The sequence below is a fragment of the Monocercomonoides exilis genome (assembly GCF_001643675.1).
Source record: "Monocercomonoides exilis strain PA203 chromosome Unknown scaffold53-602328, whole genome shotgun sequence".
Lineage (NCBI taxonomy): Eukaryota > Preaxostyla > Oxymonadida > Polymastigidae > Monocercomonoides > Monocercomonoides exilis.
Window position 1 is genome coordinate 60590 of NW_027150598.1, and position 138899 is coordinate 199488.

General features: G+C 38.2%; 35 protein-coding genes across 35 annotated transcripts in view; 19 read left to right on the forward strand and 16 right to left on the reverse strand.

Annotated features, from left to right (window-relative positions):
• Positions 1–1706: 1706 nt before the first annotated feature.
• MONOS_5874 (uncharacterized protein) lies at positions 1707–2162 on the forward strand (the record flags this gene model as incomplete). The annotated part of the gene is made up of 1 exon (XM_067876059.1): positions 1707–2162. One exon carries the CDS (start codon positions 1707–1709, stop codon positions 2160–2162), a length of 456 nt encoding a protein of 151 aa, XP_067720441.1.
• A 700-nt stretch (positions 2163–2862) lies between these two features.
• On the reverse strand, positions 2863–3132 carry MONOS_5873 (uncharacterized protein; the record flags this gene model as incomplete). Its single annotated transcript, XM_067876058.1, has 1 exon — positions 2863–3132. The coding sequence occupies one exon, from the start codon at positions 3130–3132 to the stop codon at positions 2863–2865; it is 270 nt and encodes an 89-aa protein (XP_067720442.1).
• A 3923-nt stretch (positions 3133–7055) lies between these two features.
• MONOS_5872 (uncharacterized protein) lies at positions 7056–11058 on the forward strand (the record flags this gene model as incomplete). The annotated part of the gene is made up of 7 exons (XM_067876057.1): positions 7056–7221; positions 7323–7553; positions 7653–7788; positions 7867–8496; positions 9060–9956; positions 10067–10212; positions 10535–11058. The coding sequence occupies 7 exons, from the start codon at positions 7056–7058 to the stop codon at positions 11056–11058; spliced, it is 2730 nt and encodes a 909-aa protein (XP_067720443.1).
• A 6463-nt stretch (positions 11059–17521) lies between these two features.
• Positions 17522–18178, forward strand: MONOS_5871 (uncharacterized protein; the record flags this gene model as incomplete). The annotated part of the gene is made up of 1 exon (XM_067876056.1): positions 17522–18178. The coding sequence occupies one exon, from the start codon at positions 17522–17524 to the stop codon at positions 18176–18178; it is 657 nt and encodes a 218-aa protein (XP_067720444.1).
• A 200-nt stretch (positions 18179–18378) lies between these two features.
• On the forward strand, positions 18379–18957 carry MONOS_5870 (uncharacterized protein; the record flags this gene model as incomplete). Its single annotated transcript, XM_067876055.1, has 1 exon — positions 18379–18957. One exon carries the CDS (start codon positions 18379–18381, stop codon positions 18955–18957), a length of 579 nt encoding a protein of 192 aa, XP_067720445.1.
• Positions 18958–19370: 413 nt separating this feature from the next.
• Positions 19371–19909, forward strand: MONOS_5869 (uncharacterized protein; the record flags this gene model as incomplete). Its single annotated transcript, XM_067876053.1, has 2 exons — positions 19371–19375; positions 19519–19909. The coding sequence occupies 2 exons, from the start codon at positions 19371–19373 to the stop codon at positions 19907–19909; spliced, it is 396 nt and encodes a 131-aa protein (XP_067720446.1).
• Positions 19910–22961: 3052 nt separating this feature from the next.
• MONOS_5868 (uncharacterized protein) lies at positions 22962–23408 on the forward strand (the record flags this gene model as incomplete). Its single annotated transcript, XM_067876052.1, has 1 exon — positions 22962–23408. One exon carries the CDS (start codon positions 22962–22964, stop codon positions 23406–23408), a length of 447 nt encoding a protein of 148 aa, XP_067720447.1.
• A 159-nt stretch (positions 23409–23567) lies between these two features.
• Positions 23568–26420, forward strand: MONOS_5867 (uncharacterized protein; the record flags this gene model as incomplete). Its single annotated transcript, XM_067876051.1, has 3 exons — positions 23568–23665; positions 23858–25190; positions 25260–26420. 3 exons carry the CDS (start codon positions 23568–23570, stop codon positions 26418–26420), a joined length of 2592 nt encoding a protein of 863 aa, XP_067720448.1.
• A 5245-nt stretch (positions 26421–31665) lies between these two features.
• Positions 31666–32379, forward strand: MONOS_5866 (uncharacterized protein; the record flags this gene model as incomplete). The annotated part of the gene is made up of 3 exons (XM_067876050.1): positions 31666–31955; positions 32037–32139; positions 32227–32379. 3 exons carry the CDS (start codon positions 31666–31668, stop codon positions 32377–32379), a joined length of 546 nt encoding a protein of 181 aa, XP_067720449.1.
• Positions 32380–33028: 649 nt separating this feature from the next.
• MONOS_18203 (uncharacterized protein) lies at positions 33029–33405 on the reverse strand (the record flags this gene model as incomplete). The annotated part of the gene is made up of 2 exons (XM_067871200.1): positions 33029–33183; positions 33273–33405. 2 exons carry the CDS (start codon positions 33403–33405, stop codon positions 33029–33031), a joined length of 288 nt encoding a protein of 95 aa, XP_067720450.1.
• An 821-nt stretch (positions 33406–34226) lies between these two features.
• Positions 34227–36354, forward strand: MONOS_5865 (uncharacterized protein; the record flags this gene model as incomplete). The annotated part of the gene is made up of 4 exons (XM_067876049.1): positions 34227–34459; positions 34524–34649; positions 35347–35465; positions 35687–36354. The coding sequence occupies 4 exons, from the start codon at positions 34227–34229 to the stop codon at positions 36352–36354; spliced, it is 1146 nt and encodes a 381-aa protein (XP_067720451.1).
• A 2092-nt stretch (positions 36355–38446) lies between these two features.
• MONOS_5864 (uncharacterized protein) lies at positions 38447–38929 on the forward strand (the record flags this gene model as incomplete). Its single annotated transcript, XM_067876048.1, has 1 exon — positions 38447–38929. The coding sequence occupies one exon, from the start codon at positions 38447–38449 to the stop codon at positions 38927–38929; it is 483 nt and encodes a 160-aa protein (XP_067720452.1).
• Positions 38930–46647: 7718 nt separating this feature from the next.
• MONOS_5863 (uncharacterized protein) lies at positions 46648–50336 on the reverse strand (the record flags this gene model as incomplete). The annotated part of the gene is made up of 2 exons (XM_067876047.1): positions 46648–48136; positions 48379–50336. 2 exons carry the CDS (start codon positions 50334–50336, stop codon positions 46648–46650), a joined length of 3447 nt encoding a protein of 1148 aa, XP_067720453.1.
• A 55-nt stretch (positions 50337–50391) lies between these two features.
• Positions 50392–51624, reverse strand: MONOS_5862 (uncharacterized protein; the record flags this gene model as incomplete). Its single annotated transcript, XM_067876046.1, has 1 exon — positions 50392–51624. One exon carries the CDS (start codon positions 51622–51624, stop codon positions 50392–50394), a length of 1233 nt encoding a protein of 410 aa, XP_067720454.1.
• Positions 51625–53581: 1957 nt separating this feature from the next.
• On the forward strand, positions 53582–54301 carry MONOS_5861 (uncharacterized protein; the record flags this gene model as incomplete). Its single annotated transcript, XM_067876045.1, has 1 exon — positions 53582–54301. One exon carries the CDS (start codon positions 53582–53584, stop codon positions 54299–54301), a length of 720 nt encoding a protein of 239 aa, XP_067720455.1.
• A 289-nt stretch (positions 54302–54590) lies between these two features.
• MONOS_5860 (uncharacterized protein) lies at positions 54591–55490 on the forward strand (the record flags this gene model as incomplete). Its single annotated transcript, XM_067876044.1, has 1 exon — positions 54591–55490. The coding sequence occupies one exon, from the start codon at positions 54591–54593 to the stop codon at positions 55488–55490; it is 900 nt and encodes a 299-aa protein (XP_067720456.1).
• Positions 55491–59428: 3938 nt separating this feature from the next.
• Positions 59429–60656, reverse strand: MONOS_5859 (uncharacterized protein; the record flags this gene model as incomplete). The annotated part of the gene is made up of 3 exons (XM_067876042.1): positions 59429–59869; positions 60202–60328; positions 60604–60656. The coding sequence occupies 3 exons, from the start codon at positions 60654–60656 to the stop codon at positions 59429–59431; spliced, it is 621 nt and encodes a 206-aa protein (XP_067720457.1).
• Positions 60657–60687: 31 nt separating this feature from the next.
• On the reverse strand, positions 60688–61165 carry MONOS_5858 (uncharacterized protein; the record flags this gene model as incomplete). Its single annotated transcript, XM_067876041.1, has 3 exons — positions 60688–60714; positions 60776–60857; positions 61014–61165. 3 exons carry the CDS (start codon positions 61163–61165, stop codon positions 60688–60690), a joined length of 261 nt encoding a protein of 86 aa, XP_067720458.1.
• Positions 61166–62305: 1140 nt separating this feature from the next.
• MONOS_5857 (uncharacterized protein) lies at positions 62306–62821 on the reverse strand (the record flags this gene model as incomplete). Its single annotated transcript, XM_067876040.1, has 1 exon — positions 62306–62821. One exon carries the CDS (start codon positions 62819–62821, stop codon positions 62306–62308), a length of 516 nt encoding a protein of 171 aa, XP_067720459.1.
• Positions 62822–63865: 1044 nt separating this feature from the next.
• MONOS_5856 (uncharacterized protein) lies at positions 63866–64321 on the reverse strand (the record flags this gene model as incomplete). The annotated part of the gene is made up of 1 exon (XM_067876039.1): positions 63866–64321. One exon carries the CDS (start codon positions 64319–64321, stop codon positions 63866–63868), a length of 456 nt encoding a protein of 151 aa, XP_067720460.1.
• A 57-nt stretch (positions 64322–64378) lies between these two features.
• Positions 64379–65011, reverse strand: MONOS_5855 (uncharacterized protein; the record flags this gene model as incomplete). The annotated part of the gene is made up of 1 exon (XM_067876038.1): positions 64379–65011. The coding sequence occupies one exon, from the start codon at positions 65009–65011 to the stop codon at positions 64379–64381; it is 633 nt and encodes a 210-aa protein (XP_067720461.1).
• Positions 65012–65064: 53 nt separating this feature from the next.
• On the reverse strand, positions 65065–65478 carry MONOS_5854 (uncharacterized protein; the record flags this gene model as incomplete). The annotated part of the gene is made up of 1 exon (XM_067876037.1): positions 65065–65478. The coding sequence occupies one exon, from the start codon at positions 65476–65478 to the stop codon at positions 65065–65067; it is 414 nt and encodes a 137-aa protein (XP_067720462.1).
• Positions 65479–66715: 1237 nt separating this feature from the next.
• Positions 66716–66931, reverse strand: MONOS_5853 (uncharacterized protein; the record flags this gene model as incomplete). Its single annotated transcript, XM_067876036.1, has 1 exon — positions 66716–66931. The coding sequence occupies one exon, from the start codon at positions 66929–66931 to the stop codon at positions 66716–66718; it is 216 nt and encodes a 71-aa protein (XP_067720463.1).
• A 2483-nt stretch (positions 66932–69414) lies between these two features.
• On the reverse strand, positions 69415–71151 carry MONOS_5852 (uncharacterized protein; the record flags this gene model as incomplete). The annotated part of the gene is made up of 2 exons (XM_067876035.1): positions 69415–71001; positions 71131–71151. The coding sequence occupies 2 exons, from the start codon at positions 71149–71151 to the stop codon at positions 70042–70044; spliced, it is 981 nt and encodes a 326-aa protein (XP_067720464.1). The 3' UTR covers positions 69415–70041.
• Positions 71152–71206: 55 nt separating this feature from the next.
• Positions 71207–72031, forward strand: MONOS_5851 (uncharacterized protein; the record flags this gene model as incomplete). Its single annotated transcript, XM_067876034.1, has 2 exons — positions 71207–71234; positions 71301–72031. 2 exons carry the CDS (start codon positions 71207–71209, stop codon positions 71858–71860), a joined length of 588 nt encoding a protein of 195 aa, XP_067720465.1. The 3' UTR covers positions 71861–72031.
• Positions 72032–76457: 4426 nt separating this feature from the next.
• Positions 76458–78255, reverse strand: MONOS_5850 (uncharacterized protein). Its single transcript, XM_067876033.1, has 4 exons — positions 78139–78255; positions 77962–78055; positions 77368–77870; positions 76458–77315 (listed from the first exon to the last, which is right to left on the reverse strand). Exons 2-4 carry the CDS (start codon positions 78029–78031, stop codon positions 76560–76562), a joined length of 1329 nt encoding a protein of 442 aa, XP_067720466.1. The 5' UTR covers positions 78032–78055; positions 78139–78255; the 3' UTR covers positions 76458–76559.
• Positions 78256–84469: 6214 nt separating this feature from the next.
• Positions 84470–96535, forward strand: MONOS_5849 (putative Brefeldin A-inhibited guanine nucleotide-exchange protein 1). The gene is made up of 5 exons (XM_067876032.1): positions 84470–84602; positions 84661–84691; positions 84760–84844; positions 84897–85040; positions 85097–96535. Exons 1-5 carry the CDS (start codon positions 84503–84505, stop codon positions 95984–95986), a joined length of 11250 nt encoding a protein of 3749 aa, XP_067720467.1. The 5' UTR covers positions 84470–84502; the 3' UTR covers positions 95987–96535.
• On the reverse strand, positions 96327–105249 carry MONOS_18204 (uncharacterized protein; the record flags this gene model as incomplete). Its single annotated transcript, XM_067871201.1, has 3 exons — positions 96327–100581; positions 100893–103195; positions 103341–105249. 3 exons carry the CDS (start codon positions 105247–105249, stop codon positions 96802–96804), a joined length of 7992 nt encoding a protein of 2663 aa, XP_067720468.1. The 3' UTR covers positions 96327–96801.
• Positions 105250–106880: 1631 nt separating this feature from the next.
• Positions 106881–107842, forward strand: MONOS_15912 (uncharacterized protein; the record flags this gene model as incomplete). The annotated part of the gene is made up of 3 exons (XM_067868816.1): positions 106881–106887; positions 106959–107176; positions 107243–107842. The coding sequence occupies 3 exons, from the start codon at positions 106881–106883 to the stop codon at positions 107840–107842; spliced, it is 825 nt and encodes a 274-aa protein (XP_067720469.1).
• Positions 107843–108257: 415 nt separating this feature from the next.
• Positions 108258–109295, forward strand: MONOS_15913 (uncharacterized protein; the record flags this gene model as incomplete). Its single annotated transcript, XM_067868817.1, has 1 exon — positions 108258–109295. One exon carries the CDS (start codon positions 108258–108260, stop codon positions 109293–109295), a length of 1038 nt encoding a protein of 345 aa, XP_067720470.1.
• Positions 109296–113490: 4195 nt separating this feature from the next.
• Positions 113491–121534, forward strand: MONOS_16052 (uncharacterized protein; the record flags this gene model as incomplete). The annotated part of the gene is made up of 2 exons (XM_067868961.1): positions 113491–116755; positions 116826–121534. The coding sequence occupies 2 exons, from the start codon at positions 113491–113493 to the stop codon at positions 121532–121534; spliced, it is 7974 nt and encodes a 2657-aa protein (XP_067720471.1).
• Positions 121535–121568: 34 nt separating this feature from the next.
• On the forward strand, positions 121569–122375 carry MONOS_18205 (uncharacterized protein; the record flags this gene model as incomplete). The annotated part of the gene is made up of 1 exon (XM_067871202.1): positions 121569–122375. One exon carries the CDS (start codon positions 121569–121571, stop codon positions 122373–122375), a length of 807 nt encoding a protein of 268 aa, XP_067720472.1.
• A 446-nt stretch (positions 122376–122821) lies between these two features.
• Positions 122822–126037, reverse strand: MONOS_16425 (putative transmembrane amino acid transporter family protein). The gene is made up of 9 exons (XM_067869330.1): positions 125805–126037; positions 125597–125703; positions 125290–125519; positions 125147–125221; positions 124891–124999; positions 124585–124755; positions 124160–124368; positions 123767–123854; positions 122822–123522 (listed from the first exon to the last, which is right to left on the reverse strand). Exons 1-9 carry the CDS (start codon positions 125998–126000, stop codon positions 123391–123393), a joined length of 1317 nt encoding a protein of 438 aa, XP_067720473.1. The 5' UTR covers positions 126001–126037; the 3' UTR covers positions 122822–123390.
• A 92-nt stretch (positions 126038–126129) lies between these two features.
• On the forward strand, positions 126130–127434 carry MONOS_16424 (putative 4'-phosphopantetheinyl transferase superfamily protein; the record flags this gene model as incomplete). The annotated part of the gene is made up of 1 exon (XM_067869329.1): positions 126130–127434. One exon carries the CDS (start codon positions 126130–126132, stop codon positions 127177–127179), a length of 1050 nt encoding a protein of 349 aa, XP_067720474.1. The 3' UTR covers positions 127180–127434.
• A 5815-nt stretch (positions 127435–133249) lies between these two features.
• MONOS_6578 (uncharacterized protein) overlaps positions 133250–138899 on the reverse strand; it is a gene marked incomplete at its 3' end in the record, with an annotated part of 10151 nt that continues 4501 nt past the window's right edge. The window contains exon 4 of the mRNA XM_067876819.1: positions 133250–138899. This exon is cut by the window's right edge and continues 2577 nt beyond it. Coding sequence (XP_067720475.1) covers positions 133250–138899 — 5650 coding nt within the window.

The window sequence follows — 138899 nt, forward strand, 5'->3', positions numbered from 1 at the left end:
ACGTTAAAGTGGGAAGGGGGAGTCACACTTTTTCGCTGAAATGGCAAAAACTTTTGAAGAAATTTCTGCCAGAGAAGTCAGAAAAACCATCATGGATATCGAAACAAATATATGGCCACAGGTCATATCCCTGAAGGATCTGTAAAGCGAGTTTTCACTTTAATTTTTCCCCCATTTCATATGTTTGTTTTTGTTTCAAACGAAAAATTCGCTTTCTTATTACAATGATTTTTTTTGTTACTAAAACAAAGTTGGAAAAACACTTGTGTTTCTTATTTCTTCATTTGTTCGTTCATTATATTTTTGACATTTCTTTTTACAAAACAAATACAAATTAAAACAGAATATCTTTTTGTTTATTATTACAAAAAAAGAAAATCACATTATCCAATAGTTTTTCAAATTCTATTGAATGAGATGATCATTGAAATGAATATAATAGCTTTATGAAAAACAACTACAAACAATTCATCAACAACTTTTTTTTCAAACATGCTTGATTGATGAGAAATATGTCATTGCATCGAAAATCAAAAAAATTATGTGACAAAATTTAAAAACAAACATGAACTTTTCAGCTTGTGAAGCAAAACATACACACTTTGTCAAATTCTGTCACTTGTTTGTTTTAAAAAGAGATATTCACAAATAAACACTTTTCCATTGAATAAATTACTATTTGCTAAACAATTCCGTATTAAAATGAAAACAAATAAAAAAACAATGTTTAAATTACAAAAATAACACACCCTTGTGCTATTTTTGCTTCAGAGTTCATTTATTCATTGAAAATTCACGAATAAATTAAAATAAAAAGTTTCCACAAGCGATGTGGGGAATATCATTTTTTTTTAATATTGAGGGATGATCTACATTTTTTTTTGGACAGATCAACATTTTTTTTGGACAGACTGTATCATAAAAAATTCCGACGTTTGATCATAAAAAATTTTCATTAAGGGTGAGGTTGATAAGATTAATTTTATTTAAAATTGCATGAAAATATAGATCAATATATTATAATTATTAATTATTTGTTGATTTTAATTTGTTTCCAATTGTTTTTATTTCAAATATCGAGAAATAAAAATAATTTCTAAAAAAATATCGAAAATTCGATAAACACAACAAAACAAAAGTTCACTGGTTTATAAAACATAAAAACAATAATCACAATACGTAATCAATCAATGTCAAAAGCAAAAAACTGTTAAATAATGTTATTGCAAAGAAATTTTTAAATATATTTTGAAGATCTAAAAACATTTATTGTAAAGCGAATAATTTTCATTAACACATATAGAGAAATATGATGGAAACACATAACATTTGTCGAATAATCTATTGTTCATTGTTAATAATTGTTTTTAAATTAATACTTCTTGAAATTAGTTATATGAATTAATTAATCAAAGCAATAGAAAAAAATTTCAGAGAAAGAATAAAAAAAGAAGAAATTCATTGAATTTTTTTTTACTAAAAAAGCCCACAACTATTATGACCTCATCTTTTTCATCCTCTGTCCTTTTTTTTGGCATTTCCACAGTTGCTTGGCGAACATTCCATTCAACTATTTTTCTGAATATACTTCTTTGCTCTCTTTCTTCCTCTTCACAAATCACTTTGAAAGTTGGACAGATATATCACTAAGTTTGCTTGAATTCTTCAACAGTCTTTATTGGTTCAGTGTCAACCTTGATTTGAGGATGCAAAGGGTGACTTTAGAAAGTGGAGAGGATTGTTTTCGGGCTGATAACAATCAGCTCTTGGAGGCTGGTGCCATGAGAGTTCGAAACACTGTGCAAAGTGGAGAGCACAGTGTTTTCACAGATCAAGTGCACTGGGAGCAGCAGTATGGTGGAGTACAGCGGGTGTGTGATTGGGGGTGGGGAGAAGGGGAGCGAAGGCTGGGAATGTGTAATATTCGAAGCGAAGCCAGAGGAGGCTGCGATGCGAGGCACAGGCCCATGGCTTGCATTACGGGGTGTTCTTGGGGGAGGCTAATGTTGCTGGGCGGTTTGCCCTCTAGCACTCAGTGGATTCGAGCTGCTCCATCCCGCTTGCCGTGTATTTCTGGACCAACATCACCGCCTACGTGTTTGAAAACGGAGACACATGCTTCAACTTCACCGTATGTGGGTTCTCCTCTGCTCCTTGCCTGACCATTCCTCACGCCCTTTCCCTCAGACTCCCTCCGCTTCCTCTTCCCTCCTCCACCATCTCCATTTCCTCCGACTCCTCCCTGCCCTCATCTCCCCATCTCCATTCTCAACCTCCACTTTGCCTCCCTTCCTTCACCCACTCCATCGCCTCCCACTCTTCCCACACTGACCCCGACCAGGTTGTCGACCTCGTGCCCTTCATAACATCCTACTGCGCCTACTAAATGTTCGTCGACCCAGACACCGGCTTTTCTTCCCTCCAGGTCAGCTACCTGCTTTACCCCTGCGCTTCCATCTCCACAACTGTGTTACGCATCTACCGCTCAATAGAAAACTCCCTCTGGATCTGCCCACTCTTCCCTCTTCTCCCTCCTCGACGGATAACAAGCTGTGTCCTCCTTCCTCTTTTCCGTGACTGACCAGCACGTCCGTCTCAACTCCACCCATCTTTGTTCTATCCGAGAAACCCTTCGCTTCTCCAACATATCTGTCCATTCCCTCCCCCATCACCTGCCCAACTCATCATGTTCTCGCCACTTCCTACCTCTTCCTCTCCCACGCCAACCTCTCCTCCCTCAGTGCTGCCTCGCCTGTGCTCCTATTCGACGATGACATCAGCAACTTCGTTGAACATCTCATCACCACGGATCTCGCCTTTGGAGGTTTCAAAGTTGTTATTCTCATCTTACTGTGAAATCAGTCAATAAGTTCCTTCAGCTTGATGCGTTCCATCTTCACTGCCATCTCGCTCAACAAGCTCTGTTGGAGTGTGCATGCCGACAGCTTCCAACTCACCGTAAATATCCTTTCCATTTGTATATTTTCCCTCACCGCCAGCTGCAACCTCGTCTGCTCCAACTCCAGTGCACTCAATATCCCCTCGTTCAAATGAGAAGGCGGAGTCATCCTTCCAGGCACCTCTTAGTAACTCCTCAACTGTTGATTCACTCGGTGCTGCATTGAGAATCATCTCTCTTCTCTGCCTTTCGTATTGACGCTTTCAGACTTTCGTGTTAAGGAAGAAACAGATGAAATGACACTCCTTGAAATCTGTCATTCTTTACTCTGAGAGAAAGAGAGATAAGAAGTGGATATGGGAGAATTGAAGAAGGGGAAGAAGGAGAAGGAGACGATGAAGATGAATCGAGTTGTGAAGATAAAATGAGAGGATGGGGAAGAGAAAGTTGAAAAAGGGAATACGAAGAAGAGGAAGAGGAAGGATAAGAAGAAGAAGCAGTAGCATATGAGACAGAACAAATAAAATCCGAAGGCTTAACAAAACTTCAGCTTCACTTCTATTAGCAGAAGAAATTAAAGAAGAAGCCGAAGCAGAAGAAGAATTATCATTTTAGCTTGTTTGTTGTTCTTGAAAATTTTCTTTGTATTTCTAAAAAATTCATCAAACAGCATGATTTTCTGCAAAGAAGTGGAAGAAGAAGAAAAATAAGCTCTCAAATTAATGATCGAAATACGCCTTCGCATTTTCGCTTCGCTTTTGCTCCGAATGTTTTTGTTCTTTTGGAGCATAATTTTCTTCTTGTTCTTCTTGTTCTTCTTCTTTCGTTGTTCTTTAAAAGAAGATAAGTTTTCAGAATTGTCATTTTCTCCTTTTTCTGCATCTGAAAATGTGCTTTTATTGTGAAACACATCTCCAAAGCTTCCAAATTGAACAGCCTGCCTGTCAAAATACAGATCATCTCGAATTTGAAAAACCTTCATCCACCAAACAACAAGAAAGCGATTCAACATTCTGCTTGATCCACACTTTCCTCTGCTTCGCACAACCTTTGAAAAATGAATCACTTCTTTCAATCTTCTTCTTCTTCAGATATGAAACAAACACCTCTTTCTTCTTCTCAGCCTGTTCAATTGTCTTCTTCTGCTCGTCTTTGAGCTTTGATCGCTTTTTCTTTGAGTTTTCTTTCTCCTCCTCCAGAAGCTCTTCTTTTTCATTCTCTGCGTCTTCCATTTCCTTCTTCTCCATCTTCTGCTGCATCGCTTTCTCCAACTCAACTCGTTCGATGCGGCTTGGAATAGCCGACAATTTTGGCTCAGGAAAGTACAATGACGAAGAAGAAACGGTATGCAATATTTGATTGGTGAAAGTTGGGGTATTGGTGGAAGAAGGAGATATAGATAACTATGAAAAAGAAGGTGAAAGTTATAGCGTTGAAGGAGGTTAAGCATTATCAAAATGATTGAAATCAGATGGAATATATTAGGAGAGAAAGGAAGGTTATGATGATGATAAGATTGAAGAAGAAGAAAAGTTTGTTGATGTCGTTTGCTGAGGAATTGACTGAAGAGTCTGATTTGGTCCATTTAACGTTGTGTTAATAGCATTTTGCTGGTAAAAAGGCAAGCTTATAATTCTTTCTGCTTCTCTTTCTCTTTCTTCTCTCAGCTTCCTTTCTTTTATTCGCCTTCATCTTTCTTCTATTTCCTTTTTTGCCCACATCAAATTCTCCATTCACCACGTCCTGCATTTTTCTTCCTCCTTAAACCACTTGTCATCTCAAAGCGCAATGTGACATATAGATATTGGAATCAGTGTTCTTTCTGGTGTCAGCAACGAATATAGCGAAAGAAAATCTGTGTTCTTCTTCACATCTTTCCTCCTCTTCATCCCTTCCAATGAAGCATGAATGCTGCTTCGTGGAGCCTTCGAATGGATATTATTCCTTTGTGGAGAAATCAATGAAGAAACATGAGAGATAGACAAAGCAGAGGATGATGATTGAGAAACAGATGGGGTCAAAGCTTTGTTAGCAGATGTATTCTTTGACATAAAGAAATCATCATCTTCTTCTTGAAGCAGAACCATGTTAACTTTGCTGCATTTCTTCCTTCAAGCTGCTTTTTTTTTGCCTTTTCCTTTGGATTACTGAAAAATGTTTTGACGCTCTGTGAATATGAAGAAAATGATAATGATATCACTGAATAAATGTCACGAGCATGCCTGCCTTTCAACGAAGCTGATTTCGACACTTCAGACTCACTTCCGTTCAAAACACTCTGCTCGCTTTTCCTTCTCTCTTCTTCCTCTTTGTCATCGACAATAAATTGCCCCTTTCCTCTTATGTTTTTCCTCATTGCATTCTCCCCTGCTGCTTCTGCTTCCTGCTTTTTAACAATTGAACATTAAAACTCTTTCTCTGAAACGACTTTTCCAGACAATTGTTATTCTTCAAAGTATTGAACTCTAAATGATGTTCGGCTTCCAACAAATGACTCCAAATGGATCATTCTATCAACTTTTCTATTTGAAGTTCCATATTTCTCTGTCTATAAATATTTCTCATGTTCAATTCTTTTCAATCTTTCTATTCCTCCTTCATTTCCTTATGAGCTTAATAATGTGCCTCCCTCCCCTTTTCCAGCTTCTTTTCCACATTCACCCTAATCTTCCCTCCCCTCTTCCTTTTCCTGCTCTGCGCTGCTTCAATCGATTTCAGCTTCATCTTCCTTTGTTTCTCAGAAGAAAGCTGGTTGATTTTTGTCTTCCGATTGAACAGAACTTTCTTCGCCCCCTGTTTTCAATACTTTTTCATTCTTTGCCACAACGTCACCCAACAAAATTCCATGTTCTTCTTCAAGAATTGTTTAAGCTTTCTCCCATAGTCTTTAAACTTGTGCTCTTTGTATTGAAACTTCAGCTTTTTTTTCATTCTTTATTTATTCTCACCTATGAATATTTTTTTCTTCTCTTCTGCCTTTCTTCACTCCACCCTTCTCCTTTGTTCTCTTGCGCTTTCTGCAGTCGATTCTAATAAAACTTTCTTCACAACTCCTCTCTCCTCTTCCGGTCAAAAATCATCTTGCTCATCTTCGTTTCGCTCCATTTCGCATCCATCTCCACCAACTTTCAGTTCAGCTTTATCCTTATCTCCCTCCACTTTCTCCACTCCCTGCTCATCTTCATCTTTCTTGCTCTGTCAGAAGAACTTTTCCAAGATTTAATGTAATTCTTTTCTTAACTTTTCAATCTTTCACACAATGCTTTTGTTCTGCCACATTTCACATTCCTGATACACTTCCTAATGAAGTGAAATATTGATAATTTGATAATAATTTCATATCACACATAAACAGCAATGCAATAATTGATTTTTGAGTATTTTGTGAATTATTAATAAAAACAAACTTTGTCAAAAATGAACAACAATTATCAAACACACATTGAATAGTCTTTCTGTTTGTTTCAACAAAAATTGTCTATGTTCCAAACAAAATAATCAGTTTCTTAACAAATAGGTCAAGATTCTTATATTAATGAAAAATAACAACGATTTGTTCCAAACCTTTTATGCAGCTTTGTCGTTATATGTCAAACGTTCTCACATATTAAATATATAGAATAACTGTAGAATAATGAGAAAAATCTTCGAAGACAGTGCATGGGAAACAATTCATTTCACACAACACTTCATCCCAAATAAAAAATATGTTAAAAAACAAATTATTACCAACTTTTTCCACTAACAGATTTTCAAAAAAAAGCATCAGACATGTTTATTATCGTTATTTATTCACACTGAGCTAAACAGATCATGGTATTCTTAATGGCGCCATTAATAATAATTTGTATTTTTTTATGATCAAAAATTTCAAAAATTTTTAAAAATTTTTTATTTTTGTTTCATTTAATTTGTGAATATTATTGTTTTATTAATGCAAACATGTCATCAGAAATTGATTTCGAATTTTTTATTGTCAAATTTGTTGTCAAATACAAATACATAATCTTTATTTATTTTTTGCTCAAAAAATCTTTTTTTGTTAATATTTATCAAAATTTTTTTATTGAAAATTCAGTAATAATAATAAAAGTTGAGTTGTCATTTTAATTAATTATTGATATTAATTCCATAATAAATTGTAATAATCACAAAAATGTCATTTTCTAAACAAGAGTCAACTCTAAATTCACGATGCAACGTTCTGTGGAAAGAAATTCAACGCATCGGTGGAGATGACGTTGATTCATTGCTCGTCTATCTGTTTTGCAATTACAGAAAATCATCTTCAGTAATTAATGATTTACTGAAATCCTTGAATGGTTTCGACTTCAAAATTTATTTATTGTGAATAACTTATATTTATCTATTATTATGTTACTTTATTAATAATTCTAATTTTTTTGTTATTATGAAAACTTAGAATATTACGAAATACTTCTGAAAGATCTCTCAGTTGTGTACAAGCACGCACAATTGCACACGCAAACGATGATACTTCAAGCACTGATGCGCAACGCATCATTATCTGAGCTTCTGTACTATGGATTTGATATCACAGAAGGAAAGTATAATTATGCGAAACAAACTCTTACAAAAAACCAAGGATTTTTAATACCAGCACAATTGCCTCACCCGCCATCGTGCAAAAGTGGTTTGTATTTCATTATATTTAAATTTCAATTTTTCTTTTTTTTTTTTTTTTTTTTTTTTTTTTTTTTTTTTTTTTTTTTTTTTTTTTTTTACTTTTAAGGTCTTAATGAACAAGATTGGGAAAAGGGCAACAATTGGATGTTGGTCCATTCCACAGAAGCATCAACATCATCACAATCAGCCAAGAAAAAACCAAAAAGGGTTCCTGATTACGCGCAGTTCATAGAGGAATCTGCGTGGGATGATATCATAATTACAGAAAAAAATAATCCAAACTAAAAACAATCTTTGTCATCGAAAAAAACAAATCAAAGAAGCGACGATGCCAATGTCATTCCATCTGTGACACCTTCTTCTTTAAATAAGACTCCTTCTCAAACAGTAAATAATCCAATTATCTCTCCACTTCGTGCTGAAAGAAAGACAACAAGAATTAAACAAAAAAATTCATTTCATCATCGTCATTCTTCTCCATCACCGATTCCAATTCATAAACTTTTCAAAGCAAAAACTTCATCATCATCATCATCCTCATCCTCATCCTCCTCCTCATCATCACCATCATCAACACCATCATCACCATCATCATCACCATCATCATCACCATCATCATCACCATCATCATCACCATCATCATCACCATCATCATCACCATCATCATCACCATCATCATCATTTTCATCCTCATCCTCCTTATCATCATTATTATCATCGTCATCTTCATCCTTTTCTTCTTCTTTCTCATCTTCCTCATCTTCATTCCTTTCATCATCCTCAAAAACTTCTCAGACTTCAGCTTCATCCTCAATCAGAAAGAAAAAGAAAAAAACAATGAATACTTCTCAAGTTGACAAAGAAACTTTATCTTTTTGCAATGAAAATATGTGGGTTAGTGGTCAACTTATGGAACATGTAACTTCACCCACTCTTATTCTTCCTCATGCGTTCCAAAATCTTTTCTCATCTTTCACAAAAAAGAACAACACCTCAACACAACTGCATAATTCACAAATAATTTCAAGTGATAATTCAACAAAGATTGATTCTTTATTTCTTCTTCATCCCAGTCAACAATTAATGTTTTAAAGACCACACCTAATACTCTATCAAAAACAGCAAAAGGGTTGGCAAATCTTGGAAACACATGTTATCTTGCCTCTCTTCTTCAGTGTTTTTCTTCAATCACTTCACAAAAACCATCAATCATTTTTAAACAACAATCAAAAAAGACATTATCATTTCAAATAATGAGTATTTGCAATCAAATCCTCAAAGATGGAAAAAAAGTTCATTCATGGATCCCATCGTTTGTGAGCAAATGGGAAAATTTTTGCAGATACGGAAGCAAGCAGCAGCAGAATGTGTCAGAAGCATTCGATAATCTTCACAGACTTTTTGAAAAAGATGGATTGATAAAAAAAGATTGCTTTTGTCCTGTTTTGGTTTCTCATTTCAAATGTTAAAAATGTAAAAAACTCACATCACATATTGACAACATCAACAATAGCATAATCATCAATTCATCATCTGCTCACAATGGTTTATCTTCACTGTTTTCAACTGAAATACTAGACAGAAAAAATTGTGTATATTGTGAAGAGTGCAAAGAAAAATGCTGCACTGCTCGGTGGGAGGAAATGATTTCATTTCCAGAGGTACTAGCCCTCTCCCATGAATGTACTGATTCTGCTAGTTCTCCTCCTTCTCGAACACTTCTTATTGAGACTGATATGTCGAACAAACGTTCATTTTGCAAAGGATTTGCAAATGAAAAAGATTCAACAATTCACAAACACAATAAAGAAACAGTGATTTATCATTTAGTTGGTCAAGTTCTTCACAAACAGTTTGATAACAATAATGGTCATTACATTGCTGTTGTGGAAAGAAAGAAAGGAATCAGAAAGTTGTGGATCACTTGTAACGATGATGATATTGATGCATTTGATAGTGACAATTGGGCTAAGTCCTGGAAAGATCTTCACACCCAGGTGTACACTCCTTCACTATCATTCTACATAAAAGAAAACTCACTATCAACACATCCAACTATTCAAATTGGTGGTTCATCTATTTCTTCCTCCTTTTCTCAATCTCCAAATATCATCAACACAAACACAGACACAACTCCATCATCATCGTTTATCACACCACCACATCAAACTTCTTTAATTCCACAACTTTCTTCATCAATCACAACTGACTATGGATTGGATGCACTGAAAGAAAAAAGAAAGAAAACGGGAATCTTTTCTCCCAATGAAAAGAGATTAATCTTCAAGCCCAAGACTAAATTATGGAAAGAGTTTTCCGAAGAAACAAATATCAAAGTTTCTCTTTCACACTTCTACAAACTCACCACCAACTTCTCCAAAGCGAAAAGACGTACAGATCTTTGTGGAATGTGTGAGAAGTTGGACTATTTGGAGAATAAACTCAAATCTTCACAAAACAAAAATGGACTGTCTGAAGCAGAGTTTCATACACTAAAATTACTTCGTCAACATCGACTAGTTGCAGAAATGCAACGAAAACATTATCAATCGACTGTCGACAATCTGAAAGAGGGAGAGGCAGTCTTCGTCTTCGACTTCAAAAAGAAATGGAAACTCCCCATCAGAAAGAACCAACTTCAACAAGAATTCTTCAATTATCAACAGGTTTCTCATTTCACTGTCATCTCTCTTCAAAAAATTAATAATCAACAAATAAAACGAACATTCAACTTCTTCTCCGACTGCCTCTCAAATGATCACAGATTTGTTATTGAGTGTCTGGAATCTGTGATCAAAAGACACTTCTTCTCAGACACTCACACTTTTAAGTTCTTCTGCGATTCAGGTCCACACAACCGAAATCGCTTCCTTCTTCACTTCATCCTCTCAAAACAATCCAAGCTTCTCAAAAAGAGAAATTTACAACTCAATTTCTTCGCTGAGCATCATGGAAAAAATATCTGTGATAGTGAATTTGGTGCGTCAGTGAATGCAATCGACAACAATCTTTCGACTGAACACATCACCACACTTCATGACTTAATCAACTTCTTCGACAACAATATGAATGTTTCAACATCTGCTTCTTCGACATCACAACATAACATTTTTGAACCATCCTCAACCAATTCTTCTCCATCGTCATCATCTATCAAGGAATGTGTGCATGAGAGGTGCTTTGAAGAGTATGTACCATCTCAGCAAATTTCATGGCCATCTCTGTCAGTCCCTCACATGAAGGACTACTTATTCTTTGAGCGTAAGGGCTCATTTGTCTGTGCTTCAGCTGTTGGATATCTTCCTCAACGCTCTCTGGTTGCCCTCGAATCTTCAACTATGAAAGAAAAAGTTCAACGTTCAAGAAAGTCATTTCACTCTGATATCACATCATCTAACTCTTCTCTTCTTTCTCATTCTTCTCAAGATCTTCTTTCAAGGAGATTTGAGCTTCTTCTTTACTCTTCATCTTTTAATAAATCTCAAAATTGTATTAATGGTGTCCCTTTTTAAGAAACAAGTTGTTGTGTATGCTTAGCTGGCACTCTATCGGAAGGGTGCTGGACATGACTGTTCGTATTAGATATTGCAGCCTCCGGGCTGCTTTATCCGGACCTGGACACGACGAACAGCCTCCCAGGTGCACAATAGTTAGAATCCGATTGTTTTCTTGTGCTTTTTGTCCCGATAATGTCCCTATTATCAAATTAGTTATTGTCCCCATTATTATTGTATTTATCGAGATTCATTAATAGAGAGAGTTGTGAGGGAATTCATTGATCTTTGAGTGAGGTTTTTGGAAGAGAGAGTTGTTGAGAGTGTGAAATGTTGTTTTATCATTGTGTCTGTCTTTTTTCTAAGTTGGATTTGATCTTTTTGAGTTAGGAAAAGAGAAATGTCAGAAAGGGTGGAGTGGGTAGAAAACAAAGGATAAACAGTCAAGTTTGTTTTTACACCTAAAGTATTTGTATTCTTTTGTGTTTTGAATTGACTATGATTCCATGTATTTGTTGATATAGAAATGCTTTTTATTGAATCTTTTATTGTTCATATGAATTGATATTGAATTGACTGTCTGGAAATGTTTATATGATGATATAGTTAAAAAATATTCCTTTGAAAGTGACGCAACAAAAAAAGAAACATATATGTTGCTTTCTCTATTTTAGATGATTAATTCAATGAAGTGCTAATGTTATTTGTAGACCTGTGCGACAAGTGGCAAATTTTGTCAGTAACTGACAAAGGTGACAGACAGGACAATTTTTACTGATCACAACCATTATTTTTTTTATTTATTTCATTTTTGGGAGTATTTTTTCAAATAGAAAAATATAATATGCTAATAAATTTTTTTCAAATTATTGACAGAATGTTTAATGTTTCAACAAAATTTAAAAATTTTGTTGAAAAATGGCAGGAAATATTTATTTCTACAAAATGAAAGAAGGAAAGAAAACAGAAATAGAAGAAAAGAAATCAATAGTATTTTTTTATTCTTTGTCAAAAATGATAAAAAATATTTGATAAAGAAATATTGAATATTTTTTTCAATATTTTAGAAAATTCAATTAATCAAATTTTCCATAATATATTTTTTACACTGGCAAGATCTGTGAAACATGGATTTTTTAATGTCACTGGAAGTCACTTCTGTCACTGAAATCACATTTTGTCAATGAAATAAACACGTCCTAAATAGAAACAGAATTACAAAATAACTTGTCGAGCATATGAAATGTTTGAGATTTCATTTTTCCATCTGGTTCAACCATAACTTTTCGTTTGACATTAGATAATCCTTATTTTTTAAAGAAAGAACCAAATACAAAAAACAAAAAAGGTCTGAAGAATGCTCATTGATAGACTCTTTCAATTAATGATCGTTTGAAGATGAGTTTATTTGTTATTTTAAAGATTTCATTACACTTTGTTTGATTTGCTCGTTTTTTAAGTTCCTTCATGTGATGTGTTTCGTCCTTTGAAAGCGCATAACTTATTTGTTATGAAAACATATCCTTTCAGTTTTTGAAAGCTTGTTTGGATTATTTTACAAAATATAAATCTTAAATATATTATTCTAAATATAGAAGAAGCAAGTGTCATAAAGGCCTTTTTGAAGAGCATTGAAAATGGAAATGAAAAGCAAAGTGTGTGCAACATCTAAGACAGAGAAATTGAACCAATTTACTCAAATGCAATAAATCGGCCTTGTTTATTATATAAGCTGAACAGAAATTACAGAATTTTAATCATTTGAATGAGGAAGATCCAATGAAATCGATAAAATAAGAATCTTTCTACGTTCTCCAGGAACATGCTGTTTAAAAATTTTTATGATCACTTGAAAATAAAAGTGCAAACCAAACATTCATTCAACAGTTCAAATATTATCGCTTCTGTTGCTGATTCACGAACTCTTAGGCTTTTTCTCCCTGCTCTTCTTTATCTTTGATGATCCTTTTTTTTTCCTTGAGATTATCCATCCAAATGGTTTTTTTTTTCTTTTTTTTCTTTTATTTCTTTTTTTTCTTTTTTTTCTTTTTCTTTCTTTTTCTTTCTTCACTTTTCTATTCTTTTCTTTCTTTCTTTTTTTGAAAATACAACGCTTTTCAGAAAATTGATGAAAAATGTCTGAATAAAGCAAAACAACTGAAACTTGCAGATGCATTGGAGCAGCGTGGAATGAATTGATCCAAAGAGAAATAAGTGGCAGCTCATACGACGAAAGAAAAAAGAAGGATTTGAAATGTGAAATTTTTAAAGAAATATAAAGTTGTGAGTTTCTTGAGGAAATGTTCACAAGAAGAATAGTGGAATATGGTATGATCATTCAAAAGTGTTTTTCATTTTGAATGTTTTTGAGTTTAACTTCATTTTTTGAAATATGTAAAAACAGGATATCAAGAATGGCAGAATTGAATTGTTTTCATTTTGTGAAATGACGAAGGAAAAAAGATAATACAGTGAAGCTCGGTTAAAATCACCTCGGTTGTAATCAAGACAGCGAGTAATCACATTTTTTCTCGCATCAAAAAATTTAGCATTTTTTCATGTGTAATTTCATCGGTTATAATCACACAAAAATCGCGAATAATCACATTTTTTTAAAAAAAATGGGTATTTTTCTGTCAATTTTGAAATTTTTTGAAAAAATGAAAGTTGTTTTTTCTGATTTATAATGAACAAAATTTTTCATTTCAACATTATAAATAGAAAAATTGATTCAAATGTGTGGATTTTAATAATTATTGAAAAAATATTTTTTTTCATCCAAAAATTTTTTTCTGAAAAAATTTTCAAAGAAAAAACAGTTTCGGTTATAATCAAGTTCGGTTGTAATCACAAAAAATCGTGCAAAATCGAATGTGATTATAACCGAACTTCACTGTATTTCAGTTTCATTATTCCATGCATTTCATAATTTTTATATTCACAAAATATTTAGAAATATCTTTTGTGAATTATCTTTATATTATACATCAAGTAAAAAGAATATTTGATATAAGCTTATGAAAAATAAGAAAGAAACCTTTTTCTTCAATCTTTTCAAGTATCTTCCAATTGAAATTAGATTTTGCGCTATCATATTTTTCGTTTCTCCACATGTTCTGTTCAGAAGTGGAATGAAAAACGTGAACACATTCGTAGCACATCGTGTTTTCCTCAACCTCAGCTGCTTCATACATCCCATCTGCACGAGCAGATAATCCAGCATCTTTTTCTTCATTCTTTTCATTTCGGACTCCCTCAGAATAATAAGTGACAGAACACTTTTATCTTTTCTTCATAATGAATTTAATAATTTTTCCCAATTTTTTTATCATTTTTCTTCATGTCTATTCATATCATAAGCTCTTTCAATTCTTGTGTTGCATCTCTCACAAAATTCAGTTCATTCACAATAACTTCTTCAAAACTTTTATCTTTTTCAAATCTTTATATCATAAACTTCCATGCTGATTGAAAATCTAGACGGGTCAGGTTGCGTTTTTGATAATTTTGAATTAAGTCTTTGCACTCCATAAAATACAATTCCATTGATATTTTCACAAAAAAAAAAATAATAATAAAAATCTGTAAATTAAACTATATGGGTAAAGTTTTCCACACCTCATATCTCCAAATACCAGTCAAAGCTAATAATGCCATCTCCACTTTTTCCTTTGCTTCTTTGTTTCCCTCTTTTTCTCAGGCAACTTTCAGAAGATAGGGCACATATTCTGAAAAAATTCCCATGATGCGAAATAGTTGACAAAAAGATAGCATTAGCAAACATCAACTGGAAGCTTTCCTTCTTTTTCCTCTTTTTCTTTATCTTCATCAATCATCATCCTATCAAATTTTTTGTTCAACAGAGATTATTTCAAATGATGACACCATATTTTTTTCAATACTATCCAATATCTGGTGCATCTCAACAGCAACATCGCTATTTCCAATCGCATTTTCTTTTTTTCAGACATTTCATCTATTTTGTTGAATAACTCCTCTGAAAAAATAGAATAAAATCGCTTTCATCAATTTTTTCTGTAATTATGTTCATTTCAGCTAATTTCTATTTCCTTTCGCTTTTATGACGGAGTTCAAGTTCAAAAAACAATTCTGAAAAAAAACAAAGAAAAAAATCTAATAATAAAAAACATGAGTGTAACAATGGATGCAAACGCTGTTTTTTCATTTGGCGCACAACCTCTGCTTTTTAATTAGAAGACTTCAGAATGAAAACAACACTATTACATCAAATTATTTGAATTTAACCATGTTTAGATTAAATGAATTGTTAAAATGAAATTCGAATTATTCATGGAAATATAAGTGGAAGCATTATTCATTTAAATAATATATTACAAACAATACATTTTTAAGAAAATTTTGTTTTATTATCCATTTATGAAATAATGGATTGAATGATCAAATATTAGTCAGTGATTTTAAAATTGAAAAAAATCGATAGAGAAAATTAATGTTAATGTTTTAAATTTAATATTAATTTTTTTTTTTTTTTTTTTTTTTAGTGACCGACAGCAACAAAAATTTGCATGTCGTGTCGCACAGGTCTAGTTATTTGTGTGTAATTTTGTTTTATGATTGTTATCGAATTGGGTGGTTTTTTTTGATATCATAAAAAATTCCGACGTTTGATCATAAATTTTTTTCATTAAGGGTTGTGATGATAAAGATAAATTATATTCGAAATTGAATAAAAATATAGTTTTAAAAAAATTTTTTTATTAATTATTTGTTGATTTTATATTGTTTCCAATTGATTTTATTTCTAATTTTGAAAAAAATAACATTTTTTCAAAAAATATCAAAATTTCAATAAACAGTTCAATATACAAGTTCAATTTTTAATATAACATTACCACAATGATTATCTTTATTTTATTAATTAATATCTTTTTTTTTGAAATTAAATTAATGATGTTATTGAAAAAGAATAGAATACGTGAAGTCGAAATCGACAAATAATAGAAAACATCAATCAATTTTTGACAATAAATAATTTTCATAGTTGATTCACCCACATTCGCTTCTCTTTCAACTGTTTAGTTATCTTTCTCTTCTGAATAATGTAAAATTCATGCATTTTGCTCAAATTCATCTTTCTCATTGAAAATAATCCTTTTTCTCGTCTGAAAATATCATCTCCAATTCTCTTCCCAATCCTTCACCCTGGGCACTTTTCGTATGAATTCGCTGGCTCAACTCGATGGTCAGCCTGCACAATGAGATATCCCGCCTTCATTCATTTTCATTCTTTTCCACTTACTGCCCTGAAAACAACACAAAAACATTCAACAGATAAATATTCATATAAATAAAAATAAAATAATACCAAACTGCTCTTCGACTGTTTTTTGCCAAACAGCCTCATTTCCACAGCCATCATCATTCAAAAAAAATCAATCTCTTCATTTCAGTCTCAGGATAGATCAATGCAGCATATAATGCATCTCCACAAAATACATCATGTATCTCACTGGAGGGTCTTCTCAGCCCGTACGCATTGTAATGGATGTCCAGAGGTGTTTTTTTCTGTTTTTGTCATGATCACCTCCTTTAATAATATTCTCAACCACCAAAATCAATATTTGAAATTTATCTCACCAACACATGGCACATGAAGGATATTGGGCAGAGAAGAGATGGAAGAGGATTGTTTGTGGCAGGGGGTGGGAGTTGAGTATATTTTTGAATGTTAATCTTTCGAGAGGGGTTTTTATATAAAAGATAATCTGAGACAAAGGTGTGGGGAAGGAGCAGGTGGAGATTTGGAGAAGATAATATAGTAAATATGTAGAGAAGTGGCTGAGGATGGTGAGGAAGATATTTGAGATAAATTGGAGAAATGGAATTTGAAAAGAAAGAAAAGAGGGCAAAAGCGGGAAAGAAGAAGAAAAATGAGAAATGTTCATATGAAAAGGGGGTAACTTTTATGAGAGGAGAAGAATGTTTTATGGAAGAGAATGGGAAAGAGAAGAAAAGGATGGGTTTGATATTTTCTGATGATTTTGGGGGTTGAATGGAAGAGGGGAATGGAAAGGAAAAGAAATTGAGAGGCATCAACATTCTCTATTTTTGAGGGGAAAGGAGAGGAAATCGCAAAAAGAAAGTTAATTGGCTTTGAAGAAATCAAGCTTTATTGATTAATTACAGAATATCAGCCAAAATGTTTGCAATTTGGGTTTTTGTTTCGGTACGAAGTTAACTTGTTTTATACGGCATTGCATCAATCACCAACATCATACAAAAATATCAACTTCTTCTCGAAATTTATTGGAATATAAATGGATTTCTCAATCATCTTGTCTTCTTCACTTTCTTCTTTTGTGCCTCATCTCACTTCGTGATGGATAAGGACATTGATCTTCTGATTCATTTATTTCATTCAATTTTGTCGAGCAACTTTTCAAACCAAAAGTTATTTATTTCGGTTTCTATTCTCTCAACATCACTATCATCGTTATCAATGCATTCTGTGGAATTGCTGAATAAACATCTGAACTGCTTTTCTCTTCCACAGCAGCGCATTCTGCTCTGCTTAAGGAGCTCGTTCTTCTTCAGTACCCAATCTATTCTGAATGAGGGAAGCGAAAATGAGAAAAGAAATGGAAGTGGGAAGGGGAAGGAATTGTCAGGAATATTATGTTCATCCGCTCGCTTTATAAAACCGCCAAGAAGCGAAGAGAGAGGAGCGCATGTTCTTATAGAAGAGGCAAAGAAGGTGGATTTCAGAAGCAAATTGAGGACAGAGCAGAGGATAGGAAGACAGCAGGAAGATCCAAAGACGAAGACGAAGAAGAATGACAAGTTTTGCGCATTGCAAATTTACGCTTTCGACGCAAGGCTTGCACGTGCAGCAACAGAAAGGAGGAGGAGAGACAGGGGAAGAGAAGAAGGAGGTGATGAGGAAGATGAACAGCAGCGGACATTTTCCTCATACAACAGCACGCTCTCATCCACCAAGCTGCACCCCCAAAACATCACAGTTTCCTCAACATTTGCTACTCCTCCTTTTACTCCATTTCCACAAGCTCAGTTGTCTGCACCTTCTATTCTTGTTGGTACTCCGCCAAAGCCACTCACATCTTCATCTCCCCCCGCAGGCTCCTCTTCACTTGCTTAGAAGTCACTCGACATAACTAGCCCAAGCTCTGCCTCTTTATCGAACATGTCTTCTTCATTTTCTTCTTCTCCTTCCCTTCTCCTTCTATTTCTTCCTTCTCGCTGCCACCTCTTGTGACTGTACCGATCCCTCGTGCGATTCTCAGGAAGAGCAGATTGGGCAATGCAGGTGTATTTGCAGGAAGCAGCGTGTCAGCAATGATGGATGAGTTTGCGCCGCAGAGCATCCTTCTGAACTTTGTAGCATATGTGGCTGGCCAGGGGATTTTGATGGGTGGGGAGAAGAAGGAGAAGGAAGGGAAGGGAGAGAAGAAGGATGAGAAGAGGAGTGCAAATGAGTTTGTGAGTGATAAAGATGAAAAGGGATCGTTGCGTCTGATAGATAAATGCATCGATAATGAGAAAAATGAAGAGGAAGAAGAGGAGGAAGAAGAGGAAGAAGAAGATGGATTTGACAAAGACATTAGAAAGGCTCAGAAAGAAAGGGGCTTAAAAGAAAAAATAGAATGGGATCAAAGGAAGAAAAAGCCCGTGTCGATAGAAACCACGCTTTTCTCAGCTTTTCAGCCAGAAATCAAAAATCCAAGAAGTATTCAGCAGCAACTAATCGAAACGCGATCACTTTCTCAACGTTTGCATCTACCAATAAATCATCTTCATTCACTTCTTCTTCATTTTCCATTTCATCACAACATTCTTCTTCTTCTTTTTTCTCCTCCTCCTCTCCCTCCCCAACCCTGCCATTCATCAAGCACAGCTAAGGGCATTCGTTCAAAGTGAAGCGGCAGAATGTGATTGATCTATTTGCCAGTGTTGTTTGTAGCGCATTTCTGTCGATGGACGTTCCTCCTTCGCTGCGCTGTGCGTTTCCTGTTGTTCAGTTCATGGTCTGCGGCTTCGACAACATCCGCAAGCTGAGGGGACTAAGCGCCATGACTTACGTTGTGAACCAGAATTGTATGGGAAATTTGAATTTTTCTATAAAATAAAATATTTTTTGTTAATTGTTGCATTTATTTTTATTTATCTGCACTTTTTTTTCAAATGTTTATCTTTTTTTAAATTTTTTTGTTCACTTTCATACGATGAATTGTAATGATGGTGGACCAATGGCTATGATTATGCAATTATCCTGATTAGAAAATAAAGGTCATTTGCTGAATGATGCTGTTGCAAAGCAATTGATCAGATTTATGGGGTTTGCCAGAAACAATTATTCAAGTTTTCATTAAAAATTTTTTGTTACATTTTTTTTTTACAAACTCTGTTTCTTCCTTTTTAAACCCACTTTTTCGATCATTTGTTTCATTATAAAAAATACGTAAATATATTCACATTCAGTTTCCGATGGTATCCTCTTGTCTCTTCTTCTCTTAGTGCGGCCAACAAGTTCATCACCAACGGTGCTGATTTCCAATCCGTGTTCCTGCGCCACGACATTCTCCAGCCCGTCCACCGCCTGCTGCACTCGCAGCGCGCTGAATATAGCGACAAGGCCTCTTCCATCCTTCTCTCGCTAACCAGCAAGTCATTCAAGCTGTTTTCCAACTCACTCGACAAAGCGCTGTTTAACGAGCTGGTTGAGCTGATGTACTCATCACAGGCGATTGTGCGGAACAACTCGTCTGAAAACATCGAGGCGCTTGTAGAAGGAAGAGGGCTGGATGAAGGAGATGGAGAAGGAAAACGAGATGGAGGACATGGTGGAAGGCCACGGAAGGGATATGAGTGAAGGGTGATGTATGGGGATGCGAAGGAGAAGAGAAACAAGAAGGATAAAGAAGCTAACAACGAATTAACAGTCACGAAGGAAGAGCTGCTGCGTCGTTTACTGAGCTGGGGTGTTGTGTCGAATCTTGTTGGAATACTGGCTTCACCAACGGCGACTGACATAGCGAAAATAATAACTGCTGGTGTTTTGCTTAATCTGTATGCACTTGTTGGGAAAAAGAGGAACAGGAGAAGATACGGAGGAGGAGGATGATGATGAGGATGAAGAAAAGGAGAGTGTAACGAAAGAGATGAAAAAGAAGAAGAAGAAGAATGGTGCTCATGTCCGACTTCTCCTCGCACATAAGGTCATTCTCCCACTTTGTCTCGACTGTATTCTTTCCTGTACTCACCTTTGCTGCAGATTCCATTGATTTCCTCAGTACTAATTCTATGCCACACAGATCCCACCATTACATACCCCACCCGCTGCCTGAAGAACGCACTCAGCTTCTCCACCTCAGCAGAAGGCAGCGCAAAACAGCCACAGCGGAACATAGTCCGATGAGAAGAGAAGAACTTCCATATCTGAGTCACTGAGCACGCTCCTCAACAACAAGAATGATTTTCTTCTTTCAGAATCGTATTTGAAAGAGGGTTATATCAATCCCTCAACCATTTGCTCCTTCTCCTTCATTCCCTTCCTCTTCTACTTCTCCCAAGTCTCAACTTATTCCACAATCTTAACTCTCGCTGATATACAGCGCTCACAGAACAACAAATTAAAAAGAACTTCGATACGACTCAGGAGGTACAATGAAGCGCTGCCAAACAACTCTGAGAGCGAGAATGGGAGAGAGCTGTGGGATCAGAAGGGAAAAGATAAAGTTTTCAGAACGTATCAAACTCCACAAGGAAGGAAAGAACTGGGCATGTCATTGTTTGATTGCTGCTGATGCCGAGAGCCAAAGGAATAGAAAGAGAAGATAGAAGGTTTGGAAGAAGAGATGGAAACAATTTTGTGCATCAAAATGAGTCACTTGTGAAGCAAATGATAAAGAAGCCTTCGTGTGAGATGAGAGCGATGATGGAAAGAGAGTGAAATGAGGGGGAAGCAAAAACGAAAGAAAAGGATGATCAAGAGAAAGAGGAAGAAGATGACGAAAAGGGGAAAGAAATAGAGTGAACAAAAAACAAATGATGGCTCAGGCGAATTCAATGTTGATTTCTTCACAAAGCAACAAGAGCAGGAACTTAGGATAAGCACGAAGTTAACGAAGGGAGAATTTAAAAATGTCGAGAGGAAATGAAAGGAAACGATGTGGTGTATTGAGAAGTGAGCTTTAACTGAATTTGCATCAAGAATAAAAAGAGAAGTTTCGAGATTGAGTCAATTATTTTAATAAGCTGCAGTTTTCTGAATAACACAATCTTCGTTTGCTGAATCTGTTGAGCAGATCAGCAGATACGGAAATTTTTTGATGAGGTTTCACCTAGACTTATGGAAAGCACATCACTTTTTCAACGGAAAAATAAAAATTCACAAATTTGTTGCATTTTTTTAAGTCCTTTAAATATTTTTTTCCATTTTATTAGCTTTGTTTAGCAAGTTAAGAATCTTTTTTTTATTTTTTGACGAGTTTTGTTGGTTAACTTAATTAATTTTTGGTTAATTTTTATTTAGCTTGATCAAAAAATTCTTTTTCATAAAAAATATCAAATAAGTATGTTTTTTTGTTCTTATAAATAAAACAAATATATATAACAGAAATTAAAGCATAATACTTTCAAAAAACTTATTAAAACGTTTGATCAATGAATACCACAATAGATTTTATTTCTTCGTTTTTTGATCTTTTTTTATGATATCAAAAAAAATCACCCAATTTACAATGAATTTATTTTTATGTTTTTCTCATCACTGAATATTTATCAACCGTTGTAGTTACTCAACAATGAAGATATTGATATCAAAACAGTTATATATTAAATAGAACAATAATTATAAACATGTTCATTCAAAAACAAAACATTTTCAAGTGTTTAATTTTTCAAAGATATTTTTCAAATTTGAAATGAAAATTCAATAAGAAATAAAAAACAATTTTTCGCCTTTCTTCATACAATAAAAAAATTCGAAATCAATTTCTGATGACATGTTTGCATTAATAAAACAATAATATTCACAAATTAAATGAAACAAAAATAAAAAATTTTTAAAAATTTTTGAAATTTTTGATCATAAAAAAATACAAATTATTATTAATGGCGCCATTAAGAATACCATGATCTGTTTAGCTCAGTGTGAATAAATAACGATAATAAACATGTCTGATGCTTTTTTTTGAAAATCTGTTAGTGGAAAAAGTTGGTAATAATTTGTTTTTTAACATATTTTTTATTTGGGATGAAGTGTTGTGTGAAATGAATTGTTTCCCATGCACTGTCTTCGAAGATTTTTCTCATTATTCTACAGTTATTCTATATATTTAATATGTGAGAACGTTTGACATATAACGACAAAGCTGCATAAAAGGTTTGGAACAAATCGTTGTTATTTTTCATTAATATAAGAATCTTGACCTATTTGTTAAGAAACTGATTATTTTGTTTGGAACATAGACAATTTTTGTTGAAACAAACAGAAAGACTATTCAATGTGTGTTTGATAATTGTTGTTCATTTTTGACAAAGTTTGTTTTTATTAATAATTCACAAAATACTCAAAAATCAATTATTGCATTGCTGTTTATGTGTGATATGAAATTATTATCAAATTATCAATATTTCACTTCATTAGGAAGTGTATCGGAAATATGAAATGTCACAGAACAAAAACATTGTGTGAAAGATTGAAAAGTCAAGAAAAGAACTATATAAAGTACTGGATAAGTTCCGCAGACAGAGCAAGAAAGAAAAAGAGGAGGAGGGAGAAGAGGAAGATACAGGAGATTGTGAAAGCGTTCTGAAGAAAAGAGGAAGAGTTAGACGACTGCGACTGGTGGGGCATAAGCTAAGGGAATTTCTGGCTGGATGAAGAGGACAATGCAGACGATGAGAATATTCTGAAGCTGATGAGCTATGAGAATGTGGTGAATGTTGGGGGAATTCTATCAGATGACGAATCAACTGATAGTTTGGAGAGCGATGTGAGTGAAAAGGAAGGAGCATATGATGATGATGCGAATGACACTGAAACAAAACAAAGTGCTTCGATAAAAAAGAAAGAAAACGAAAACAACGAAGTTCAAGAAAATGTTGAAATGCTTCAAAAGAAAGTTAATCAAACAGAATCAGATAAGAATGCAAACGCAAAAGAGTCTGTTCAAAACAACAAAAAAGGCGAAACGAATAATAATGAGCCAAAGCCAGAGACTCTTTCATCGCAAGCTCAGCAAAAACAGCATCAACAGAACACAACAACAATTCCATCTCCAACCCATTCATCTTCTCCACAGCCTAAACAATATTCTTCAGCAAGAGATGCCTTTGGAACGATACGCTTTACGCGAGTGAAGTAAATGGACGGTGGATGGAGAGGAGTCGGAGGGAGAGCGTTGATTGCGTACAGCCAAGAGATGGAGATGGGGAGAGGGGCTGTTGGTGCACCTACGACTCCGCTGTCACCTGCTGTTGGAGGAGGAGGAATTGGAGGAGGAGGAGGGGTGGCATTGGGTGTGATGGGGATGAAAGATTTGAACAAAGAAGTGACAAGGGCGATGCCAGATGAGTTTCAGAATGAGAAAGGGAAAGCGGACGATGAAGAGGCGAAAATCACGTTTTATTCATTGGAATCTGATGATCAGAGAGAAAAACTGCTTCGGCTGATGAAACTGCAGGAAATTCAAAAGAAGAAGAAGGAGAAAGAAGAGAAAGAGCGCAGGAAAATGGAGAAAATGGTGAAGAAGATAGAGGAAATAGACAAGAATCTGTAAAGCAGCATACAGGAAATATCACAATCACACCTTAGGACAGGCACACAGATCAAACAGAAAGAGAACAACGTGGCAAGCGAGGAGCAACAAGAGGCGAAAGAAAGCCAAACGCCATTTTTGACAAGAGAGCGGAAATTGGACAGCATGCTGAATGTTAAAGCGAATTCTGATTTTGATGATTCGAGCAATGAACTGGATGTGCCCTTCCGTTATGTGCGTATCAAAAGCGAGGAAAACGGGCAATTTGTGTGGAAGTTACAGGAAGTGCCTGTTTATGCAGCAGTCGACGCGAGGCAGATAAGAACGCGGTTGGATCTGATGAGTGCACTAATGAGCGGGCTGTGGCAAAGCTGGGCGGAGCTGAGAAGAGGAAGGGGGATGAAGTGGAGGGGCTGGTGGCCGTACAAAGAGGAAGCAGAAGCGACACACAGAAAGGGAAGGAAAGGAGCAGTGAAAGGATCACCTCTGCTGTTTCAGAAGGAGAAAGGGATAAGAACATTCAGTCAGAGCAGCGTGCCTGGAAGAAGAGATGCTTTGCCGAAGCTGTTTTCTTTTCTTTCGTTCTCAAAGTTAGCATCTTTCTTCACTTCGCAGAATTCAATGGCGATGGATCTGATGCAGAAATACCCTGCCCTCAATTTGGTTGCGCCTTTTGATTCTGCTGCTGATTTTGCTGCTAATACAAATCTTTCTCTTCATCCTCTTTCTCATTGTTCTTCATCACTTGTCAATTCGTCCTTGTTTATGAACACCCAGCAGCAATCTTCTCCTTCCCTCAGAACATCTTTATCTCCTTCCCTCTTATCTCAAGCTGTGCATCCTTCTTCTGCTAATCCTGCTGCTTCTGGTTCACTTTCTCCGCTATCCCTGCCTTCCGTAACTTCTTCATCTTCACTTTCACCATCGTTATCTTCTGCTCCTTCTCTTTCATTCCACTCTCCCTCAAGTTTTGTCTCTTCGCTTCATCCATCTTCATTTCTCACAACTGAAGAAAGAACTCAGTTTCTTCTGTTGGCCCTGAAGACTTTGGATGCTCATCTCAAAAAGGATCACAAAATAGACTCAGAATCACCTGCTATTCAACCTCAGTCCATTCCTATTCGAACGAAGGAAAATGAAAATTCCGCAACTCAGCAAACTTCTTCTTTTTCGTCTTCTTCGTCATCTTCTTCATCTCCTGTTTTTGCCTCTGCTTCTTCTGCTGCAACTCCTCCTGCTATTATTCCACTTGCCCTGGAAGGAGGGAAAAGTCCTTCAACTCCAAACAAATTGCACCTTTCTTCGTCTGCACAAATCGCCTTTGATCCTTTGGATGCAGTCAACCAGGTGAAAGAACAAGCACAAAAGACAGAAACAAACAGAAAAGAGGTTTCACCAAAAGAGCAAACAGGAAATCTTCCTATTGAAAATGTGAATTAAACTGCTGTTGTTCAAAAGAGGCCATTGATTTCAGATGCGTTGCTTCCGCGCTCCAGTTCAAGGCATTCGTTTCCTGTGTATCCTGTTCCCTCTCAACAGCATGCAGTCGCAAAGAAAAAGAAAGCTGCTTCAATGCTGTCACCGAAACCGCAGCGCCTGCGAAGAGAAATGTGGCTGGGTGAACTGATAAAAGAGTGGCTTGTGTATGAAGATGCAGACCAGGATGCATGGAATGAGATGAGAGAGGCTGCTGCAAAGGAGAACGAGGAAGGGTTTGAGTATGAAAGTTACAGTGATGATGAAGAGGGGGAAGAAGAGAAGGAGAAAGAAAGTGATGAATTAACAGAGAGGACTAAAGAAGATAGACAAGACTATGAAACGAAAAAAGAAGAAGATGATCAATTGGTAGAAATGCAATCTTCGCCTTCTCACTTTCCTGATGATAATATTCAAAGACGTCATCATCATCGCCATCATCATCATCATCATCATCACAAAGATTCAACAGGCAGACATCATCAAAAGTATATTTGCCCAATTCACTCTTCCTCTTCATCGTCTCGTGTGATGTTCAGAAGGCGTCTTCCTCTCACTCGCACACAAACAGTCATTCTTTCTCAACAATCGCAGGCTGTTTCATCAACGCGACATTTCGTCCCCTCAAAAAAGATATTCGTTGTGAATGCTCTTTTGTTTGACCTGCCAAGCCAATCTGTTTCTCAAACACAGCAACAGCCATATTCGTCAACATCCTCTTCGTTTTCTCCTTCTTCAATCTCTCCTTCAGCAGCCAGCTCAATTCGCCTCATGCAGCTTATGCAGCTCACACTGGGTATCAACAGAGAAGTGACAATAAACGAGACAGAGAGTCACTTTCCTCAAAAGATACAAGGCGCTCGTGTCCTCAACTCTGCCTCCGCACAGCCGATTGCCCAGAGCATCCATCCAATCATTCTATGCAGAGATCTGTCTGCTCCTTCGCTCGAAGACCCCGCTCTGCGCTTCCTTCTTCAGGGAGTGGAGACACAAACACACACATCCTTATGTCAAAGTGGAGTTGTTACAAGAGCACTGACTGCTCCATCGATGACGAATGAGAATGTGGAGATGGCAGACACTACAGAAAAAATGAAAAGAAAAGAATTGACCCCTAAGAGGATTGGATGTGCTTGTGCGTAATGGAGAATAGAAAGAAGACTGAGACAAGAAAATGACTCTGCGATAACTTCAATTCTGCCACATTTGGATTCTCTCGCCCCATCATCATCTTCATCATCATCATCTTCTTCTTCTTCTTCCTATTCAAACAATTATACAAAATTAGCTCAATGCCGCCGTTTTGAAGAAGTAGACAGAATGTCTTTTCTTCGCGAAGAAGAAAATGAGCTGATGTTTGTTGTGTCAACAGCTGTGAAGCAGCGGAGGGCAGAATTAAAGCAGAAGAATCCAACGTATTTCAGACAAATGAAGCAAAAGGAGGCAGTTGCCAAAACTGTTTTGATGGAAAAGCTGAAAAGGAAAGAAATAGAACTTGCTCAATTTTCTTTGAGCAAAAATCTGAAGGAAAAGATTGAAAAAAGAAAACGCAATGAAAAAGAGAGTTGTAAAAGGCATGATTCGAAGAATGTGTTAGATTCTGATTCAAAAATGAAATATAGAATTCAAACGAAAAAGAATGAAGAACAGATAGACAAAACTTCTTCGTGTTCATTTGAAATTCAACAAGTTCACCCTATTTTCCGTCAAACTTCATTTTCTTCACCAAAGTTTCGTATTTCTCGACTGCTTGGCGATTCAAGTTATTCATTTATGCATCCCTCTTCTCAAACTAATTCATCTTCGCCTTTTTCACCTTCGTTGGCTGAGACATCAAAATCACCTTGTTCTTATTCATTGCTTGATATATCACAGTCTTCCACCTCTTCTTCTCCTTGGGACTTCAATCGAATTGCAAATGCGTCACTGTAAGCACTTGTTACGCACATGTTTCAACCTCGTCACAGACGCTTTCCTTCGTCTCTTTCTGATCCGTATTCGCTTGTGTGGTGGATGCGCCTGGTGAGCGAAATGAATTTGTCATACAAAAATAAGAGTGATAATGATGATGACGGTGCTGATATCGAATTTGATGAAGATTCAAGTTATATGGAAATAGATGATGAAAGTGATGACAGAACTGGAAAGACAATGCAACAAGAACAGCAAAGGTTGGCTCAAAGGAATTCATTTGCCATATGCAGTCAGGGCGATTGTGCCTCATTGTGCTTGATGAACAGTCGAACAGATAGAAGAGTCAGATTCATGCAAAGTCGAAAGAGCAACCGGATAAATAATAATGCATTCACTCCACATGATTTTGATCAATCTCAACTTCATCCAATATATTCTTTTGTATTGTCTTCATTTTCTCCTTCAACTCCTTCTTTTTCTTCAACGCCTTCTTTGATAAAAATCAAAAATAACGTTGAATTGTTCATTTCATCCAACAACCCTCAGATTGGAAGGCAAACTACACCTTCGGCATCAATTTGGAAACACAAAAAGAAATATCTATTTTATCACAGAATATCAGCTGAAATTATATGGCAACGGAAACGATTTTATTTTTAGCGGAGAATAGCCGATTAGCAGAGTGAAATCAAAAAAGGAAGATGCTTTTCATTCATTTTTCAGTGAATGAAGGAGACACAGATGAAAAAGAAAAAGAATTGGAGAAATCCTTTTATGAAATGGATGGGTTCCAAAATGGCCTTCGACAGATTTCACAACTTCATATGCCTTCAATGGAACGAGAGGATGAATAAATAAGGAGAACATAATTTATTAGAAAACAAATGATCGAAGGATAATTCTATATTAAAAACGTGGAACGAATAACAGATTGACAATTGAATATGAAAGATGAGGAAATTATAATATGTGGAAAACCTTCGAATATGCTTGAAGAAATTATTTTTGAAGAAAGGAAAACGGATGATTCCTTAAAACAACCTTTGTTTTCTTTTGATGAAAAGGAGAAAATAGATGAAGAAATTTTGAAGAAGTATTTTTATCTGATCTGACGTTGTAGATTTTTGAAAAAATAAGCGATGATATCGACTTCAAATGAAAAGAAGATGAAAGCTCATGAATTTTTCTATGAAATGGAAAATGGAAGAATTAATATTAGAATCAGATAAAGTTTTTCATTTCCAGTGATTTTAGTGTCAACCGCACTGAATGCAAGAGTCTTTATGAAAGTGAAAGTGGAGATGAGAAGAGAGAGGGAGGCATCGCTGAAGGGAGCAACGCATCCGAGAGTATACTCCACCGTGGCAAATGGGTTTTGCTGTGTTTTGCCACATTCATCAGAATAAGTTCCACCATTTGCAACGATTTTGTTCCCGTTGTTTGTTGCATCCTTTTCAACATTATCTCCATTTGACGAATCCGTTGAACTGCTCAGCAACAACAGGAACTTAATGATGAAGTTTCAGCAAAATTTATATTATACGCATCGCAACTTCTTTTGAAAATTCACAAAATTTATGTATATAAAGCCTTCCATAATGTTCTACAAATAATATTTTCTTCAAAAATTTTTGTATAGCAAGTTTTGAAACTTGTAATTATATTTTTAAATTTATTTGTTCATTTTTTTAAATTTTAGGTTCATTTTTATTTTTCATGATCAAAAAAAATTCTTTTCCACAAAAACTTCAAAAAGGTTTGTTTTTTTATTCTTAAAAACAAATCAAATATATATAACAAAAATAAAAGCAATATTCTTGAAATAAATTTAAAAAACTCGTTGATCATCAAATACCACAATAGATTTTATTTTTTCGATTTTTGATCTTTTTTAATGATGTTAAAAAAAATCACCCATATGGGTGATTTTTTATGGGATCATTAAATTCGACTCTTCGAATGTGACAGATAGAATTTGAGAAAAAAACTCTTTATTTTATTAAAAAATTTATTATAATAATAAAAGTGTATTTTTCTTAGAAAAGCAATATGATTTTAATTTTATCCCTTAAAAAATGATCATAAATTGTCGATTATTTTGTTCCCCTCATTTATTTTTGTGAATACCACATTTGTATTTATTTTGCATATCCTCGAATATAAAGTTTCAATAAGATCGATATTACATAAACTATAAACTAACTTTTTATTTTTGATTTAAAAAATAATCTATTAGTTGTTATTTGTGTCAAACTATTATTTTCGTAAATATTGACCTTTTTTGTTTCAATAATTTGAATAGACATTTTAATTTTTTGAATGGTTGTAAACATTTCAACATTTCAATGAATTGAAAAAACGAAAAGGTGAAAAATCGTCAATCTTGTATAATTTTTTGAAAGTTAATAAATATGAAATAATAGAAGCAATGATACGTATGAATGAAAAACTATTTTCAAGTATTTGAACAAATTAATTGATTGCATATGTATTTTTTAAAAAAATTAATATTATCTGCAATTAAAACATCAAAAGGCTTGAAATCAAAAACTCAAAATGATATTTATTATTTACTGAATCAAAACATGAATCACGTTTTTTGTCGATGTGATTTTCTCTTTCGCATTTTTTCTCATCTTTTTCTTTTTCCATTCATTCATTGTTAGAAGAAACAAATATCTGCAAGTTCTCATCGTTAGAAAACGTGTAAATTGGCGGATGATTAACATTTCTGATCCTGATGCGAATGCGTTGTTCCTGTTATTGGAAGAGCTACCGATAGACGTTTTAGGGTATCTGAAAAAGCTTCTCGAGGTTGAACCTTCACCAAAGTCTTCGCTTCACTCTGTGCCTTAATCATTTTCTCCATCCTCATCTTTTTCTTCAACTATAGTATAACTCCAATTTGGCTCTGCAATCTAGATGTTGAGAAGAAAAGAGAAGAATGTGACAGGTGTAATAAATCATCCGTATCTTCATCAGCTCCTGCGATTTGTCCGTCGGATGCCTCGGCTGTGGTGGCGTAATAGACGTCTGCAGCAGCTATGAATGACATCAAAATACGATTGCGGATTTTGGTGCCTAAGGCGGCTAGGGTGTACGCACAGAACAAGCAGATGCTGCTGCAGAAACTGCTGGGTTTTGTTGTGGTGCTGAGGGCGGTGCTGTTTGGGGGCATTGTGCGCACCTCTGATGTGGTGCTTTCGGTGATGTTTTCTATTACGCTTGTTGCTCCGCTTCCGTCAATTGATGAATCGCTGTTGATGAAGTCTGGAAGCAAGAATATCTTTGTTGTGGAAGTGTGAATGCGTTCCCATCGATCTTCAAATCTGTTGAGCCCGTCGCTGCTTTTGTCTGCGACAGCGTGGCTGATGTCGCGATCACAGCTGTCGAGGAGAGTTGTGGTGATGAATAAGGTGTAAGAGGAAGTGATGTGGAGAGTGTTTGCAGTGTGAAAAGTGCTGGAAAAGTTGGGGAGATGGTGGTGGAGGCGAAAAGGTTGAAGATGGAGTATGTCAATCAGGTGATAAAAGAGATTGTGCTGGGTGTAATGGTGGAGCGAGAAGGAGCAGAAGAAGCAGAAGAAGTGGAAGAAGAAGGAAAAGACTGAGGAGGAGTGGTAGAATAGGGAAAAAAAAACATTAAGCGGTGAAACAGGAGACGGATAAGAAGTTCATGGAGTTCAACATGTGGACGAAATATATTTGAAATGACAAGCGGCTATTGAAGCTGACAAATTGCTAATGGAGGAGAACAGGAGAATGGCAATCTCATCCAGATGAGTGATTGGAAGATTCTTCAGCTGAGCGAGAAGTGCAATGAAGAGGTGAAGGAGATGCAGGTCAGCCTGTAACGATAATGAGAAGGTTGAGCTGAGTGTTAAGTGGATTTCGAATGAAAAGAAACGCAAGATGCAACAGGGCGGAGTTGTGAGTGTGGATGGCAAGTGGAAACTTGTGGATTGAGGATTATGCATTTCATATCTTCTTCGTTGGTTTCTCTGTGAAAGAAGTGAAGGTTCTGTTTTTCATTTCGTTAATTCTTCAGTCGCATCTATGTGAAAAATTCCAGGAGATGTTTTCAACGAGCATAGAAGATTGCAGAGCTGTGATGTTCGACACAAACCCGAGCTGGAAGTGTGTTGATATGAAAGCTGGAAGCAGAGTGGGTGTTGTGGGAGAAGCAAGCAGTGGTGGAGCAGAAAACATTGGCGATGGTGATGGAGGATGAGTTGATACAACTGTGAAGCAGAAGATGAACCAGACAATGAATGAAACGAAGATTCTGAAAAAGCTGCTGAAAATGCACGCACAGACAACAAGAAAGCAGAAGGCGCTGTTCAAGGAGGTGATTGAGAATCAGAAGAAGAGTGAAGCTGTGCAGAAGGCGATGATTCACTGGGTTAAGCTGAACCTGAAGGATTTTGCGGAGGAACGGATGTTTGGAAAGTTTGTTCATGAATTGTTCACTAAAAATGAACTGTTGTTCTTCATGCACTGTGACACGCTACTGCTTGAAGGGTGTTCTGTATCAGCAGCCGACAGAAGAGAGCGAAAACTTCCTGATAGAATCGTTCCGAATATTCCGGAAGTGCTCCAACATGTTGTTTGAAGTGGCTTCTGAGAAGAAGATCAAGATATTTATTTGTGAGTTTGAGATGATAACGTCGGAGAAGGGAGAGGCCTACGCGTCAGTGTTTCTGGGGTTTCTACCAAACAACTACCGGGCAGAGGCAGCAAAGCGGAAGAAGGCGATAACGGTGATGTGTGATGCCTTTGTTCTGGCAAGGCATTGACTTCTTCGTCTTCTTCTTCGTCAAAATTATCAGGTGCATCACAAATTCAGAGCTGGAGTCTCTTCTGCGTGCGCGCTATCCGCAGATGCAACATGCGCTGTCGCAACAATCCTTCTGAGATGCATCCCATCTGTCGAGGTGCTTTCTGCCATCGTTTGCGTCTGTGCTGGAGGCGTACCAGCCTAACAACTTCATCGCGCTATTCCTGCGACTGCAAGACATGTTTGTTTCAACCGATAGACAAGTGTTTCTATCACCTTTATAGAACAGTGCCGCTGCGGATACTGTGAAATGGCACCTGGTGCTGCTGAAGCCTGCACTGTACGACCTTTGTGTGTGCTTTCGGGGCTATCTGTAGGGGCAGGGCTGAAGCTGTGCTCGAAGGCTGTATAGGAGGCGGTGGGGAAGAAAGAAGGCGGTGAGCTTTGTTCAGGATTGTGCGGCTGCTAGTGAAGTTGGTGGGGATGCAGCGGAGGAGGAATGAGGTGGAAGGAGCGAACTGCTTTAGGGTGCTGCTGGTGAACGGGATGCTAGTGGTTTTGTTTCACAATCCGATTATACGGCAGAGCGAGGGAGGAGGAGAAGAGTCAGTGTCTTGACATGCAACAGCAGTATCTGCTTCTTCGGCGCAGCACAAACAGATTCAGAATAGCAAAGAATTGGCAATCAACAATATGCGGCTGTTCTTTGAATGTGCATTTGCTGCTATCGATCCTTTGATTTCTCAGATGACATTTTCATCGGAGCTATCATCTTCTTTTCCTTTTTCAACCACTTCTATCTCCTGTTTCTTGTCGTATTCTTTTTCTTTCAAAAAACTTTTGAAAGAAACAAATTAACAATTAACACTAAGAATTCACCGGTCTTCTTTCGACAAATTTCTGAACAATACATTTGAAAAGAAGAAGAAGAAAAAGGAGAAGGTTAAAACGAAGGAGGAGGAGGAGGAAGAAGAAGAAGAAGATGATGATAGAGGAATTTGTCTGTTTTCTTCTTGTCACATTGGAACAGAAGCACTGCTGCTTTGATGTTCAAAATGAGGCTAATTCTCTACATTCAATGCATTAAAAACACATGACGGCGAAGATGGCGAAGATGGCGTAGAAGGAGAAGAAGACGGAGAAGAAACCACATAATTCGTTTGAAATATTGATTGAAATGGATTGTCCTTGGGAATGACGCTCGTCGTAATAAAAACTGTTGGTTGGAATGGAAAAAAGATTAAAAAAAATAAATAATAAGAATTGGTATGACATTAATTATAAAAATTCCTCAAAAGAACACACCTGCCACCTCTTTCGCAAATGCAGAAGATTGTCCAATCACTAATGCTGCCATTCTCCTTTTCCATTGTTTTCCTGTGCTTCTTTCTCCATCTTCCTTTATTCCCCACAAATATCCTGCTTTCGATGTTTTCATCCACTTTTTTTTTCTTAAATAATATTTCTGCATTTTTTCTTTCCAAGAGCTGTCCAATTGTTGGTATTCTTCTTTTTTTTCCCCTCTCATCCGAATGCTTTGAAATCGAATTTGTTTTCATCTCATGTTCAAGTTGAATACGGAAAATATGCAATTCCTATCTGCTGGTTGTATCTCGCCATCCAGCTCTCTTCTGATACTTTCCTCAGAAAAGCAAAAAAATGATCATTCATAGAATTTTTCAGATTCTTGCACTCTGAGAAAGCTACAGATGAAAGCATCTTCACTGTGAATAGAACAATAAAAAATACAAACATAACAATTTTCAAATGCTATTTTGGAAAATGAATTTCCTTTAAAGCTGCTTTTTTAAATCATCTCGTTCAGTTCCATCGCCACTGTTTCGCTGTCACTGACCTTTTTACAGAGAAAAATATTATTTTTTGTCCCGCAGAAAATGTTCATTTTCTCTCCTCCTATCCTGTTCACATGGTTTCACGGAAAAAAAGATAACTGAACGATCAAATTTGCCATAGCATTTTTTCTTTCATAATGAAAATTTTTATTAAATCAATCGATTGCACGTTTTCAAATTCCAAAACAATCTCACAAGCAATTTTCAAACAATTTTTTTTCGATATTCAAAAATTGCAAGCACAAATAAAAAAAATTACTCATGAAAGATCAACGATGCAACGATTTTATGATCTCATAAAAAATTAGCCGACTCAAGAAATTATCGAGTGATTTCAAAAGTTGTGGCAAACCATCAACATGGAGAAGAGCGAGTTTTTCCCCAAGAAGAACTTCATTTCCCTCGGATGGACATGGAAAACGAGTCGAATGATTGTCTCAGTGGAACAGCAGAGACTAAGAGAACTGAGGCAGGAATGTGTCAAATGGGTGAAGATAGTGATGAAGAACAGCTTTTCATTGACGAGAGACTTCGCTTCTTTCATAGGACAGCTCAGCGTTGCACGGTTCGTGTACATAGACGCCTCTTTATACATGAACAAAATGTACCATTTACTGAACAAGGAGGTCAAGAAAGATGGTTGGGAAGGAACGGTGTTCTTGAACATCAGCATAAAAAAACAATTGGACTTTTGGATCAAAAGGCTCAAGGAGAGACACAGAAATGAACTGGTGGATTTCTCGAAGCCCGACGCCAAATTAACGACAGATGCTTCCCCTTGGGCTTGCGGAGCAACCTTGTCAGTTGGAGGAAAGAGATTTCTGCATAGGTCTGAATCGTACGATTTTGTAAAAGCAACTAGAAACTTTGAAATTTGTTTATTATTAATTGTTATAATTTATATTAACTGATGTCACTCGGAATGAAGCAAAAAAACAATGTTGAAAATCAATGAAAAAATAAAATGATCGATGTCCCATGATAAAAATTATTTTTGATCTATTCCACAATAACATTGTTTCAATATTTTTAAAGTATATTTTTCCACTTAATATATATTTTTACGTGTTCATGAATGTGGAGAATGTGTGTTTGATCCATTGTCATTTATGATTTTGATTTTTATTTGTTGATCTTCGGAAAAGAAGGCTGTTGCTTTTCGCAATCTATATAACTGAAAAAATAGTCAACAAATGCAAGATGCAACAACTGTTTTAGTTATTGGACGAACTCATTTATTTCGTATGCGCGTAATGGATCAAAAACAAGAGAAACGAATGATTCGTGGGAATACAATTCTTTTTCAGATGTTCAATTTTCTTAAGTGTTCAGCCATCAATAACAGTTTCGGTTTCACAAAGTTCTCTTTACAATTGTGTTATTTATAGTCTTGAAGGAGGAGTTCATTGTTTTAATGTTAGGTCAGTTAAAATTGTTAACAATTTCTTCAATTCATATCATGCACTTTTTTAATATGGAGGAGGAGGGGTGTATGCTTGCGAAATAATTTCATGTGCCCTTGTAAGTGGGTGCAGCTTCCAGATGTGCAAGGCTCGCTACGACGGGGGAGGTTTGAGATTTTTCAATATCAGTGAACCTGGATCAGGGTGCATCTATGAAGAAGATGGAGAAGGAGGGAGCTCGTGTGTGTTTGAGTGCAATTTCACTTCATGCTCAGTCACAAATACTGTTGGTGGAGGCATGCTTTGCCAAAACGTTCCTGCCACGCAATTCAAAGTGAGGAGCATTCAGTTTATTTCATGTTCAGCAACAGCAAATGGAGGAGGATTGTATTTTGAATCCAGAAACACAGCAGCTCCAACCAATTATTTTTATTGTTATTTTCTGTTCTTCCATGAATGCAAGTGCTCTGCAAATACGCCATATGGTCACGATGCGATATATATTATGATCAATTCAATGTTTTTTTGAGCACAGGAAATCCGTTCTATGAATGTTACACAACAAACACGAATGAACAGAGGATGTGTTATGTGTATAATTATTCGAGTTCAGGGAGTTGGGTGTGTGATCAAACATCGAAAAAGGATTGGCTAAAGAGAGGGATACTCAATCGATTTGTGGCTGTGAGTGGAGGAAATGCAGAAGAGTTATGTGGGGCGAACGAATCATATACATACAGAGCCACTGGTGTTACAGTCATTCGGAGCGTGATCCAGGTGAGCCTGTCAGTCACACTGATGGAAGGGAATCATCAAAGTGAAACAACAACAATTGATATTGGATCAAAGAAGAGTTCAGTCATTGGGAAGGGAAGGATGGAGAGTTCGATTGAAATGAAATCACTTTCATCAGCAGCAGCTGGAGCGCTATTCGGTGTGATGACAGGCCATCTTGGTTTATTGCGCATGAAGGTTAATTGTTACTCAGAAGCAGAAACTTCGCCGAGTGTGGTTGTGGTATCAGATGGAGGTGGGTCACTCTCATTGGAGGATGTTGTGATCACCACGAGTGTTTCTTCAGGAAATGTGATTCATTTTCAGTGTTTGTGGTGCCGATGTCACGGCTGTTGATGGTCGGCGTGGAGACAAAAAAAGTAAATTGAATTGCATCTCCTCAACGATTGAATTTGGCTCTTAAAGGGAACTGTGCGCAAAACCTGATCCTGGAAGAAGCTGTTTCTGAAACGAAAAGTGCTTTTTTTTAATAAATATTCTTCACTCATTTGTTGAACTTTTTTTTCCATTTTTTAAAAAAAGAAAACTTTTAAAACGACAAAATGAAAGAATTAATGTTTTCTTTAAAAATGAATTTTCACAAATTCGAAACAAGATCCAAAACAAAAACAAAACAAAACATTTATGTGAAAAATTCATCAAACATGGTACAAACATCAAGTGAATAAAAGAAAAAATTGATAATGGAACAAAAATGGGCTAGCACAGAATGGTTTTGAATTAAAAAAAAACCAACAATTTGAATGAGAAAAACCCTAGAATACAGAGATTGAAATCTCTCAAAACATCACAAAACAATTATCTGTGAATTTCCGAAGACAGATCCATCCCCTCTGTTCAAAGCACAATTCTTATGCCCCCTTTCCTTCATCTTCCTTCTCTTGTTTCAACAAGCTCCACACACTCCATGTGTTCTCCATCTCCCTCTTCTTTCCTCTCCTTTCAAAATGCCAACTGCCCCTCAACCTCACTCAACAGACACATCTGCTCCATCAGCCATGTGCCCATCCAGCATCATTTTCTCCGCTTCATCCTCGCCCCCCAACAATCTGCCACTCATCATCCTCTCTCATTTCTTCTGTCTGCTTTTCTCATCCTTTCTACTCCAAAACACATAGTATCTGTCACCTCCTTCAACATTGCCAACAACCTTGCCAGTGTGGAATCATCACACCTACAAACATTCCTCACCCCATTTCATTTTCCCATCGCAACATCTGCAATCCGCAATTCTTCTTCGTCATCCTCTTCGCACTACTTTCCATTTATACCAAGCTCAATAACCAAGCTCAAGAATTCTTGACCAACTTTTTCTAACACTCCGCACCTTTCCATTCCTTCCTTCAGTCTCAGCTTCGCTGCACATTCAAATCTCAGTCCATTTGCTTTTATTCTATTCATCTAACCTAAATACCTCTGAAAAAAGTCTTCCAACTACGCATTTCTTCTTCTTCTCCGTTGTTTCCACTGTTTTATTTGATTCATCAAAATTTCGATATTTTCCTCCTATGCATTCCTCTCATTCATGTTTTTCAAATCCTTATCGAAAATACTATCTTTTCAACACACATTCTAATCCTTCTTTCATTTCCTCCTTTCCGAAACAGCGATTCGCATTTTCCAACATTTCCATTGCATTCATAAACAAAGAATTGCAGGTTTCATTTATAATCGAAACTTTTTTCAGGAGCCAAATGCAAAATAAATGTTTCTATGTTGAAACAACAAAAAAATTAATTGATTTTTTAATAATCTTTAATATCAATAAACATTAATAAACATACCATTAGACATGCATTCATCAACTTGTGTTTTGCATTTCCACTGTTTTACAAATACATTTTTACGTAAAAGCGGATATATCGAGTATTTTCTTATTTGGAAAGAATAATGATAGATAAAAGAATATATATGATTAAACTTTCTAACTACAACAATAAAAATTAAACCTTTTCTTCAAATATAGCATTGAAAAATCGTTTGAAACTCCACAAAGTCTGAAAATTGAATAATAAATATCTTGCTTTTCAAAAGAAAATGTTATGGGACAGTGATCATTAAATTATTATTGAGTTTTTCAACATTGTTTATTTGCTTATTTCCGATAGATTTGAGTTTCAAATAATTATAACAATTAATAATTTGTGAATTTTTCATTTTTAAATGCCTTCAACAAAATGGTACGATTCAGACCTATGCCGAGATTTCATTTTCACAAACAGTTCAGCAACAACACAAGGATCCAAACATCCAATTTCAAGGAGCTCCTTACAGTTTTATTGGCTCTCAACAATTTTTCATCACAAATCACTCGCAACCATATGTTCAAGATCCTTCTCCACTCCGAAAATACCAGTGAGGTATTCAACATCAACAGGTAGGGTGCGGGACCCAACCTCCTGCCTTTATTGAGAAAGATCAGGACCATATGTTAGTCGATGAAATTGATGATGACACAATCCACATTCCAAGGGAGAAAAACACAACAGCAGACGCATTGTCCAGGTTAGAGGTCGTAGGAGATTATATGATAAGGAGTCAATATCTGAATGAAGCTGAGAGGGCTCTCGGAGTGATAGCAGAGATAAACGGTTTCGCAAACGAAGGAAACAAGAGGATGGAGACTAGGCATGGTGCAGGAAGTCTGTTCACTCAATATGGTCTCACCGCAGATTGGACAATGAACACAACGCTCATTCATCCCCCGATTCCGTTAATTCTTCCGAGTCTCAAGAAATCAAAAGCAGAGATAACGAGAGCAATCATTCTTCTTCAGAGATGGAAGAACAAGATATGGAGCAACTTGCTGGAAGAGATGATGTGTGAATATTACGTTTGGAGGAACTCGAAAGCGGTTTTAATCCCGGGAGCAGGCCTGATGAGAACTGATGTGGTGCTGCCTCCAGGGTGATACGAGGCAGTAACAATCAATTTGTGAGAGAAGTTGGAGAAGAATGGTGGTGGAAAAGCCTCAGGATCTGCGGAGTCCCGGATAGGATCATTTCCGTAACGAAGGAGAGCATAGCAAAGTCCACATGGACTCAATACACCTTTGGCTTTGCACACTTCAGCAGAGAATGGGAAGAGTTGAAACTGGTTCCGTTCACGAAATATTTCGATGAATGATCAATGGATTGCGCAAATTGTCTTCTATCCATGAGAGACAAATGTGGTAAACATTTATGCCTGTGTGCCACAATGTCAGCGATTTCACTCTTTTCCAAGACGGTATATGGTTAGGACTTGAGTAAGGTTAGTTTTATAAGTACAATATTCAGATCGTTTTCATTTTCCCAAACTCATTGAAAGCCGAACACAAAGATGTGGAGCCCTGACATCGTGCTGTCGTATTTCGAGAACAACGGGCTGAGCGAGCATCTTTCTTTTTTTGACCTGACAGTGAAGTGCATTTTGCCAGTTATGCTGCTTACTTCATGTAGATTCCATGAGCTTGAGCAGATATTTGTGGTCAATTCCATATTTGAAGATGAAGTGATCTATTTGTCCACAAGACTCAAGACTTCCAGATCCAGAGAATACGTAACGGTTCCATGCCTAGAGGAGGATCACAAGCGAATATGTCAGGCAAGAGCTATTTACGTTTTTTGGGATTGAGAAAAAGCATCGAACAAAAGTTAAAATTGTCGCTTCCTCCTCAATACAACTCACCATACACCGTAAACAGTTATGGAAATAAGAACGATTGTCAGAATGGGAATGCTGAAAGCAGGGGTATCTGAGGAATACTGGACATCCACATAATAAAGCACTCATCAATATGCAAGCTAGCTTCAAGCGAGATGCCGGAGGTCTGAATCGCCAAGCACGAGCATCTTTCGACAACTTCTCACACGCTATCCAGATCATTCTACAAAGCGAACCTGGCAAACCGGATGGCCCGCGCACTCCTGGCACCAGAGGAAGATAGCTCCCAACAAGATGAAAACACAGTTGTTTAGAAGAGCCGCATTGCAAAACAGATAGAGGGCATTCCATTCTGTGCCACTCAGCAAACAACTACCATGATGTTTGGTCTTCCTCCGCTTCAACCACTTAATCACGCGGATACAACAGCAGAACCTTTCACGACACAAGCGCCTTCCCCAAATCTTCCATCAAAGCAAACTTTTCACGCGACACAGCCTAATCAAACGATAATACTTCCGACGAGTGTTGAAGAGCCAGAGGACAATAATACTGGAAAGAGGAAGGAACCAGAGAATACCAGAGAAGAACCAGAGATAGAAAGGACTGATATAGGCACTGAAATATGTAAAAGCAAAGATTTGCCCAACAAAGAACACTCCCTTAATAAAGAGGTGTTGTAGATAACGGTTTTTCTCTAGAATAAAGGGACTCTGTACTTTAATTCGCGGAGAAAAATCTATCCACAACACCTCTTTTCCCTCCCAGAGCGTAGCTCCTCCCTCCGCTTCACACTTCGTGTTTTAAATAAATTATGTTCCACCGAACGGACGTTGAACAATCATTCCCGTTTTTTCCCAAGCCAAGACCTTTAATTAATAATTCACAACCTGGAATAATGCAAGAGATATTCAAGGAGAAAGAAAGACGATGAAATAAATTGAGTCAAAAAAACACAGATATCATTGATAAAATCTACAGACGAAGCCAAAGATAAAGCCACATCAGAGTAATACCAAGAATTAATACAGCTAGACTATACCAAAAGCCGATGCTGATAGCCGCGTGCGATTACCGAGGCTTTAATCGAGCTCCGTTTACCAAATGCCAAAACAACGTCCCAAGCCGAGCCTAAGACAACCGCCAAACGCTGCAACGCCTCAGAATGCCATTCGGCACAGAATACATTTATTGTTTTGTTATTTAAACGCTTCATCCATTTGAACACATCACTTTTGTGACCGGCTGAGCCCATAATGCAGAGCTCACTCCATTAATAAAGAGGTGTTGTGGATAGATTTTTCTCCGCGAATATAATGAGCACCCATTACACTTATGTTAAGAAAAAATTTTTTTTCGGAGAGGAATTCGAGGTTTCAACTCGTACAATGAGACATTTGATCTTTCATGTCCATGAGCATTTTCTGAATAAATAAATCAGCATTATTTTCTTAAAATAAAAATGATATATTTTTTCTCTTTTTCTTATCCATATTTTTTTCATGAAAGGCAAAAATTGAATTTGGTGTTTCTTTAATTGATATGCTGCCATAAATGAAATGAGGAATGATGTGTTCTTCAGTGGCAATGCAATCACTCAATCTCCATTCGAGGATTGTGGATCAGCAACCCCAACAAAAAGAGTCTGGAATGTCAGAACATCTGCAAAAGGGATTGTCAAACATTGCCCTCTTTCATCGCTTTTCCCCTTTTTTCCTTCAATAAAATTCCACATTCAATCTTCCTCTTTCGTTTCTTCTAATTCCTTATGTTTCCGCTCTGTTTCATCTTATTCCTCCTTTCATTAAGTTTTATTGACATTCTCCACTTCCATCTCCTGGTTCTCAGAAATCCTATTCTTTATTTCTTCTTTCTGCTTTTGTCTGCCACATTCCTTCATTATTAACTTCATGACTTCATTTGGTTTCTCTTCATTCTCTCTTTTCTTTTCATCTTCCTCCTTCTTTCTCTTCTTTGTTTGCTTCATCCAATCAATGTGTTTCCTATCATCGACAAAATCTCTTCAATCCTTTCAGACAACATCTCCGTTCATTACACACTGGATAATCAGGAACTTCTTTCTCGTCTCGCTCTTCATTCACATTTCTTCTTCTTCTTCTTCTTCTTCATTTTCTTAACTGTTGTTGTTGAAGAAGTTGGCTGAACTGGATAGATGATGCGAATTGCTATTTGAAGAAGAAGAAGACGAAGAAGACGAAGAATACGAAGAAGACGAATTCGCTGATGATAAAGTCAAAAGAATTGATGGAAAAGAAGATGTTGATCAATCTCAAGGCAATGATAAGATCGTTTTCGCAAGCAGAAGCCCTCGACTATCTTTATTTCTTCTGCTTTCTTCTCTCTCCTTCACTCCCCCAAAAGCATCTGCCTCTCTTTGTGTTCATCCCAAGCAAATAACTCCATTCAATCAAAATGGCCTTCTGTTTGTTTTCCCAATCAAGCAAGACACTTTCCTCATTTCATTGTCTAGCAAGCCTTTCATCTTCCAAATGAACAGAGATAAATGTTGAGCATTCAATAACATATCCATTTTTTTTTCACTCTTGAGATTGGATTCTATTGCATCCCATTTGTTCTGTGATTATGCTCGCAGGCTGATATTAACTTGCCCATGAATTGGTTCTGTTGATTTTTCATCTGCGACCTTTGCAGATATTCAGATGAAATGAATGAAGCTGCTTCTTCGAAGAAATAAATGATATCATTGAAGATTGCTGTGTGTTGTCTGATCATATGCAAACTGTTTTGTTGGAAGGAAAAGAGGAACGTGCATTCAATGGCAGAAGCAGCCAGAAGCAATGGCCGACAAGCACGATGAGTGTGAGTGCATTCACAAGCGACTGAAGATTGTTGTGGATGGAATTGATGAGAAGCTGCAAGAAGAAACAGTTTTTGAGTGAAGTTTCATAACAGTTTGAAAACAAATCAAAAAATAGAAAAAGAAGAGAAAGAAAGCAGAAAAAGAAATAAAAGATGAAAAAAAATGCATTTATAAATGAGACAATACCTCTTTTTTAAAACAAGCTCGTCTTCTCGCCTCTCAAATTGAAGTTGCTTTCCTTTGATAATCTCTTCACAGCTGTTTGTTTGTTTTTTTTCAAAAAAGTTAAAAGATCGGTAACGTTTAAAAAAAAGAAAAAGAAAGTTAGAAAGAAAAGAAAAAAGAAAAAGAAAAAAATGAAAGAAAGAAAAAACAATAAAAACAATAAAAACAAAAAAAAAAAAAAGAGTTCAAATGAGAAGAAGAAGAAGAAGAAATGGTTGAGAAATGCAAAATCAGTCGAATGATATTAATGAAGCTGAGAAAAATTTGTGTGAAGTGGTCGATTGGACCATATATAAAATTCGAAAAGTTGATTTGAGAAAAAGACAATTATCGTAATCACAATATTTGCGGCAAACAGACTGAAATTAATTAATGAAAAATATTATCATCAGTTCATTGGCTGTCTTTTTGCGATTTCCCCTCCTTTCCCCTCAAAAACAGAAAATGTTAATATCCCTCTATTTATTTTCCTTTCTATTTTTCCTCTTCCATTCAGCACACTAACTTCTCAGAAAATGTCAATCCCTTCCTTTTCTTCATCTTTCCCTGTCTCTTCCATAAAATCTTCTCCTCTCATAAAAGTTACCCCTCTTCCAATCAAACACTTCAGAATATTCATCTTCTTTCCCGCCTTTGCCCTCTTTTCTTTCTTTTCAAAATCCATTTCTCCAATCACCAATCAGTCCTCTTTCATCATCCTCAGCCACTTCTCTATGTATTTACTACATTTTCCCCTCCAAATCTCCACCCACTCTTCCCCACCCCTTTGTCTCAGAATTTCTTTCATTCAAAAGCCCCTCTTGAAATATTAACATTCCATAAAATACTCAACCCCTACTCCCTGCCACAAATAATCCTCTTCCATCTCTTCTCTGCTCCATATCCCTTCTGTGCCCGGTGTTGATGAGATAGACATCAAATACTTTTTTGTATCGTTGAGAATATTATTAAAGGAGATGATCATGCCAAAAACAGAAAAAACACATCCTGACAGGCATCACAATGTGTACGGGCTGAGAAGACCCTCCAGTGGTATATTCAATGTATTTTGTAGAGATGCATTCAGTGCTGCAATTTGACCATTCTGAGACTGAAATAAAGAGATTGATTTATTTTTTGAATGGTGATGGCTGTCGAGATATGCATTCTGGCAAAAAACAGTCGAAGAGCAGTTTGGTATTATTTTATTTTTATTTATATGAATATTTATCTGTTGAATGTTTTTGTGTTGTTTTCAGGGCAGTAAGTGGAAAAGAATGAAAATGAATGAAGGCGGGATATCTCATTGTGCAGGCTGACCATCGAGTTGAGCCAGCGAATTCATACGAAAAGTGCCCAGGGTGAAGGATTGGGAAGAGAATTGGAGATGATATTTTCAGACGAGAAAAAGGATTATTTTCAATGAGAAAGATGAATTTGAGCAAAATGCATGAATTTTACATTTTTCAGAAGAGAGGGAAATCGATGCTATTGATGGGGAAATGACTTCAAGAAAGGACTGTTTGCGAATCAGATGATGAAATATTTGAAAATGGAAGGAATAAAGAATTTTTATTGGAGGGAAACAGTAGCAAATAGAATATAAAACAGAAAATTGCATATTAAAATGTTTAGAAGGTTTGTTGATATATTTTTTTTTCAAGTGATAATTGTTTTTTTTTTTCATTTAGACTGTAAAAAGAGCTCGGGATTTGCTGGCTTTGAAGAAGAAGAAGAAGAAAAGCAAGGAAGAAAAATGAAATGAAGATTGATGAAATTCAAGATATATCAAAGATGCCTTCCATTGGGCTTTGACAAAGAATTATTTTTGAGGAAAGAAGATTTTTTTGTGAAATAAGGGAAACGAAAAATTGAAAGAAATGGAATGAAAAAGGGATAGCTCAATATTTCATTTTTTTTTTGTTGGAGAGAGAGAAAAAGATTGAGCTGAAAGTGAAAAGAATTCAGAGGCTATTGTTTGCAAGAAGAAAAAGGAACATAAGAAGAGAATTTCAATGAATTTCAACTTTGATATTCATTGACTCTTATCTTTCAATTTTCAACAATTAATCATCTTATTCGATTCTTTCATTATCATCATCATCTTCTTCTTCCTCTTCCAAAACTCTAACAACGTATCACACAGCTTCTCCTACTTAATCATCATCCTCTTCGTCTGATTGGATTGCTTTGCATTTTGCATCTGCATCAGAGATTTAATGAGAAATGAAGAAGAAATAAAGAAATTGGCTTGAGATTTGATAATTTATATGAAAATTGAAAAAGCATATTGTGGAGAATGGGAAATGAAGTCAGACAACAAAATTTACCAAAAACCACTGATGTTATTTTTCATCTTTTTGAAGCTTTATAGACTCAGATTCTGAGATAGGAATGGAATATATTTTCGTATTTATTGAAGTATCTGCAAAGTGACTGGTGGCTGTTCATTTTTGCTTCACTCACAGAATATGAATTGATCATCTTATTTTCATATCATTTAATTCAACTGATATTGGACCAGATCGTTAATTCCTTCATCATCATCATCTCAAAAAAAAAAAAAAAAAAAAAAAGATTTTTCCTTCTTCCTCTCAATTGCCCTTTCGAGAGGATGGTGCTTGCCTTTCCCTTTTCTTCTACCACAGTGTCCAACCATTCCCAACGCATTCGCAATATTCCAATGGATATTCATTCTTTCATTCATTCAATTATCACAAACGCACACAATTAGACATCCCATTCTTGCGGTTGCAAAATCTGATAAATACATCCATAACGCGATATGAAATAAAAATAGAAAAATTGATCAAAAAAAATTACATTCATTCTTCAAGTTCACATCGAATTATGTTGCAAGGGCTGAGCGGAAATTATTAGGCTTCACGAAATTCACTCTTTTGTCATTATTCACAATAAAGTTTATCATATTTATTCGTTAATCATTGATGGTATGAACGGAATTTTTATTTTTAAAAGCATTGAATATTTTTCATATTGAATGAAAAAATAACTATTTTTGATAGAACGCAGTGAGCAGGGTTTGCTCCGAAATAATGAGTTTAATCTTAAATTATGGGTGGTTTAAGTGAAAAACTTCGCCCTCCCCAATGACGTGGAAAAAAGAGTGAGATGAAAAACAAAACAATAGCATTAAAATTTAATAATAATAAAATAAAATAATGCATTGTCCGCTTCACTTCACCACCGACTTCGCCTTTTGCCATGGTCTCGAAGACCAGAGGGCAGAGGGCATACCCCTCGGAGCTCCCTCCTGCAGGCTGTGCAGGGATCCTGTGAGGCGAAAATTAAAAACGGAGCAGAAAGAAAAACCACTCTCGCTTTCGCGAGGCGTGGAAAAGAAAACTGCGTGTATTATGCTCTGCCTCCCGCTCTTCTGCTGATCCAGCAGAGCCAATCCGCTCGCCACACTCTGTATGGACCAGTCTGACTCTTTTCTTTGCACTTTCTTGCCATGAATTAAAGGAGTAAGGTTCTTCTTAACGGTCTCACTAGCTTTCCTGTTTGTAAATACAGGTTCTGGGTGCGCTTAATATCCCTGGACGGTTTCTCTTTTCCTATCTCCTCTGCTATCTCGCCACTTTTTCCTCGTCCTATTCTTCACCATATGTTTCTCTCTCATCTCGCACCCAGCCGCTCTGAGTCTCTCCATCCGCGTTAGTATTATTTCGGAGCAAATCCTGTCTCACTGCGTTCTATCAATTCGCAATAGAGCGAATATCCGAACGCAAGGAGCAGGTTTGCTCCTCAATAATGAGTTTTGAAATCCCTCGTTCTCTTCTCTCCTCTGATCTTAAACCCTCCTGCCTAGCACCTTGTCGTGCGGCGGATGAACAGAGGGACTGCGGATGAATGTGCGGCCCTTGTCTCCACTCCCTCCATTTCTTGTGGTGTTTTCTGGAAGTCTTTGATCGGGTTTAAGATGTTTCTGCGGTCTTAACCATTTGTTCAATGCTTTTCTCTCCGCGTTTCCTCCGATTAGTTTCAAGCTTTTTCAGCAAGGCAGTCTGTCTGCCCTCCGTCAGCTCCATGATGCTGCGGGGAATAATGGAAGGTGTCTCATCACCCCTGGTGGGTTGTGTTATATCGTCCTCATGATGCGAACTCTTCTCTAGAGTCGACCCTCGTCTCTTCGAATTCTTTCTCTTGCTCGTCTCCGCTTCTCCCCCAGATTGTGATGTTTCTTCAGGATACTCCTTTGTTTCAGATTCTGTATTCTCATTTGAAATTTCTTTTCCTTTGCTGTCCTTCTCCGACTTTCCTCCCTTCTCTGCCAGGGGTACTGGGCCACCGATTGTCTCCAGGATCCATCTCGTGTCCTGAACTGGTAACACGGTGTAATACTCCTGGGCTACTCTAGAGCCTGGCGCCCATCTCGCGTACGCATTGATTGCTTTCCAATCTGCAGCTTGTTGTCTTGCTAAGTGCGTTATCACAGCGTGTCTTATCGAGTACGCGGTAAATGTGTCGGGTATTCCGTTCTCTCTCAGGACAGCTACTAGTTCTTCTTTAATCCTCTGCAAGTTTGCAGGTTGCCTCCCCCTGAGATCGAACCACACATGTTCGTCTCTAAAGGTTGTCTTTATATAATCCATCCAGCGTTGGAGCGCTACAACCGCATCGATACGTGGGTTTGGATGCTTATTTATAATAACCTTAACAGTCTCTCCCCCTGATGTTTTTGTTTGTACTTGTGTCTGGACTAAATCATCTCTAAGTATCGTTATCCCTCTTCTCATTCTCTCCAGCTCTGCTGGCCTTAGGGCACCAAATATCAAAGTTAAAATGAGAGCTCTCCTTTGGAGGGTCTGTGGGTCTTTCATATCGTGAGTGGCTTCTTCCCATTTCGTGATGATTGTCAAGTCCCACATCGATTTGTATCGATTGCCTCTTCTTGGTTTCTCCCCCACATAGGTTTTTTGAAATATCTCTATGTCTTTCACGTCAACCTTAGTCTTTCTGAAGAGGTTAATAGAATCCAGCACTTTCCGTTCTGTCTGATTTATCACTCCGCTTGAGAGGTTTGTATTCGAGAGTGTTTCGATGAACTCTGCCATAATCCATTTTGCATCTTTCGTTGTGAGGGGGTCAGTGTCATCCATGCTCTCTCTATCTAGAAATTGCTTGAATCTTCGCAGCGCTCTCCACGTATCTCTCTCACTCTTCTGATTTCTAAGTATTGCTGCTGCTATGTCTTTTGCTCCAACGTGTTCTCCCCATGTTAAGAAGAGGTCTCTCCCTTGAATATTCTCTTCTCCGGTATAACGCTTATTACCTCTCCTGGGGGTAATTTCTAGCCTTCCCTTCTCATCTTCGTTCCCGGTATCATGCACTCCTGAATGGTCCCCAGGGTCTTTGTCAAATGCCCATGCTGCAGCAGCGGGGTCCAGGTCTGCCCCCGCCAGGCTGGTAGAATCAGAATCGTCAGATCCCTCTGAGCTTCCTTCATCTTCTCCTTCAGGGTCCGTCCAATGTTTCTCAGGAACGAATGGACTAGCACTATCTCATTTCCTTGCATTTCTCTCTCTTCCTTCTCAGAGAGGATAGTCTCCAAGTATTTCCGCAGGGCACCTGCGCAATCGGTTCTAAAATTGTCTCTTGTATTCTCGGTGCAATATCTTTAAATATCTCTGCAACTTTCTCCCAACTCAGTGCATAGTCCGGCTTCTTCGCCATCCGGCTGAGTGCATCTGCTTCCATGTTCTGCTCTTCCGGGAGATGTTCCGTCTGTATCGTAATGCCCAGGCTGTTCAGTTTCTTCTCCAATGCTCTCAGTGTTGGAATGAGCGATGGAGCTCCACTCTTCTTCTGTATTGTCCATCTTGTGGACATATTGTCTGTCCTCAGACGAATATGGTCTATCTTCTGCTGTTGCAGCCATGCTCCTTTTCTTTCTAAAGTCCTCAACACTGCTCTGGACTCCTTTTCGTTTATCGCTAACGCACTCTCCTGGAGGGTCCAACTCCCATGGACATATATCTTCTCCTCTTTGTTCTTTGTTGGTATTGTTAATACTGCACCCCATCCCAGCTCTGAAGCGTCCGTCGTTAGCTCTGCTGGTCTGTTCCTTCTCCTCAGACTCCTTGGTCTGTTCTCTCGCAGGGTTTTCCTCCAATGTGTTAATTCTCCTAACATCATTGGATTGACTATCACAGTTCCGTTCCAGCCCCCTCGGGCTATTGCCTGCCTCAGTACGTATTGCATGCGCTTCATCCACAAGCTCGCTGGTGGGTGTTGTAACCTCACAAAATTCAACCTCCCGAGGAGTGCTGCTAAGTCCCTCGTCTTTTGTCTCCTCCTTTTCTTTGCATGTGCTAACCATTTCCTCACATCCTCCAGGAGCAGCACTCTCTTCCTCTCTTGGAGCGTCACTTCCATCTTCTCTGAGTTCCAACTCCATCCCAAAAACTCCAAACTCCTTGCGGGTTCTAGCTTCAGCTTCTCCTCCGACAGTATCCAGCCCAGATTTCTCAGGAACTGGGCTATCTCCTGTGAGATCGATCTCAATGCATCCCTGTCTGGGTGCATGAGGAGGATGTCGTCCAGATATATCACCAGCTTTACCTTCCAATGTTCTCTGATATATGACGCTGCTCGTCTCATTATCTTCGTGAATACTCTGGGCGCGTCCTTTGCTCCAAATGGCATCCCCACGTAAGCGTAGCATTGATTCTGAAAGCTGAAGCACAGATAGAGACTGAATTGCTCGTCCATTTTGACATGTTGATAAGCACTCGATATGTCGAGCGTAGTCATCCAATCGTTCTCCTCCAGGAGTTCCACAACTGTCTCCTGGGAATCCATCTTGAAGTGTTTCCCTAGCACTTCCTCGTTTAAAATTCTGCAATCCAGAATCTTCCTCCACTTTCTGTTCTTCTTCCGGACCATAAATGTCGGATTGAACCACTTCACCTCCGACTCCTGTATGGGTTTCACCACTCCAACCTTCAATTCCTCCTCTAAGAGGGATAAATAATTGTTTGTTATCTCTGTTGTTCCCCGAAACTCCTGTCTGTGTTTTCTCTCCTCGAGTGAGATTGGGGATTGGGGATCTTTCCATCGAGCTTTTATACCACGGCTCACAAGTTTGTCTCCCCCAATCTTCCTCCACTCGCTCAGCCTGTTCACCAGTCTCCCAGGAAGTGGCTCCTTCGGTGGTCCCACTGCTACGCAACTCCCCACTTCTGGTGTCCTTTGACCAGTCTGGATCTGTGCGGTCTCTTTCCCTTCGAGAGTATCTGCAGTAGCTATCTTCCAGCTCTCCTCCTGGACGCTCCCAATTGGGGACTCGATAACAGTCCCAGAAGCTCTCCAGACTCTCTTCACTACCTCCCTCTCGGGTTCCTGATCGTTCACCTGTTCTGTCCCTTGGGGATATACGGAGTCTTCCTCTGTGTCCTCTCTCCCTGTTCTCATCTCGCGATCGATCGAGCTTTCTATCTCTATCCTCTTCTTTCGGTCGGAAGGGCTCAGTGCCTCTTCGTTGCTCTCGCAGACTTCCAAGGGTTCCTCCCCTGTGATTGTCTGTCGAACGATTGGGACCTCCCGTAGTACTGTCATTCCCTTGAGCTCTGACAGCATCATGTCCGTCCCTATCTCGCGGCATAGCGCGGCTCTCTCTTCTCTCTCTGTCTCGCGACAAAGCGCGGATATCTCTAAGCTTACTGGCTCGTTCCAGTAGCTGTTCCTGCTGCTGATTCTCCCTGTATCCTCGGGGGAGCTGGAGGAAGGGGGACTGTGAACGAGGGAGCTCTCCCAGCTGTTGCTGGGGCCTGTTGTGGTCGAGTTTGTGTTGACCTCCTTCTTTGTTTGAAATTTGTAAAACTCCCCTCGAAACCTTGCTTTTGGAATTGCCTGTAGGCAAAGCCTTGGGCGTTTCTGCCTGTGCTGTACCTCCCTGAGCGCCCGCCCCTGGCTGGGGCAAGGTCGAGGGTTGTGGGAGAAGCGGGGGATGCTCCGTACCCTGGAGCATCCCCCCCAGGACGAAAAAAGCTGGTGCTATCCACTAATCTCCTAAAACTCTCTGGGATGTCCTTGGACATTCCCACGTCCAGAAAACACTTCACATTCTCCCAGCTTGACTGAGGAATAACTTTCAGCAAGTTTATGCGGCTAATGCAGTCTGCTATTAGTGCGTACGCGCAAAAGAGCCCCCTCAGTCGCTCTTTCTCTTCTTCCTCTAGGCGCGTCCTTTTCAATACTCTTGTAGTAATGGCTGCAATCGCCTTAGCGGCTTCGAACCCCGATTCCAGGGTGGGCTGAAGCAGCTCGATAACCCGGGCGGCTTCTGGGGAATCTTTTCTTCCCTCCGCAGTGACCCCCGTCACTGCTAGGGCGTTCCAACTCATGTCAGTGTGTCTAGTGAAAAAGTTCTTCTCCGTCTCCGGGATAAAAGTGTTCAGGATGTCGTCATTTATTCTGATTGATCCGGCTTTGCGAAAGTCCATGAATCTTTTCAGTTCCCCTGCCTGTCTCCTAGGCTTCAACCATTCGTCTGGGAAAATTCCCAAGAAATCTTCGGATCTATCTTGCTCTTCTTCCCGCTTCTCTGCACTCCCGGAGTCGCTCTCGCTGCTTCCTTCTTCATCCCATCTCCTCATCAGCTCCCGTGTGCGACCGCCCATCAATCGTTTTCGCTGTTTCCTCCTCGTGATCGTATCAGAAAAATCTGATACCGACTCCGATTCGCTCGATCTCGACTGGGATCTCTTCCTTTGACGCCCTCTCTTAACCTTTTTCATTGTAAGCATTCCCATCGCTCCCGAGCGGCTCGGAACTGTTCGGCTTCTCGCAATCTCTTCAATCATATTTTCCACTCTTGAAAGTCTCTGTGCAAGATCAAATCCTCTATCCTCGCTGTCACTGTTTTCCATTCTAACAGGATCTTGTGTCATTATTACTGCGGACAATGGTGTGTAAGAAAGGTTTATTTGTTAGCGAAGTTTGATCTTAAACCACCCATAATTTAAGATCAAACTCATTATTGAGGAGCAAACCTGCTCCTTGCGTTCGGATATTCGCTCTATTGCGAATGTTTGCAAAATTTTCATTTTGAATAATTTTTGGTGCACATTTTCTGATGATCGAAAATATGAAACAAACCATTCTTGAAATATGAAACATATAACTATAAAGGGTTGATTTTTGCATAAGAGGAACAGATAGAGTAATATTGAAAGAATGTCTTTCATTTTGTTGCTCTTTCTGGTTTTCACATTAACAATATCACAAGCAGCGGATGAGGGAAAACCTTATACAGTTTATGTGAAGCAAAGCGGAGATAGACGTTTCAGTGGCAAAGCGATACACCAGGAAAAAAAATCAATAAATGATGCATACAATCTTCTGGGAAGATTAGAAGAGTGCAAGATCTTTGCTGTTTTCGATGAAAATGCATTAACAGCCGAAATAATTACGTTCAACAAAAGCCGAGGGTTAACAGTTGAAGGAATAAACAGCGATGGAAATGGAAACACAATTGTTGCAATTGATTGTGATGTTCATCCAGGTGAAAATCTTTTCACATGCTTGAATGATTCAACCTTCAAATATTTGGTGTTCCATTTTCCAATAACATTGGTTAATGATGATATACCAAATTATCATGACTTGTTCTTGATAGATGGCAAAGGAGATCTAACAATTACAAACTGCAAATTTAATCGTTCATTAAACGGTGCAAATACCTTTAGGACAAGTCTAGTAAATTTTAAAGGGAAAGATTTGATAATGGAAAATGTTGAGTGTGTTGATGACTTTAACACTGTTTCATTTGGTGAAAAACCTTTTCAGTTAACTCCGAGAGCAACAGTAACATTGACGAATGTTTCACTAAACAAGATTTCATCAAAAAATGGTATTATTTGCATATATCATCATGAAGGAATTTACAAATATTGTGTGACTCTAAGTGGATGTTCTTTCATTGAATGTCACTCCGAAGGTTAATATGTTTTATACATTTATAGCACTGAAAAGGACGGAGAATTTGTTATTGGAAATGAGCAAGTGACATCATTTTTTTCATGCAGAAGCAAAAGCATAGATTCAAATCAATTATCCAGCATTGTGGATTTATATATGCCAAGTATTTCATTAGCATCATAACTTAAATGGCCTGCCGATGGATTAAATCTCGTTTTTCATAATTGCTCAACTGAGTTTAACGGTTTTAATAGAAATACAGGACTGCGCCTTCGTATAAAAAATGATTCTCTATTCGAAGATATGGCAAAGGCAATGAAAGACAGTTTTGCTGCTAATTACATACGAAAGGATAACAGATGGTGTGTTGTTGGACAAAATTTACGCGACACACAAAAACATGATTTCACAAGCATGTATTTTGATCCTCCTCCTCCAAAACCAGAAAGCATGACAAGGGCATTTGTCAAAATAGATGGAATTGGTTATGGAATCAATGTTGAATCAGCAACTGGAAGCATTTGCGATGCATATGATTACTTGGAAAAAAGTGAAGCATGTTATATGGATATTATTTAAACAGCTGATCCAATCATTGCTGAAGCAATTGAATTCAAAATAAGCAACGGGATTGCTATTCGAGGGAAGAACAGCGATGGAAAGGAAAATGCAATCGCAACAATTGATTGCGATGTTAATGCAGGAAGATATCTGCTCAAATGTTGTGAAAAGGTTGAATTTAACGATTTGTCCTTCCTCTTCCCTGTTTCATTACAAAAATGTGAAATGAATGAGGAAAGTTTATGTTCGCTGATATATGGTGACTGTTCAGAACTTAAAATTAGAAACTGCCAGTTTATTAGACCAATAACAAATAAGGAAAATGTGAATTGTGAAATTGTTGAAATACACAAGGGAAGTTTAATTATGGAGTCTGTCAAGTGTGTTGATGATAAGTTCACTGTTAGATTCTCAAAGACTCCTTTTGATATATCATCTTCTGTAACACATTTATTCACAAATGTTTCATTAAAGAAGATTGCATCAAAAGGACAAGGAGTTGTTCTTATCAACGAAGTTAATGAAAACAGAGTGGATGTCATCCTGAACGGAAGTTCCTTATCAGAATGTCAAACTGAAAGGCGGGCAACATTGAACGTTTTTAGCAACAACAATGAAAGCACATTCACTTTTGGAGATGGAGGCGTGACATCTTTAACATCTTGCAGTTGCATTGGTGGCCAATCCGGTGGTATTTATTTATATATGCCACATATAACATCTGCATCTCAACTTAAGTGGCCTGGCGATGGAAGAAATCTTGTGTTTTTGAATTGCTCAGCCGAGAAAAATGGCTCAAAAAGATATACTGGATTGTATATTACGTTGAAAGATGATTCTTTATTCAAAGGAATTGCAGAAGCAATGATGGATAGTTTCGCAGCCAATTTCACTCAAGGAAACAGTTTGTGGTTTATAGTGGGACAAAAGGATAAGAGTAATATTGAATATGATTTCACAAGTGCATATTTTGATCCTCCTCCTCCTGGACCAGAATATATGACAAGGGCATATGTTAAAAATGGGGGGAAAGGAAATGGAATCGACGCAAATTCGGCAAATAAAGAGTTTAAAATTCGCATATGATTATTTGGAAAAGAGTGAGATTTGCTTCATTGATATTATCAAAACATCTGACCCAATAAAAGCAGAAGAAATAAGTTTCAACATAGATAGTGGAATAACAATTGAAGGAGTGAATGATAATGGAGTAAGAAAAACAGAAATTTCTATTGATTGTGATGTTTCTGTTTCATCAATTCTCTTTTCTTGCCAGAGAATTGTGGAATTCAAGTGTTTGGCATTCCAATTCTCTTCAACAGAAAAGAATTGGGACTCATTAATCAGCGCTGGAAATGATTCAATATCATTGAAAATGTCGACATGTCGATTTGTCAGAATTGGATCACAATCACAAGAAGGAATGAATTCAAATGCTGATGGAAGCAGTCCCTTGGCAAGCAGTCTTGTGAGTGTGACATCTGGAACAGTGGAAATGGACACAGTAAAATGCACAGATGAGACCTCATTTGTGACATTCTCTTCATCACCATTTTCTTTTTCTGGAGCCAGCGAGGTGTCATTGAGTGGAATGGACATCAGCAAAGTGAATGTGGAAAGTGGAGCAGCAATCAGCATCAGAGATAAGAGCGATTCATCTTCGAAGGTGTCAATCGAAGGATTGAATGTTCAAGATGTGAAATCGGAGAAAGGAGCAGCAGCAGGGTCGGATATCATTCTCAGCTCAAAAGAATCAAGAGTGGCCATTGGAAGGTCAAGCAAATGTTCATTCAAGTCATGTTCAGCACAAGAAGGGAAATCAGGAACAATATTCATTGACATTCCCAAGGCAACATCGAATCTGCAACTCCCTTCAAAACACAATCTGGAGATCGACAGCTCAAACACAGCTGGCTCAAAAACAACTTCTCTGTTCATCATAGCCCCAGACTTCGAAGAGTTCTGCAAACAAGAAGATGCGTTTGAGTTTGTGAATGATTATGATAATTCCACAGCTGGTTGGATAGAGGGAGCAAAAGATGCGGAAACAGAGCCTGAGGATATGCTTGAGAAGAATGTGAAAGTGAGACAAGAGAAACTGAAAAATCAAAATAAAAAGAAGAAGGCTGGAAACGTTGTATCCATTATTGTGCCGATTGTCGTTGTGGCAGTTGTGGTGGCAGTTGTGGTTATTGTAATTATCATTGTGACTATGAAGAAAAGAAGATCAAGAAAAGAAGATAACGCTAAAAATGAGCATGAAATGAAGGATTAATAGTGCAAGTTCATTCTTTTTTTTATTATGTTTCTTCTTTATCTTCCGTGTGAATTCATCTATTTTTTATTTTATTATTGTTATCGTATTTAAAATTTTTCATTCGGCTTTTCTTTTCCTTTCTTTTCTTTTTTCTTTTTCTTTTCTATTTTTTTTTAACATAAACAAGTTCAAAAACAAGCATATCACTTTTCAAACTTTTTCAAAACAATTTTCAATTTTGTTAGAAGACAACTCAGAAATCAGTTTTTAACCCTCTTAATGATACAAAATTATTTAGCCTTTGATTTTAATTCTTTCGTTATCTTGGTGTTCCTAGTGTGTTTCAAAATAAAAATGAAATAAAAATGAAGATATTGGAAAGTATGTTTATATTTCGTTCCAAATTTATTCTTTTTTCATTAAATCCACAAAGTGCACCAAAAATTTTCGGAAAAATGATGTTTCAGTGACAAAAGAATTGAGTTCAAAAAGAGTAAATGGGGGAAAATACGGACTTTCAAGCTTTTTATGCATAAAGCATGAAAAAATAGTTTCGCTTCTGACTTTGTTTCGCTTTCTCAGATTTCAAAATAAATTTGATTTTCATATCCGTAAACAGGCATCGCTGAAATAATAATATTAAGTGTTGTGACATTTCACTAATGTCAATAAATGTTCCCATTTTTATTGTGTTTTTTGATATAAAAAAGTTAATGAAAAGTGCATAATTTTTCAATGAAAATGCTTGAAGTGATAAAATTTTCCCCATATCTGCTAATGCTGATATTCTTTTTATTTGTATTTATTTAGAGATTTTGAAAAAAATAACCAAAGCAGAAAAATGTTCACTTTTTTGTTTGCTCATTTGTTGAAGGAGGGAGCAAGAATGTGGAAAGGAAGGGACAAGGCATGATAAAGGGAAGAAAAAGAAAAAGAAATAAGAGTGAAGGAAATGAACAGGCGAAAAGAGAAAGAAAGATTGTGTTTGAAAGTGCGGCCGATGTGTGAATACAATGCAACAGGGCGAAAATGTGATGCTTATTTGATGATTTGTAATTTTTAATTAGAGTTAATAAACTTTATTTGATATTGTCTTCAATCACTTTGATTTTTGTTATTTTGTCTTGTTATTTTTTATTGATTTGTTTAATTGTTTATTAGAATTATTAGGAAAGCAGCAGAAATTTGGAGAGGTTCTGGAGGGTGGAGATAATTGAGCGCTGAATGAATCTGGGAAAGAAGAGGATTTGTGGAGTAGAAGCAAAGAAAATAGGAAGACTGCAGGAAAAGAAGGTGAAAATTCTGGATAGAGAGAACAGAGAAATGATGTGAAAACCCTGATGAACTGATTGTCCAATGGATTGTTTTCAATAATGGAGAAGAATTTTGTGAAGAAGAAATTTGTTTGAGCTGAACATTCTTATCCTCAGGAATTGCAGTCAAAAGCCGCAACAGACAGATAAGACTCAGAAAAGAAAGCTTTTGCCAACTGTTTAATATTTATCAAAAGTGAAAAAGCTATGAGGATGCGAGGTGTCGGATGCAATTCTTGTTTGGAATGTGGAGAAATAAGAAGAGGAAAAAGAATTCTGAAATATTAAAGATGAGAAATATTTTTGTTTCAATGCAGAATATTTGGAAGCAAATTTCTTTTTCATATATAATCTTGCTTTGTCACTAAATGAAGTGACTTTCCCTGCAATGCATGCAAAAGGAATTGTTTGTCTTCATTCATTGTTAATATTTTTGAATTTTATATTTTTAAAGTATTCATTGAGATTATCACATGATCCTTTGCGACTTGTGACATTTTTTGAAACAAATTGCGAAAATGACTGACTTAATGAAACTCTTTTGTCACTCAAATTTCATCCAATGAACAAGCTAAAAAATTTTTTTTAAAAAAAATTTAAAATTATGCAAAATGTTTGTTATGATGTGATTGGATCTCCATTTTTGGCATAGGTCTGAATCGTACCATTTTGTTGAAGGCATTTAAAAATGAAAAATTCACAAATTATTAATTGTTATAATTATTTGAAACTCAAATCTATCGGAAATAAGCAAATAAACAATGTTGAAAAACTCAATAATAATTTAATGATCACTGTCCCATAACATTTTCTTTTGAAAAGCAAGATATTTATTATTCAATTTTCAGACTTTGTGGAGTTTCAAACGATTTTTCAATGCTATATTTGAAGAAAAGGTTTAATTTTTATTGTTGTAGTTAGAAAGTTTAATCATATATATTCTTTTATCTATCATTATTCTTTCCAAATAAGAAAATACTCGATATATCCGCTTTTACGTAAAAATGTATTTGTAAAACAGTGGAAATGCAAAACACAAGTTGATGAATGCATGTCTAATGGTATGTTTATTAATGTTTATTGATATTAAAGATTATTAAAAAATCAATTAATTTTTTTGTTGTTTCAACATAGAAACATTTATTTTGCATTTGGCTCCTGAAAAAAGTTTCGATTATAAATGAAACCTGCAATTCTTTGTTTATGAATGCAATGGAAATGTTGGAAAATGCGAATCGCTGTTTCGGAAAGGAGGAAATGAAAGAAGGATTAGAATGTGTGTTGAAAAGATAGTATTTTCGATAAGGATTTGAAAAACATGAATGAGAGGAATGCATAGGAGGAAAATATCGAAATTTTGATGAATCAAATAAAACAGTGGAAACAACGGAGAAGAAGAAGAAATGCGTAGTTGGAAGACTTTTTTCAGAGGTATTTAGGTTAGATGAATAGAATAAAAGCAAATGGACTGAGATTTGAATGTGCAGCGAAGCTGAGACTGAAGGAAGGAATGGAAAGGTGCGGAGTGTTAGAAAAAGTTGGTCAAGAATTCTTGAGCTTGGTTATTGAGCTTGGTATAAATGGAAAGTAGTGCGAAGAGGATGACGAAGAAGAATTGCGGATTGCAGATGTTGCGATGGGAAAATGAAATGGGGTGAGGAATGTTTGTAGGTGTGATGATTCCACACTGGCAAGGTTGTTGGCAATGTTGAAGGAGGTGACAGATACTATGTGTTTTGGAGTAGAAAGGATGAGAAAAGCAGACAGAAGAAATGAGAGAGGATGATGAGTGGCAGATTGTTGGGGGGCGAGGATGAAGCGGAGAAAATGATGCTGGATGGGCACATGGCTGATGGAGCAGATGTGTCTGTTGAGTGAGGTTGAGGGGCAGTTGGCATTTTGAAAGGAGAGGAAAGAAGAGGGAGATGGAGAACACATGGAGTGTGTGGAGCTTGTTGAAACAAGAGAAGGAAGATGAAGGAAAGGGGAGAAGTTAAATGATGCAATGTATGGAAGAATGAGGTTATCTCCGAAAATTCACAAAAGATTACCTTGTGGTTTTACAGAGAGATTTAAACTTTGCATTCTTTGTTATTTTTTCTCGCATTGTTGATTCTTTTTTCATTTCATCCTTTTTTTCGTTCATTGCTGTTTATGGTTAATTGTTGTTCGTGCAAAATTTTTTTTCCTGTTTTTGACAAAGGATTCAAAACAAGCTCGATTATAACTATGTATAAATGTTTTATTTTGGCTTTGCAAAGCTGCTGACGTTTGCTAACGCATTAATAAAAGAAATGAGTGTGAATTGGCAAAAACTTGCACAAATAAAAAACAATATGTTCAATTATTCATCATTTCAAAAGTAGTTAAAAATAAAAGACAAAATTACAGCAATGAATAAACAGCGCATTCAAATAATTTGTGAAAAATAACAAAGCTGGTTCAAATTGTTGCTTCTGACTGGATCAGGAATAATATTCCACTCTATCCACAGTGTGTGATTCGGTATTTGTGGTGCAGCACTCGAATCTATTTTTTTTTTACTCAACAGCTATTATTAGTAACTGTGGTGAAGTGTGTGCAAATAACAATTCCAAGATAGGATTCTCCTTCAGACCTGGGATTATCTCTTATTTTAGCAAGCTAAAATATTTCTATATCAGCAGGCATCACAAACACACTCTGCAATGGGCTTCTTGCCGCGTTGTGGTCGATCCCCACATGCCCCACCTCCAGTTGACCAGAAGATACGCAAAACAGAGTAGTTGCAGGCGAAGAAAGCGCACTCGTCCCAATCACACTCACTGTCTTCCCTTTCCCAACAACTGAAATCATCTTTTCCTCAACATTGATCGTCTCCCCTTCGCTCACATGCCTCCCACCCAGCACTGTGATTGTCGAGCTCAGCTGCGCCATGCTCGACCCCACAGCATGCCCCACTGTCTTGCACGGTGCTGCCTCACTCATCCCACACAGATTGCTCGCATCATCCCCACCCACACCAACATACCGATTCTTCATCCCTTCCTTCAACCACTCCTTCTTTTCTGTATGCTGATAACCATTATAATAATAGCACACTCTCTTATCATTTGTATTTGATGTGTACGATTCATGAAAAGGGTTATTCGATGAGAAGAGATTGCTTCCATCTGAAAAATACACATCATGACCATATGGAGGAGAAGTTGTTGTGCATCTGCAATCATGGAAGAAGAAGAAATAGCAATAAATATTGTTGCTTGGGGATGTTGATTGACTTGGAACAAAATACAATCCTCTGCCACATGATACAGCTGAGCACGAAATGAACAGGATGCCACACATTTTGAATGCAGCCGGAACATTGAAACAAAACATCCCCCCTTCGCTGGTGCTCGAAAGTGTACATGAAGTGAATGAGCACTCAAACACACAAGCACTCTCTCTTCTTTCCCACTTTCCGTTCCAACGCATCCAGATCCAGAAACATTAAAATTATCGAGATAAAGCCCTCCTCCTATTCTATCCGCATTGCATTTCTGAAATTCGCAACCGCTGATCCTGACACACGAAGTGATATAATAAGCATACATCCCTCCTCCAGCACTATTTTTTGCTTTACATGCATTGAACGAGTTGTTCTCTATTTTGATAGAATTGATAGAAGCACACAAAATTCCACCACCACAACAATATGCAGTGCAGTCTTTGAACGAACAAAATTTCACTGAAAGCGTTCCAGATCCCAGATTATTCATGTTAATCGCCCCTCCATTTGAAGCTCCTCTGAATAAGAAGTTCCTGACCCAGTAGTTTTTGAGCCATTCCGCTCACACCAGGTGAACGAATTCGTCCAGTGAACGAAATGATCTTCCTTCCTCACATGCATTTATATGTTTTATTGAAATCTTTGATCAACTTCAAAAGATGTGTTCATTTGCAAAGACCTTAAAATTTAAAATCCAAAATTCATATAATTACAAAAATAAATAGCAATTATTTACAAACATGAATACTTGAAACATGCAATGAAGCAAAAGAATCCCATATGAAATATGAAAAGTATTTAATAGCGGGATAGATCATGAAACTTTTTGATTATGGGACGTTGATCATTTTTTTGATGTTTTTCATCATTGTTCATTTGCTTATTTCCGATCGATTTGAGTTTCAATTAATTAAAACAATTAATAATTTGTGAATTTAGGATATTTTAATGCCCTCAACAAAATTGTGCAATTCAGACCTATGCCTAATTTGGACTGCAAGTTGCGAATTATCAAAGGAAGTGTAGCATGCTTTAACAAATTTATAAAACATTGGCTTTGCACCTGGATTCAACGGAACCACAGTTACCGCAGTGTTCTTTTTGCTAGCAATCACTCCACCGTCAATCATTATACCGACTGAAGAATTGAAAATTGCAGCATCCCTTTCTTTAATTGCACCATCCACTTCCTCATGAATTATTGAAGATAGTTTTCTATAATTCAATGTGGGAAATATGGTTTCGGGAGAAAATGATGGATTTTGTTGAGAAATCTGTATAAGAGAAGAAATGAAACTATTAAACTCAGATGAATAAGCGGACAAAAATGCAATGTTACAATGTCCAATTAACCTCAAAAATTGTTTTTTCAATAAATCGTTTTGAAAATGAAATGGAACTTTTTTTTCATTTGAGTAATAAGTTGCTTGATTGAGATTTTTATTCTGCTTGATAAATTTAACAATTGATGAATTTGTCAAAAGGGGACATTGATGATTAATTATTCCATCACATCCTTTTCTTCCGGAAACTCCACAATTAACTCCTTCTTTGCTGTTTGGACACAAATAATAAATATGTCCATCTTTTTTCAATGTACCATCATTTTTCACAGGCGTATAAGCTATCCAAGCTGAATATTTTTGAATTTCAAAGAGAACTTTTACTATGTGGGTAATTCTTTTTGAAAAGTCGCTATGGATCAAAAATTAATCCCATGAAAGTTAATAAAAAAACACTCCGTTACCATAATACAAATGAAAATATAAAACTCACACAGTGATGTTAGTAGGCTCATAACAAACTTCTTTATGAGAAGATATATATTTTTCAAAAAATTATGTATCAACTTTTTTGATCAAAATCAAAAATTGAGAATTAATGATAAATATGTGATTGCGTTTTTCAGTTTATTTTGTAATTGCTGATTCATGAAATTTTCATAGTGTGCATCGATTCTTTTTTGTGAATTAGAAAGAATTCTGATAATTGCAGATGTTTGAATTCATTCGGATTTTCTTTAAACTCAGAATGAATATCTTATTTTGTGGAATCAAATATGACTTTTATTGGCAAAAATAAACATAATAATTATTGTAACCGATGGTTTGAAACTTTTTTTCTTTTATATTTAATTTTATATAAGATTTTTCATATTCACATTTTTGGCACTCTTTCCCTAACACAAAAGTCTGCACATTGATAAACGGGCAACACTGAAGCGCACACACATCTGCTTTCGTCACAGTCATCTTCACACGCAGGAAACATCACGCAATCACACTCTCAAACATACTCTTCTCCTCCCTCCGGAGCATTATCATTGAAAATTCTTCATCCGCTTTGAGGAGATTCTCCTTCTCCTGAAACTCCAGCAACACTATTATCTCTGTCTCCTGCGACACATACGCCCAATCTCTTCGCTCTGGCCGTGCAGTAGCGCGCTCTGCCACAAGTATCTTTGTCCTTCTCGGCTGCAGTACATCAAATGCCCTCGCATTGCCATTTGCGCCGGATAGTGCACAAACTCCCCACCCTCCGGGAAATAGAACGCATACGACACCGTCTGCGTCCCATACGCCCCCAGAACAACGCTCTGTGTCCTCGTCGCACTGCCCCTTTGCAGCACAATCGACACTCCTGGCACTTGCATCAACACCTCCACAGACCTCTGCACCTCCTTCGTGTTCGTCAGAACCGCATCGCACACACACACACCCTGCTCGCATCTTCTCCCATCCAACATACTTCCTCGCCTTCCACCCTTCCTCTTTCACTTCCCACATTTAGCCCACATCATATACAAACTTTTGCACAACTACCGATTTCATGTGCATGCATTTGCTTGGCCCGTTCAACACCGATCTGTGTTTTATCGTTTGCCTTTATCCTTTTCTTTCTCTTTCATTTTCTTTCACTTCTTTTTTTCATCAAACCACTCCACCTCCTTCACAAACAGCACAGCTGCTGTTTTCATTTTTCAAATAGAAGAACTTCCACTTCATCTCATCGTCTTTAATACCTTTTCTACACAAACCGGCCGCACACAAATATCTGTCAGTGCGGCTACAAACGCTGCTGACGTAAACGTATCAGTGCCTTCAATCACATTCACTGACACAAAAGGAAGAACCTTCATGCACGTTCAAACATCGCATTCTTTCCCTTCTACAGCTCCCCAAAGCAGATATCGCTCATTATCCAGATAGAAATGGCTCCACTCAATTGGAGCAGTCAGAATAGTCTTCGCGCGATAATATTATTTCTCCATCTCTTCCTTTGAATGTTCCACCTGCAGGAACTTCACAATTGGCTATCTCTACTTCTTCCTCAACACCACCTCCACCACCATCTGCAAAAGAGCCACAAGAAGAAGAAGCAAAGTCATAACGCTCATTCTCTGCTTCCATATTCTACAACTTCTTAGTACTTAACTGTACATCCGCTGAAAATGAGTGGACAATCTGAAATGCTTTTAGAGGCATCGCTACTGCTTGCTCATTCTCTGTATTGCATTCGATTGCATCACCGTTATCAGCATCAGCACTGCCAATGCACCTGCTCCTGCCGTCTCAACCATCAACATTGCCATTCTACCACTCAACCTCACCTCTCTTTCAATCTGCTTCGTCTGCCTCATCTGCTATTTCGCTTCAGTTGCACCTCCAAGCAGACACAGCATCAGCTTCAGCTCGTCATTGTTCCGAATGTTTCACCCACCCATTGCGCGCATGTCACTCAGCTGCACATCGTTGAAAATAATCTTCTGCATGTCAGGCAGAATCCCTTCTTTATTCTGCACAAGCTCCATTAGCTTTATCGTTGCCGTCTCATTCGAAACGCAAACTCAAATCACCTTCACTTCCATCGTTCTGATATGTACTTTCATCTTGTGACAAAACCCCTCTTTCGTTGAATGCTCGCGCCGATGCTCCTTTCACACTGCTCTTTCTTCTTTCTTCTTCTTCTTCTGCCTCAATCAACCCCTCAACATCCAATCCCGATCGAAGCACTGTCTCAAACATCTTCTCCTCTTCTTTCTTATATCTCGCTTGCTTCTTCATCTTCACTTTCACATTCTCCACAAGCGCCACACATTTCCTCACACTCCTCTTTAGTAATTCTTCTCCTCTTCCTTCTCCTCTTCCTTCTCCTCTTCCTTCTCCTCTTCCTTCTCCTCTTTTCTTCGCCTTCTGCCCCAACTCCACCAGTCTTGCTAGCACAGGCACTTGCTTAACTGAATTCGGCCCAGCACACAAAGCTGTCTCTGCGTATTCCTCAAACATCCCCACGTCGCACAAGCCCTGAAAATAGTGGTTAATTATCTTCTTATTTATGCTTGCTCAACTAGGCCGAATCGCTTTCGCAAAGTATTTCGATGTTCTTTTGAATATCAGACCATGAAACTGTTCATATGTAAATTCGCTGTCTTGATCGCAAAACTCTTGGAATTTCTTCTTCTCTTCTCCTTCTTCTTTCTCTTCTTCTTTCTCTTCATCTTCATCTTCATCTTCATCTTCATCTTCATCTTCATCTTCATCTTCATCTTCATCCTCATCAACCAACTTGTACAGCTCCTCAAATGCGTTACACCACACATCAAATGCCCTCACTTTTGCCTCGTCTCCCTCATTCTTCTTCGTCTTCGCCTTCATCACGCACTTCAGCAGATGAAGAATTCCTCCAAAGCAACTGTAGCATTCATATGAAGATGTCGACAGATCTTTTTTCTTCCGCGTCGCAACACATTTCGAAAGATTTGCTTTCTTCAATGACACTCCTCCTGTCTTCTTCCCATTTGAACTGGAACATTCACTTTCACATCTTGATGATGTTGATAAAGATGATTTTATTTTCTCCTTCTCCTTCTCCTTCTGTTCCTTCTTTTCTTCCTTCTTTTCTTCATCCTTCTCATCTTCTGCTTCCCAACATCTGCTTCTCAGCACTTTTTCTGGCAGAATCAGCGCCGAGTGCATCTTCTGCAAAACATGCTTCTTCGGGTCAAACACATTCATCAGCCGCATTTCACTCAATCGTCCTTCTCCTCCTCCTTCTTCTTTTCCCTCAATTTTCCTTCTTCCGTGACACAAACTTGATCCGCATCCATCACCTTCGCTTCCTCGCTCTCATCGGCTGTTGTCACTACGGTAATGCTCTGCCCCTTCCCTGCAATCACTTCCGTCGAAATAACCACACGCCTCCTCTTCCCCTCCATTGTCTCTTCATTCAACTCAACAGTCGTCGTCTCCCACAAAAAGAAGATGATCTTCCGGTTCTGCGCTCCTTCCATTCCCTCTCCCATCACTATGTTCTTCATGTTCTTCATCTTTATCGTCTTCGAGACCACAATTTTCTCTTCGCTTGCTGCTTCTTTACAGATCGTATCCCATGCATCTGAACTTGCCTCAATCCTCCAAGTCTTCTTTGTCACAACCTGATGCATCAGTACAGACTTTTAATCCATTGTATTCCTTAGCCACGCTGCTGACTTCAACCACAAATGGAAGTTATCTTTTTCTGTGTCCAGCCTCTTTTCCAACTTGAAGAACGACCACTCCACCTTTGCTGTCTGCATCTCTGCCTGCCTCCCCTCATGCAACCGTGTTATCTGCGTCTACGCATCAGACGGGTCATCAAACACACTTACAAAAGCATGAGCTCACATTGTCAACTTGCAATTGCTCGGCATCTCCTTTTCATAACCTGCTTCTGCTCCTTCTCTGGTATCCATGTCATTTCAACACACTCCGCCGTTTTTGACATAGCATTTTCCCAATCATCCATGTATCATTCCAACCTGCGCTACCACGTCATTGCATCACATATGCATATGCTGCAAGAAGCATGCAAAGCATTTGAATCAACTCCTTCCAGACGATGCAGATACGACAAGCAAACTCGCGCTCCTCTGCTTTGTACCTGAAACGTTCTCAAAAGAGCACAAAACTTGTTTACCAAGTCTTCTTCAATAGTCTGCTTCATCCATACCACCCCCCTGTTGAATATTGAACCAAAATCTCGCACGGCTCCAGTAACAACTGCTTCTTCGGTGTTGTGCTTCTGCTGTATCTACGTTCGTTGATTCACGAAGCTGTACGACTTCTTGGTAGCAGCATGTTCAGTTCGTCCAGCACAGTCACAAACCGCTTGTCTGCAAATCACACACATCATTCGTTGACTGCCTTGTTAAACCAGAACACTTCTCTTCAGCTCACCACCAGATTCAACAACAATGAGCACTCCGCTATTCTGCCTTCGCTCAACCTCTCCTCCCCATTCCTCTTCTTCTTCCTCTTCTTATTCTTCTTATCACCCAGCACAAAGAAAGCAAGTTTCTTCCTCAACTTTTTCATCGAATTTGTCTTTTTCCTCGATTATTGTCAAACGATCAACTGATGTTTACAACTGCTCCACATCTCCAGTTATTTCAATTCGACTTTTCATTGAAGAAATACTCAAACACTCATATTCTTTTCCTGCTGTAACATTCTTATTTCTCGCGAATTCCGATGTTACATAGCAGGCACGCAAAGTGAGTGCATTGTTCAGCATTTGTTGCAGGCGAATCTCTGAAAAAATCGCTATCCATGTCTCCGCCTTCACAAACCTCAGCCGACTCAGCCCAAGCGCCTCCACAATCAGCAGCGCAATTGCTTCTTCCAGCTTCATCTGGTTTTGTTTTATTCTTTCCACAAACTCTCTGTATGTCGTTGGATACACGCCTTTGGCCTCATTCCCATCACATTCCTCTCTATCAACTCGCACTTTGGTACTGCCAACGCAATCACTGCTGGAGACAGAACCACATCCTCTATCCTCAGCCCTGCCTCCGACTGCCCCTTCTCTGCAATCTCCACCGCTTCGCGCATTATCACCTCATCTTTCAGCTTCACCATCACATGCCTCGCTGATGTTAACGCTTCTCCAGCCGCTCAATACAGACGACATCAGCGATGGTTCAAATAGATCGTTGATTGACAAGAATGCTATTCACATCTGCAGCTGCAAAGATCTTCTTGTTCCCCGACTTCGTGCCTACTGAAACTGCAAGTGACGGAAGCGGCACCACCAGCGGAACCGAAAGCATTGTCTAAAGCTCCACATCGTGTGCGCACATAACACATTTCCATGCAGCACAACACACCGTGCCACAACATATTCCTGTTGTGCCTGCTGCTCCCGCGGTGATAGCAGCAGCTGCAGCGACAGCGGAATGTGCTGCCCATACACTCCAGCCGCCTCTCGATGTCGTCCAACACCACTTCCGACGTGTTTGAAGCTGATGACGCAGAAGCATCCGAAGGATCAATTGCAGGTGCTGATGATGAAAGAAAATTGTTTGATACAAACTGTTTGAATATTTATATTTGAAGAGATTACATTTTTGAGTTTGTAATAAATGGAGATTTTTTTGAAAATTAAAATATCTAACTTCAATTTTAAAAAATAATATAAATAATTGCTCAATGTTTACAACTCTTCGAATATCTTTCGATTGTTATAAGCGTTGTTTTAATAAAATTTTCCTGTTTGATAATTCTTAATTAAAATATTCTTTTATTCAAGCGAACAAAATTTTATTTATCTTTCAACAAAAATAACATTAAAAACAAAGTAATTATCCATGAATTCATAATGAATATTCGAACAGATGAAATGAAAATGAAGAAATAAAAACATTTAATTCATTTTATTCAAATAGCTGGTATGCATATGTTGACATAAGTGTATCACAAAATAAAGTTAAAAATCTATATAATTTCAACATATTTCTATCCTGTTTTTCTTTTAAAAGCGAAATAAATTACAAAATATAACATTTTCAAAACAATAACGGGAACGGAATGATCAACATTTTTTGATCTTTTTTGATCTAATTTTCAGATCAGTTAAACGTTTGCGACTTTTCAAAAAGAATAACCCATGTCTTCTCTAGTGTTATTCGGATGCCTGTGAACTTGATAATAATCAAAACAAATGAAATGATATAATTTTTGATCAAAACTTGAAAAATCAACCATTTTCCAAAAATTATAAATTTTGAACATTCCAACTCAACAAATGACCAATCATTTTTTTCAGCTCTTCTATTTTTTTGCTTTATGCAGCACTCTTTTGAAAAAAAAGAAATAATAAAGTTTCCGTCAATATTTGAATAATGTCAAATTAAAACGATTTCTTTTGATTTTGCACTGTTTTGAAATTCCACAGGCAAGCTTGTTAAAAAATCCTCATAAGTTGTCAATTGATTCATGATATCTGTCAAATAATCAATTTTTCTGGACGAACAACTGATCTGCTCGACTGACTGATCTTTATTGAAAAAATGAATTTTTGAAACAAATGAAAAATAGAAAATCTTTTGATAAAAAAGGATACTAAGTTATTTTTCATGGACTAATGATAATTTTTTAATTTCGAAACCATGAAAAATCAAATTCATATTAGCAAAATGTTAAAAATAAGTCATTTCCATCAAAAAAAAAAAAGAGAATCTTAGATTTGTTTGTTTTTCTATTTATTAATCGAAAAATTGAGATACCATGATTAGAAAAAACGAATAAGAAAAAATAAAAATTCAATTAATTTTTACAGAAATATTTTTGCATTGTCAGTCGACTTGTCGAACATTTTGGAAAATGTCGGTCTGTCGCAAAGGCTTTTATTGTGTAATGATAGAAGAAGCATCATTTAATTCTTAAACATTCTCCTGAATTTCAACGAAATAATTATTCTTTGAACATACTTAAGTGATAGGCAGAAAGAATGTCGTGTAACACTTTCACCTCTGACCCTTTTTTTACCCCCACCTTTTTTTTTGTGGAGCTGGCCACGGCTTAATACAAGCTCATAGCCAACAAAAAATAACTAGAAATGTTTATTTTAATAGATTTGACTTATACCGAAAAAATTTATTAACGAAAATTTTTTAACTTTGAGATCTCGGTATTTTTCAATTTTATTTTTTGATCATTAAATTGATGGTCTTTCCATGGATATAACATTCTGGAAGTTTTAAGCTACACCATCATTACACATCTTATCCTTTTTATTATTTTTATAACTTTTCACATTTCACTTGTTTCTTTATCACGTGTTTTCTCATTTCATCGACTTTTCGAAAAAATGGAATTATTAATAGAATGATGAATTTTTGTTAAAATTTTAAGATAATCCTTATTATATATTAGAATGTTAATTATGTTGATATACAATATAGTTTTTCAAATTTGATTTAATATAGAAAAATGAAAAACATCAATTTCGGTAGTTTTGATTTTTCCAACCAGAAACAATTTTTTCAGCAAAAAATTATGTGAGTGTTCAACAATATATTGAGTCAAAAATAAGAGACAGCTTATAAAATAAAAAAATTGTCTTTTATACAATCAAAAATTTTCATTTTTTCGAAAAGTGGATGAAATGAGAAAACAAGTGAAAAAGAAACGTGTGAAATGTGAAAAGTTTTAAAAATAATAAAAAGGATAAGATGTGTAATGATGGTGTAGCTTAAAACTTCCAGAATGTTATATCCATGGAAAGACCATCAATTTAATGATCAAAAAATAAAATTGAAAAATACCGAGATCTCAAAGTTAAAAAATTTTCGTTAATAAATTTTTTCGGTATAAGTCAAATCTATTAAAATAAACATTTCTAGTTATTTTTTGTTGGCTATGAGCTTGTATTAAGCCGTGGCCAGCTCCACAAAAAAAAAGGTGGGGGTAAAAAAAGGGTCAGAGGTGAAAGTGCCACCCTTATTATCCAATGACACATCACATAAAATGTGATCGAAGGCTGAATGAAACATACAAAGTCAAAGAAATAGAAGAGGATCTGTACAAAAACATTGAAGGAATATTGACTTTATTTTCAAATTATCACCAATCAACAAATACCCTTCCATTTCATGTTGTAAAACCAAAATCACTCATATTTTCCTTTCACCTAATACATAAAATTTCATAAAAATTAGAATGCATGACTCAATTGTGCATCAATCATATTAACGAGAAATGACTTTAATGCGGATTGGAGAAGACGGAGCTGGCTTGTTCTTGGAGGAAGAGAAAAGAGAAGGAGAATAGGAGTTTGAAGCAGCCTTTGCCTTTGCCTTTGCCTTTGCAGCTGGATGTGACACTTCATACGAAGATGTTGACGTGATGGAATACGAAGAACTGGCAATCCCCGGCTCAACAGGCGTAAGCATCTCCAAGCACTTCTGAATCATCGTGATTGCCTTCTGCTCCATCTCTTTTTCTTTCGCTCTTCCTTTCTCCCGCTTCGCGCGCTTTTCTCCCTCACCGCCTGCCTCCCCTGCCCCACTTCCACTTCCACTTCCACTTCTTTCTCTCAGCTTCTCTCTTCTCTTGTATTGCTTCATGGCATCTTTAAGCGCTCCAATCCCGTCTGACTGGATGACCCACAGCCGATATTTCTTCAGGTCTTGCATGATGATGCACAGCACTGTGGCACTTCGAAGAACAACTTCCGCAGACGAAGTGGGCGAAGGCGGAATGAGCGCCTGCGAGTGAGTAGAATCAGCAGCTGGTCCTGCTGAAGAAGAAGAAGAAGTTGAAGAAGATGAAAACGGAGGAGGAGAAGGAGTCTGAGAGAACTGAGTCAAAAGAGAAAGCAACGTCAGAAGTCCATTGCAAATTGCAATGTCGTTTTCGTTGTTGCGCAATTTGACAAGAAGACACAAAGTATCCAAGCACCGAAGAATAAGAAAATCATAGTATCCAACACTCAGTCCAGGGAATACTGATGATGCAACATCTTCTTCTTCCTCATCCTCATCATCATCTTCTTCATCTTCTTCATCTTCTTCATCTTCTTCATCTTCTTCATCTTCTTCTTCGCCTTCCCCTTCCTCTCTTCCCTCCTTTTCTTTCTCCTTCCCTTTTTCTTTCTCCTCCTCCTCCTCCTCCTCCTCCTCCTCCTCCTTCTTCTTCTTCTTCTTTGGCTAAATTACATAGTTTCAAAAGTTAGTTTCCTCAAAATTCTTCCTCAACCACATAGCATCCATCATCCTTTATTCAAATGCCTCTTGTTTTTGTGCTTAAGCAGCCTTTCTGTTTTTTCCTCTTCAGACTGTCTGAAGCACAAAAAGCATCTTCTTATCTTTTCTCGCTTTCTTTGCCTGTGTTTATTCTTCCTCAATTGTTCTAATGGTACATTCTGCTTATCGCTGGCAAAGTTTGTGATTTCTGTTTCAAGTTTTAGACTGATAGTTTGCTTTATGATGTTAATGAATCATTCTAGAAATAACAGCGCTTCTCAAAAATCCAAAAATACGTTGTACAGCTCAGCAGTCATTTCTTCAATCAGCTCCTTTGTCTTCTTCGTCTGTTTCTTCGCTATTTGCGCAACGCAAAAGAGAAGAGAAGAATGCAGCAGGAGACAAGCGGTCATTCCCATCATCCACCGCTCCTTCGATTGAACCTTCAGATTCCTTGATGGAAAAGGTGTTATGCACGTCTACAGCAGCGATGGACTTCATCAATAGACGGATGCGGATTGTTGTGCCAGAAGAAACTGGGGCACATGCAAATCACATGAAGTTGTTACCAAGTGCGCTACAGACACTGCTGGGATATACTGTGTCACAGTGGGCGGTGCTGTGTGGGGGGTGTTGTATGTGCATACGATGTGGCGCTTTCAGCGATGCTTTCGGTTCCGCTGGTGTGTCCGCTTCCTTTCTTGCAGCGTCGGTGGGAACAAAGGCTGGGGGCAAGCGGATCTTTGAAGCAGTGGATGTGAATGCGTTCCCGTCGACCTACGATCAGTTTGACTCGTCGCTGTTGCTGTTGCTATTGCGATAATTGCAGTCGAGGCGTGTGGTGGTAAAGCTTGACGAGGAAGCGATGGGGCGAGGGGTTGCAGTGCGTGAAGTGGGGGAGATTGCAGAGAAGGAATTGGAGAAGGGACTGGATGAGGTCCTGCCGCCTTTAGCAATTTTGTTGGGGGTGCTGGAAAAACAAAAAAAGGAAAAAAGAAAGAGGAAAAAGAATAAGAGGAAGAGGAAGAAGAAGAATTAACACCCTAGACTACAATATAGAGTTGATAAGGAAGATAATAATTTTCAAACTTCTGTGCTTGAATGATATGACTCTTCGACCTGTGTGATAAAAAGGTATCATATGTCAATGAGATTGTGTATGACGAAGATAATCCCTGATGAAAATCAATTGAATGGGTTGGTTGTGTTTCAACATCGAGGAGGAAGATGGATGGAAAGGTTGGCATTCGCTTATCAATGCTCTTGATGCAGATAACGATGCTTCTGAAATGCATTCTCTGATGCTCGAGGCACAAAATTCAAAGAACCGTGCACAAACATAGAAGATGAGTGAAACAACAGCTTTGTTGAAAAACAAACGATGAAAGCAAAAGCCATCGAATTCTCTTTCATCGGCTGTGGTATCGAAGAAAGCAAACTTCGAATGATAATCACATTGCTCACTCAAAATGGCTGTCCCTTCGAAGAATGAAATCTAAAAGCAGCTGTACCTAATGCTGTTTGATTCCCAAAAAGCATTCGACAATTGCTATCTCGTTAATGGTGTTTCTCATTTGTTTTGAAGCAAAAAGGAATCAAAAATAACTTTTTCTTACTTTCCGTATCTGCATGGCACAGTCAGAGAAACAGGAAAGCCTAATAAATAAAACTGATATTTCTAAGCTCTCCTTTTTTCCGTTGAATTCTTGACTTCTTTAGTGATTAATATCCTTCCCTTGATATTGCCAGTTGCTTTCCTTGCCAAAAAATACCCCAAACTGCTCTCCCTGCCTAATATTCCAAAATGCTATATAATTTTGTGCAGATTTTGGCCTTCACAGAATTCCATCCATAAATCTTCATTCAACAAAAATATCAGCTGAATTTGTTTTCACCTCTTGTTCCAAACAAAAATCATGTATCTTCCGTAACTTCATTTATTTCCCAATGTCTATATAATAATCAGCTCCATTCTCGTAGTATTGCTCGACAAAGCGGAGATTGGCCATTTCAATAATAATTCGGATTCCTGCACTTTGGAAAGGATACGAATGGAAATATCTTCACAACATAAAGAACAATATGAAATGCATGCATGCAGTTATTTTCATTTAAAAATAAAATTGTTGTATTTCGTCGGACATCCAATTTCAAAAATCATCTTAATGAATATCAACATAAATGCATCTCATCATTTCTTTTTGCCTACAAATGAAAAATTATTTCTAATTCTATAGATTATGTTTACTCACGGAATTCTAATCCTGCACAAGAATATTCAATTTCAAAGAAAACAATTCGATCAATGAATCCATTACAAATAAAGAAAAAACATTTGGTTTTCTTCAAAATCTTTTACCAGAATGTTAGCAAAAGAAAGAATGGTATAAACACATATTTTTATGGATGTTTTGAATTTTTATTTTTCATCTATTTCTTCTGTCCAATGATATTCGAATTCAATATGAATGATAAAAATGCTGTTGTTTTCTGGTACAGTATTTCTTTAAAACACAGACGGAATACAACACAAAAAAATTCACCGGTTTGCAGATATTGTTACGTTTGAATTCTTGGCTTTCACATTTCTTCGTTTTTAAGAATTGTTATCTGAGCTTGAGCATTGCGATGAAGAAGATCAAAGACAGATAATCCTTGAAATGAATGAAATGATTAATGGAATGAATAAAGAAGAATTGGAACCTGTTTTTTCAGAAGAAACGTTTAATGAAATGAACAAAATGATTGAAAAAAAGAAAATTTCAATGGAAAATGCCATTTTGTTATTGAAGCATGTTGGATATTGCGAAGTTCTTTTGTTCTTGTGGAGTAATAACTTTAATAATTCTTTGCTGCACAGAAAATTTGAAAAGATGATTATTGAAGAAGAAAAGAAAAAAGATGAAAAGAATGAAAAGCTTCTGACTGATCTTTGCGAGTGCTTTGTTTTGCTCAAGTGTGGGATTTCATCGGATTTGTTATCAATTTGTGTGCCTTATCTCCTGAAAATTGCCTTGAAGAAAAAAGAAAGCGAAGAAACTCAAATGGAAGTGGAAATGGAATTGCTGGCTTTAAGCAATATTGAGTATAATGTGGTTTGATTATTTTTGTGTTTTATTATTATTATTATTATTATTATTAGAAAATAGATAAAGAATTGTACTTGAATGAGATCAAAGAAATCATCAAATATCATAAGGAGCATCATAATCTGACACGAATCGCATATCAATCGGCTTGGATGTTTTTGATAGACAGATTTGTCGCAGACAAAAGTTTGGAAGAAATCGTTGTGAATGAGCTTCATTTTGGAAGAGAAGCAGCAAAAGAACTGGAAGAGCTGATGAAATGTGTGGATTGGAAGAAAAATGAAAAAAAGGGAGAGAGAAAAGAAGAGGAAGATATGATAACAATATTGAGATGGTGCAAACTACTGCAGAAGTTGTTTTCTGGTGTTAAGGAAGGCTTAGGCGAATGCTCTGATCTTCTTGGCTGTCTTGTCAGTCTGTTCAGAGCAGCAAGGAACAATCAGAATGAATTGCACAGAGAATTGTGTTATGATTGTATTTATTGCGTAAAGAAAATGTATACAAGAAACTTCATATCGGAAACCGATTTGCTGGAAGAAGGAGCAGCTAACTTGTTTGTGGAAGAAATTTCCCAATCAACATTGAACAGATCTCTAACGGAGGAAATTCTAAGTTTACTTGGATTTGTTTCGAAAAGACTGAAAGGAAAAACAAGCAAAGAAAGTGAAGAAAAACCTTCGAAGATGGAAAGGAAGATGATAAAAAGAAAGATATTTGAAAGGTTTGAGGAAGAAGGATATGAAGATGAAATCACCAAGCATTATGAAACTATTTTTTGGAGGTATTTTTTGCTTGGTGTATCAAAAGATGTGAATGATTATAATGTTTATTGCTGACCGCATTTCTTGCATGTTTCGACGGGAAAATGTTTGATATTTTTTCTCAGAATTTTAATTCATAAGCTTCTTCATGTTCTTCATCTTCATCTTCATTTCCTTCATTTCCTTCATTTCCTTCATTTCCTTCATTTCCTTCATTTCCTTCATCACCTTCTTCAATATTGTCGCATCATCACATTGTTTCATTTCATTGTTTCTTCATCGCTTCAAATGCAGTTCAAAGCATCATAGCTATCATTTTTCTTCTTCTTTTTTCTCTTCAGTCCGAATATCTCGTGCTTTTTCAACTTTTCTTTGAGAGTTGAAGCAAAGACGATGAATGCACTTCTGTTGCGGTTCAATGTACTTTGCAGAATGAACTGTTTTTCGACAATCTTTGTCTCGTAACTACTTGTGCATGACAACATTTCATTTCTCAACCGTGGCAGCTTACAGAAGAAGAAGCTGAAGTCGAAGAAGAAGAAGAAGAAGAAGAAGGATAAGTTGAAGACAAAGCTGAAGCAAGAGCAAACAGATTGTTCAGAAATAAGTTGTTCAGGTTCGCCATGTGTCAGTTTCCACTTTCCCGTTTTATCATCTGCTTTCTCAGAGGATTTATCTGTTTCAACTTCTGATTGAGACTTTGACTTCTGCCTTTCGGTTCGATGACTTCTTTCCACTGGAATTAAACGAGTTATCTGACGAGTTGAAGGTTCTTCGTTTGCATTTCTCAACGAACTTTTTGTATTATTTATTTGGACCATCAATTCTTCTCACGCTGCTATCTCTTTTTGCTCGAATTATTCGAAAGAAAAGGAATAGCTTTTGAAGAATGCACAAGAAAGAGATGCTTCTTTGAGATGTTTTCACAGCCAAAGTTGTTGACAGCAAATCAGTCAAGTGGAAAAGAGAGAAGCAGATACACTTTCAGCAAAAGAGAGCAAAACAAACAAATGTATTGCTTATATCATTCCGGCATTTGCTATCAAAAGCCTGCATTGATATTTTTTTTTGTAGGAAATACTTATTGTCTTGCATTTCTGTTTTCATCTCCAACTTCTTTGCCTTTCCCTTCACTTTCTCACCTGAGAAGAATAACACACATCATCATTTCATAGCCTTATTTCATCTCAGCAGCATCTTCGGCTTATGGATCTAATTTTAGCAATTCTCTCTTCTTGTTGGTAGATGCTTCATACAATACCTGAAAAAGACAGAAAAGTGAAAAATCGAAGAATCAAAAGACAAACAGAAACAAAGTGTGAAGCTGCTGTATGAAAGAAAATGCACCAACGCATTAGAAAGAACAACGAAATATTAAGTCGCCTTCAATTATCTTCATCTTTTCCTTCAAGTGATTATTCGGCTGAATCCTCTTCTTCTCCATTTCAAGACGCTTTGAGTGTTCAGACTCTTTGTTCAATTCACATTAATCATTATATATTTTTTGTTCTATTTGCAGAAACGATCGAAATTCGAACCTTAAATTGCTTTTTGAATGAAAAAAGCCGAAGAAAAAAAGAAAAAGAATTTTTATAGAATTTTGAAATGAAAAAAATAAAATTAAATAAGAAATATAAATAAAACGCTTCTTTTTTCAATATATTTCATTAATTTACTTATTCACAAGATAGTCCGTCAAATCCAAAGACATTTCAGCGTAATATTCTCCGTTAAAAATAAAAAATATACCAAAAATGTTTGTCACTTCATCTTCAAATCCTTCTTCTTCTATCTTTTCAAATATCTCCATTTTTATATCCTTTCTTTTGTCTTCATAAATTTCAATGTCATCATTCCCATCTAATTTTTTGGAAACTTCAAAGAAGAATCTCAAGCAGCCACTTGCGACATCAACATCCAACGTCGACTGCTGCATTTCCTCCAACATCACGTCAATTGCTCTTCCTTTAATCAAAACTTCAACACTCACCTTTTTCACTTCTGCAACTATTTGAAAAATATTGGCGCAATTTCGATATATTTTGCGTCCATTCCCTCTTGATGCCCTGCACAGCTGAACAAGGCAATGAAGAAGCTCGACATTGTCCTCTTTTTGCGATATCAAAAGTGGAAACTGGCTTGTGACAAGAGAGATCCATTTCTTTATTAAAAATGCTTCTTTCTTCCTTTTCGTTTCTTCTTCATTTTCCCAATCGACACACTTTGCTAGCTCTTCCAATTCTCTTGCTGTTTCTCTTGCAATATGTAATTCATTCGCAATCACTTCTTCCAGCCCTCTTTCTCCAAATGATCTGTCCATCAAAAACACCCATGCTGACAGATACGCAATATGCGTCAGATTGTGATGCTCCTGATGATGTTTGATTATCTCTATCATCTCGTTCATATAAAGCTCTTTTTCAATTCTCTGCTCAAAAAACGCAAGTCAATAAACATCTTGAATTAAAAGAAGTTCATACCACCCATTGTCCAATGTTGCTCAATGCAGCAAATACTATTTCAACGTCACTTTGAGTTTCCTTTCTTTTTTCTTTCTTCAAAGCAGCTTTCAGAAGGGATGACAGACAAATAGATAGCAATTTTTGTGGCAACTTCTCTGAGTCATTGTGCAGAAGAAGATAGCATTCACAAAGATAAAGCAGTAGATTTTCATTCTTTTCTTCTTTTTTCCTATTTTCATCAACAATCATCTTCATTAACCTTTTGCATAACGAAGAACAATTGAAGCTAACACTCCATAACTTTTTAATAACTTTGTTACATCCCATTTCCTTCAACAGCAAAATGGCATCTTCCAATAGCAGTTCCTTTTCTTCTATCATTTTATCCATTTTATTGAAAAGTTCAATCGTGAAAACTGAATCAAATTCTTCTTCATCCATCTCACCAATCAGTTCATTCATTTCTTTGATTTTCTGTTTCTGCTCATTTTCAGCGCATTTTCCGGGTTCAGTGTATAATTCTTCAAAACAAATTAGTAAATAAGTCAAAAAGTGAATAAATAAATAAAAGTTAAACGATTTGCATTTTAAAAAACAATAAAACTATCAAACTTGAAAGCAATTCCAAAAATGAAATCTCTCGGAATTCGCTGAGATGCTTCTTGTCAGAAGATTCCTTCATTCTATTATAACATGATATGTTAAGCTTATGTGGTAAAGTTCATAATTCGAATAAATCGATAAATGCGAATTACTTTATTCATCTTGTAAAATGGAAAAGGATCATACAATATCAATTATTTGTTGTACAAAAAGTGGATCAGTAAAAAAGAGGAAATGACTTAAAAATAGAAGTCAGTATTTCCAAGAAATTCAATCTTTCTTTTCTTTCCTGATCGGACCAATAACCATTATAAATTTCGTGGAATACGTTTATTTAATTTATTTACAATATATATTCAAAACACATTATATCAAATTAATAACAAGATTTGAATGATGCAAAGAAAAAAGTTCGTCACAATTAAAAAAGTTTTCCAAATTAAAAAAATGAAAAAAATAAATACAAAAAATGAGATGAAAATTTATGAGACAGATGTGAATAAGAAGGAAAAGATGGTTTCGAATAATAATTCTGTTGAATGTTGCCTGAATGTGTTTAAAAAATTTACATTTGATGAAGAGGAGACGAAAAAAATTGACAACGAAATGCGATTGTTTGAGTGAATTTTGGTGTGTGAGCTATCTTTTTGTGGAGATGATATAAATAGAGAAGGAGCAGAAGAAATAGAAAGAGAAAGAAAAGGACAAAAATAAGGAAAATAAGAAGGAGGAGAAGGAAGAGTAAAATAAGAAAAAGAAGAAGAAAAAGAAGAAGAAAAAGAAGAAGAAGAAGGGGAAGAAGAAGGGGAAGAAGAAGAAAAAGAAGAAGAAAAAGAAGACGACGACGAAAAAGAAGATGACGATGAAGAATCAGAAGATTATGAAAGCAATGAAGGCGAAGCAATTGAGAATTGTGAAACGAATGCAATCCTTTTTTAAAGATGTTGAAAATAACTTGAGGAATATCGATTGATAAAAATAAATCATTCGCTGAGTTGATTTCAGGTGAAATAGACAATCTTTATCACAAAATATGTGAAAGGCAGAGAGATGCAAACAGATGAAGATGGAAGTCCACAAATCGTTAACTGTCTTTGTGTGGTTGAACTGCTTTGTCCCTCAGAAAAAGGATAATTGTGTTTGTCAAATGATGTCAACAATTCAAATGAACTTCATGTATGATGAGGATACTGGAAGAGAAGAAGACGTTGATGATTGAAGAACTTGACTTCAATGGCAATAATTTCAAATTCAAAAAGAAGAAAATGACGAATTTTATGTTGATATGATTGACGTGTCGATTCTGGCAATGAACATATTTTGTTGAGTGAGACTGTTGGGAAAGATAAGAAAGGTGAAGAAGAAGGTGAAGAAGAAGAGAAGATATCAGCTTTTTCAAGTCATAATCATCGATAGAAAAAGACGAATTTGTTGTGAATTTGAATGCCAGCCAGCTCATCAGCTCCAACAAACAAGTCGCTTCTGCCAAGCACTCTCAATAAATATCCCAAACAAACTGCTTTTTCTCCCTTTCAAGCTCATGTCAAGCATTGTCATGATATGCATCGTTCAAAATAGATGGTTGAAGTCACGAATGTCACGTTCAATGTAATTCAAACATGAATAATCTCAAAACGTCTGGCTCTTTTGAAAAATGATAAAAAGACTTCATTCAATGACATTCCTGTTCATAGTCATTCTGTATTCATTCAAAGAACACCATTAAAGAAACATGAATGACATAAAAAAAGTCAAACCATTTTTTTGATTTTGAAATATTTTCCCATCTCCAATGGATCGGTAATTATCAGCCCAGCTGGTTTTCTTGTTCTCCAAAATTGCCTCTTGCCACATAAAAAAACAGATAACTGGATAACAAATGGATGGCAAAGAACGTCATCGAACACAGAGAATCCATTGTGAAGCCGGCTATGATTCCAAATGAAAACACATATTCTCCAAATGATAAAGTGACGAACTCCTTTTCAAAACCCAATTCAACGACAAGTCTTTGCTGATAGCATACCAGCATGCTTTGTGCAAAATGCAAATGAGATTGTTGTTGAGGCCTGCTGAGTGTTTTGCTCAACTCGTTTCCTCCATTGTCCAACCCCTCAATTCTCTTTCCTTTTCCACAAAATCATCCTTCCCCAAAAAAACCATGTTAAACAAATCTTGCTCAAATGATATGCCAAGTACGCTGCACTTCCCTGAAATGACAAAGCGGTTCAATTCTATCTTTCTGATATTCTGCTCGCTTTTTTTGTATCTTGCTTGAATTATTTTTCATTCAAAATATCACAGCTGATATTGCACCATATGCTTTATAATATACAACCATGTTCAAATTTCATGCTGATTTTCCCCTGCCAATTCACTTATTGCATTCAATCGATGCAAACAGCCACTCTCTCCTCCATCTGCATGTAAAATTATTGTTCTACTGCAGTGCAATAACTCGCATGGATGCATCCGTGGTCTTGTGTCCAAGCAATCAAACATGCTCTGGCTGTCGCAAATCATCAATCAAATATCATTTCTTATATAATTAAAGGTTATCAACCCTTATTTATTTATTCAAAAAGAAATTTTTTAATTCAACGATTTGCTTGTTTTGATGCAAAAATCATTGATGACAAAAGAGGTTTGGACTCCCGTGTTAATGAACATTTGATCTATTGTTTTTAATTCTTTTTATTCGAATATTCAACGAATATTTCGAAAATGAATTTATTAATTGTTTTGAAATCATTTTGCCATTGAACAGCCATCTTCAAAAAGTCAAATATATCTTGGTTTGCAAAGTGTTATAAGAAATGAATGGTTAAATTAACAAATGTGCGTTTTTTTATTTTTTATATTTTTTAATTTTTTTAGAGAAATTTTCACAGTTGGAACAATTCACTGAAGCAGAACAGAAGCAGAAAATCGAAGAAATGAATGAAATAATTGATGGATTGAATAAAGAAGAATTCAGATCTGTTTTCACAAAAGAACTGTTCAATGAAGTGAACAAAATGATTGAAGATAAGAAACTTTCGATGGGAAATGCCACTTGGCTGCTGAAGCATGTTGGATTTTGCAATATGCTAAAAAATGTGTGGAATCCATACTTCGAAGAATCTTCGCTGAAGGAAAGATTTGAGAAGTTGATAATTGAAGAAAATGAGAAGAAAAATGAAGAAAAGAACGAAAAAATTCTAACTGATCTTTGCGAATTTTATCTTTTGTTTAACTACCAGTTTTCTTGCAATTTTCTTTCAATTTGTTTGCGACATATTCTGAAAATCGCGTTGAAGAAAAAGGAAAGCAAAGAAACACGAAAAGAAGTGGAAATGGCATTATTTTCTTTGAGCAAATGTTGTTATTGGGTTTGAATTCTTCTTTTTCAATTCAAAAAAAATTTATTTTTTCCACTTATTTTTTATAGGGAAAAAATGAAGAGATGTTATCTTATGAAATGACTGAGGTTGTCAAATATCATCAGGAACATCATAATTTGACACGACTTGCATATCAATCGGCTTGGCAGTTTTTGATAGACAGATTTCACAATGAGAAAGGCTTAGAAGGAGCAATTACAAAAATTCTTCATTTTGGAAGAGAGGCAAAAAGAGAATTGGAAGAGCTGATGAAATGTGTGGATTGGAAGAGAGAGAAAGAAGAGGAAAGAAAAAAAGAAACGAAAGAAGAACTAATTTTGATGAGATGGCTTCGAGTGTTGGAGCTTTATTTTAACCATTGTAGATTGAGGATTGAAGAAATTAATGAGGTTATTGAAAGTATCATTCAGATATATCGAGTATCAAGGGACAATCACAAAGAAATAAATGAGTGGTGCATTTTCATATTTATTCAAATGTCAGGAAACGGATTCATGGGAATTGATGAGTTGTTGAATTGCGGTGTTGTTAATATTGTTCTGGAGGCGATTCAGCAAACAACAAATGAAAACTTCACTGCATGTATTTGTTTGGAATTCTTTTTGAAGATTTCAGAAAGATTGAAAGGAAACTCAGACGATGAAATGGAAGATGAGAAAAGAAAAGATATGAAAAGGAAAGTGCTTGAAAAGTTGGAAGAAGAAGGATATGAAGATGGCATTACATGTTTAAATGAAAAATTTGGCGTTTCACACAAAAATCACTATCCTTATTTATCATGGAATATTTCTGATTATTCTGTTAACGTTTGAAGAAATTCATTGAATTTTATGTCACAATTTTTTCTTTTCTTTCCTTTCCTTTCCTTTTCTTTCCTTTTCTTTCCTTTTCTTTTCTTTTCTTTTCTTTCCTTTCCTTTCCTTTTCGTTTTTTTCCTATTCTTTCCTTTCATTCTTCTTTCTTTTCTTTTCTTTTTTTTAAATTTCAATACTGAACTAATCATGACATGAAAGCTGAACAAATTAGGAACAAATCGTGGGTTTTTTATGAATGAAATAATTATTTCACATTTTTAGCGAAATTTTTTCCATTATCAAAAAAACAGCGTTTTGTTTCAAACTTTTTCTCCGCCATATCCTTATCGATCCAGCATTTCCATGCATAACAATGAAGAAAATAAAAAAAAGAGATAAATAAAAGGAAAAAATGAATGGAATAACATTCAAAAAGCAAAATATTTCTTCCCATTTTTCAATGTCAAATGAACCTAACATGCTACAGAAGAGATAATGAATATTTTGCACTATGATAATATTCGATTGAAAATGAATGAAAAATTGACAAAAAATGTTTTTGCACACAAAAATACGATTATTACCGATGTTAATTGTTTTCGATGCTATTACAGATATCGCATAAAATACAGGACATCGCACAAAATACCGGACAAGATCGATTTTACAATAACTGTAAGAAGAAAAATTCTGACAATTTTCCTCAAAATATATCTCATCAATACAAACTCAATTGATACACGGGAATTTCGGGACAGCTTCGCTTGAGCTCAGAAAAAATTTATGATTGAAATCTCGGAGAAATAGAATTTCAAGTTTCTCCGAAACATAAAAAATAATTTTCTCCGATTACGAATGAGGCGATTTCAAAAGTCTTGAATGACATGTGAGTTTGTATTGATAAGATATATTTTGAGGATAATTGTCAGAATTTTTCTTCTTGCGGTTATTGAGATATCGATCTTGTCCGGTATTTTGTGCGATGTCCTGTATTTTATGCGATATCTGTATATCCCGTTTCAGTAAAACAAATGATATTATTAAATCCGGAGTAATAATGTTTCAGTGATAAAAGAATTTTGTTTTTAAAAAGTCAATTTGAAAAAAAGATAGAACACCCTTGTCTTTTTTTAAAATTGCTGTTGTTTTTCGAAACTTGGTCCTTAGTGTTTGGATTTTTTGGGAAGACAAAAAAAATCAGACGAACATGATCTTTTCATCTTATTTGTCTTTAGCTTATTATGACGGAATTAAAAAGCAAAGTATCTTGGAAACGGAACATTTCTAAGTCTTCTTTTAATTTCGTTTTCATATTTCTAAAATCAATTTTTGTAAATCCATTTTATATATGGGGGAAAATACGGACTTTCAAGCTTTTTTTTGCACAAGGCATTGAAAAATTGCTTCGCTCAAAACTTTATTTAACTTTTTCAAATAACAAAATTAATTTGATTTTCATATCCTCAATCAGTCATCGTTGAAATCAAAATATAAAGCTTTCCAACATTTAACGAATGTCAAAAAATGGACACATTTTTATTGTGTTTTTTGATCTCAAAAAATCTAAGAAAAGTACATAATTTTTCCTTGAAAATGCCTGAAATAAAATATTTTGCCGCAACTGTTCAAAATAATATATTCTGAAAGTTGATACGATCCATTGGATGATGGAGAACAAAATACTGGATCAAGAAAGATACTGTTTCAAATGTCAAAGAAAAATAAAGCATTACATTTGCCATGTTTTTCCAAGTCGATTAAGATGCATGCATCAGCAAATAAATGTTTGGAAAAATACTAATTTTGAATAATTCAGATTCAAATCATGCGATATATATGAAAAATGACATAATGCTTTCGAACTTGCATATCTCAGACTAATTGTTCGATCGTTTGCAATAAATCCAGTTTAGCTGTTTGTCGAATGTTTTATTCAATCAGAAATTGCATTTCAAATTATACTGAATAAATTCTTTACAAACTTATAGGAGAAGATAAAGAAGTTGAAATAGATGAAGCAATTTTTCACAAACGAAAATATAACAAATGAAGACAAAAAAAAAAAAAAAAAAAAAAAAACGACACAAGTTCACACTTTAGACAGACATGCATTGCTTGAAATTTCCTTGTCGCAAAGTCCTTCATCGCAATAATAAAACAACCGATTTCAAATTGAAAATATTTGCGTTCTTTATAAAATGTTTTTCAAAAAATATCTTGTTTGTTTATTAAAAAAAACATGTCATGTTTCTTAAAACTTTGAATCGCATTTTTTCTATTCGTCACATATTTTAAACTGAAAATGGCTGAAAATTATTACTATTCAATAAACCCATTTTATTTCTTTTTTATATTTTTATTGTTAATTCGCAGATGGACATGCTTGATGTTGCAAAGGGATTGAGCGATATTGTTCAAGCAATACCAATGTTTAAATTTAAACAATTAAAAGCAGAATGCGAAAATGTCAAATGCATGTATTTTTCCATATTAAAAAATTAATTAAAAGATTTGACACCTTTCAACAATAGCAATCCTTTTGAAAGACAAACCATCTCATTGGTTTGCATACAATTTTGCTATCATTTTCTTTATTTTTGTTTTTTCAATTTTTCAATTTTTTAAAAAAGGACACGTGATTATTTTTTGCCAATTGAGCATTCTTTTGAAACTGAAAATGCAGAAATTATTGGAGCTTCATTGAACTGTGTGCAGGTATGACATTTTTTATTTTTGAAAAAGATTGCAACTTTCTCTCTTTTGTTAGAAATGGATTAGATATGGATTTATAAACGGAAAATCTTCTGAATCTGGGTTTTCACCATCGGATAATTTGATTGATCATTTGGTCATTCTGATTGAGCCAATTTCTTCAATGCAAAAAGGGGAGATTCCTTTGTGTTGTACAAAAGTTTGAAGATTATATTTTTTCTGAAACGTTTATTAATTGACATACTTTTATTTCAGCTTTTGAGCACCATTTTGAGTTCGCCTCATTGCTTAGTTGTTGGTGAAGTTTTGACGTCTGTTCTTCAATCATACATTTGTGCTCATCTTCTTCTTCGAAAAGCCGAACACATTGATCTTTCTCTTCATGAATTTAACACAATATGTTGCACTCTTCTTCGAAAATCAGTCTTTTCTTTACAACCAGAAATTAAATTAGAAAAAGAAAGAAACAAAAGAGAAAAGAAAGAAATCCAAGAAAAGCCAAAAGAAGAGGAAAACAAGCTAATTGTTAAAGAGACAAGAATCGACGACATAATTGTGAAAGAGCTGTCTTCTGATCCAACAACTGCGAGCTCAACAACAACGTCGCGCCCGCTGTTAAAATCTGTACACTTTCGAACGATAAAAAACGTACTCGACATTTTGTGTGATTGCCTTCTTGAGGAATCACCCGATCCACCGACATCATCTTCTGCTTCGCCTCCTTCAGCGTCGTCTGCTGGTCGTGATGCAGCAGCACCTGACCCATTCATCACAAAGAAGCTGCTGGCTATTGGTGCCATGTCCGCCATTTTTGCCTCGCCGCTGCTTTCGTTCTTCCTCCTGTGCGATGGCGAAGAGGAAGAGCTTGAGGATGCAAGCGATGCTTCAGACGCACATGCATCTTCTGCAAACATTTCATCAACTTCCACTTCAAACACAACCACTTCCACAGCTTCTGCTGCTACTGCCACTACTATTTCCTCTTCTGCTCCTTCTTCTTCTCTCTTCTACTCTCCATTCGCGTCTGCCTCTGCTTCCACCGAAGACACATCAGTTCTCCACTCCATCACCTCCTCTCCGTTTCCTTCGTTAGTCCAGACAAAGATACTCGATGCTGTTATTCTGAATGCAGGCGTGCCTGACATCAACATCCTGGCGCACTCAGTCGCCATTGCTGCCAACATACTCATCGTCTCCTGCACCATCACACAGCAGCAGCGCGAGCACCAGCGCTCCTTGCGATATTCCATGTCTCAGGCCTCGCAACCGCCTGCTCCTCCGCTTTCTGTTGGCTCTGAGAATTCGCTCCACTCAGCAAATTACACGTCCCCCGCCGTTACCAGCTCGATGAAGTCCAGCGGCAGCGTGCAGAATGGTGCTCTGCATCAGCACAGCCGCACGCACGTTCAGGGCACGCTGCTGACCGACGCGCCCACGCTGGCCTTCCGCGAAGAGCTGACGTCGGTGTTTGTGATCCTGGAGGACATCCTCTCCACGCCAGGCACCACAGTCGATGCCGAGAAGGCAACCATCCTCGCCACGCTCGTGCCGCTGTTCGCGCGGGGAGACCTGCTCGCGGCAATCTTCCACGAGTGCGACTGCGACCTGCGGCAGGAGTCGCACCTCGAGAAAATCCTCAACGGGATCTGCAGGACAGTGCAGAACAGCGTCTCGCAGTCTGCCATCGCGATGGCCGACGGCTCTGGCGGCGACTCGGCGCTGTGTGTTGACATCGAGCAGTGGAAGACAGCCAGCGGCTGGAGGCGGTCGAAGGAGCTGCTGGAGGCCGAAGTGGAAGGAAACGAGGCAGCACTGAAGACGATCTATCTGAACACGTCGGCGAAGGGTATCATTTCTGCCGACCGCACCACGCTGTGCGTGGCAACAGTCACGTCAGAAGAGCAGCTGGCTTCGACGGCGCTTCTGTGCGTGTGCCTGTTTGTGCAGACAGTCGCTCACTTCTGCCAGCGGTATTCATCCTCTGCCCTGCTGCTAGCGATGGAAAGGGGCATGTCACTGGACACACTCCCAGCACCTTCACTCACACAGACAGAAAAGACAATTGAGCCGCGCTCAGCTGAAGTGGCGCGCAGCTCCTTCCGATCGTCTTTTTCTACGCTGTCAACAGCGAGTGATGTGTCTCTCCGTGCGTCTGCAATGTCCCAGCCTCTTTCGCCGTGCCAGTCAGACCCGTCGCTTCTCCATTCTCCTCCTGTTCTGTACTCGTCCTCCTTCACCACACGCACACTGCCACAATCCCCGCTGTTCGAACCACTTTCTTCGAACTACAACAAGCCCCTTCTCCCACCGAAGCAACCAGGCGCTTCTCATTTGTCTTTGTCTTCTTCCGGCTATTCGTCTGCTTCTCCGCCACATTCAAGGCCGTTTCATCACTCGCAGAACTCAAGCCAGCTCTCGCCGATGCATCCTTCCACTCCATTTGCGTTTGATTCGCCTCGTGGGCAGCAGGAAGGCCTCGAGACGATGCTTCCTGGGGCAGTCTCAGCGAACAGCTCGGTGGAGATAATGAGGCAGAAAAAGAAGATGATCGAGAGATGTGTGGTGCTGTTCAACATGAAGCCAAAGAAAGGGATTGAGTTTGCAATCAAAAACAATCTGTGCTCAGCTGAAAACGACGAACCAATCAATGCGTCGACTCCGTCTTCTGTTGTCACTCCAAATGAAGCAGCTGTTCAGACAGCTGAAGGAAGCAATGGAGCAGACAATGCGAATGGCAACAGCAATGCTAATTATAATCCGCAATCAGCAGACATACCTCTGACCACGCCATCTCCTTCCCCTTCTCCGCCAGCCAATCGGCCGCCGGCTGAAAATGAGATGTCACCTGCACTGATCAAGTCAGTTGCGCGCTTCTTGTTCCAAACATCTGGTTTGTCTCGCACGATGGTGGGGGAATACATCGGGCAGAACGACAAGTTCAACATCGCTGTTTTGCGGGAGTACGTTAGAAACTACAACTTCTCTGGGCTGCTTGTGGACGAAGCCATGCGCAAGTTCCTGAGCACGTTCCACCCGCCAGGAGAGTCGCAGCAGATCTACCGTGTGCTGGAGGCCTTTGCCGACGAGTACCACAGCCAAAACCCAGGCGAGTTTCCAGACGCAGACTCGGCGTTTCTCATCACCTACCAGTCGCTCATGCTGCACTCGCTGGTGCACACGAAGAACAAGCAGGTGAGCGAAGGGGGAGACGGCGGGAGCGGCGGGAGTTCGCTGCCGGAATACGGCGGGGTGACGAAGCAAGTGTTCATCAACCAGGGACAAGGGATGGGGAAGAGCGACGAGTGGCTGGGGCGCCTGTATGACAGGATTCTGAAGACAGAGATCAAAGTGATGGACGATGATGATGAGAGGAGGAGGATTGCAATTGAGGAGGAAGAGCGGAGGAAGCAGAAGGAAGGGAAAAAAGGGAAAAAAGAAGTGGAGAAGAAGAGAAGGGAAAGAGCAGAGGAAGGCAGGCAGATGCGGGCGAAGATGATGGCAGAGCGGACACGCGACATGAGAAGGAAAGAAGAAGAGCGAAGAAGAGACAGGAGCCAACTTGCAGACTATCAGAACAGCGAAGACAGATATGATGATGAAGAGATGGAGTTTGATGAAGACGAACTGGATGGCACACGTTCTCCTTCGCGAACCACAACCCGTATGTCAGCACAACCGTCTTCCTCGTCCTCTTCCTCTTCTTCTTCCAGCTTCATCGGCTGTGTCTTCACAGCAGAACACGCCAGGCTGATGCTCGAGATGACTGTGTGGCCGACGCTTACGTGCTTCATCTCTGCCCTCGAGGCTATGAAGGACGACTCCAGCGCAGCCATTCTGCTGGATGCAGTGTGCTCCCTCCTCCGCGCCGTGTCAGTGATGGAGATGGAGCTGGAGCGCGACGGATTGTTCAATGCACTCACGAACTTCATCGGCATCACCTCTGCCGCGTCGGTTGACAAGCCTCTGCAGATGAAACATGTGCTTGCCATCTGCTGCCTCGCAAAGATGACACTGCCGTTCCATCCACAGTCGGTGCAGCTGAACTACTCAGAAGGCGACATCTTTGTGTGGATGATGTCTTCACATGAAAAAAAGACAAAGAAAGAGAAGGAGAAAGAGAAAAAAGAGCCCAACTGGGCGAAGATCATCTTCAGCGAAGGGATGGGCTCAGCACTGGGGGGTATAGGCGACTTCCTTCGTGTGTCGAACTGGAAGCAGGTGATTCTGATTGCCACGCAAATGCGCCATCTCTCGTATGTTGTGCAAGGCGTGAGCGAGAAGGAGATCGAAAGTGCTGTCCAGACAATCAGAAGAGGGGGAAGCGACCCGATCGTGCTGAGTGTGGAGTCCCCGCCGGCTAATTTGTCGCTGCTGCCTTCTTCTTTGCAGTCATCTGGCGGAACATCAGTGCTGGCTAGTTCCTCTGCTGCAGCGCCTGCTGCTTCTGCAAATGCTTCAACAATGCCTTCTTCTTCTTCTTCTTCATTTTCTTCATCTTCGTCTTCATCGACACCTCCTCCAGCGTCTTCCTCATCTTCAACTTCAACAAATGCACCAACAATAATCTCATCTGCAATCACAAGCAACGACAAGCCAGACGATGGCAAGATTGGCGACTTCACACTCACTTCAAACCCGTCTCAATCTGCCTCATCGTCTTCATCTCTTTATTCCTCTGACTCTCTCCATCCATCTTCCATCTCCCAGCAAATGCTCCGTTCCAGACGCAGCCACTCATCCCCTCCTCTTCTGCTACTCCGCCAAACACGCCGTGTGCGTGCTGCCTTCACGCCTGGTCTTTCGCTCCTCACATCTCCTCTTCTCTGCCCTGTCTCCCTCCAAAGCCCGCTCATCCTGCGCCGCCCGACCTTCCGCTTCACCTCGTTCTGTCCTCCGTCTGCCATCGACCAGATGCCTAGTGCATTGGCACCTGCGGTGTCGTTCTCTGTGGAGAGCAGCAGCTCGCAGGGCACTTCGTATGTTCCGCTGCAGAGATCGAAGTATGCTGTCAGGAATGCCATTTACATCTTCCACGCACTGGGATTTTCGCTCGATGCGTTCGAATCTTTCTTCGCGACCTCGTCTGATCTGACGCCGCTTGCGCTGTTTCATCTTGTGAGTGCGCTTTGTGAACAAGCTGAGACCAATCTGAATGAGCATTCGTTTCTGTACACCCTTTCCTCATCTCCTCCACCGTCTCAAGCAGCTTCTGCTGCTCTTTCTGTTTCGGCTTCTGTCCCTTCTTCTGCTTTCTCGCCTGTTTTGCTGGTTCCTCTGAAACTCACAACTGTTCCTTCCTTCATATCACCAATTTCCTCAAAGGCAACTTTATCAACGTCATCGTCTTCTTCCTCTACAGCTTCTATCTTTTCATCGCCCCAGTTCAACCCGCCAGCCACAAACCACCCGTCCTCTCCGCATTCGCTCAGCTCCACAGAAATGCGTCTGTATGCCTTCTTCAAACTGGCACACGTGTCCTATGCGAACTTCACCCGGCCGTTGTTTGTGTGGGAGGTGCTGTTTCCTCTGATCGCATGGCATGTGGAGAAAGTTGTGTTTGACGGAGGAAATTCGAATCTTGCGGCGCTTTCTTTGGGAGTGCTGAAGATGGTTGTGTGTGCGCTGCTGCTGAGGAAGGACTTGGGAACTGGAAGAATGACCTCGCCTTTCAATGGAGACGAGGTTGTGACGCTGGAAGATGAGAAGAAGAATAATTCAGAAAGCTTTGGAAAAAGCGGAGCTAAATCGGAAGATGCAAAAGAAATGGATAATTCAAACAACAAAAGCAGCTGCGATGACAAAACAGATAAACAGAAAGAAGATGATGAAAATGAGATCGATGGAGGAGCAGAAAAAGAAGAAGAGGCAGCTGAGCACAAAGATGTGCCAACTTCAAACGATTTGTTGAAAGAGCCATCTTCAGCTGAAGAAGAGAGCGATGTATACAATGGTATTCTTCCCAGTCCATCTGCTTCTGAGCCTTCACCTGCAGACAGCATTCTTCCACCAAATGACAAAGCGACTCCTCCCACGCCAGCTCTGATTGAGTGTCCGTCTCCTTCTTTGAATGCGTTTCCTCTTCCTTCTCTCCCACCACGCGTTCAACCGCCAAACAACACACATTATCTTCCTGTTGATTTTCAGGTTCTTCTTCTCCTGCCATTCTTGTCTTTCTCATGTGTTGGTGCATCTCAATTCAACACCACATCTTCCTCATCTTCCTCTGCACCCTCATCTTCCTCTTCATCTGCGTCAGCGTCTTCTGCGCTGACTCGTTCAATCAACTCCTCCTTCTTGTCAACTCCTTCCACCTCTCTTTCTTCTGGCTCTTCATATTCGAGCGATGTGCACATGTTTCTGTTGTCCATTCTGGGCGACATTGTCATCACACAGCCACACACCCTCACTTCAGGCTGGTCCATCGTGTTCTCCATCCTCTCCTCTCTCCTCTGCGACCCTGCTGTGCACTATCCGGCCTATCTCCTCCTCAAACAGCTTGTTGACGTGCCTCTTCTCCCTCCTTCAAAACCACACTCACGAAAGAATTCTGCAAATCTTGCTGTTTCTGACTCAGGTGATGAAAAGTCTAATTACAAAGCAGAAGAACAACATGAAGCTGAACTTCCAGAAGTGTCTGGCCCTGCTGCTGATACTGCTTCTTCAACAAGCGTAAGTAAAGCAACAAGCGATATGCCATTCGGAATGGTTTCAGCCGCACTCACTTCGCCAATAATCTCCCAGAGCTCTCCACTTTCACCTTCCCCTGCAGTTTCTGAGTCGATGGTGAATCGAAGACTTTCAATGAATTCTGCTGGCACTCGCTCGTTGACTGCCTCTTTGGCTGCCAATTCCACTGCAGCTCATGCTGCTTTAGCTGCCACGTCTGCGCCATCAATAACTCCAGTTTCTCCTTCGCTTGCATCGTCAAGCTCTTTGTTCTCATTTGCTTCGACTGAACTGTTCATCACTAGCGAACCACCACCGCTTTCTCTGTCTCTTTATCTGCCTTACACTCTGAACGAGCTGCTGGCTGCTCTGACGGATTGTGCGCTTTGTGCGTCTGAAGAGAAAGTCAGCTTGGCTGCTGTGAAGGCGATTGAGCGGATAGCGCGGGTGTTCGGAGGGAAGACGGCGTTTGATGAAGAAGACCAGGAGAGGAGAAAGAAGGAGCTTGCGGAAAGAAGACGGAAGAGGGAGATTAGGCTGATGAGAAGAGAGGAAAAGGGATATGCAAACAGAAAGAATAATAGCCTTGCTTCAGAAGCAACGTTGGAAGAGCGAATTGATGTAACAGAAGGATATAGAAGCGGTGAAGAAGAACAGATAGGAAAAGAAGAGGAATTTGAGGAAGAGGAAGAGGAGGAAGAAGATGATGATTGCATTTTGGAGGAAGAGGAAGAAAAGTCAAATGAGACAAACAGCAAAAAGCTGTTCACAACAGACGAAACAATCCTCATCACCAGCTTCGTCCATTCATTCACAAACACAAACTTCTTCTTCCTGTGGATGCCTGCTTTGACTTCGCTCTCGTTCCTCTGCTGCCAGCCACGCCGCGATCTTCACAGCGCAGCACACACGTCTATCACGATGCTTATGCACAGCTATGGAAAGTACTTCTCATCTGCTCAGTGGGCACTCATCTGGCGGAGCATTTTGTATCCGATCCTTCACACTGTGCGAATTGGCATCACAAAACAGCTTATTCCAGTCACAACACTTTCAGACGATGAATTCGACTCTGAAGATGATGAGAATGATTCAGATGAAGCAGAAAAAGAGAAAGAAAAGAGAAAGGAAAATGAAGAACAGGTAAATGAAGATCAGAAATCTTCAAAGAAACAAGAACCAGAAGCTGCTGACAGAACAGAAACCGAAGTTAAGCTTTTAGAGGGAGAACAACAAGGATCGACGCTTTCTGAAGTAAAAAACACACTGTCTGAAGCAGAGAAAGAAGAATACGAAAGAAGAGGTGATTTTCACTGCTTTATGAAGGATTCGTTGCAGTTAACAACTGTGCTATCCAAACAGAAGCAGCAAAATGTCGAGCAGAGTAGACTGCGAATGAGCTGGTTGTGTGGAAGAGAGATGATGGAGCTTGTGGATGGAGATATCAATGTGAATGACGAGCAAGCCAACTCGCATCAACAGCAGCCACAGCAAGTTCAGCAACAAATGTCATCTTCGTTTTCTTCAAATCCTCCGAGCCTTTACTCATCTGTCATTCGGCAGCAGCCTTCTCAACCGATTCGGAAGCTTCAAAAGCAAACTCCACCGAAGTGGTGGAAAGAAGAATGCATATCTGTGTATCAGAACGCTATCAATTTCTTCTTCACATTCTTTGACAAGCTTTGCAACGGAGGTGAGTGGAGATGGAGGTCGTATAACTTCGAGAATGAAGAAGCAGATGTTCTTAAAGTTGCTGAAAAGAGAAGAGAGAGTATGATTCCTACACAGTTGGGCAGTTCACGTGTTTTCAATCGCCAGTCAATCCAACAAACTTCAGTAGATGACGTTAGGTGCGATGGGGTGGAAGATGTGTTTGATGCTGAGAGATTTGATGCTGAGCTAACGCGTCTGCCGCGTAGCCGCGAGGCTTCTCGAATGGTGACTGTACAGCACATCAAGTGCGAAGATTCAGAAATAGACCTGTTTCCTTCACATGAAGAAGAAGTGGAAATGTGGAGAATAGTTCAGTTAACTGGAGAGGGAGAAACACAAAGCCATCTTCCTCCTCCTTCTCCTTTCAGAACAGCGAGATTCGGAAACTCACAAAATGCAGTGGAAGGTGTTGTGACTTCGCCAACTTTCACTCTGTACGTGTTTGACCAACTTCTTGACCTCCTTGTAGATATTATATTGAATCCAACAGACAAAACAGGTGATAGCGGAATATCTCTTCTATTCAAACTTCTGAATCATCCTTTGACTCCAACTTATTTCAATCGGCAGATGTGGATCAGAGTAGCTCGCGTTTGCGAATTCCTGTTTGAAAAAGTGCTTCCTTATGATCTGACACTTGGAAGAGTGACGGACAGAACAATATCAAAATACAGCAAGAAGTTTGCAAGTAGCATTGAAGTTTCCTCTTCACCGCTTGATCCTCGCACTTTTCTGTTATCGCTAAAGTGGAAGTGCAAGCTGCTTGATGAACTGATATCCAACGTATGTAACTTGTTTAATCCGCAGATATTTCCTGTATCAGCCATTCCAGAGGATGTCGGATTTACACTTCTTTTGCAGCTTTCTCGCACAGCGCTGTTTTGCAATGCTTTTGATGGTGATTATCGTCTTCGGAGCATTTTGGAGCAACGGCTTGTTGGAGTGAAGAGACCGTCTATCTTCAATCTTGCTCAGAAGGCGACTGTTCGACTGATGGAATGCTGTGAGACGCTCAGCCTTTCATCGTCGCAAAAGCAATGCCCATTCACCAATCAGAAAGAAAGCACAGAACAAGTTTCAAAAGAAAAGACAAGTGGAATTGATACTGACGGAGTTTCAGGAGAAAGCAAAGTTGAGAACGATGAAAACAACAAAACAAAAAGTGACTCAATCGTTCATGTTTTCAATCCTAAAGCAGGCGATGAACTTGTCTCCACACCACAACAATCGCAACGAGCACAGCGCCTTCTTTTATTACACGCATTCTACATTCTCGCAGATGTTGCTGTTCTTCTTTCCCTGTTTTCTCGAATTGACCCAAGTGCTCAGCCTTGTCTTCCTCCAAGCGCCCCACCGCCTCATGCTGCTGAAAATTGCGATCCTCGTCTTCCGTATGTTGGAGGCGGAATGAGCGGAGCAAGCGTTGTGACGTCTTATGCAGCGCTTATTGTTGCGTTGGAGGATAATGACATTTCAATACAGAACGTGATGGCTTCGTTTGGACACTGCTCTTTCATGGAAGGTTCAGAGGAGTGTGAAAGAAGCGAACAGTCTGTGAATCATATTTGCTATCAATCTAAATTAACGTCATCCGAACATTCTTCAAATAAGCATAATTATAACACAATTAAACCAATTTTCACTCCGACAGTTTGCTCTGCATTCAATCCGAAAACAGCAATTGACACCATCTTCGAGTCAGACGAAAAAACTTTCTATAACATTTATCCTTTGGCTGAAGCAAAAACGAAGCCATCTTCGTTTCAGGAAGTTCCACAGTTGATTGGGACTTTGGAACTTGCAAAAGGTTTAGTTGACGCAGCTCGTGTGGCGCGTGTTGGAGAATTGCAGCTTTATGAAGGAATTGTCTTGAAAACATTGACGTTTCTCAGACAGGTGCCAGGACATAATCTTGCCAGATATTCTCAGTTTTTAATTCCTCTTCTTCTTCTTCATTCTTCCTCACCTTTTGCGACTTGCAGATACTCTGCGCTGTCATTTTTGCAACAAATTCTCCCGTTCTGCCTTTCGGGTTTATCAATGCCTATGCATCCTCTTCTTTCCGTCAATGATCCAATAAGCACAATGGAAGGAAAAAGAAAAAAGAAAGAAAAAAATACAAGAGGAAAAGCAATAGCTATAGGAATAATTAAAGAAGATAAAAGAAGTTCAATTGGACGTGTTAATTTCACAGGAAACGAAGCTGAAGCTGAAAAAGAAGAATGTTTAGCACAGGGAGCAAATGTGAAGGATGATATGAATGATGATGAAGACGGATTGGCAGAAGAAAATGAAAATGAAGAGGATTTTGGGATTTTATCGTCAAGCACTAATCAAGCAGAATCTTCGTTGAATGAAACGCGTCTTAGCTCAACGCATGTTGTATCTTCTTCTCTAAACATTTCGACTTCACATGTTTCATCCATGATTCCAGTTGTAATTCGATCAGGCCCTGCCTCACATATTCATGGCGATGGCGCTCATGGTTCGTATTTGCAAAGAGATGGCTCTTCATTAACACCGTCTTCTCCACGTTCAGAGTCAAAAGTTGCAGATGGAGTGGAAGTAATTCCAAATCATAAGAAACCACCTCCACCTCCACCTCCATCACAACACATGAAAACAAAGATTTCGAAGACTTCAACTATGTTCACAGTCTCTGACTCTTCAGTTGGTCCTTCAATTCCTGATCAAAATGTGATTTCTTCTTCAAATGTTATGAGTCCTTTGACTACAAATGATAATATTGCATCAACAAGTCAGTGAAATTTACATATTTTATAGTGAAGATTTAAACTTTTAGATTCTTTTTGATTTATTATTTGTCTGATTTGTTTTTCTCACTTTTCTGTTTTCTTGGTTTGTATCTTTGAAATATTAAAAATTTCACAATTTAAATAAAAATTTGTGAATAAATTTTGAGAACATTTATTTATGATATTTGCACATTTTTCAATTTTTAATAAAGAATTTTGATTTGCATTAAATGCCCTTTGGTTTTTCAAGATAAAGTTACGCGGGAGATATGCGTCCAGCGTTGTAATACTTTTTTTCTTGACTCAAATTCTATTTTTTAATTCCAATCAAAAGAAGCATCTCATTATTATTTTGGCAAGCAAGCTACCCAACATTTAATTTGTATTTAATTCACTCATAACGTGGATTGACAGAACAACACCACAACCCACAAATCCACTCAAGGCAACTGCAACCCTGGAAATAAAATCATTCATGCAATGAAAATGCAACAATATAAACATATAAATAATTGAATCCTGAATAATAGCAAAGATATAAAAAACGCAAAAACAAAAAGAGAATAGTTTATTTTGGCGAAAGCTATTTACGAAATAATAGTGTCAAAATCAAAAAATTACATTTCCAATTCACGCGAGAACATTCACCGCACAATATTTTCCTTCAGAACTCGATCTCGCTATTTTCCTCACGAGAGTTCCATTTTGAAGCCTTTCAATTTTATTTATCGGCTTAGCTTTTTATTTGCAATTGGCTTTCAGTTTCTTTTTGCAGCATTGCCCTTTCTTCAATGTTTGAACGGAATTTGAGCTCAAACGAAGCAATTACTCCCTGGCTTCATTTTGCTTTGATGAAATTTTGCTTTCACAGTTATCCAATGTCTGGCTCGTCCTTTTTTCTCTTTCGCATCCACTTTTTCCTATCCTACTATTTTCGTCCATTCCGAAGATTGCGTCAGAAATAGTAAATAGCAATGCCTCTTTTGGCAGGCATTGAGCAAACACTCTTTTCAAATTTACAAGTGCCGGGCGCTCACTTCCGTCTTTTGTAAGGCAGCCCTTTATAACATCACAAAAAAGCGTTCCTTCAATCGCCTTCGTGTCGGGTTTTTCTCCATTGACTATTTTCTGTCCTGCTGTCTCAGCCTCGTATTCTCCAAACGGGATCTGAAGCGTCAGGCACTCCCACAGCATCATCCCGATCGAGAACACCACAGACTCCTTTGTTGCATCCATCTTCTTGTTTATCAGCAGTTCTGGTGCCTTCCACCTCAAGCACTCCTTCCTGTTGTCTTCATCATCCTCAAACGCTGATGACGGCAGAGAATCTCTGTCGTCGTCGTCATCATCATCAGCACTTGCAGATGTCACAACCGTTGATGAAGAGACGGATGAAGTGTCAGAGTCTGAGGAACAATCAGAGTGCAATGCAATGCAGATGACCATGTGCTCCGAAAACAGCACAATGTGCGGACTCAGATTGATAAGTGATTGGAGTGGGTTTTCCATTTCGTCAAACGAGTGGAGTGCCAAATTGACCACCCAGAACAGGATCTGAGCAGCCGAGACTTCCCTCTCCTGAAGAGTGCCAATCGCCATCTCTTTCTTCGCATTCCTTCCATGCAGCAACATGAACAGCGAATCTCTCAAGTCCACAATCAGCTTCTCATGAGGAGACGAACAGGCCATGGCATCCACCAGATTCGACATCGATGAGGTTGTTGGACACAAATCTTCTCCGCATATAAAAGAAGAATCTGTATCTGTCGTTGAAGTCGACGAGATGGATGAGATGGATGGTGAAGGAGTTCTCTTTCTTATCTCTTCTTCCTTCTCATCAACCTTCTCCAGCATCCATTGAGGAATCTTGTCCGAGTCTCTCCCCAAAATGTATTCAGTCGATCCACTTTCACTCAGCAAATGCTCAGATGACTCTGAGTGCCCCAAGCTTTTCTCATACACCCTCTTCTTTATTCTCTCCTCGTTCTTCTTCTCTGCCTCCCTCTCTGCTCTCCTCCATTGCTCTTCAGGCGACATCTCCATCGTCACCATCTCAAACGCCTTCGGATCCTTCTTCACTGTGTCTTCCACAATTATCTCCAATTCTTCTGTTCTTCTTTTTTGCTTTTTCCATCGGACAACGAATATGACAAGGGCGATGAGAATAATTAAAAGAACAACAGCCATGATAATTACAATCAACACCCATGAAGATTTTCCTTCTTTTCCTCCTTCAACAAGTATTTCATTTCTGTTTGTCTGTGTTTCTGATTTGTTCTTTAATGAGAGCGGCATTGTTGAGGATGAAAATTTTCCGAACACAATTGTTGTGGAGAGTTCTGACATATCAACTGCTGATGCTAACCTTGATGATGGAATTGTTCCAACAACTTCAGTTTCAGAAACAAAGCTGTTTTCATCAAATAGATACCGCTCGGCCAACTCCACATCGTTGACTGTACATATCAATTTGAAAGATAGATCGCACGGTAGGAAAAGTGACCCTACGAATTTGATCTTGGCCTCACTCTCAGATTCATCCAGAGTTGCTGATTCCAATTGAGGAATAAAAAACGAAGAGAGTCGTTCCTGTGCAATGCCCTCCATGCTACAATCTTCGCTCGTGATCCACAACGAAGTATTATCTTTCAAGCCATCTCCACCTTTCAAGCTGATAATTGTTATTGAAGCAGAATTGAAGCAGAAGATATTCCGGCGGAGTGATGGATACTTCGATATCAAGGGGCTGTTTTCATAAAATTCACCTTTCTCGATCGTCATGTTGCTTGCTTCCAACGACAATCCGCCAGATGAAGAATTCGATATTGTCACGTCCTTCATCAGCGCTGCTGCATGCGACAAATGGATGAGAGATCCATTCCATTTACAAACATTCTCTTTGCTATTAGTCATTTCCTGCCTCCCTACAAACTCGCACATGTGCATTGAAATGTCAGGCGCACTGCTGACATCCACGATGCTCCCTTTTTTCGATAATGACACACACTTCGAGCATGAGCAGTTTGACAGGTTTATTCTGGCAGAAGGCGAAGATGACGAAAGAGCAGATGCACCAAAAGAGTCACAACTGAAATTTTTGATGGAAGAACTACCAAAAGATACAGCTCCCGACATATCATCACAAATGGCAATGACACTGCCCTCACAAGACTTCACTTCATCCACAACCACATCATCAATCACCACGCTCTTGCACTCTCCAACTTCAAATAGATTGGATAACAGCTCAATCTGCTTTAGATTCAAACTTGCCAGAGACACGTTGTTGCTGCGAATCAGTAGGAACACTGGTTGCTCAAATGAAATCTCTAACACGGTGCAATTATCGATGAACAGAAGCCCACTTACAACTCTGAGCAGCGACAAGTTGAGGGCTACGTGGTGGGTGCTATTTGAAAGCATGTCAGATGCAAAAAGGATAGACGAGAGATAAAGCTGTCCGTTTGTCTCGCTGATGCATGCTTCTCCTGAAAATGAAAAGGAAGAGCCAACAGAGAATGACAAGCTCTCGATGCGGACTTTCTCCGAAGTAGTGATAAGACTGTCTCCATCTGGAATTTCTGAGTTTAAGAATACCAGTGCTGTGGACGGAGATTCAAGCGAGCGGATAGTTACATTCAGTGCATTGCATTTACTCAAGATGGCAGTGCGGTCGGAGATCAGCAGCTGCGAATACAACGACGGAATGATGTGTAGCAGCCCTTCGCTCAATGTGCTGCATGGTCCATCCAGCCCTCCACACTGCTTGCTGTCCTCGTGATTGTCACTGGCCGAAGACACAAACACCGTCTCGCTCTGGTACTTCACAACTCTCTTCAGCAGATCTTCTTCGTCCAGATACATGTCCGAGGTGCATCCCCATATTGCGAGGTCTTTCACAAATGGGGCTCTGAAGTCCAGCAAAAACTGCCCATCTGCGATCTGTGCTTCAATCGAGCGGCACTTCACATACACGTCTCTTCCACGATATGCAGCATTGTCTTTGAACGTGATGTTCGACAACACAAATGCTGCTGGCTTGGAAGCCGCAGATGTGCATTCCAAAAACAAGCTCCCACCCCTTCCAGTTGATGAGCAGAAGCAGTCGGTGATTGCAGAATATAAGCAATCAAAACTTCCACCTTCATTCAATCTGAACAAAACAGTCCCTCCATTTTCGCATCCAGATCCTCCACATTTTTTGATTGTTGAATTGCGGATAACCATTTTCGTTGGATCACCATCTGTATTTCGGATCATCGCAATACTGTCAGTTGCACTCTGGACCACTTCTTCAAATGTGCTCCACTCAACAACAACCCTTTCATCGGCTTCGGCATTCGTGTTCTTGTCTTCAGCGAAAGACCTATCAATATGCAATCCGCTTCTGCCTTCCAGATTTATATTTTTCATTGTCAAGTTTCTGAATGTCAAAGATGCTGCAGATGCGATTGATATAATGTCAGAGGAAAATGAAAGCGAACGTATTGTCACAAACTCCAACAAAACCGTTCCTCCATCTGCCTTGATCAGCCCAAACCTGATTATGTCTTCTCCATCTTCCTTTTTGCGAATGAACAGTTTTTCAAAGTTAACGATCCTTCTCTAGAGCAAATATGCATCAACACATTTTCATTACCAGTGAATGAAGATGGCAGAATGAAGCTTATTAATTCGAAATAGGAAATACCTGGAATTTTCATTGCTGCGTCCTCCGCTCCCTTAAGTGAAGAACAACACTCCAGAGAGCACATATCTGTATTATTTGAGCTTATTGAAATTCCACAAAGATCGACGCAACCCCGAAGAACTGCTCTATTAAAAATGCTTATGCTTTTATTATTTCCTTCAGGCAATCGATCCAAAGAATAATCAATTGACATACAAGGATAATCAGAAAGTCCACAAACACACACATCCTTTCCATCGCCTCCAATAAATATCTTTGATCCAAATGTTCGCCAGAAATAAACCAGTGGAATGGCATTTGTTGCATCGATTCCATCAAAGCCGCTCAATGAATCCAACGAAATACCTGCCAGGCGTTCGAGCACAAACGGAAGGGATGTATTTGTGATGCTCTTTGTCAAGTTGGATGATTCAACAAACAGGTCATTTCCGTATTTCGCAACATTTGGTTTGCTGTTATCAAAAACAGGGGATGTTATTGTAAATGATGGATCGCCATCAACCAACGTTAGCGTTATTCCCCCGCCAAGCCCAATCTTGCCTTCTTCGGCAGGAGCAGTACATCTTGTGAAAGTGCATGAAATCATATTCAATTGAGTATTCCTTTTCAACTGCGTGAAAATAGCACCTCCTCTGCTTCCATCAGCCAGCACAGAGCATCCATCAAAAACATTCTCTTCAATATTTATTTGTGTATTTGTATTTTCTATGTTCCTGTTGTCAACACTTATACAGCCTCCACTTTCAGTTCTTCGAACAAAAGATGCTGCTTCACATTTCGTCAAATTCAAACACAGCACATTTATGCTTTCAACCAAGCATCCACTTTGCTGCCCATTTCCTGAAAAGTTGCTTTCCACAATTTCGATCGAAGGCCCTTCTCCACCACTTCCATCAACAATAATCGCACTCACCTGCCATCCGATTGCATTGCCAAACACATTGCTCATCACAATCTCGCCTCCTTCCGCTTTCACAAAGGAAATACGCAATTCATTTTCCGATGCAACAATTCCACAGTTTTGAATTGTCAATGTGCTGGAAACACAATGGAAAATACTTCCATAAGATCCAATTCTTTCTGAGAGTGAAAGCACCACTTCAATGAATGATACTGGACAGTGTGTCTCGAATATTCCACTTTGAGCACCAGAAATATCACTAGCTATCCCATAATTCGATTCATTTCCTTCTCCGCTCACACTCCATTCCTCTATCTTCATGTTCAATTCTTCTCCAAAAGAGAACGGCGAGCTCAGCTTGATTGACTTGCTTTTGCCTGAAAACCTCAAACTGGCTGCTTTTGTGATCGTGCTGCACGGAACTTGAACATATCCACAACCACTGAAATCATGAGCCTCTTGTCCACCCACGTGACATGGTGCTGTGAAGTTATTCCACAGATACACAACGAGCGGTATTTCGAATTCTTCATTTGTTGTTGAGCGCTCAAAGCCGTTCAACTTTTCCAAGACATTCAAATCAATACCAAAACAAAATGTTGCTGCATTAGTCACAGCACTCAAATCATCAGCATCCAGAAACACATCTTTCCCTTTCCCTCCGTTGCACCCATCAAATAGCACACTCTTCAAAGCAAAGTCAGATGCTTCATCTTCCAAAAACAAATACAGTCCTCCTCCCAATCCTTTGCCTCCATCTTCATTTGCAGTTGCCTCACACTCTAAAAAGCCCACCTTTGCCTTTTTCTCAATCCCATTTCCATTATTTGAAGCAGCTTCTGTGATATTACCAACACTGAAGCTCGATCCACTTTTCATATACATCCATAATCCTCCTCCATTTCCCCTCATACTTTTGCACGAAGTTATGTTTCCTTCTTCAAGCACAAAAGAGCAGCCTTTTTCAAGTTTACATTCAATCGCTCCCCCGTTTTGATTTATTCCTACAAAGTTGTGAAGAGTGCAGCGGACAATTTCAATTTTCTTGGCACTTGTGGAAGAGGTCAAACGAGAGGATGCCATTCTTTCTGATGAAGCAGTCGAAGAAAGAATGCAATCACTCATTTGAAGTGAAGCCAGATTCTTCACTTCAAGCAAGCCTGATGCATAAGTTGTTCCAACTTCATTCATCTGAATGCTTTTTAATTCTGCTTCTGTGCTGCTTCCTGACAACGAGATCAATGGACTTCCGCTCAATATCATTGACGAAGCTGAGAATGTGTCAATTGTTAACATCCCCGAGTCAACAGACAAGAATGCAAATGTCAATTTTGATAAAGGATTTTGAAGAGAAAGGGAACATTGAGACAAAGTCAGTGATGATGATGATGATGATGATGATGATGAAATAAAAGTGGAATGTGAAAGAGAAGGAGGAAGAGAGAAGATAAGAGTTGATAAGACTGTTTCAACCCCAACTGCAACCATTGCCGTATTTGCTCCTGCGGTGGAATCAGAAACTGTCCATCCACTTTTATCGTCTTTTCCTCGGATTTCATGTTTCTGTTCACTAAATGTCAATTCATCGCTCATCATTATCATTCCATTCACAATAATTTTCTTTGTTCCTGCCAACCGCGTGAGGGGAGTGCTTCAAGGTCAAACAAGGAAATTGGACAATTCCACAATGCGAGTGATTGGATGCCTCTACGTTACTCACGCAAATCTCTGATAGAGGAGAAAGAAGATAGATGCACAGAGGAATGGCCACACTAGCGTTTCCGCCATCGTATCCTCTCATCTTGTCAAGAGAATCCAAAGAGGCTGTTACACATGTGATTTTTTGTGACTTTGCAGTTTCTTCCAGATTTGGAGAAATGACAAAGATATCATTTCCCCATTTGGCTGTGTTTGTGCCAAAGGAAGAAGAAATCAGGAAATTGGGGTTTTCATTCATCAACCGAAGTAAGATTCCTCCTCCTAGTCCATTTGTCGCTGAGCAATAGCACTCATCAAAAGACCCATCTTTCACTTTCACCTCATTTGCATCCCCAATATACAGCATTGTTGATCCTCCATTCTCTGAAATTGCGCTCCCACACTCTTCAAATACACTTGAATTAAAGTCAATGTTTGTCTTGCTATTGGATAATGACATCACAGCTGCATCATTTGTTGTTCTTTCAATCCCATTAAAGGCACACTCCGATAGTATCAATGAAACTGCATTCGTTGAAGAAATCGAAAACAATGAAACAGTGGAGATGGTCTTTGCCCACTTCACATGATCCATCTGCAACTTACCATTCTGAACATTTATCAGTCCTGTTGAAAAAGCTGTTTCTGAAGTTTGACCGCTTCCTGCAGATATGGTCAATCTGCTTATATGCATCTCTCCTGCACTGCTTATCTCAAACAGCTTTGAACCCCGATTATTTACATATGAAAAGTCATATACAAGTGCAAAGTTATTCAAATTTAATGTTCCTACAGAGACTGAAAAGAGAAACAATCCAGCTGCTTCAAATTCTGTTTGCATTGTCGTGCTCGAATCACTTTGCCCGCATATTGTGAATGTGTTGGTACCACAATCCACACTGCATGTTTCGACAATTGTTCCTCCCAGTATTTCAATGTCTTGCACAACACCTGGAATCATCTGTGTCAGACAATGGCTGACTGTGCAGCAGGGATGGCTTTCATTGATGCCACATGCAAATGCATCTCTTGCATTCTCCTGATTCTGCTTCGATCCCACATATCTGATCCTTCCTCCATCATTCCGAAGCCAGCAACTACAATCATCTATTGAAGTTGTTGCATAATTTGAGCTTACTCGTATTCCAGTTTGACGAGTTGATCGACATGACACATCGATTGTGTTTTGTTGTTGTGAAACTAACAGCACATCGCATCCTCCATATATCCCAACATTATCATGGAAAAAGCAAAAGAATATATTTTTTTCAGTGTATTGAATGTTTATACATAAACTGAGTCCACCTCCTCCATTCATGGCATAATTATTTGTGAATAAACAATTGCGGATGAGAGGATAAATTGACATATCCCAAATTTGAATTCCTCCTCCAACAGGTGTTGATTCATTAGAAGTTGTGCAATTGACGAATGAACAATCATGGATTTTATCCCCATCAGTGAAAGCACGTTTGGAGAAAACTGATATTCCACCTCCATCATTTCCAACACAACAATTTTTGAATGAGTTGTTTTCGAGAAAATATGTTGTTTGCGGATTGTCTATACAAATCGCACCTCCAGCTTCACCAAAAGATGGATCTGGGGCTTGACATCCGAGAAAGACACAATGTCTGATTGAGATTTGTGAGATTGATTTTGTGTATATTGCTCCTCCTCGTCCACTCTGAGCAGTATCATTTCTGAAATAGCACAATGAAAGAGTCAGTGTTGAAGCGCTGTTTCCTGATATGCAAATGGCTCCTCCATCTGTTGCGGAGGTGCAGTCCATCCATTCGCAATTGGTCATATTGATTGTGTTGGAGGTGTTAATTGTCGTTTGTTTGTCGTAATTGATGAGTTTGTTGATGTTGTTCAAGAACGAAACGTTTCTGCACACCAACTCTTTCGATTTCTTCAATCCATTCATCACTGTTCCATCCAATGCATTTTCACATGCGAAAGCAACACAACTCTCCATCATGCTTGTCTCAATCATGTTAAACTGACCATCAGTTTTTCCTGTATGTATTTGGTTATGAACGTTGGTAATATTATTGAAAATTGAATTTTCATATGAGAACAAATGACAACTTTCAATATCAAACATTTTTCTTCCACACAGCACAATATTCTGAAAAAGAGACGAATCAATCAACAAAGATGAAGTTTCACCTTTCACATATCCAATTGATTCGACACTTTCTTGAAGAAGATTGATATCAATTGAGAAATTGTGTGCAACGAATGATGAACTTTGGATGTTCAACAACGGTTCAAATCTTGTAGGTTTTGTGACTTGGCACGAAGTAATACAAATATTTGAAATGTCGAATGCACAGATGAGATTCGAATGAACTATTTGTTCAAAGAGAATGTTGCTTATAGCTGTTGAAGAATTAGAAATAGTATATTTACACAAAAGTGAAGTGAAACCATCACTTCGAAATGAATACTGCTTTTCAAAGCTGCCATTGTTTGTAAAGAATTTATCTTTGTGGCTTTTGTGACAATAAAGCAAGCAACGGACTTTTTCTTTAAATGTGTCTTCAATTATCTGAATGTTGAAACATTGAGTAGAGTCATTTCTCACATAAATTTGATTGTTGCTTTTGATATTTGCAGCCTTTGACAATGCCAAAAGAAGGGCAAAATTGAACAAAACAATCATTGAAGAATTATGGTTCGAAAGAAAGTAATTTTTGTATTTTGTGTTATTTTTAATTTCATTTTTAAGAAAATGCAATGTTTCATATATATTTTTTCTTAAAAAAAAGCATTTGTTCCACAAAAAAAAGCTTTTTCCTCGCAAATTCTTTTTTAAACAAAGTTGGGATGCACTCTGTTGTGAAAGAATTGTTTTTCCAAAATATTGATAAAAACTCGTAAAAGAATGCAATTGAATTCAATTTATTTATCAATTTTGTTTTTGAAATGAACTTTTTTCTTGATCTCTTTTCAAATTATGACAACAGAATTTATTCAAAAAAAAAAAAAAAGACTTTTACACGAGTTTGTCACTTTAATAAAAGTGAAAAATATAGTGACATTTAGATTTTCAAATAATTTTTTTTATCATTCATCCAAAAATGTGTATTATGCATAGAATATATTTTCGGTAATTTGAGAATTATCTTAGCAAACGATGGTTCGAAAATTATTTGTAAGTTATCAAAATCTCAAAATGTTATATTCGAAAGCTGACACTTTTCTTTGACTAATAACTTACAAATCAAAACACTTTTGATTATTTTCAAAAAAAAAAAAAAATAACATAACTTTTTAAAAGTTCACATAATTCAAATATAAGTTTTTCGAAAAAAATTGAGGAAATATTTCTGCAATTATTACAAATAATTTTAGTAACAAACTATACAAAAATCATAAAAATTTGTATATAAAAATTGGTCATGTGGATTAAATACGTGAATATAATGAATATTCGAGATAAAAGGAAATGAAATGTTATTTGGTTTGATTGAATTTTTTTTTGAATATAATTGAAATCAGTTGATGCAATTTCATTTAAATCACTTCATGTTCAATTCGCAATAGAGCGAATATCCGAACGCAAGGAGCAGGTTTGCTCCTCAATAATGAGTTTGATCTTAAATTATGGGTGGTTTAAGATCAAACTTCGCTAACAAATAAACCTTTGTTACACACCATTGTCCGCTATAATTATAACACAAGATCCTGTTAGAATGGAAAACAGTGACAGCGAGGACAGAGGATTTGATCTTGCACATAGACTTTCAAGGGTGGAAAATTTGATCGAGGAAATGGCGAGAAGCCGAGCAGTTCCGAGCCGCTCGGGAGCGGTAGGAATATTACCAATGAGAAAGACGAAGAGGGAACGACCAAGAGGAAGATCTCTATCGAGATCAAGCGAATCTGAGTCCGAATCTGAGGTCACAGAGATGATCGCAAAGAAGAGACACAGACAGCGATTGAGGGGTAGTCGCTGACGTAACCAGACTAAGAAATGGGACGAAGAAGAAAGCAGCGAGAGCGATTCCGGAAATACAGAGAAGCGGGAAGAAGAGCAAGATAGATCCGAAGATTTCTTGGGAATTTTCCCAGACGAATGGTTAACGCCTAGGAGACAAGCAGGGGAACTGAAAAGATTCATGGACTTTTGCAAAGCCGGATCTATCAGAATAAATGATGACATCCTGAACACTTTTATCCCGGAGACGGAGAAGAACTTTTTCACTAGACACACTGACATGAGTTGGAACGCCCTAGCAGTGACGGGGGTCACTGCGGAGGGAAGAAAAGATTCCCCAGAAGCCGACCGGGTTATCGAGCTGCTTCAGCCCGCCCTGGAATCGGGGTTCGAAGCCGCTAAGGCGATTGCAGCCATTACTACAAGAGAATTGAAAAGGACGCGCTTAGAGGAAGAAGAGAAAGAGCGACTGAGGGGGCTCTTTTGCGCGTACGCCCTAATAGCAGACTGTATTAGCCGCATAAACTTGCTGAAAGTTATCCCTCAGTCAAGCTGGGAGAATGTGAAGTGTTTTCTGGATGGGGAAGTCCAAGGACATCCCAGAGAGTTTTGGGATACTAGTGGATAGCACCAGCTTTTTTCGTCCAGGGGGGGGATGCTCCAGGGTACGGAGCATCCCCCGTTTCTTCCACAACCTTCGGACTCGCCCCAGTCAGGGGCGTGCGCCCAGGAAAGTACAGCACAGGCAGAAACGCCCAAGGCTTTGCCTACAGGCAATTCCAAAAGCAAGGTTTCGAGGGGAGTTTTACAAATTTCAAACAAAGAAGGAGGTCAACACAAACTCGACCACAACAGGCCCCAGCAACAGCTGGGAGAGCTCCCTCGTTCACAGTCCCCCTTCCTCCAGCTCCCCCGAGGATACAGGGAGAATCAGCAGCAGGAACAGCTACTGGAACGAGCCAGTAAGCTTAGAGATATCCGCGCTTTGTCGCGAGACAGAGAGATAAGAGAGAGCCGCGCTATGCCGCGAGATAGGGACGGACATGATGCTGTCAGAGCTCAGGGGAATGACAGTACTACGGGAGGTCCCAATCGATCGACAGACAATCACAGGGGAGGAACCCTTGGAAGTCTGCGAGAGCAACGAAGAGGCACTGAGCCCTTCCGACCGAAAGAAGAGGATAGAGATAGAAAGCTCGATCGATCGCGAGATGAGAACAGGGAGAGAGGACACAGAGGAAGACTCCGTATATCCCCAAGGGACAGAACAGGTGAACGATCAGGAACCCGAGAGGGAGGTAGTGAAGAGAGTCTGGAGAGCTTCTGGGACTGTTATCGAGTCCCCAATTGGGAGCGTCCAGGAGGAGAGCTGGAAGATAGCTACTGCAGATACTCTCGAAGGGAAAGAGACCGCACAGATCCAGACTGGTCAAAGGACACCAGAAGTGGGGAGTTGCGTAGCAGTGGGACCACCGAAGGAGCCACTTCCTGGGAGACTGGTGAACAGGCTGAGCGAGTGGAGGAAGATTGGGGGAGACAAACAAGTGAGCCGTGGTATAAAAGCTCGATGGAAGAGTCCCCAATCCCCAATCTCACTCGAGGAGAGAAAACACAGACAAGAATTTCGGGGAACGACGGAGATGACAAACAATTATTTATCCCTCTTAGAGGAGGAATTGAAGGAAGGAGTGGTGAAACCCATTCAGGAGTCGGAGGTGAAGTGGTTCAATCCGACATTTATGGTCCGGAAGAAGAACAGAAAGTGGAGGAAGATTCTGGATTGCAGAATTTTAAACGAGGAAGTGCTAGGGAAACACTTCAAGATGGATTCCCAGGAGACAGTTGTGGAACTCCTGGAGGAGAACGATTGGATGACTACGCTCGACATATCGAGTGCTTATCAACATGTCAAAATGGACGAGCAATTCAGTCTCTATCTGTGCTTCAGCTTTCAGAATCAATGCTACGCTTACGTGGGGATGCCATTTGGAGCAAAGGACGCGCCCAGAGTATTCACGAAGATAATGAGACGGGCAGCGTCATATATCAGAGAACATTGGAAGGTAAAGCTGGTGATATAACTGGACGACATCCTCCTCATGCACCCAGACAGGGATGCATTGAGATCGATCTCACAGGAGATAGCCTAGTTCCTGAGAAATCTGGGTTGGATACTGTCGGAGGAGAAGCTGAAGCTAGAACCCGCAAGGAGCGTGGAGTTTTTGGGATGGAGTTGGAACTCAGAGAAGATGGAAGTGACGCTCCAAGAGAGGAAGAGAGTGCTGCTCCTGGAGGATGTGAGGAAATGGTAAGCACATGCAAAGAAGAGAAGGAAACAAAAGACGAGGGACTTAGCAGCACTCCTCGGGAGGTTGTTTTTTGTGAGGTTACAACACCCACCAGCGAGCTTGTGGATGAAACGCATGCAATACGTACTGAGGCATGCAATAGCCCGCGGAGGCTGGAATGGAACGGTGATACCCAACCCAATGATGTTAGGAGAATTAACACATTGGAGGAAAACCCTGCGAGAGAACAGACCAAGGAGTCTGAGGAGAAGGAACAGACCAGCAGAGCTAACGACGGACGCTTCAGAGCTGGGATGGGGTGCAGTATTAACAATACCAACAGAGAACAAAGAGGAGAAGATATATGTCCATGGGAGTTGGACCCTCCAGGAGAGTGCGTTAGCGATAAACGAAAAGGAGTCCAGAGCAGTGTTGAGGACTTTAGAAAGGAAAGGAGCATGGCTGCAACAACAGAAGATAGATCATATTCGTCTGAAGACAGACAACATGTCCTCGAGATGGACAATCCAGTAGAAAAGGGGAGCGCCATCGCTCATCCCAACACTGAGAGCATTGGAGAAGAAACTGAACAGCCTGGACTTGACAATACAGACGGAACATCTCCCGGGAGAGCAGAACACGGAAGCAGATGCACTCAGCCGGATGGCGAAGAAGCCGGACTATGCACTGAAGGGGGAGAAAGTCGCAGAGATATTACAGACAATCGCACTGAGAACACTAGATACAATTTCAGAACAGATTGCGCCGGTGCCCTGCGGAAGTACTTGGAGACTATCCTCCATGAGAAGGAAGAGAGAGAAAGGAACACCAGAAGACGACATAGTGCTTGTCCACCCGTTCCTGAGAAACATTGGACGAGTGATGAAAGAGAAGATGAACGAAGCTCAGAGGAATCTGACGATTCTGATTCTGCCAGCCTGGCGGGGGCAGACCTGGACCCCGCTACTGCAGCCTGGGCATTTGACAAAGACCCTGGGGACCTTTCAGGAGTGCATGATACCGGGAACGAAGATGAGAAGGGAAGGCTAGAAATTACCCCCAGGAGAGGTAATAAGCGTTATACCGGAGAAGAGAATATTCAAGGGAGAGACCTCTTCTTAACATGGGGAGAACACGTTGGAGCAAAAGACATAGCAGCAGCAATACTTAGAAATCAGAAGAGTGAGAGAGATACGTGGAGAGCGCTGCGAAGATTCAAGCAATTTCTAGATAGAGAGAGTGTGGATGACACTAACCCCCTCACAACAAAAGATGCAAAATGGATTATGGCAGAGTTCATCGAAACACTCTCGAATACAAACCTCTCAAGCGGAGTGATAAATCAGACAGCACGGAAGGTGCTGGATTCTATTAACCTCTTCAGAAAGACTAAGGTTGACGTGAAAGACATAGAGATATTTCTTAAAACCTATGTGGGGGAGAAACCAAGAAGAGGCAATCGATACAAATCGATGTGGGACTTGACAATCATCACGAAATGGGCAGAAGCCACTCACGATATGAAAGACCCACAGACCCTCCAAAGGAGGGCTCTCATTTTAACTATGATATTTGGTGCGTTAAGGCCAGCAGAGCTGGAGAGGATGAGAAGAGAGACAACGAAACTTAAAGAGGATTTAGCCCAGACACAAGTACAAACAAAAACATCAGGGGGAGAGACTGTTAAGGTTATTATAAATAAGCATCCAAACCCACGTATCGATGCGGTTGTAGCGCTCCAACGCTGGATGGATTATATAAAGACAACCTTTAGAGACGAACATGTGTGGTTCGATCTCAGGGGGAGGCAACCTGCAAACTTGCAGAGGATTAAAGAAGAATTAGTGGCTGTCCTGAGAGAGAACGGAATACCAGACACATTTACCGCGTACTCGATAAGACATACAGTGATCACACATTTAGCAAGACGAGAAGGAGCGGACTGGAAGGAAATCAATGCGTATGCGAGATGGGCTCCGGGTTCGATAGTAGCCAAGGAGTATTACGCCGTGTCACTGGTACAAGATATGAAATGGATCCTGGAGACGATCAGCGGACCAGTACCACTGGCAGAGAAGTGAGACAAGTCGGAGAGAGATAGCGAAAGAAAGGATATAAGAAATAAGAATACAGAATCTGAAACAAAGGAGTATCCTGAAGAAACATCACAATCTGGGGGAGAAGCGGAGACGAGCAAGAGAAAGAATTCGAAGAGACGAGGGTCGACTCGAGAGAAGAGTTCGCATCATGAGGACGATATAACACAACCCACCAGGGGTGATGAGACACCTTCCATAATTCCCCGCAGCATCATGGAGCTTACGGAAGGTAGACAAACTGCCTTGCAGAAGAAGCTCGAAACCGATCGGGGGAAACGCGGAGAGAGAAGCATAGGACAAATTGTCATGCCCGCTCAAGTACAGAAGACCCGATCGAGAACCCCCCGAAGACAGCGCAAGAAGGGGAGGGAGTAGGGATAGAGGCTGCACCTTCATCCGCAGTCCCTCTGTTCATCCGCCGCACGACAAGGTGCTAGGCAGGAGGGTTTAAGATCAGAGGAGAGAAGAGAACGAGGGATTTCAAAACTCATTATTGAGGAGCAAACCTGCTCCTTGCGTTCGGATATTCGCTCTGTTGCGAATTGATAGAACGCAGTGAGACAGGATTTGCTCCGAAATAATACTAACGCGGATGGAGAGACTCAGAGCGGCTGGGTGCGAGATGAGAGAGAAACATATGGTGAAGAATAGGACGAGGAAAAAGTGGCGAGATAGCAGAGGAGATAGGAAAAGAGAAACCGTCCAGGGATATTAAGCGCACCCAGAACCTGTATTTACAAACAGGAAAGCTAGTGAGACCGTTAAGAAGAACCTTACTCCTTTAATTCATGGCAAGAAAGTGCAAAGAAAAGAGTCAGACTGGTCCATACAGAGTGTGGCGAGCGGATTGGCTCTGCTGGATCAGTAGAAGAGCGGGAGGCAGAGCATAATACACGCAGTTTTCTTGTCCACGCCTCGCGAAAGCGAGAGTGGTTTTTCTTTCTGCTCCGTTTTTAATTTTCGCCTCACCGGATCCCTGCACAGCCTGCAGGAGGGAGCTCCGAGGGGTATGCCCCCTGCCCTCTGGTCTTCGAGACCATGGCAAAAGGCGAAGTCGGTGGTGGAGTGAAGCGGACAATGCATTATTTTATTATTATTAATTTTTAATGTTATTGTTTTGTTTTTTCATCTCGCCCTTTTTTCCACGTCATTTGTGAGGGCGAAGTTTTTCACTCAAACCACCCATAATTTAAGATCAAACTCATTATTTCGGAGCAAATCCTGTCTCACTGCGTTCTATCAACAATTCGATTTGTGAAAATTCTTATTTCAAAAGTGCATTGATTTTTTCACAATTTTTCACGTTTCAAAAATTATTGTTATTTTCATGTTTTCCATTGGATAATCAAAACGAAAATGATATTCTTCATCATTTTCATTTGAATTCACAAAATTTTTTAAGTCAAACGAAATTTTTGAAATTCAAAAAAAACTAAATGACTGGAACAACACAAATATTGTTTTATTCCTAAAAAGGAATTTCAAAATGAGTAATAATATGATTAAATTTTTTTATTTTTTAATTTTATAATTTGGTTTAAAGCTATTCCACTTTTTCTTGCAAAATTTTCGAAAAGATTAATTTGTGACATCTTTTTTTTAAATTAATGGTTGGATCACAAGTCACACAACTGCCTCATTTTTTGTTACCATTTATGCGATATTCTTTGTTGTTATTTCTTTTTTTTATTTTTCAAACAACTCAAAATGAACACAATTTGATTATCAAAAAGTTGAACAAAGAACTTGAAACGAACAAAAACCAGTTTGCAAAATTCTCTTATCTGTAAATTCATTTTGGATGTTTCGAATTTTCTTTATTCACTTGCAGAAACATCAATTACAAAGCTGATGAAGTGGATGAAGTTTATCTAACTGTGGATGCATCAATGAACACAACATGCTCAATTGTGAATTCACTTTTTATCTCCTCGAACAGCTCTGTAAAAATGATTTCATTGGTGTTTAAGACATTCAGTTCTCCGCCCACAACAATTGACAAACATTCTTCAATGAAGTTCACAAACTGTATTTTCTTCGCTTCATCATCTTCTTTGTTTGTGCTTCAAGGAGGGACTCTTTGTTTGAATAACTTAAGTGTTGTGTCTCATGCAAATACGAATATTCAAAATCTAATAAAAACATCAAGCGAAAAATCTTCATTTGTTATTCGGAATTCTATGTTTTCAAATCTTATTGTTTCATCGCCATCTCATTTTCTGTATTCGGAGTTGTGTCAAAGTGTGGAGGTTGGAGATTGCAACTTTTCCAATATCTCATCTAATTCTCAATCGAAGGACAATCATAAAACAAAACATACATGCTGTTCACAATTAATGGATAATTGTGCTGTTATCTCAACCCCTTCAAACATTTTCTATTCTTGCTTTTCTGGTAATGAAGACTGTTCTCGAATGTGTTTATTTCGAAACAACTCATTTTCATTTGTGACACGAGTTGATAATTATGAACTGAAAGAAAAAGTGAACACAACAGAAACTCAATCCTTTGAACACTGCGAATGGGTGGACTGCACAGAAGAAAAAGGAGGAGCAATATTTGTTCATGATAATTCTGAAGCAACATTAACAGTTGAGAATTCATCTTTCGCAAGATGTCACGCTTCTGTTTCAAGAGGTGGTGGTTTATATGCGTTGAACATTGCTGAATGCATCGTAAAATTCACATCATTTTCTCAATGCACATGTGCAGTGACAAATATTGATTGCGGAGGAGGTGGAATAATGGCAGAGAATGTCCAAATTCAATCACTTGTTGATTGTTGTTCTTTCCAGAACTGTTCATCAGGAAACGATGGAGGAGCAATAAATTTCAAACCAACAATGACAAAAAGGCAAAAACGATGTATAGTTGATTCAACGTTTGAGCACTGCTGGGCTAACAGTACTTCAGATGGAACTGGTGGAGCAATAGAACATTGGCAAAGCGTTGATAAAGTCATAATTTCAAATTGCCTGTTTGCTCATTGTAATTCGAAGTGTGGAGGAGGGGCTGCAAGCATGCTTGTTAATGGGAAAAATAATGGCATACTTTTATATTATTGTTTTTTTCACAATAATAAATGCCTCAAATTTGGTAATGATATTATTCTTCATGATTCAATATCAAATAATATTGATATAAGCTGCTACTCAACTGGAATCTCATCAAATAGAGTTAGTACAAGTTATTTGAATTTTGTTGATAGAAGTGACTGGCTTCGGAATGATGGAGGAAGGATCAGATATGTGGGATCGAAGCAGAATCAGGAGAATGCAAGAGATGCATTTGCATGTGGCATCAATGAAAGCCATCCCTGCTGCACAGTCAGCCATTGTCTGACACAGATGATTCCAGGTGTTGTGCAAGACATTGAAATACTGGGAGGAACAATTGTCGAAACATGCAGTGTGGATTGTGGTACCAACACATTCACAATATGCGGGCAAAGTGATTCGAGCACGACAATGCAAACAGAATTTGAAGCAGCTGGATTGTTTCTCTTTTCAGTCTCTGTAGGAACATTAAATTTGAATAACTTTGCACTTGTATATGACTTTTCATATGTAAATAATCGGGGTTCAAAGCTGTTTGAGATAAGCAGTGCAGGAGAGATGCATATAAGCAGATTGACCATATCTGCAGGAAGCGGTCAAACTTCAGAAACAGCTTTTTCAACAGGACTGATAAATGTTCAGAATGGTAAGTTGCAGATGGATCATGTGAAGTGGGCAAAGACCATCTCCACTGTTTCATTGTTTTCGATTTCTTCAACGAATGCAGTTTCATTGATACTATCGGAGTGTGCCTTTAATGGGATTGAAAGAACAACAAATGATGCAGCTGTGATGTCATTATCCAATAGCAAGACAAACATTGACTTTAATTCAAGTGTATTTGAAGAGTGTGGGAGCGCAATTTCAGAGAATGGAGGATCAACAATGCTGTATATTGGGGATGCAAATGAGGTGAAAGTGAAAGATGGGTCTTTTGATGAGTGCTATTGCTCAGCGACAAATGGACTAGGAGGAGGAATCTTACTTCGGTTGATGAATGAAAACCCCAATTTCCTGATTTCTTCTTCCTTTGGCACAAACACAGCCAAATGGGGAAATGATATCTTTGTCATTTCTCCAAATCTGGAAGAAACTGCAAAGTCACAAAAAATCACATGTGTAACAGCCTCTTTGGATTCTCTTGACAAGATGAGAGGATACGATGGCGGAAACGCTAGTGTGGCCATTCCTCTGTGCATCTATCTTCTTTCTCCTCTATCAGAGATTTGCGTGAGTAACGTAGAGGCATCCAATCACTCGCATTGTGGAATTGTCCAATTTCCTTGTTTGACCTTGAAGCACTCCCTCACGCGGTTGGCAGGAACAAAGAAAATTATTGTGAATGGAATGATAATGATGAGCGATGAATTGACATTTAGTGAACAGAAACATGAAATCCGAGGAAAAGACGATAAAAGTGGATGGACAGTTTCTGATTCCACCGCAGGAGCAAATACGGCAATGGTTGCAGTTGGGGTTGAAACAGTCTTATCAACTCTTATCTTCTCTCTTCCTCCTTCTCTTTCACATTCCACTTTTATTTCATCATCATCATCATCATCATCATCATCACTGACTTTGTCTCAATGTTCCCTTTCTCTTCAAAATCCTTTATCAAAATTGACATTTGCATTCTTGTCTGTTGACTCGGGGATGTTAACAATTGACACATTCTCAGCTTCGTCAATGATATTGAGCGGAAGTCCATTGATCTCGTTGTCAGGAAGCAGCACAGAAGCAGAATTAAAAAGCATTCAGATGAATGAAGTTGGAACAACTTATGCATCAGGCTTGCTTGAAGTGAAGAATCTGGCTTCACTTCAAATGAGTGATTGCATTCTTTCTTCGACTGCTTCATCAGAAAGAATGGCATCCTCTCGTTTGACCTCTTCCACAAGTGCCAAGAAAATTGAAATTGTCCGCTGCACTCTTCACAACTTTGTAGGAATAAATCAAAACGGGGGAGCGATTGAATGTAAACTTGAAAAAGGCTGCTCTTTTGTGCTTGAAGAAGGAAACATAACTTCGTGCAAAAGTATGAGGGGAAATGGAGGAGGATTATGGATGTATATGAAAAGTGGATCGAGCTTCAGTGTTGGTAATATCACAGAAGCTGCTTCAAATAATGGAAATGGGATTGAGAAAAAGGCAAAGGTGGGCTTTTTTAGAGTGTGAGGCAACTGCAAATGAAGATGGAGGCAAAGGATTGGGAGGAGGACTGTATTTGTTTTTGGAAGATGAAGCATCTGACTTTGCTTTGAAGAGTGTGCTATTTGATGGGTGCAACGGAGGGAAAGGGAAAGATGTGTTTCTGGATGCTGATGATTTGAGTGCTGTGACTAATGCAGCAACATTTTGTTTTGGTATTGATTTGAATGTCTTGGAAAAGTTGAACGGCTTTGAGCGCTCAACAACAAATGAAGAATTCGAAATACCGCTCGTTGTGTATCTGTGGAATAACTTCACAGCACCATGTCACGTGGGTGGACAAGAGGCTCATGATTTCAGTGGTTGTGGATATGTTCAAGTTCCGTGCAGCACGATCACAAAAGCAGCCAGTTTGAGGTTTTCAGGCAAAAGCAAGTCAATCAAGCTGAGCTCGCCGTTCTCTTTTGGAGAAGAATTGAACATGAAGATAGAGGAATGGAGTGTGAGCGGAGAAGGAAATGAATCGAATTATGGGATAGCTAGTGATATTTCTGGTGCTCAAAGTGGAATATTCGAGACACACTGTCCAGTATCATTCATTGAAGTGGTGCTTTCACTCTCAGAAAGAATTGGATCTTATGGAAGTATTTTCCATTGTGTTTCCAGCACATTGACAATTCAAAACTGTGGAATTGTTGCATCGGAAAATGAATTGCGTATTTCCTTTGTGAAAGCGGAAGGAGGCGAGATTGTGATGAGCAATGTGTTTGGCAATGCAATCGGATGGCAGGTGAGTGCGATTATTGTTGATGGAAGTGGTGGAGAAGGGCCTTCGATCGAAATTGTGGAAAGCAACTTTTCAGGAAATGGGCAGCAAAGTGGATGCTTGGTTGAAAGCATAAATGTGCTGTGTTTGAATTTGACGAAATGTGAAGCAGCATCTTTTGTTCGAAGAACTGAAAGTGGAGGCTGTATAAGTGTTGACAACAGGAACATAGAAAATACAAATACACAAATAAATATTGAAGAGAATGTTTTTGATGGATGCTCTGTGCTGGCTGATGGAAGCAGAGGAGGTGCTATTTTCACGCAGTTGAAAAGGAATACTCAATTGAATATGATTTCATGCACTTTCACAAGATGTACTGCTCCTGCCGAAGAAGGCAAGATTGGGCTTGGCGGGGGAATAACGCTAACGTTGGTTGATGGCGATCCATCATTTACAATAACATCCCCTGTTTTTGATAACAGCAAACCAAATGTTGCGAAATACGGAAATGACCTGTTTGTTGAATCATCCAACTTGACAAAGAGCATCACAAATACATCCCTTCCGTTTGTGCTCGAACGCCTGGCAGGTATTTCGTTGGATTCATTGAGCGGCTTTGATGGAATCGATGCAACAAATGCCATTCCACTGGTTTATTTCTGGCGAACATTTGGATCAAAGATATTTATTGGAGGCGATGGAAAGGATGTGTGTGTTTGTGGACTTTCTGATTATCCTTGTATGTCAATTGATTATTCTTTGGATCGATTGCCTGAAGGAAATAATAAAAGCATAAGCATTTTTAATAGAGCAGTTCTTCGGGGTTGCGTCGATCTTTGTGGAATTTCAATAAGCTCAAATAATACAGATATGTGCTCTCTGGAGTGTTGTTCTTCACTTAAGGGAGCGGAGGACGCAGCAATGAAAATTCCAGGTATTTCCTATTTCGAATTAATAAGCTTCATTCTGCCATCTTCATTCACTGGTAATGAAAATGTGTTGATGCATATTTGCTCTAGAGAAGGATCGTTAACTTTGAAAAACTGTTCATTCGCAAAAAAGGAAGATGGAGAAGACATAATCAGGTTTGGGCTGATCAAGGCAGATGGAGGAACGGTTTTGTTGGAGTTTGTGACAATACGTTCGCTTTCATTTTCCTCTGACATTATATCAATCGCATCTGCAGCATCTTTGACATTCAGAAACTTGACAATGAAAAATATAAATCTGGAAGGCAGAAGCGGATTGCATATTGATAGGTCTTTCGCTGAAGACAAGAACACGAATGCCGAAGCCGATGAAAGGGTTGTTGTTGAGTGGAGCACATTTGAAGAAGTGGTCCAGAGTGCAACTGACAGTATTGCGATGATCCGAAATACAGATGGTGATCCAACGAAAATGGTTATCCGCAATTCAACAATCAAAAAATGTGGAGGATCTGGATGCGAAAATGGAGGGACTGTTTTGTTCAGATTGAATGAAGGTGGAAGTTTTGATTGCTTATATTCTGCAATCACCGACTGCTTCTGCTCATCAACTGGAAGGGGTGGGAGCTTGTTTTTGGAATGCACATCTGCGGCTTCCAAGCCAGCAGCATTTGTGTTGTCGAACATCACGTTCAAAGACAATGCTGCATATCGTGGAAGAGACGTGTATGTGAAGTGCCGCTCGATTGAAGCACAGATCGCAGATGGGCAGTTTTTGCTGGACTTCAGAGCCCCATTTGTGAAAGACCTCGCAATATGGGGATGCACCTCGGACATGTATCTGGACGAAGAAGATCTGCTGAAGAGAGTTGTGAAGTACCAGAGCGAGACGGTGTTTGTGTCTTCGGCCAGTGACAATCACGAGGACAGCAAGCAGTGTGGAGGGCTGGATGGACCATGCAGCACATTGAGCGAAGGGCTGCTACACATCATTCCGTCGTTGTATTCGCAGCTGCTGATCTCCGACCGCACTGCCATCTTGAGTAAATGCAATGCACTGAATGTAACTATCCGCTCGCTTGAATCTCCGTCCACAGCACTGGTATTCTTAAACTCAGAAATTCCAGATGGAGACAGTCTTATCACTACTTCGGAGAAAGTCCGCATCGAGAGCTTGTCATTCTCTGTTGGCTCTTCCTTTTCATTTTCAGGAGAAGCATGCATCAGCGAGACAAACGGACAGCTTTATCTCTCGTCTATCCTTTTTGCATCTGACATGCTTTCAAATAGCACCCACCACGTAGCCCTCAACTTGTCGCTGCTCAGAGTTGTAAGTGGGCTTCTGTTCATCGATAATTGCACCGTGTTAGAGATTTCATTTGAGCAACCAGTGTTCCTACTGATTCGCAGCAACAACGTGTCTCTGGCAAGTTTGAATCTAAAGCAGATTGAGCTGTTATCCAATCTATTTGAAGTTGGAGAGTGCAAGAGCGTGGTGATTGATGATGTGGTTGTGGATGAAGTGAAGTCTTGTGAGGGCAGTGTCATTGCCATTTGTGATGATATGTCGGGAGCTGTATCTTTTGGTAGTTCTTCCATCAAAAATTTCAGTTGTGACTCTTTTGGTGCATCTGCTCTTTCGTCATCTTCGCCTTCTGCCAGAATAAACCTGTCAAACTGCTCATGCTCGAAGTGTGTGTCATTATCGAAAAAAGGGAGCATCGTGGATGTCAGCAGTGCGCCTGACATTTCAATGCACATGTGCGAGTTTGTAGGGAGGCAGGAAATGACTAATAGCAAAGAGAATGTTTGTAAATGGAATGGATCTCTCATCCATTTGTCGCATGCAGCAGCGCTGATGAAGGACGTGACAATATCGAATTCTTCATCTGGCGGATTGTCGTTGGAAGCAAGCAACATGACGATCGAGAAAGGTGAATTTTATGAAAACAGCCCCTTGATATCGAAGTATCCATCACTCCGCCGGAATATCTTCTGCTTCAATTCTGCTTCAATAACAATTATCAGCTTGAAAGGTGGAGATGGCTTGAAAGATAATACTTCGTTGTGGATCACGAGCGAAGATTGTAGCATGGAGGGCATTGCACAGGAACGACTCTCTTCGTTTTTTATTCCTCAATTGGAATCAGCAACTCTGGATGAATCTGAGAGTGAGGCCAAGATCAAATTCGTAGGGTCACTTTTCCTACCGTGCGATCTATCTTTCAAATTGATATGTACAGTCAACGATGTGGAGTTGGCCGAGCGGTATCTATTTGATGAAAACAGCTTTGTTTCTGAAACTGAAGTTGTTGGAACAATTCCATCATCAAGGTTAGCATCAGCAGTTGATATGTCAGAACTCTCCACAACAATTGTGTTCGGAAAATTTTCATCCTCAACAATGCCGCTCTCATTAAAGAACAAATCAGAAACACAGACAAACAGAAATGAAATACTTGTTGAAGGAGGAAAAGAAGGAAAATCTTCATGGGTGTTGATTGTAATTATCATGGCTGTTGTTCTTTTAATTATTCTCATCGCCCTTGTCATATTCGTTGTCCGATGGAAAAAGCAAAAAAGAAGAACAGAAGAATTGGAGATAATTGTGGAAGACACAGTGAAGAAGGATCCGAAGGCGTTTGAGATGGTGACGATGGAGATGTCGCCTGAAGAGCAATGGAGGAGAGCAGAGAGGGAGGCAGAGAAGAAGAACGAGGAGAGAATAAAGAAGAGGGTGTATGAGAAAAGCTTGGGGCACTCAGAGTCATCTGAGCATTTGCTGAGTGAAAGTGGATCGACTGAATACATTTTGGGGAGAGACTCGGACAAGATTCCTCAATGGATGCTGGAGAAGGTTGATGAGAAGGAAGAAGAGATAAGAAAGAGAACTCCTTCACCATCCATCTCATCCATCTCGTCGACTTCAACGACAGATACAGATTCTTCTTTTATATGCGGAGAAGATTTGTGTCCAACAACCTCATCGATGTCGAATCTGGTGGATGCCATGGCCTGTTCGTCTCCCTCATGAGAAGCTGATTGTGGACTTGAGAGATTCGCTGTTCATGTTGCTGCATGGAAGGAATGCGAAGAAAGAGATGGCGATTGGCACTCTTCAGGAGAGGGAAGTCTCGGCTGCTCAGATCCTGTTCTGGGTGGTCAATTTGGCACTCCACTCGTTTGACGAAATGGAAAACCCACTCCAATCACTTATCAATCTGAGTCCGCACATTGTGCTGTTTTCGGAGCACATGGTCATCTGCATTGCATTGCACTCTGATTGTTCCTCAGACTCTGACACTTCATCCGTCTCTTCATCAACGGTTGTGACATCTGCAAGTGCTGATGATGATGACGACGACGACAGAGATTCTCTGCCGTCATCAGCGTTTGAGGATGATGAAGACAACAGGAAGGAGTGCTTGAGGTGGAAGGCACCAGAACTGCTGATAAACAAGAAGATGGATGCAACAAAGGAGTCTGTGGTGTTCTCGATCGGGATGATGCTGTGGGAGTGCCTGACGCTTCAGATCCCGTTTGGAGAATACGAGGCTGAGACAGCAGGACAGAAAATAGTCAATGGAGAAAAACCCGACACGAAGGCGATTGAAGGAACGCTTTTTTGTGATGTTATAAAGGGCTGCCTTACAAAAGACGGAAGTGAGCGCCCGGCACTTGTAAATTTGAAAAGAGTGTTTGCTCAATGCCTGCCAAAAGAGGCATTGCTATTTACTATTTCTGACGCAATCTTCGGAATGGACGAAAATAGTAGGATAGGAAAAAGTGGATGCGAAAGAGAAAAAAGGACGAGCCAGACATTGGATAACTGTGAAAGCAAAATTTCATCAAAGCAAAATGAAGCCAGGGAGTAATTGCTTCGTTTGAGCTCAAATTCCGTTCAAACATTGAAGAAAGGGCAATGCTGCAAAAAGAAACTGAAAGCCAATTGCAAATAAAAAGCTAAGCCGATAAATAAAATTGAAAGGCTTCAAAATGGAACTCTCGTGAGGAAAATAGCGAGATCGAGTTCTGAAGGAAAATATTGTGCGGTGAATGTTCTCGCGTGAATTGGAAATGTAATTTTTTGATTTTGACACTATTATTTCGTAAATAGCTTTCGCCAAAATAAACTATTCTCTTTTTGTTTTTGCGTTTTTTATATCTTTGCTATTATTCAGGATTCAATTATTTATATGTTTATATTGTTGCATTTTCATTGCATGAATGATTTTATTTCCAGGGTTGCAGTTGCCTTGAGTGGATTTGTGGGTTGTGGTGTTGTTCTGTCAATCCACGTTATGAGTGAATTAAATACAAATTAAATGTTGGGTAGCTTGCTTGCCAAAATAATAATGAGATGCTTCTTTTGATTGGAATTAAAAAATAGAATTTGAGTCAAGAAAAAAAGTATTACAACGCTGGACGCATATCTCCCGCGTAACTTTATCTTGAAAAACCAAAGGGCATTTAATGCAAATCAAAAAAGAAACAAACATGGGCAAAAGAACAGAACAATCAAACAAAATAAATTTAAATGAGCAATAGAACTTTCAAAAGTTGTCTTAAGTTCCAAATAAACATTGTAAAGCTGTAAGAAATCTTTTTAAAGAACAGACTAATTTTTTGAATTGTTAGATGAAAAACGAAAATCAAAAGCACTCTCAAATGGAAGAATAGCATAAATCAATTTATTTTAAAAAAAGAGAGAGAAAGATAAGTACTTCAATAAATTTGTACTTTTCTTTCGAAACATCAACAGAGATAAGGAATCCGCATTGATAGTAATCTGCAAGCATCGAACACAAGTTACAAAATGTTAATCGCATGTCGCACCAAAATCGACCATCCACCGTAATTGTGCTTTCATATCGCTGTTGCTCTTCGCTCTCAATGCTTAAGCGTATCAACCAGATCTATCACACTAATAACAGTAACAAAAATACTTGCTGGAATCATTATGCAGAGAACAACGATATCAATCACTTTTCTTGCGACTGATGAGCCTCCTTTCCAGCAAATCTGAATAATCCAATTGAAGCATTTAGTCATTCAAATAAATGAAAAATCCACAAGAATGTTTTAAAAATTTGGGGGGAAAAAAATAATTAACAATAATTAAATGAATAATCATAAATATTTTAATATAAATATGGAAATTTCTTCAAATTCAGCGATTCGCTTCACTTTCTTTTCAAGTTGAACTTTGATGCGATTTCAAAAACAATATTCCTGTTTCCATAAAATAAATGGGAAGCTTGCACACCTTAAGATGAAGAAGGGGTGGGAGAATGAATGCGAGAAATGAGCCAAAAGTTGCACCAACCAAGCCAACAAACGCTGGAAAATGAGATCTTAATAAGAAGAATAAAAGTGTAATTGGTGTTCAAATATAAAGTGAGAACGTGCATATATATGAACATAATAATAAATAAATGATTTCAGTTTTTTTATCACATTCAGCAAATATGGAGCACACACAAAAAAAAGATGAAAATTGATTATCATAAAAAAAAGAAAAAAATAAAATAGAACAGAAAAAGATAAGAGAAGATGGAAACATTCTCTTTTTGTCAATCAACAAATTCCAAATCAATTCACAACTCTTTTAAATTCAACATAAAATAACAAAAATTATTTTGTACTTTTTTTCACACACTTTAATGGTGTTACTGAAGGAATAGCGGTAAAGCAGATGATCAAAAACCGAGCTAAATACGCCAGTAACCAGAATTTCATTGGCTTCCTTCTTTTCATGCGGCGCATTGATTTCAGTTCGTCGAACGCTTCGAAGACAGGAAAAGCAAGAAGATGGAACGAGACAATGAGAGTCGCCACCAAAAAGACGGTGACAATCGAGCGAAGAACCTGATTTCGCATTGAAACACAGAGAAAAGTATTGGAACAATTAAAATAAGTAGAAAAAAAAAAGAAAAAATGATTGTTATTTTCGTTTTAAAAAAATCAAAAATTAAATGAGCAATTCAAAATGCAATTCATTTTCATCAAATCTCTTTCTCCTTTTCATCTTCATTCTGTTAGCATGTTTCCATTTCTCGGTGCATCAACAATACAAAAACATACAATATATTTATCGCTTATACTCTTCGTGATAAGCTCAGGGGTGTTTTCGCATAAAAACCAATAGTTGATAAATCCAAACATGGAATTCATTAAGCAGACGAGTATAAGGACAAATACAAGCGATTTTCCATAATGCTTCGGCTTGGCCATTGACCCTTGAATAGGCAATACCTACTCGCAAAATGCATACATACGAATTATTGATGTGTTAAATCCCATGCCAAAGCAATCAGAAATTGAGAGCAATTTTTCAAAAAAAAAAAATTGAAATAATAAATTGAAAATAAGACAAAGTCATTTCCAAACAAGTCCTGCTCCTTCAAAGGCAAATAGCACAATTCCGAAAAATGCAGGAAATCCTCGAAAGTTCACAGCTTTCGGTTCTCCCACTTTGACTCCGCCAAGAATGACTCCTCTGAAAGGAAAACGATGCACATGTTCATGTCAAGTCATCGTTCATTTCATGCAGTCCCATAAATTGAAATGAAGTTCAAAAATAATTATTTTATTAAATTTTAGAATTTTCCATCAATGAATATTACATAATAATCGCAAAGCAAACACTATCAACAGAATAAGCGCAACAAGAAGTGAAATGTTTGCCAAAAGTGAAAGGATTGCTGTCACTTTAAGTGATCTGAGTTTATTAGCAACCGTAGACAATAATAAAATAAATAAATTGAGTTATAAACGATGAATGCAAACCTTATGAATGACATTATAAAAAACAATGCAACCATGATGCATACCCAATATTCTTGCCGAATTGCAGGTACAAGTAATTCCAAGTTTTGCGTAATTATAAGCATGTAACTGCAACAACAACCAAGCTGATAGCTTATAAGTGTTATTTGGACCATCCAAATGCCAATGTTCCCAAAGGCCTCACGTCCACAATCCGCATAAGTTCGAATAAGATGTGATCCTTTGTATATCTTTTTCATTCAATAGAAAAAAAGTGCATCATCGAAAAACTATATCCTTTCAATTATCAATTATACAAAAAGAATACCTTTGAAGCAACAAGATCCATCATACAAAAACCAGCAACCAATGAGGCAAGTGGGAAAGCGATCAATGAAAGTACCCATCCACCTTTTGAAAAACCATATGGTAATCCTTTTTTTTAAAAATAATAAAAATATAAATTCAATTATTTTCAGCCAAACAAATAAAAAATATAATAATTATTTCTTTTAAAAAATAATCTCAATCATTACCAAGAATTCCCGAGCCAACGAAAGATTTAAAAGTGTTCATTATCACCTCAGGAACATTTGCAAGTTTGTCAATTTTAACATCTACAAGTGAGCTTAGTGATGCTGTTGAATGAATCCTTGTCGCTTCATCATTGATAATATGCCTGCTTGCTCTGCGAAGCAATGGCTCTTCTTCTTTTTCATGATCATCGGACATTTTATTTTTTTCTGATGAATTATAGAAATTCTGATCCTAGTCACATAATAAATTATTATTTTTTACAAAAATTGTTTGCCAGCTTTGTTTTATTCACAAAAAATTACTGATGTTTTAAAAAATTAGTCAATGCTTTTAGATAATGCTCCTCTTGGACGATATCGCATCGTGGTTAATGCAAATGAATGGAAAGAAACGGATAATGATGAATTTGAAAGAGCTATAGCTCTTGTTGGGGAAGAGGAGCAGGAACGAATTCGAAAATTCAAATTCATAAAAGATGCAAAAACTGCTTTGATAGGAAGGCTTATTCTCAATGCAATGGCAGTGAAAACATTGGGTATTCGAAATGCTTCTCTTAAATGGAAAAGAACAGATAAAGGAAAACCATTTATTGATCCTGCGTGCGTTGATGGCATTTCTACAGCAAATCATTATTCAAACTTTTCGTATAACATTTCCCATAGCGGTCATTGGGTTGTTGGTGCTTCTGAACTTGAGTTTCCGATTGGAATCGATGTTAATGATCACGGCTTAAGACCTAATTGCAAAATTGATTTTGATGAATTTGACGATGTTACTGCAGAAGAAAATTTTGAAATACTGAAATCTTATTTTTCAACATTTAAACATATATTTTCTCCTCCCGAGGCAAAACACATGGAAAGCTTACGTTTCAAATCAGGACCTGTTAGACTATTAGAATTTTCTCGTTTCTGGACATCAAAGGAAAGCTTTGTTAAAGTGAGTGGACTTGGCTTCAACTTTGACGTTGCAAGATTACATTTTGATTTTAGCGAATATCATCAATCTGACATACCAAAAATGCCAACTAGTGTTATGGCAGCACCTATTAAAGTTAGTGTTGATGGAAAAGATGTTTCAAGTGAATGGATGTTTGAGCAATTTATTCTTGATCGCTATCATATTGTGAATGTTGCTATTCGTACCAATCCAGAATCTTTATCAAATTCCTCTGTGTATTCAAGTTCATCATCAACTCCATCTTCTTCAACTTCTGCTGAGCATATTCTGTCTTCTGGTGAAAAAGTTGAAAGCGAGATCATTCATGCTTCTTTGGACTCCAAGGTTTATAAGGAAAAAATAGAACATCTTCATCCTCTGCCATTGCTATTATTAAAACCAGCTGATATCATTAAATATTTGGAGGAAAACTGATGAATTGAAATATTCGAAAGTTGTTGAGCTCAACGCGCCTTTGTGAGATAATCTCGAACGATAACAGTAAGGTACTGTATTTTGAAATTTTAATAAATTTTTAGAAATGTGACTTTATTTCAATGATTTCCTTGAATTATTAGAATTGAATATTTATTCAAAGAGTATTAAATGCTCCTCATTATTTTGACTGCTTATTTTAAACAAGTTGAAAACTGTATCTTTTTTCGAATAAGATTATTTATTAAGCAATTAGATGGAATTACACTTTTTTGAAAGAAGTTTGCCTTAAAAGCAATACAACAATTGCAAAAAAAAGAAATAATAGCATTACAATTGAAAGTACATGTGAAGAACGGATGGACAGAATTGATGAAAAAATGAAGAAAGAAAAAATTTTTTGGTAAAAGTGGAATCAATCTACACCTATTTTGATCGCACCCATTATATTAATAATATTATTATTTCTTTTCTTTAACAAGCTCTGATTTGAAGATTTTATAGTGTTAAACGACATACTGTTTTCGCATTTTATTTGCTAGGGTTAAGAAAAGGTAAAAAAAGTTAGGGTTTTCCAAGAAAATCCAATTGTTTTTGCAAATTAATGAAAAGAAAAAAGATTATTTTCAATATTTGAATATAGTTATTTTTCTAAATAAATTAGAATATATTAAATATTTATCATTTAATATGTTGGAAAATGATTATATGCGTTTATTTTTGGGTGTTGGTTGTATTCACTTTTACCAATTTTTTTTAACTTTATTATCTATAAATGTTGAAAGAATCTATTTTTCTTTAAAAAATAGGGTCAACGGACTTATTACAAAGTTGTCATGAATTTCAATTTCAAGTTTTTTTTATCACTTCAATTATTCCTTTTTTTTTTTTTTTTTTTTTTTTTTTTTTGTAAATCCAAATTATTGAACAATAATTATTCCCAAAAAAGTGAATAATAGTTAGGGAAAAAACCCGCACAAAATTCGAAACTCGTGCACATGGGTTCTAAAAATGGAAATGTCTTTATGGATGACAAATATGTATTTCAAATCGCTCAATTTTTTTCTTATTAAGAATATTTTTACAGTTTTATAAACATATTCTTTTTTTAAAGGGTTTCATCCCTTAATAATTCAAATGGAACAGAAACAGTTTTTTTAAAGAATAATTTTTTGAGTGTTCAGTTATCGAAAGACTTCTTTTCCAAAAGTGTTTATTTGATTGCTCTTAGATTTCTTATTCACTCTATTGTTGTTTATTAAACACTTTATTAATGTGTTTCTGAAACGTTTTAAATATTTCATTAGAACTTCATATTTAACCGCAACATTTCGTGAATGAAAAAAAGAAAATATTGAAACAAAAGCAAATACAAGCCATATGATTTCATATTTGGATTGTCTTTTTGAAACATTTTTTCTTTTAAACATAAAGAATTTGAAATTTGAAACTTCGTTTTCTGCTTGTTAAAATATGGAAATCCTATTCTTTGGAAGTTTTCATTTGATATATTTTTCAATTGTGTTCAGCTTATCTTTTCAAAAAATAATGAAATAATATATATTACAAATAAGAACAAAATGATAGAAATAAAAAAATGATTTCTATAGAAAGGAAGTTTGTTTTCAATTATCTTTTTGCAACAATTCAATAGTTTTGCTTATTCAATAAACAACTCTTTCCCACTCATTTGAAATTAATTGTCAATAAATTGCATTGGTGGAATGCCTGATAATCGATACTGATTTTCTTGTTGAAATAAATGATTCCATCAAATATATGGAATTAAATATATCATCTTTTTTCGTTGGAAATGATATCATGTTCCTTCATTTTTTCGAAATATTTTTCAATATTCAGTTTTGTTGTTTAGGTTATAATGTTTCCAGTTATCGATGCACCTACTCAAAGTTGTCAACAGAAAAAAAAGAATATGCTCAACTGCAATTTTGATTTTGGAAATTGCTGTTTTTATCGTTTGATATCATAAAATTATTCAATGAAGATAATGTTGTTTTGCTGAGCTTTCATTTGGAAAATTCATATTTTCACTGAGAAAACAACAAATGCCACCTCATTTGACATTGCTTTTGCATTCTTCCATATATCACTTTGAAAAGTTAAAATAAATTATGATCTATTTAACATGAGTCGTTTCACTGGTTTTGATTGATGAATAGTTTGTGAAGAATTCTGATGGAACAGATATCTATTTTGCTTCCGTTATTCAAATTGATCCTAAATTTTTAAATATTATTTTATCATTTTTTGGTTCAATTGATGAAATGTTTGTTTTTCAAGTCCCTCCTTTTCGCTATCAGCACTCGCTTCTGCAGCATAATTGAGTTTCTCTGATTCAAAATATGTATCTGTTCAGTCATCTCGTGCAACTTGCATTTGTGTGAATAATTGTTAGGAAATTGTTGATAAAATTTTCAATCCAGCATTCTGTCATTGTAATTCAGAAATTTGTTGTTGTTGGCCACATATGACTTGCTCCAAGAACAGTTCCGCCCATTCTTTTCACTCTTCACTTGCTCATTGATGATCCTTGGATGATATAATAACGCATTCAAATTTCATCTCCTCCACTTTTACCAATAGAGAAATTGCTTTCTACAAGTCCATAAACGTTCAGTGATGAAGATTCTACAAATAGAGCAAATGAATTCATCAAAAAAGCTTAAAAAATTCACAAAAACCTTCAAAATCGCAAAAGTGTCCAATGCACTCGTTTTTCACAAGCTGACATGTAAACATACTGCAAACAGAATAGGCGCAATTTTCGTATTACTCTTTCATTCGTATCTATTAGCATTATATTGGTTCGTTCTTTTCTCCAATCAAAAAAATCCTATTTATAACTTGAGGAAATTTGACATTCTGCATCACATGATAGAATTATTCATTTACATTCTGCTTAGGAGTATTATTGATACAGTTTATTTCAAGAATTCAAAATAAAAAAAATTAAATAAATTAGAATTTTGAATATAATGAACAAAATCAAACTTAACAAATAATTATCTTTTGATTAAACAAACTCATTTAAAGGATATGGATGTTCACAAATACCCAGCATTATGGCATAAATTAGAAAAGTTTGTTTCCACATTTTTTATCAATTTCTATTTTAATTGTGGGAAATGAAACCATAAAATATATTTTACACTTTTTTGTTTTTTGGATTTATTATCTCATTCGAAAACAGAGAAATCTGCATTCAATTGAGAATATATCGGTTTGTTTTAATTATGTTTTGCATACAGTATCATTTATTACAAATTTTTAATTGTATTTATACAGGATCAACATTGTTTTTGTTCAACTGGTTTTTTATCAATATTATCTGTAATGTTTTTGAACTTTTTCCATATTTTCGAATCCTAATTGAATAATGATTTTGATTCAGTTGTGATCATTGTTTTATATCAACTCTAATTGCCATATTTTCACATCAAAACATGATTTTTAAATAGTAATAATAAAACAAAGAAATGAGATAAATAAATAATATTTAGAGCTTTGTTTAATTATATTTAATATCAAATCCAACTCAAACAGTTTTCATGAAATATCAATTTGAAAATTGAAAATCGTTCGATCGATTTTTCCATTTCAGAACAATTTTTTATTAAAATGGTGAAAATCACCTTTATACACAAAGTTTATTCACGAATTGACACAGTTTCATATTTTCATAATTGACAAAGAATTTTTTGAACTATTGTGCAGAGGTTTTTTCCCCAAAGTGGGTTTTTTCCCTAACTATAACAAATTGATAATTTATGTTTTATGATATCATTTTAGAAAGAGAACATTTAACATCCAACAACAATCAGCAAACCAAGCGAAATAGAATAAAACAATAAAAAAAGAAAACACTTTATTACCATTTTCTCAAACTTTTTGAGACAATGAAAATGGCATATGTCTAAATATTTTTGAAAAGTTCCTTTTGTTTCGTTTTCAGGTGAAAATGAAATTTTATTTTTTTTATTAAAATTTTATTCCAACTCATCAACTTTCACCAGTGTGAAAATTTTCTCATTGTCAAGATTTTGTTTTCATGACAGCGAAATTAGGTGAGCAGGAGAAGAAAATTGATGAAAATCTGAAATTTTTATTTTATTTGAAAATCAAACAAAAAGAACTTTTCAAAAAAATTCAGACATATTTTTTTTTTGGAAAATTCATTTTGTTAAATTTTCAAATTGGAGTAAAATTTCATATTTTGATTAAATGGGGAAAAATATGGGCTATCAAGCTTTTTATGCACAAAGCATGAAAATATTGTTTCACCAATAGCATTATTAAACTTTACCAGATTACAAAATAATTTTGATTTTCATATCTGAAAACAAACATCATGGTTATGAACACAAAATGTTTTGTGACTTCACATGTATTTCAAAAAACAAACCAATTTTTTTCAAATTTTTTGATCTCAAAAAGTTCATCTCAGATGTTTAATTTTTCAATGAAAAAGCCTGAAGTCAAATATTTCGCCACAAATGTTTTGTGGAACAAAATACAGAAAGCAGATTATTCTGTTTCAGGAAACCAATATCTTCAAATTTTCATATTGATGAAAATTCGAGATAAACAAAAGTCAATGAACAACACATATAATGGATCAAACTATGGTCTCTCTCTCTCTCTCTCTCTCTCTCTCTCTCTTTTTTTTTTTTTTTTTTTTTTTTTTTTTTCTTTGTCCAAAAATTTTCTGCAAAAATTTGTCAGAAAAATAAAAATTATTTTTTGGAATTACTCACAACATAATGAAATTTTGAAATGGATTTTCCATTAACATTACCCACTTTTTTCTTTCTTTGTTTTTTTAATTTAAAAAGGACAAGATGGGTGATTGTTTCTGAAATCATAACTTTTTTCGGGGAATTGTTTTTTGAAAGGAAATTCGTTAATTTCGAAATTATGTTCTTTAAGATAATAAATGTTTCAGAATAATAACACTAGTTAAAGTTTGATATGAATATGAAAGCAGATATGAAATACAACAGTGTTTTCACATTGAAGTGTTCATTGAAAAATATTGGTAACGCATATTCAAACAGAAAATTTTGACAGGAAAAATATGATTTCAATAATTATTACCCAGATAAATAAAACTTCTTTTTTAATAGCTAATCCTTTTTGAAATCAGACTTTTGTTCGAGTTCAAATTAATCACTTTTTCTTTACAATAATTATGAAACAATTGTGGAAAAGTGAAGAAATACTATTTGTCAAATTGTCCATTGAGAAAAAAAGATTAAAACTCAAACAAGATTGAATTCAGTAAAAGAATTACAAAATGCTAAAGAGAAAGATCAATCAGTTTCACTAATTTATAATAAGAGTTTCATTCATTTCACTTATAGAACATAATCAAAAAGTGTTTCATTAAATTCTTCAATTTCAAAAATATTTATTGTTAACAACGTAAAATTTCAAACTCAGAAGATACAAATTTTAATGATTAAAAATTAATGATGTTAGAAAAACAATAATTGTAAACTACATCAAAGAAATAGTGTTCAAACGAAAAATGCAGCATTCTGGAATTGCACGCATGAATGGAAAAACAGAACAAAAAAAGAAATAATAAGAGGCAATTCTCGCAAAGTGGTGTTTCAAACAGGTGATGATATATAAAACAAAAAAGAAAAATCTTGTAAAACAATGACTGATGAAATAAAAATGCTCAAGTGTGCTCAAAAGCACAATCAACTGAAAATTAATAAAGTTGAATACACAGAACAAATTATGATACATTATAATTGATTTGTAATAACAGAAAACGTGAAATGCAAATGCATGAATGAATCAAAAAAGCAATAAAAAGATACAAACATTTGAATTACAAGTATTGGCGATACTCAAACCACGCACAATACATTTTCAATTACTGACTAACTCATTTTATCAATTTCCAAAAAATACTCTATCAGCCAGAACAACCCTTTAATTTCAATCCTTATTTCCTCATTTTACAGCACCTTATCAAACTCTTCTTCTGATCATCCTCATTCTCTTTCCATCACTGACCTTCCATTTTCACCCCACCGCTTTATGTTGCAAAGTCGATTGCATCTGACATTGTCAAAACCACTGCCTCTTTCGGGAAGTGCTGAATAAACACTCTCTTCAGTTCAACAATGCTCAGCCTAGCTTCACTTTCGCCTGCCCAGCACCCCTCCGCTGTTTCTGCAAGATCCGATTCCTTCACAGCGTCCACATTTGGCCTTTCTCCATTGACTATTTTCTGTCCTGCTGTCTCAGCCTCGTATTCTTCAAATGGGATCTGAAGCGTTAAGCATTCCCACAGCATCATCCCAATCGAGAACACCACAGACTCCTTTGTTGCATCCATCTTCTTGTTCATCAGCAGCTCCGGCGCCTTCCATCGCATGCATTCCTTCCTGTTGTCTTCATCATCCTCAAACGCTGATGACGGCAGAGAATCTCTGTCGTCGTCGTCATCATCATCAGCACTTGCAGATGTCACAACCGTTGATGAAGAGACGGATGAAGTGTCAGAGTCTGAGGAACAATCAGAGTGCAATGCAATGCAGATGACCATGTGCTCCGAAAACAGCACAATGTGCGGACTCAGATTGATAAGTGATTGGAGTGGGTTTTCCATTTCGTCAAACGAGTGGAGTGCCAAATTGACCACCCAGAACAGGATCTGAGCAGCCGAGACTTCCCGCTCCTGAAGAGTGCCAATCGCCATCTCTTTCTTCGCATTCCTTCCGTGCAGCAGCATGAACAATGAATCCCTCAAATCCACGATCAGCTTCTCATGAGGAGACGAACAGGCCATGGCATCCACCAGATTCGACATCGATGAGGTTGTTGGACACAAATCTTCTCCGCATATAAAAGAAGAATCTGTATCTGTCGTTGAAGTCGACGAGATGGATGAAATGGATGGTGAAGGTGTTCTTTTCCTTGTCTCTTCTTCTTCAACCTTTTCCAATGCCCAATCAGGAATCTTATCTGAATCGCGCCCAAGAATGTATTCAGTCGATCCACTTTCACTCAGCAAATGCTCTGATGACTCTGAATGTTCCATGTTCGTCTCATATATTCTCTTCTTCATCCTCTCATCATTTTTCTTTTCAGCTTCCCTCTCTGCTCTTCTCCACTGCTCCTCAGGTGACATCTCCATCGTCACCATTTCAAATGCCTTCGGATCCTTTCTGATGTTATCGTTCGCAATCTCTCTCAGATCTTCCGCTTCATTCTTTGCCTCCTTCCATCGAACCGCCAGAACAACTGCAACAATAAGAACAATCAAAAACAAAACAACAAATATTATCGCAATTATTGCAGCCCAAGATGATCTTCCTTCTTTTCCTCCCTCAACAAGATTTCCTTCTCCATTTGGCTCAGAATTGCTTCTGTTCTTCAGAATAAATGAATCAGTGGCTGATGGCAAATCAGCTTTTCCAAATAAAATGCACGCCCTCACTTCTGCTTCACTTGCCACCCCTTCAAATGTCTTGACAGGAACAGACCCATGCACCTCTTCCTCTGATATGAAATCACTTTCATCAAACAAATATTTCTCAACCACCTCTTCATCTCCAATAGCAATAACTGTCTTGAATGACAGGTTACAAGGAAGGAGAATCGATCCTCTGAACACAAGATTTACCTTCTCCCCTGACTTTTCTGATGACACACTCTCCACCTTCGGGATGAAAAGTGGAGATGCTCTTTCTTTTGCTATTCCTTCCAGTGTGCATCCTTCTTCCAATATCCATAGCGAGGTGTTGTCTTTCACTCCATCTCCTCCCTTCAAACTCTCAACCTTCAATTTTGCTGAGTTTTCGCACAAAACATTCCGCCTTGCCGATCCATAATTCGCTATTGATGGATTATTATTCTCAAATCTCCCGTCATATATCTCCACACTTCCACCTGATAAGGAAAGCCCTCCATTTTCTGAATTTGTCAGCGTCGAATCCTTCATTAACCCGGAACAATTTTGAAGATCAATCATCGACCCATTCCACCGACACAGCTCTTCTAATGATTCTTTGTTGGATCTCAACTCTTGCGTGCTTGCTGCTCCATCAAATGCACACAAAGATAAGCAAACATCCGATAAATCTGTCAGAGCAGCAATTCTTCCCTTTTCTGAGGACGAGATGCATTTTTGGTTGGTGTAGTTCTCCAATTCTACCAATAAAGACGAAGATAAAGCCGAAGAAGAAGCGGCCAAACAGCACGGGCCAAACGAATTTCTGGTTATGTTTTGAAATGAAGACTGCTTTAACCTGAATTCTGAGTCATTTGATTTCACGTTCACTGCACATCCTTCCATAAGCATCGCGTTGGAAATGGCCAAGAAATTCATTTCGACATTTGCCTCTTCGCATTCTACAGAAAGCAAAGATTCCTTTGAAACGTGTGTATCGTCGAATTCCAGGTTGCTGCACCTGATGTTTGAATGGCCTCCTGAACCATCTGAGGAAAGCACAATCATGTTTGATCCGCACTGAATGCCTCTCATCTGAATGTTCTGTTGAAGGGAGTCTTTGCAGTTCCGAAGGATGAGAGCGGATCGATCAAACATGCAGCTGGAAACAAGCAATTGCTGCATGGACAGGTTTGCCAGATTGCGAAAATCAAATAGATTTCCAGAATTCACATCAGAAATGTTCAGTTCCATTAACAAGCAATATTGTCCGCCTCTTGCTACCACGCACGAAGAACTGAGACGAAGGCAAGTAAAAGTGCACCCGTTAATCGATAGCCTGCCATTCTCCACGAGAATGATGGAGCAGTTCAATTTCATTTCAGAGTTTCCAGTCGAATCTTCTTGGGTAAATGCTGCGTCTGAAATAGACAAGTTGCCATCAGTCAGCGATAACAAGCTGGAATGCGAAGAAAAAAAAGCGCTTCCAAACAAAAATGTTAGAAATTCCATTTTCACATTCGACGAGCACGTAACAAGACTGTCTGTATTGCTCTCGACGGAGCAGTTCAGGAGGAGCACCCCTTTGTCGCTTTCCTGCTCCAGCGACTTGATCGTCACATCGCGAGCTCTTGCTTCCCCTGTCACTTCAGCGCTTTTGTCAATCAGCAAATTGCTGTAAGCTGAAGGAATGATGTGGGGCAGAGCAACATTCAAGGAAATGCAAGGTTCGCTTATTCCACCGCACTGGCGTGAATCGGAGGAGTTGTTGGATGAAGATGATGCGAATATCGTCTCGCTCCGATACACAACAACAAGCAGCAACAGATCTTGCTCGTCGCCATAGTCGGGTGCTGTACATCCCCACACAGCAAACTCCCGAACAAACGGTGCTCTGAAATCGAGCTCGAACAGCTCGGCACCTATTTGAGTTTTGACATTCGCGCATTTCACATACACGTCTCTTCCCACAAATGCTTTATTCTCCATGAACGTGGTGTTTTTCAGCAGGAAAGGAAGCAGGCCATCACTTGTGATCAAAGAGCAATCCAGGAATATAGCGCCTCCTCTTCCAGTTGCAGAGCAGAAACATCCAGAGATAGCTGAAAAACTGCACTCAAAAAAGCCTCCTTCGCTTAGGCTCATGATCATTCCTCCACCTTTCTCGCTTTCGCTGCTTCCACAGTTTTTCATCGATGTGTTTTGCACAGACACGCTGCAAGGCTCGCTGCCAGTGCAGCTGATGATGGACGGCTCAGATGGTGCACTTTGGAGAAGCGAATAGAGTGTGCAGCATTTCAGCCGAACTGTTGAACTGCTTCCTTCATTTAATTCCTGTGGCTCGCCTCGCAACTCAGTTTGCGCTAACGCTGATATAATGCTTTTACCCATCAGTTCCATGTTGTTCATTGAAACATTTGTCAAGTCAATGCTGCTGTCATGTGATACCATCAGAATGTGTCTTTCGGCTTTGATGGATTGGATCGAGCAGGATGATAATTCGCACGTTCCAAACAGGCAGGCAACAACACAATAAGGAATGGCTGCCTCAGAAGCGCTGGTGAAGGAGCAGCCTTGAGCAGCAAAGGAGCTGCCAGTAGTGCTTATGAGTTTTGTCTGCTTCCATTCAGATCCATCCCCGCAGCAGATCTCAATGCTAGCAAGGGTGCATGTTCCGGTGTTCACCAGCACAGAATCGCTTTCTTCTTCCTTTCCTGCCTGAGGCGAAATGGCTGCTCCAAAAGTCAGGGAAGGGTGAGACTTGACATCAACTGAAGTCACAGTTACGTTTGAAATGTCAACCTCGCTGTTCACCTGTGCTTCTTCGATGATTACGAAAGTGTTCATGTTTTGTTGCGCTGGATCTTCCAAAGCACGAAAATGCTTCTGCCCATACTCCATTGTTGCACATGGCTCTTCTCCACTCCCACACCGGAGGACATCCCACCCGCTGTTCTTGCTGAGATGGATTTCCTGAGAAGCAAATCCAATCAGAAATCTGCACAGATCGAAGTTTGTTTTTGTGGAGTCGCTTCCGATAAACAGATATGTATCGCTTGCTGTCTCACTCACTTCAAATGCCAATGTCTGTTTTGTGATGGAAACGTTCAGGTCTGACGAGAGAAAGAACATGTTTTTCCCGTGCTTTGCAGAGCACTGATCGAAAGCCATCTGCTGGAAGGAGAATGTGTTGGAAGCCGAGCAGTCGAAATAGACCCCTCCTCCTTTTCCACCTGTTTCACTTTCAGCGCAGCATTTTGTGAATGTGGCGTTTTCCATCGTAAATTGCCCTTGAGCTTCGACAACAATTTTCATCGCGCCTCCCTCCATGCTCTGGGTGCCTTTGACATTCGTAACATTCCAGTGCAAGCACTCAACATGGCTTGAAATTGAGGATGACATCAACAGAGCGTTGTTTGCATTGTCATTATCTATCCCTTCAAAAGAGCATTGTGTAAGAAAGATAGCCTTGTTGCTCGTTTCACCATCGTTCAATAGTTTGGATGTTGACGATGGAACCACGCAGACGAGAGCCTGATCGCCAATTTCTGCATTTTTCACATTCAATGAAATAACCGTTGCGGGAGTACTGGCTGTGCTCTCGCTCACTGCGACGGGCGCATGCTGAAGATTCGCCGAACTTAACAGGAAGTCATCGATATTGAGTATCCCTCCACAGATTTGAACCAGCCAGTAACTTATCTGGCTGACCTCGCCCTGCTGCATCTCAAATGCACACTTTGTCAGTGACATGTTGCTCTCGGAAGACAAGAATATCAACGTTTCTATCTCAGCATCAAACGAAGATGGAAGCAAAAACCGGATTAACTCGATGGATACATTCCCTGTAGCTGCCATCACCTTTCCAGTCAAAGTATTCAGAGACTTGGCACAAGTCATTTCGGCTTTTGAAGTGTTTGATGATTTCAAATCCAAATTATGCAGATCCATTTCGTTTTTGATTGTTGATGAGTCAATAACAGCAATTGTCTTCACATCCAATTCTGCCAGTCTTTTCACGCAATAATCAACAGACTGGCACGGATAATCAGAGAACCCACACACCACAGTATCAGCTCCATCCTCACTTCCCGCATGGATTGTGCTTCCAATTTCCTCCAGGAACAGAACCAACGGAATCGAATGCTCGTGATCATTTCCATGGAACCCACACATATCATCAAAGGAGCTATGTCCGAGAGCATAGGCAAAAGGAAGAGTTTCGTTCGTGATCGATTCCTTCAGGTCGGGCGATTGAACAAACAAGTCGTTTCCGTTCTTCGCTTTATTC

Coding starts and splice junctions, on each gene's coding strand:
- MONOS_5849 (XM_067876032.1), top strand. CDS start 84,503: ATGGACATGCTTGATGTTGCAAAGGGATTGAGCGATATTGTTCAAGCA. Junction 84,845..84,896: donor CTTCATTGAACTGTGTGCAG/GTATGACATTTT, acceptor CTCTTTTGTTAG/AAATGGATTAGATATGGATT. Junction 85,041..85,096: donor TTCCTTTGTGTTGTACAAAA/GTTTGAAGATTA, acceptor CTTTTATTTCAG/CTTTTGAGCACCATTTTGAG.
- MONOS_16425 (XM_067869330.1), bottom strand. CDS start 126,000: ATGTCCGATGATCATGAAAAAGAAGAAGAGCCATTGCTTCGCAGAGCA. Junction 125,520..125,596: donor TGGATCTTGTTGCTTCAAAG/GTATTCTTTTTG, acceptor TGAATGAAAAAG/ATATACAAAGGATCACATCT. Junction 124,369..124,584: donor GTATAAGCGATAAATATATT/GTATGTTTTTGT, acceptor ATGCGAAATCAG/GTTCTTCGCTCGATTGTCAC.
- MONOS_5850 (XM_067876033.1), bottom strand. CDS start 78,031: ATGAAGGAATCTTCTGACAAGAAGCATCTCAGCGAATTCCGAGAGATT. Junction 77,871..77,961: donor ATTTTTGGAATTGCTTTCAA/GTTTGATAGTTT, acceptor TTTGTTTTGAAG/AATTATACACTGAACCCGGA. Junction 77,316..77,367: donor GCAACATTGGACAATGGGTG/GTATGAACTTCT, acceptor TTTTTTGAGCAG/AGAATTGAAAAAGAGCTTTA.